General features: G+C 32.4%; 1 protein-coding gene, 1 long non-coding RNA gene and 1 pseudogene across 3 annotated transcripts; all 3 read left to right on the plus strand.

The window, feature by feature from the left end:
• Positions 1-2,037: 2,037 nt before the first annotated feature.
• On the plus strand, positions 2,038-92,834 carry LOC127706853 (heat shock 70 kDa protein 12A-like). 2 transcript variants are annotated; one of them, XM_052211573.1, is made up of 12 exons: positions 2,038-2,130; positions 6,287-6,335; positions 11,668-11,975; positions 17,803-18,024; positions 20,317-20,470; positions 36,637-37,253; positions 49,852-49,956; positions 67,123-67,213; positions 71,184-71,371; positions 77,817-77,901; positions 84,179-84,322; positions 88,773-92,834. In XM_052211573.1, exons 3-12 carry the CDS (start codon positions 11,676-11,678, stop codon positions 88,991-88,993), a joined length of 2,127 nt encoding a protein of 708 aa, XP_052067533.1. In that variant the 5' UTR covers positions 2,038-2,130; positions 6,287-6,335; positions 11,668-11,675; the 3' UTR covers positions 88,994-92,834. The 2 variants fall into 2 exon arrangements, with proteins under 2 accessions (XP_052067533.1, XP_052067532.1); XM_052211572.1 differs by lacking the exon at positions 6,287-6,335 and having other exon boundaries at positions 2,055-2,130.
• Positions 92,835-117,120: 24,286 nt separating this feature from the next.
• Positions 117,121-129,376, plus strand: LOC127706580 (uncharacterized; annotated as a pseudogene).
• Positions 129,377-130,083: 707 nt separating this feature from the next.
• Positions 130,084-135,311, plus strand: LOC127706858 (uncharacterized). Its single transcript, XR_007984591.1, has 3 exons — positions 130,084-130,152; positions 133,237-133,368; positions 135,037-135,311. It is a non-coding gene; the product is annotated as an uncharacterized LOC127706858 (long non-coding RNA).
• Positions 135,312-144,179: the final 8,868 nt, after the last annotated feature.

The following is a 144,179-nucleotide window of genomic DNA, read 5'->3' on the forward strand; positions in this document are numbered from 1 at the left end:
TGTGATCAAACTTGTCAAATTATAACCGGTAATACAATAATAACACAATAAAATACAATCTACTACTCAATACTATAAAAAGTTTAACTAACCCCGTGCTCGTCACAGTACCCTAAACTCTTTTTCCCAGGTTGTTTTTATTATTTGATAATGACTTTACCATTCAATCTTAATATTGTTTTTTATACTAAATTTTAAACAAGTCCTATAAGATATAAATAAATATTAGGTAGTACAACATTCAGGACACAGTTAACGTTGGTCAGGTCAAGTTTTTTACCCAAAAACATATATTTTTCCTGTTTTGTTTTAATAATATAAAATAACACAGAAAGTTTCATCGGTTAGGTCATTGATGTTTTTTTTATAAATTTTTCCTATATTTATATATTAAATGATGAAATTTTATTATTATTTCAAATTTAACATAAATCTTTTAAGAAATCAAAGAGGTTATTAGCATATTCGTTTGGTCCTGTCATTGTCAGCGTTGGTCAGGTCAAGTTTTCTGAAGATTTAAAGAAGTTTTCAATATGTTTTCTTATATTTATGTATTAAATGGTCTAAATTTATTACAATTCAAATATGACATGAATCCTTTGAGAAATAAAAAAGTTTTTAGCATTTTCGCGTTGGTCCAGTCATTAGTGTAACCCATCAAAGGGAGATAATTCGTATTGTGAGGAATATTGCACATGATCATTTTTTAGAAATTAATTTCACATGTTTCTAGGTAGATTCCCCATAACTTTTTTTGAATTTTGATAAAAACAAGAATGAAATTAATTGTTTTTTGTGTTTCTTTTTTGAATAGATGTAGCCGCATAATTTCACAGCACTACACCAAATATTGTATTTTTCTCAAAAATTCCAACTTCCTCCGCTGTTACCATGGTAACCAACCAATATATATATCGGTTGACATTATTTTTCTGACTAGGCTTATAGGATCTACATATCAGCCAATTTTCAGAAAGATCGGTGATTATGCGTGCCGAAAAAGTTTAAGTGGTTACAGAGAATGAGTATTAAGGTCCCATGTGTACCTGTAAACGCAGGTGGTGGCAGCATAGTTAAAGAGACACCCGTCAGGCCAGTTATTACACAAGTTCACATTAAATCTGCCAGACGGATATGTACACCTTACAATCATTACATACATGCAATTGTGACCATACAAATTTCTTACGACAGGGTGAAAATTAAAGTAGACATATGCATGTTTAATATAAGATAAATTCTAGTCGTGTGTTATTTGGGGAGATTAAACTCAATATTAAGACGACTTTTTGCCTGTGTGTCACCGCACTAAAACAGTATGTATCATGAAACTTTTTTAAGGGATATTTAAACTTTGAAAAGACGACGATTTGTATAATACTTAAAGGAAAAAAATAATAATATCACATACAATGATGATGGCGGCTATAAATTTTAAACGCTCTCACGGAAAATTATCTTTTCATTAGGAATTGAAGCACAATGATAATATCTAAAGAAATACACCAACTATATATCTATAGTTTGATTAATTAACATAGCTTTAGTTTAACGGTGAAATTAAAAAAAAATTTCCAAACATGTAATCTTATAGTTGACCTGATGATAGTTGATATTTGAATGTTAATTCTATGAACTCTCTATGGATAAAAATTTTGATATTTTGATAAAAAAAAGATAGCTTTAGTTTTACCGTGGAACTAAAACTGTCTTCAAAACTTTAACTTATAGAACTTGAAATTCACACCTTCATTATATAGTTTGTTTTTGATTCTTCAAAATAGATTATATGTAAGTATAATTAAAGGTTGCTAGACGAATATCGTTTTGTAAACAAGTCTTTTAAGAGTTGAAGGAGTAAACATTTAGTAGGCCATTGTTTTAGCTCATTCATGCGATTGAACAAATCTTAATGTGTAGAATGTTTATATATGGAGGCAGATAATAAGAATGCAAGTGTATTCCGGCGACATAAATAGGTGGTCTTAAAATAGATATTTTTCCGAAAATCGATTACAATTTCATTGAAAACAGTCCTTTTAAATATGCTGACTAATAATTTGTAATCTTGAACATTACAGGTAATATTGAACGGTTTACATTTGAGTTGATGATCAGGGAACAGTAAAGGTAATTTATATTTTTGTTTTATAACGTTTGATATTAATCTTATGAAATAAATATAGTAAATTAACCTGAATGAAAATTGTTGTCATGCACCTATAACATTTACGATGTTTTCTAGCTTTTAAATATTCAGCTTTGAGTGTTCCGGATGAAGGTAAATAAAAAAAAGCGATTCGGACTCAAAATTTAACTCTTAATAAATGTTGATAACAATGAACACTAAATTATTAATCTTAATATCAATACATATTTTTCGATGATTTAATCTAAATTATTAGATTTTTTTTTATCTTTTGTACAACATCAACGATAAAATATACGGACAAGGAAGTTCATTACTTAGAAACTATTCAAAAAACGTTACATGAACTACCTTTGTCATACAAAAGTCAGCGGAACGAATTTGCATTGTAAGTATTTAAACCTATTCCTTTTCAACGAATATAGCATCGATATAGATAAAAAATGATGTAATTTGAGATTTCAGATTGTCAACCCTCAGAATTCACTTGTTATGTAGAGATAGGAAACACATAGTAGTCCATAATGTTTTGGTAGCTTATTCATGCGATTTGATGATACTTGAATAACGATTTTATCTATTTTTGACAGATAAAACGTATGCATATGTATATCGTCGTCATAAATTGGTGGTCTATTGACATTCTTAAAATAGACATTTTCCGAAAAGCTGTTGAAAAATTCATTGTAATTCCGCCCTTTAAAATCTGTTGACTTCTTATTTGTTATCTTAAAATAGTATAGATAACACTTGAGTTGAAATACTGTGACCAAAAAACGTAGCTTGAAGAGTTCTTATACATTACATTGTATAAATTCAGCATTGTCACGTATTATTAATTATATCAATATTTAAGGATGTTCGCTCCTCTTGTTTCTGAATTTTTGCCACATATTCGGAATCCTCTGTTTTTATCCATGTACTGCCATTAAAAAAATTTCCCCGCTAACCCCCTACTTTTCTTTTCATAATTTTATTACATATAGTTTAAAAAGCCATATTTGAAAAGGCGGGGGTAGGTCCTTCGGGCCCCCAGGATCCGACTAAGGTAGCACTATCTTAACATTAGTAATAGGCATTGGATTATTCAAATTTGAAAAAATAACGATTATCTTTATGGATTTTTAGCAGCAAATTAAAAAATATTGACAATATGAAAACTTAACACAGGGTAAAGTTAAAAGAATTATATACATGTAGCTGAAGGACGCCCCCGGGTGCGGGAGATTCTCGCTGCATTCAAGACCCATTGGTGGCCTTCGGCTGCTGTCTGCTCTATGGTCGGGTTGTTGTCTTTTTGACACATTCCCCAGTCCATTTTCAATTTTATGTACATATAATTTGATTTTCACTGAAAGCCCATTACAGAAAGATGTTTCTCAAAATTAGTATATTGGCTTTCTTTTAACAAAAAAAATAGATTTTACCATGAAACAGAACTCAATGTTTATAACATATTATACAGGTGACTTTTTGTCCGTGACTTTTTGTCTGTGACTTTCTGTCCTACATTCTGACAGTTATCTTGACCAGGAAAAATGACTATATACCTATTTATATGTAAAAGGCTTTGCATCAAATTTATAGAAACACTTAGATTGAACCATTAATTTTATCAAAGAAGAAAATATAAAATGATTTTCAAACATATTAGCAAACGATAAATGTATTGACTTTCGGATACATTTAAACTAAGACAAGGCTCTTGCATACCTCAAGTTAAGTCCGCGAATATGTTTACTTATATTTTATGAAAATATTTTAAACTACCAAGATATCGTGCATACAGGGGCTCAGGCATACCTTAAGTAGTCCTCAAAATGTTTTTTTGTTTGTTATGAAAATATTTAAAACTACCAAGATATCCTGCACAAGGCTCGGGCATGCCTTAAGTAGGACGTGGAAATAATTATTTACTGTTAAGAAAATATTAAAAAACAAACTATATTGGAATTATCAACTTACATGTATTTGTGGCCTACTTCACACCTTTTTTGTGTTACTTTATATTTGTGATCAAACTTGTCAAATTATAACCGGTAATACAATAATAACACAATAAAATACAATCTACTACTCAATACTATAAAAAGTTTAACTAACCCCGTGCTCGTCACAGTACCCTAAACTGTTTTTCCCAGTTTTTTTTTATTATTTGATAAAGACTTTACCATTCAATCTTAATATTGTTTTTTATACTAAATTTTAAACAAGTCCTATAAGATATAAATAAATATTAGGTAGTACAACATTCAGGACACAGTTAACGTTGGTCAGGTCAAGTTTTTTACCCAAACACATATATTTTTCCTGTTTTGTTTTAATAATATAAAATAACACAGAAAGTTTCATCGGTTAGGTCATTGATGTTGTTGGTCAGTTTATTGTCAACGTTAGAAAGGTCACTTTTTCGGATTTTTTTATAAATTTTTCCTATATTTATATATTAAATGATGAAATTTTATTATTATTTCAAATTTAACATAAATCTTTTAAGAAATCAAAGAGGTTATTAGCATATTCGTTTGGTCCTGTCATTGTCAGCGTTGGTCAGGTCAAGTTTTCTGAAGATTTAAAGAAGTTTTCAATATGTTTTCTTATATTTATGTATTAAATGGTCTAAATTTATTACAATTCAAATATGACATGAATCCTTTGAGAAATAAAAAAGTTTTTAGCATTTTCGCGTTGGTCCAGTCATTAGTGTAACCCATCAAAGGGAGATAATTCGTATTGTGAGGAATATTGCACATGATCATTTTTTAGAAATTAATTTCACATGTTTCTAGGTAGATTCCCCATAACTTTTTTTGAATTTTGATAAAAACAAGAATGAAATTAATTGTTTTTTGTGTTTCTTTTTTGAATAGATGTAGCCGCATAATTTCACAGCACTACACCAAATATTGTATTTTTCTCAAAAATCCCAACTTTCTCCGCTGTTACCATGGTAACCAACCAATATATATATCGGTTGACATTATTTTTCTGACTAGGCTTATAGGATCTACATATCAGCCAATTTTCAGAAAGATCGGTGATTATGCGTGCCGAAAAAGTTTAAGTGGTTACAGAGAATGAGTATTAAGGTCCCATGTGTACCTGTAAACGCAGGTGGTGGCAGCATAGTTAAAGAGACACCCGTCAGGCCAGTTATTACACAAGTTCACATTAAATCTGCCAGACGGATATGTACACCTTACAATCATTACATACATGCAATTGTGACCATACAAATTTCTTACGACCGGGTGAAAATTAAAGTAGACATATGCATGTTTAATATAAGATAAATTCTAGTCGTGTGTTATTTGGGGAGATTAAACTCAATATTAAGACGACTTTTTGCCTGTGTGTCACCGCACTAAAACAGTATGTATCATGAAACTTTTTTAAGGGATATTTAAACTTTGATAGGACGACGATTTGTATAATACTTAAAGGAAAAAAATAATAATATCACATACAATGATGATGGCGGCTATAAATTTTAAACGCTCTCACGGAAAATTATCTTTTCATTAGGAATTGAAGCACAATGATAATATCTAAAGAAATACACCAACTATATATCTATAGTTTGATTAATTAACATAGCTTTAGTTTTACTGTGAAATTAAAAAAAAATTTCCAAACATGTAATCTTATAGTTGACCTGATGATAGTTGATATTTGAATGTTAATTCTATGAACTCTCTATGGATAAAAATTTTGATATTTTGATAAAAAAAAGATAGCTTTAGTTTTACCGTGGAACTAAAACTGTCTTCAAAACTTTAACTTATAGAACTTGAAATTCACACCTTCATTATATAGTTTGTTTTTGATTCTTCAAAATAGATTATATGTAAGTATAATTAAAGGTTGCTAGACGAATATCGTTTTGTAAACAAGTCTTTTAAGAGTTGAAGGAGTAAACATTTAGTAGGCCATTGTTTTAGCTCATTCATGCGATTGAACAAATCTTAATGTGTAGAATGTTTATATATGGAGTCAGATAATAAGAATGCAAATGTATTCCGGCGACATAAATTGGTGGTCTTAAAATAGATATTTTTCCGAAAATCGATTACAATTTCATTGAAAACAGTCCTTTTAAATATGCTGACTAATAATTTGTAATCTTGAACATTACAGGTAATATTGAACGGTTTACATTTGAGTTGATGATCAGGGAACAGTGAAGGTAATTTATATTTTTGTTTTATAACGTTTGATATTAATCTTATGAAATAAATATAGTAAATTAACCTGAATGAAAATTGTTGTCATGCACCTATAACATTTACGATGTTTTCTAGCTTTTAAATATTCAGCTTTGAGTGTTCCGGATGAAGGTAAATAAAAAAAAGCGATTCGGACTCAAAATTTAACTCTTAATAAATGTTGATAACAATGAACACTAAATTATTAATCTTAATATCAATACATATTTTTCGATGATTTAATCTAAATTATTAGATTTTTTTTTATCTTTTGTACAACATCAACGATAAAATATACGGACAAGGAAGTTCATTACTTAGAAACTATTCAAAAAACGTTACATGAACTACCTTTGTCATACAAAAGTCAGCGGAACGAATTTGCATTGTAAGTATTTAAACCTATTCCTTTTCAACGAATATAGCATCGATATAGATAAAAAATGATGTAATTTGAGATTTCAGATTGTCAACCCTCAGAATTCACTTGTTATGTAGAGATAGGAAACACATAGTAGTCCATAATGTTTTGGTAGCTTATTCATGCGATTTGATGATACTTGAATAACGATTTTATCTATTTTTAACAGATAAAACGTATGCATATGTATATCGTCGTCATAAATTGGTGGTCTATTGACATTCGTTAAATAGACATTTTCCGAAAAGCTGTTGAAAAATTCATTGTAATTCCGCCCTTTAAAATCTGTTGACTTCTTATTTGTTATCTTAAAATAGTATAGGTAACACTTGAGTTGAAATACTGTGACCAAAAAACGTAGCTTTAAGAGTTCTTATACATTACATTGTATAAATTCAGCATTGTCACGTATTATTAATTATATCAATATTTAAGGATGTTCGCTCCTCTTGTTTCTGAATTTTTGCCACATATTCGGAATCCTCTGTTTTTATCCATGTACTGCCATTAAAAAAATTTCCCCGCTAACCCCCTACTTTTCTTTTCATAATTTTATTACATATAGTTTAAAAAGCCATATTTGAAAATGCTATAAAATCCTTTTTATTTTTTCATATTTTTTTAAAGAAAAAGGGTGCCAATGTTAAATATATGAAAAGTCTAGAGAGAATTATTTCCCGCCAAATTTTCAATGGCTTATATCTCTAAAACAAGCACACGGACCCTTCATTTTTTCTGCTTTTTTAGTTCCTTTATTTATATACTATCAATTTATAACAGTCTTTTAAAAAGCTTGTTATTTTAAAAGGGAGTAGCGAACATCCTTAAATCATTAATTTAGTATTAATAAGGAACGTCAGAAAATTAGTCTGAACGTTGACGCGATCGGTTTGACCAGGCATTTGTTTCTATATTTACCCCAAATGTAATTGGAAACATTAAACAAGGAGTAAAACAGTACCTTAAATAGTTTGCATAAATGTTCTGTATATGTTTATATGAGAGGTCGAAATTTGGGGAAATTTGTTTGTTTCATTCTGTGGCCATGACAAGTTTATAGGTCAAAATGCTCAACTAACGTTTTACCTTTTCTGTCGGTACGATTCCAATAAGAAAGCGAAATGAATCACTAAAAAAATCTTTATCATAACCTTTTTTAACATAAACTTGTTTGAAATAAAAGACGATCTGGATTGTGTGCACAAATTTGATGAAAATGTTTCTCTTTCCTCCGTAACAATTCAAAAGTAAAATTTGCTCATAATTAATGAAATTTGAAGATTTTGTTAAACTTTTTGATTGAACCACGCACATTTTATAATTATTAGACAGGGGAGATGTTACATAATTTATGTATGTTAAAGGGGCATTAGCTACGATTTTGACAAAAAATTCAATTACGATTCTTTTTGTTTCAAGTACAAAAAAAAACGGAATTTTGAAGTAATATTTCGTTATAAGCAGTCAGTTTGACCCAAATTTGTCAAAATAAGCTCAAAAACATTGCTGATGTAATATTGACTTGCAAGTCAATAACTATACCTTATTCAATCCGTATTCATGTGACCTTCAATTTAACCCCTTAGCTGAAAATGAGTTACGCATATACTAGGGAAATAATGTCAACAAAGAAAGTGAAACAAGGGTGAAGCATTTCGTTGACTGATTCGATCTCCAAAAATCATTCTTATACAGGTTAAAACGAGGATCAACATACTTTTCAAACCTATATCATGAAATCAAACAACATATAAAATTCTAACTGCACATGCTCGCTATCTATTCATCTCTTTATTTATGTTTATATCGGGTTATATGACCATCGGCAGTCTTCGGAGCATATCCAGAAATCAACGCCACTTTGCTTATTTGAATATTATACTAATGAAATCGGATACGGGTCACGGAAATTATATTGAAATGATAGGGAATTTTGAAAAAAAAATGTCTTTTTTAACTATAATTTAAGTGATAGACAGTTTGCGGGGACAGAAAATAAATATATACAACAATATACACCATTTAAACGAAACATGACTGTCGTTGCAAAAATCAAGGTTCCTGAGCTATTTTAAAAATCGAAGCGAGAGGCTTTTAACATTGCAGTATAAAATACAGGCTAAAATGGCTGAAACGTCAAATTTGCAAACTTCGTGTTGAAAATTGGCTAACAAGGTCATTACAAAAACAGGTTGCCGGGATGAAACTTGAAACTTGAATGTCCAAAGAATAAGCAAGTCTAAACCTTGTATGTGTAGTCGTTGAACTCTAGGTTCCCACGTAAAGTTAAAATGCCCCTATTTCAAGAAGAATAAACTCACGAAAACACGAAAATTCACTAAATTCGCGTTCATTGTTTTGATTTTGACCGCCTGACAACTTTACGGAAATATCAGAATGATTATAAACAAGGACTCTGTGACGGGCAACTTATAATATCCGTGTTTTAAAGATTTTAATGATATCAAGCCAGTCCAGTTCAAACTATTATCACGTGGCACAATTCTCATTTACATATTATGAATATAAATTAGCAAAAGTACTACTAATTTCTGGCTATGAGGTCATCTCGATGGTAAATAAGATGGCGTCTAGACTAATGTACGCACTAAATGTTGATACATATTTTCGAGACCATATATTGTAAATTGTTTATGAAAGACTTTTTTGCAATTTGGATAAACGTTTTAGTATGTTATAAATCAAATTTGAGAATTTGAGTCAAATCGGTGAACATGAATTTGACAGCTAATGCCTCTTTAAACTTTCCGTATTTTGTAATTTAATCCGATAAAATCTATGTGAAACACATACTTTAATATTATAATTGATTGTTTTATACTAGTCATTTTTTTATTTCATTATAAGTTGTTTAGGTCTCAGACAGGGTATATAATGTAACCTGAATTACATATATATTACGGATTACTTAATGTATCTTTCAGTAAATGATTTGTTTATGCATTTTGACCACCAGATTTATTAATAAACCAAACCTGATATTTTTGTTTACATACGTGAAACATTTTGTAATTGCAGTGAATATAATTTTCTCTGTTATGCAATACTTTACAATAATAGTTTCAGTCTTTAACTAAGTAATTTGATTTGTAAATAGCATGATTCAATTTAAAAAAGTCTATTGAAGGATACTCATAAATGTTTTACCTTTTGTAAGACTCTGACATTCTTTTTCTCTTACATACATTGAGACTACGTCACATAGTAACTTTTGTTATGATTGACGTTATTGAGTTTCTGATCGGGGTAAAAAAAAGTCATGTATTTCACAGCTGTTTCCGGAAAATATACTGACATCTCTGTGTAGTTTTACGATCACAAAACTCGACACATTTGTAATCCGTAACATTATATGTTATTCAAGTCTTAGAACGGGTATATAATGTCACATCTGTACATTCCACATAGCCAAACGGACGTCCCACTTGGGCAAGAATGTTACCACTAGAACGGGATAAGTGCAGGGATGACCATCTTTTGATACCCAAGTCACCCTTAAGGATTCAACTTAAAAGACAGTCAGTAACCTGATATTCAGTGGTTGTCGTTTGTTGATGTGGTTCCTAAGTGTTTCTAGTTTCTCGTTTTTTATATAGATTAGACCGTTGGTTTTCCTGTTTGAATGGTTTTACACTAATCATTTTTGGGGCCCTTTATAGCTTGCTGTTCGGTGTGAGCCTAGGCTCCGTGTTGAAGGCCGTACTTTGACCTATAATGGTTTACTTATACAGATTGTGACTTGGATGGAGAGTTGTCTCATTGGAACTCATACCACATCTTCTTGTATCTATTAGACACAATGTACAGATCTTAGATGACTCACAATTACTGAAAGCTTGTTCAAGGACCAACTTAAAAAATGTTTCCAGTCTAAAATATCAATAATTACACCTCAAACGGATTTAATGTAACTATGGCATAAGCAGTCTTGGGAACGGCAATACCCAGTGTAATGCCGAACTATATGTATCGACGGGTTACATGACCAAAAGTTCCATATAGGAATACATGTTTTGTTCAATTGTAGTTTAAATAACTACATCAGTGTCAGTTCTTTGTACATTTTTAAAACTAAACACACTCAAATACAGTTTAGGTCCATATGAAAATCATTGAGATAACATCACCCGGGATTATTACTGTACATAGATAAAAGAAGATGTGGTATGAGTGCCAATGAGACAACTTGCTTGTTTACCTGATACAACTTTAATTCATCTGACAACGTACGTGATCCGATCAAAAATCAATTAAGGATAAAAGGACACAATGTAACAAAATCGACCTAAGCAAAACAAATGCGACACCTTAATTGCATAATTTTAAACGTGATCTTGAATACATTTATCAAACAGAGAACTGGACTAATAATAATTTTCATGTTTACAGTAACAATGAACTGTTTCATGGCTATTAGTCAATTTTAAAACACTTTATAAAAATTCAAATTGGAAGTCGTATTCTCTTTGTACAAAAGATTCAAAAGACTTTTCTTTAAAAATATTCAATGTTGTAAATTTGAAATACAGCGAAATTTATTTCAAACGAAATCATTAGCAATATCTCATTTCGTGAAAATAAGGGAACGCGAAAATAGTACAAATACATTATTCAGACTATGTTAAATTCTTTAAATATATATTTCGTACAAATACCTTAAAAAAATTGTATTCGTAAAAAAATTTACAAGAGACTAAAAGTAGAATAATGTCCTTACTGTACTGCATGTCTACGAGGCAACATAAGTCACCAATAAGAAAAAACTCGCATATCTTTTTTGAATACACAAACCTGAAAAAGCCTTTTATTGAATTAGTATTGGTTGTTTTTAATTTGAAGTACCTCAATCTGTTTTATATATGTAACAAAAGCAAGAGGTATGGCTGAATCTGATCAGGAAAAGTATGTGGTTGGGATAGATTTTGGAACTGCATACTCTGGATATGCTTACGCATCAAGTACCGATTTTGGGAATGACCCACCAACGTATTATATAGCAGAATGGAAAGATGATAAGCATGCTTCAAAAAAGGCTCCTTCTACAGTTCTGTTAGATGGAATGAAAAACTTTGTTGCCTTTGGATACGAAGCCGAACGTCAATATTCTGAACACCTAGAATCTGATGATCATAGACAATACTATTATTTTACTCAGTTCAAAATGGTGTTATACAATCAGGTATGTACAAAGTATACTTGCAAGGCTTCATGTAAATGCAAGTAAACAAAGTAAATGAGTTATGTTAATCATATTTGTTAAGTTGATCGGCATTCATTTTTTTCTTGTCGAAGTTTTCTATGATTATTTTTGCAATACCATTCGTAATGATATCTACTTGCATTCAATAAAAAACATTATCGATAGAAACACATTTCATCATTTTATTAAATTGAAGTCCTGTTATGTCTTTAATATTCCCATTCAAAATTTATTGTATCATTTCTTTAAAAGGGTCAAAGGGTTTTTCAATATGCAATTCTATTCTTTCTTAATCTTGCTGAAAGAAAGTTATTAGCAGTTCTCTCCTTTCAGCAGCTATTATGATGAAGAAAAATAAGAGAAAAAGTTATTTCATGGTATATTGAATTCCCCTGTAACATTATTTACATAGTAAAATTTCAAATTACCGACTTTGTTTTCAATTATAAACTCTTTCATAATAGCAACATTTCCTAAGTAGGACACATTGTATCCCTGCCTATACGATGAAATAGAATGTATGGTAAAAATGACTACTCAATGGGAACACAATAGAGTACTCACATCGAAACCTACTCTTTCCATAATGTTTATGTAGCTATACAGTGTGGTATACCTAGGAGTTGTTTCACTTTTCAAACAAATCCAGAAGTCGGTTATTTAAATATGGACTTTTACTACTACATTCATTACTATGTTTTTATCTTAATGTGCCGTGTGTTTTCCAAACGGTCAATACTTTATATACGTGTAATTCTTTTATATAAATATATTTTCTTGTACACGGCATACACATTTAGACTCACGTGCCAATTGATATAGTGGTAAAACGCTGTTTAAATCTTATTTGCAAAAGTACACAGTTAAGAAGAAATATCAAATGTTTCTAGTGTATACGTAGTGGGCGAGTTTACCGCAGTATTTAACATGTAAAATTATGAAATCACAAAAGGCAGTTATTTGTAGAGCGATCACATTTATTGCAAAATAGACACAAGGCTGTAGCGACTGAGCTTATTCTTGTTTTTGTGAATGGTATGAATTACAAATCAATGGCGTTATGTGAAAGATGATTGATTGTTGGTTTCGTAACGTCCAGTGGCAAATATTGCATGCATGTTCAGGACAAGAACAGATAAAGAATAAATACAATAGATAGGTCGTGTAATAGAGGCCGTCCGGGATGAAGGTCTGGAAAATTTTGACTGCCACTTGATAATGAGGGTATAATGGATAGGGGCAGACATTTAGCCTTGCAACAGGTCACCTACGGACCCTTCTAAAAGTTGTTGCAGTGGTTCTTAACGTGCAGAGAGCGTGGTACTCTATCTACACGAGGCATCGGATTTAACGTCCCCATTCTGACCGGATGTGGCTGCGTACTTGTACATCCCGCACTGCTAAACGAACGTCCCACTTTGGCAAAGGGTAAACTGCCAATCGGAGGGAGACCAAGAATGACCATATTTCTTTTCCCCAGTCACCCTTGGGAGTTTATTACCATTATGTGATAAACTACTTCTACTTGTTATAAATTATATCAATCACATGCTTTATAGTAGTTATGACACTTATGTTGATGAATATAATCCCTAGAAGAATATTAATTTGCATGAGCAAAATTGTACGAGGAAGTATGTTCTACCTTTTTAGATTACCTTAGCTGTATTTGGCAAAACCTTTCAGAATTTTGGATCCTCAATGCTCTTCAACTTCATACTTTATTTGGCCTATCTAACTTTTGTGATTCGAGCGTCACCGAATTTCTTTTGTATACGAAATGCGAGTCTGGCGTACAAAGTTTTAATCCTGGTATCTATGATGAGTTTATCTACAGTGTTTGTGCACTTGCAGTTTTATCTAAAGAATAACTATTTCGACTATAAAAGGAAAATATGAACTTTTTCGTTCGAAGCGGACGTAAAAGATACTTTTGAAACTTTTGTATTTGATAACACAAATACGTATATATTTACTCTTTGAAAGATTTAATTGAATTTAATAGCCAGCAACTCTAACAGAAATGTCCGTTTTGATCTCTTATTTCGTTAAAAATACAAACGACGTTGTAAACTCAGTGGACACAAAGAACCCATATTTGCAAACTAACTTGGCATATTGATCGCATATAAAGAGAAGATGATCACTGTTTAGTTTGAGTTCTTCTAGTCAAAGATCATGGTTGCTATACAAAGACTGAATTTTGTGCAGAAACGTTTTCCAGGATGCTAAATCAAGTACTACAAATAGGATTTCAATCTTACTTAGATATGTGGTCACATGTCTTTGGAGGAAGTTTCTATTGATTTAAAGTTTAATACCTCAAAGTTCAAGCTCAAAATTAATGAAAATTTACCGAAATATGTGAAGAAAAGTTATTTTAGGATTCTAAATTAAAATCTAGATATAGGATTGCAGTCTTACGGGGATTTATTTTCAAATTTAATGAGAGGAAGATCCCAGTCAATTTTGAGGTCACAATGTATAAGGTCAATGTCAAAGCTACTTACAATATAGAAAATTAATTCTAGGATGTTAAATCATATACAAGAAAAGATATGACAGGAAGTCCAATTACATATAATAAAAACAATATTTCTAAAGGGACATTAGTTACGAATTTGACAAAAAAATTTAAATTATGACTTTTTTGTTTCAAACATCTACGAAAGCGGAATATATAAATAATATTTTGCATTTATAAGTTAATTTAGCTCTATTTCATCAAAATAAGGTAAAATAAAACCCATTGCTGATGTATTATTGGCGTGCTACTCAATATTTAATCTCATTTGAATCCTTCATTTTGATCTTCAGAGGAGATGGGTTGCGCATGTGATCCATAAATATTTAGCATGTTATTCGTTAAAAACCCCCCAAAATTACCATTGTTGCAAATACAGATATTAACTGCAAAATGGAAAACCTAATTTACTGTATTGTATATAAACTCATCATAGATACCATGTTTAAAATTTTGTACGTTAGACGCGCTTGTCGTCTACAAAAAGACTCATTACCATTTCGTAGACTGATACGGCCCGTACAAAAATTCTTATACAGGTAAAACGAGTATTTATATATATATTTAATCCATAACATAAAATCAAACAGACGTAGAAAAATAGTCAGTTTACGATGTCACGTCCTTACAAATGTTTCTCTCTATTTATATGAATATTTATGTTTATGTCAGGTAATATGAATGTCGACAGTTTTTGGAGGTCATCTCGATAGATAATTAAAAGGCGTCTAAACTAAAATATGCACGAATTCTTGATACGTTATAATGAGTCCATGCATTGTTAATTGTCTATATTTGACCTTTTTGTAATTTGAGTATACTTTTTAGTATGTAATACATTAAAAAAATAGGAGTTTGAATCAAATCGATGAACACGAATTTGAAAGCTACTACCCATTAAAATATCGCCTACACATTTGACAATCGAAAACCATTTTTATTTCACGTACTTTTGATAGTTTATGGTCAGTTGTCATCATTATGGTTATGACTGTATATTTCAAGTTTTGCATGACAGGTGATGTATGCATAAAAGGTTACGCTTACCCTTTTCGACGCAATGTGTCGTCTATTTTGGAGTTTTGTACCCTTAGTTTTTGTTTGTTATCTTTATTTGTCTTTTCTTAATCGATTTACCGAGGTTTAAACTGTATACAATATTTTATGTATTTAATGAATGAAATATTAAACTGTAACAATATATATAATTAATTTTTTACATATAGCAATATTTTCATTTATATTTCAAACATGTTTAAACAGAAGAAATGTTAATACTTTCTCAAATTTCTTAGATTTAAATCATAAAGCCAAAATAAACAGACAGGCTGATAAAAAGACGTTCAATCAAACAAAAAAAAATTGCTATCTTTCATGACGCTTACAATTTTGAAGCAAACGGTCTCACTTCTCTTAGAGTTTCTAAGAATCATACAGTTTTTGCTTGTTACCTTGTTACCTTGTTTTTCTCCTTAATCTATTTCTGAGATTTAAAGATTGGTAAAGTACTGCTTCCTAAATTCCTTCGGTATTTCGTTAGGTGTGGAATGGAGTACAAAAGTTTTTAATCATGTTTGAGAATCCGACCGCGCAAATTCAAATTCATCATGCCAATGCGAACATGTAAAATAAAATGCAATACAAAACTCAATTGTGGGCACTGTCTTACATTGCCTAGAAACTTGCCCACTAAAACATTTTTGTTTGTGTACAGTCGAAATATTTGTCATGTTTCATTAATATACATGTATTACACTTTCATTCAATATGATACTAGTAATAATGATGATTTTAAGAGTAAAAACAGATAGTAAATAGTCGCTCAAATCTATCATTCTTATGGTCGGATCTTTAATATGTTGTATATGGATACGGACTCTTTCTCAAAAGGAATTACCGGTCTATCCGATATACCATTCCATGCAAGTGCTACATACAGCCCAGTAGTCAGCACATCTGTGTTGACTGACATGAATTATCATTGATATGGTCATAATTATTAAATTATTCAAATATTGATTCATCAATTGAATAATTCAATGCTTTGAATTTTTAGAAATACTACGGTTTCTCTAACCAAGGAATAGATTACCTAAGCTGTATTTGGCAAAATCTCTCGGAATTTGGGTCGTCAATGCTCTTCAACTTCGTACTTTATTTAGGCTTTTAACTTTTTGATTAGTCTTTTTTAGCATGAAGCGCGTCTAACGTACAAAATTTTAAGCCTGGTATCTATAATGAGTTTATATCACTACACACTGCTCAGAGTTTGAAAAGACCATATTTTGTGCTCGATCAGTAATGTCGGTCACAGATTTGACTTGATAAGACTCGACATAATCTCGACAGTACTTAACTGTACTTAAGTGTACTCGACTTTGGTCTAGACTTTACTAAATAAGTCTGATTGAGTACTTGATAATCTTGTTATAGTCTGAATATAGTCTCGACAAATGCTTGACCAGTCTTGACTAATGCTCGACCAGTCTCGACTCAGTCTTGACCTTTAATTTTAGTCTCGACTGGTCTTGACTCTGTCGGAATCAGCCCATCTATCTCATTATATTGATCCTACCAAATGCTAGGTTATTTAATTTAAGGATTTAATTAATAGGTAAAATAAAGCTAGAATTTTCAGTTTAGACTAAATTCAGATAGATAGCTATTAATTAAATCCTTAAATTCGACAGCAATAAACCAAACTACTAAATAACCTGGCATTTTGTAAGATCAATATATAATTGAGATAGTTGTAGAGTTTTTATGAAAATCCAAATTGATTTGAAAAGGTAATAGAAATTTTTAAAGGTGACTATCTGAATTTAGTCTGAACTGAAAATTCTAGCTTTTTTAACCTATTCATTAAATCCTTAAATTTGACAGCAATTAACCAAACTACCAAATAACCTGGCATTCTGTAAGATCAAAACATAATTGGGATAGCTGTAGAGGTATATGAACATCCAAGTTGATTTGAAAAAAAATATAGAATTTTTTAAAGAAGACCATCTGAATTTAGTCCAAACTGAAAATTGTAGCTTTTTTTTTTTACCGCAAATAACATTACTTAACTGCAAAACCATTGTTTCACCTGTTTCACCGAATCCTGACTACATCTTCACTATAGGATTGATTGATCTAACTTTTCATTTAAGCTAGAGATCGAATAGAGAAGACATTGGAGATTTTACTCCTTGACCTCGTGTACGTAACATTTAAGGTATATGTCATACTAAAGTTGAAATTTATATAGATTCATATAGAGTTGAACAAACATTTCAGTTAGTACGAAGTAATACACCGATCATCGATTTTACGGAAAAACAAATGGAAGCGATGGAGGTATATACCAAGATAATACAGTATTTCAAGAGTCACGTGAAAGGTAGTATAAAGAAAAAGACCGGTATTGCCGTAAAAGATGATCAACTGTTCTTTGTTTTTACAATACCTGCAGCTGGTACTGACGCCGCAGAGAAGTTCATACAAGAAGCAGCTAAACATGTAGGTGTCATTATAATAACTCTCTTACATTAAGTAAAAAAATAGCAATAATAAAATTGATATCACGCTTTAAATGTTTACAACTAAAACATGTTAACAATTAATTGCATGCGCTGTTGTGTTGAACTTAATTTTATCCCAATTCTTAAGTAAAATTATCGGAAAAATTTTACAAACATATTTATTGGGAGAACGGACGGAGAAGATGAATGTAATAGGATCCAAAATCTTATTGTTGGCGGGATAAAATACAAAAAAAAGTATTTCAGTTAAAATAGTGATGAAATTTCTATCCCCATAGGGATGACATATTCAGCAAAAAGAACTATAAAAGACAGATGTACTTCAAATCTTGTTTTCTCTCTTCCTGAAAAGTTTGATTGTAATACAAAATACTTTCGACTGAATTTTCATAGTTTACCAGATGACTGATAGGCGAATTGTTTTCTAATTTATATATTCAAACATATATTTGTATAAAAAATATTTGTACATAAATAAAAAAAAAACAAACAAAAAAAAACTGCCATGTAAAATGCTTGTTTCGAATTTGAAATTAGCAGCAATGTTTTTCTTATAGAAATTTCCGCAAAGGCCTCTTGCTGAAAATCTACACAGTTATTATCCTTGACCATCATGCCATACGATTAGCATCCGAAACGATTCTGAAAGGCTACTACTATCTTAAAACTAGTTTACTTACTCATGTTCACAGTATAAGTAATTTGTGACCTGCAGTATCGTTCACTTTGTAATTACACCAGATACGTTTCACTGGTTATTATCAGTGTTTTTGTTTTAGACGAACAACTATTTAAACGGTTTTCTTAAGGATTTATCAATTAAATCATTCTGGTAATAAGCTTATGTTTGGCTTTGTCATCGGATGAGAATCTGAAATCAAAGGATGCAATGAAATTAATACTACTGACTGCATCACTATCTGTAAATTTATCCTAAAATGGTGCAATCATATGTTATATAAAAATCTGATATTAATCAAAAGGAAATCAACACCACGCCTTAAGCAAATGATGAACATATTGTGATAAAATATCTAAAGTTCACGGTATAGCTGCCAGGTTAACGGCACATCCTGATGGACTATCCATCCCAAAAAAATGCGTTGATCTTATTGAATAAGATTACGCTAGTAATGAGTCCTTATAAAGTAATTGTCAGGGTAGTTTATGAAGCCAGTATTACGTATCACAAGTGTAAAACAACCATTTGGGTAATTCAATAGAAATAAGAAGATGTGGTATAAGTGCCAATGACAACTCTTCATCCAAGTCACAATGTGTACAAAGGAAACAATTATAGGTCAAAGTACGGCCTTCAACACGGAGCCTTGGCTCACACCGAACAGCAAGCTATAAAGGGCCCCAAAATGACTAGTGTAAAACAATTCAAACAGGAAAAACCAACGGTCGAATCTATATAAAAAACGAGAAACGAGAAACACTTATGAACCACATCAACAAACGACAATCACTGAACAACAGGCTCCTGTATGTCTGTATGTTTGTATGTCTTCTGTATATTCGACAGTTTTATTTATTAATTAAAATATGTTTTACATCGAACATGTAAGGTCAGAATAGAATTATAGAGAGGAGATTGTCCTTTACGTTTTATTTACAATTCGAATTTCTTAGATGCTTTAGATTCAACATTTATATAACATTTTTCGATATAAACTTTAGACATTTTTGAAAATGAATAATAATAACATGTTAAATATGTGCCTTTTAATCTTATATACCAAAATACCATTTACTTCACCAAAGACATATCATTGTATATACTATTCTCACTTTAAATAATCAGATTATGCTAATTTGTGAATTCCTTGTAACAGAGATGTGTATACAATTACAAAAATTTAGTAAAATGCAAAACAGAAAACAGTTCTAATTACGGAACAGTTCAAAACACTGTATTTGCTGTATACGACAAACATACGCATATTTCATATTTTACAAATTTTTTTTTGTCAAATAATGTTAAAGTATTTAGGTTTAATCTTAAGAAATCCGACATTTAAAAATAGCCAAGTTAAAATAAGGGAATGTTTTTCAGTAACAAATTGACAATGACAATTGATTTTTTTTCACTGAATATCACCATTTACTTTAATGTCAATGTGTTGTATAGAGACGAAACGAGCATTTGGCGTACCAATTTATAAGTCTGGTATCTTTGATGTTTTTTAAACAAAGAGTTAATTGATGGATGGACTAAGTATGATGTACAGTTATTTAGAATTTTCATTTTTTCATAATTTTTAAGGCTGAAATAATGTCGACACATATAACAATAGCTGTTGAACCCATAGTTGCGTCGATGTTTTGCAAGGCACTGAGAACTACCAAAAGGGACGGTGCATCAAACAGTAGTTCAACTATTGAAGCCGGAATGAAATACATGGTCATTGATCTTGGTGGTAAGAGAAAATACTTTTTTGTCATTCAAAACATTGAAGTTTAACAAGGGTGACGATAGTTTTTAACACTTTGTATCGTTCATCCTGCAATTTTGCAGTTTTTGTTTTGAAATGTCATAAATACGAAAAAGTTGCCTTTATCTTATGAAGAGAAAAAGAAGAGGAAAAGCTGGAAGGAAACTCGAGAATTCGGTCCTTTCTTTTCATTAATTGCATAGGTCAGCAATTGTCCCCAAATGTAGTCTGACGATAGATCGTTTTTCAGTTGAATTGTTATTGTCAAACCACTAATTAGATAATGAATGTAATACACACTTTACAAATTTCGTAAAGGGTGCGAACACTATAATAAAGCAATGATGAATAGATGACACAAAATGGACATGAACAATGTATATACAATATGTCAAACATTAATTACTCTAGAATTGTTTTGGATCGCTACGCTGTTCCCCTCTTTCAAACCCGATCAGAAGAACTACAAAAGTTATATTGGAAAACGTGACTAATTAAGATAAAACATTGAACTCTATGATACCGATTTGAAAGACCACAATGAACGTCAAATAAAGACAAAACATAGGTAATTAATACCGTATCAATAGAATTTCAAAGTTTATTAAAGCAAAACCAAGTACTTAAATTTATGATTTGACAAAGAGAAGCTGAAGATACCAAAAAGATAGTCAAGCTCATAATACGAAAACAATGTCAGTGTCATCGCAAAATACGAGAAACGATCGAAAACAATAATAGTCTTCAAAACACAACATAGAAAACAAAAGACTGAAGAACACGAACCCCACCAAAAAACTGAGGGTTAAATGGTGTTCTGGAAGGGTAGGCATCCGTCGTGTTGTTCATGTTAGTACAAACCCGGTGATAAGTCTAATTCAGAAGGTCACATTCGAGGAAAAGAGGACGGGATTGAGATTACGGCTATTGAAAAAAAGTAAAATAGCAGAAATACCGAACGCCAATGAAAATTCAATACGGAAAGTCCTTTATCAAATGGCAAAAAAGCTCAAACACATCAAACGAATGGAAAACAACTGTCATATCCCTGACTTGGTACAGTAATTTCCTTATGTAGGAAAAGGTGGATTAAACCTGGTTTCATAGCTAGCTAAACCTCTCACTTGTATGACAGTCGCATAGAATTCCATTATACTGACAACCATGTGTGAGCAAAACAAAGAGACATAATAGGTAAAATTGTCAAAATTTGGGTTACAACAGTCAACATTGTGGAACATATACTTCGTCATCCGTGAAACAGATATTCAATAACAGTCATCTCCTGATGTCGTCCGTAAAATTTTATAAGGGATGACTTCAACACTTTGAACTCTTAGTTTGATAGCTTCTTTGTAACCAGCAACCCTCTATCATGGAAATTATGATAGGAAATGAAAGCTTTAAAGTTAAACTATCCGACACTATATTATTGGTGAATTTATTTATGATAAAATTTCATACAGCAACGCTGATAGAAATTCCAAAAGACATGTCTAGCACATTTGAGTTTCATATTGATAATCATGAACGTACGAAAAACAATTTCATTTTAATCTTGCTTTAAACGATACACAGTGAACTGGTATAACCCCCCCCCCCCCCCCAAATAAAAAAAAAGAAGAAAAAAAACCTAAATTAAAAGAAAAAAAAACTTTATGAAAGCGATGCAATGATCATGATGATTAACAAAAGAAAAACAGCAGCCTAAATTTTATAGTTATCTGTAAGTGTGTTAGAGTACATAGAAAATTTAAAGAACAAATAATTTTTTCTAAGACTTAGGATTGCGTTTTTAACTTAACACCGTTGGAAGTGTACTTGTAGGTATTGAAACCAGGAGTACAGCTTAATTATAAATTGAAATTGGGTTTTCAACCATCTTTCAGTAGATGCAATTACTAACAGATCTGATCTATTTATGTGCTTTATACCAGTCTGGTGGATTAAGCCATTTCAATTGATTTTTTATAGTATTTTCCTTTGTTATGTTGTTACGCAATAGTCCCATTTCGGAGGGTTGAGCGCTCCCAAATATGTTTAGTACCGTCGCATTCATTATGTGTCTGTACCAAGACAAGAGCCAGTAATCCAGTGGCTGTCGTTTGTTGTTTTCTGCTCCGACTATTTTAAGTTCATTTATGTATTATATGTATGTGAGATTGCAGGTGTTTATGTATGAATTGTTTCACGTTTTATTATCCCGGATCCTTTTATAGCTTACTATACAGTTTTGTTCTTTCAAGGTCGAACAATGATTAAAAAATTATCAAATATTTGGCATGTGATTTTTATGAATAATTGTATCAATAATTGCCATGACCACAAATCTTTAATCTAATATGGGTGTAAAAATCACGTGTTTTAAGTTCCGGTAGATAAAATCATGCATTTGCAATAGACCTTATATTTGTGACGAAATTTTGTAAAGTGTTGAGGAATTTATGGTATCTGTAATGATAAATATATTGCGCTCATGAAATATGAGACTGCATTGCAAACACGCATATCAAACAAACAAAGACGAAACCAAAGATATATAACAATTAAGAGAGATTCACAGGGGGAAAATTCGCCCCGTTTTTTATGATTTATGATATGAAGAAACCAATGATACAATTTGATATACATGTATGGTCTAAAATAGACAACAGTCACTTTTAACATGAACTGAATTAGCTTTGATAAGGCAAATAATGCCATTTCGTTTGAATATTTATTCATTGGTATATTTTATCCAATATAAGATGCAATAAAGGATTCCTTAGGTACAGATTAGTCTATCACATACTTAGGTCTTGAAATTGATGATGAGGTTGAGAACTAAACGTTACGACCATAGAGATCATTTCAGCTTTTCTTACTTACTTAATCCTCTTCGTGTTCTTGAACACATAAGGCATCAACAAGGGACCTCAGACTCGTTCTATCTTTCGCGATTTTCTCTATCTGATTCCAGGTGTAACTATGTCTTTTTATCTCTGTTGCTATATCCCTTCTCCATGTGCCTTTAGTAGGTCTTCCAGGCTTTCTTGTCCCTTGTGGTGTCCATGTCAGCACATTTTTCACATGCCGGTTGTTATCCATTCGCAATATATGTCCAATATATTTCCACCGCCTTTTCATGATCTCATTTACTATATTCCTCACACCTGTTCTTTCTGATAGTTCACTGTTTGAAATTACATTTGGCCATCTGATGTTAATAATTCGTCTCAAACAGCGTCCTTCGAATCCTCTAATTCGACTTTCTACTTTTTTAGTTGTTTTCCATGTTTCTGAACCGTACAGCAAAACTGATCTAACATTGCTCACATACAATCTTATCTTTGTCTTTCTAGAAATTTTATTGTTTTTCCATATGTTGTTCAGGTTCTTGAATACAGCAGCTGCATTGCCAATACGGATGTTGACTTCTTTCTCAATATTTCCTTCTGCATTGACTCTACTACCAAGATAGTTGAATGAATTTACTTGTTCCAGTTCTTTTCCGTTCACTGTTATTGCGTTTTTGTTCTTTGCAACTATCTTCATCACCTTGGTTTTCTTTGCATTTATCTTCAGTCCTACTTTCGCTGCCTCTGATGTAACTTTATCTGTCTTTTTCTGCATGTGTTCATGTGTATGAGAAACGAGGCTGATATCATCAGCAAAGTCCATGTCCTCCAAAAATGTTGTTAGTCCCCACTGTATACCATTATTTTCAGTTGTTGCCTTCTTCATTACCCAGTCAACCACCAATATAACGAGAAAAGGAGATATTATGCATCCGGGTCTTACTCCAGATGTTATTAAAAACCAGTCTGATAGTTTTCCATCATGTCTGACTGCACATCTAAAGCCATCATACATTTCCATAATGATGTTAATTATTTTCTGTGTAATTCCATACATACTCATGATGTACCAAAGTGACTCTCTATTGACACTATCAAATGCTTTTTCGAAGTCCACATAATTTATATATATAGGTGATCTCCATTCTAGTGCCTGTTCAATGATATTTCTCAGTATGAGGATGTTATCTAAACATGCACGGTTTTTTCTAAATCCACTTTGTTCTTTCCGTAGAATAGAATCGAATTTGCCTTTGATTCGTTTTAGAATTATTCTACAAAGTATCTTTCCAGGCACTGATAGTAAAGTAATTCCACGCCAGTTGTTACAATCTGTAAGGTTGCCTTTCTTTGGTAGTTTTATGATGATACCATCTTTCCACTGAGGAGGTACTATTTCTTTTTCCCATATTTCATTCAGTAAATCACGTAGGATGTTCACATTGAGATTTATGTCTGCTTTTAGAACTTCTGCTGGTATGCCATATGCCACAGGAGCCTTGTTGTTTTTAAGTTTCTTAATGACTGCTTTGATCTCATCATCTGTTATGGGTCCAATTTCTATTTCTGTTGGTGGTGGAGCTTCCTCTGACCTGTCAACTGAGATTTCTGGTTCAGGTCTATTTAACATCTGTTCAAAATGCTCTTTCCATTATTTCAAATTGTTTCTCAACTTGCATATTGTCTGACCATCTTTATCTTAGATGTTAGTACTGGTGGTATTTACCCTGCCACTAAGTTGTTTTGTGGTGTTGTATAACTTTCTCATATCTCCAACTTTAGATGCTTTTTCAGCCTCTTCTGCAATATTATCTATGTATGCCTTTTTGTCTGACTTTGCATTCTTATTCACTTTTTTTTCTTTACTATTATACAGCTCTTTCATTCCCTCTTGTTGTTCTCCTGTTGCTTGGTAGGTTTTTGATTTCAATGCTTTTCTTTCCATAATTAAAGCCCAGGTTGTTTCAGATATCATTCCTTTCTTTCTTTATTTTTATAACCTAAGATGTCTTCACTTGTTTTTAAATAAATTTCACTCATATGTTGCCATTTACAGTTTATGTCAATCTCATTTTCTTCAAGTTGTAAGACCTCAAATCTGTTCCTCAGTTCTATATTGAATTTTTGGTGTATTTCAGGTTGTTGAAGTTTGCCGAAGTCTATGATCTTGCTTGGTGTTTTGCATTTGTTTTTCCTTAATTTAAGTCTGAGCTTTCTAATGACTAGGTGATGATCGCTGTATACATCTGCACCTCTTTTTACTTTCACATCTAATAATGATGACCTCCATTTCTTATTAATCAGTATGTGATCTATCTGGTTTTTCACTTTCCCATTCGGAGACACCCATGAGGCTTTGTGTATGTTTTTATGTTCAAAGATTGTTCCCCCAATTATCAGATTGTTCATAATACACATTTCTACTAATCTTTCACCATTGTTGTTAATTTCTCCAAGCCCTTGTTTTCCCATCACTTCTTCTGAACCTGTGTTAGTTGAACCTACTTTTGCATTAAAAGAGGAACGAAAGATACCAGAGGGACAGTCAAACTCATAGATCGAAAACAAACTGACAACGCCATGGCCAAAAATAAAAAGACAAACAGACAATTGATAGTACAGATGACACAACATAAAAAACTAAAGACTAAGCAACACGAACCCCACCAAAAACTGGGGGTGATCTCAGGTGCTCCGGAAGGGTAAGCAGATCCTGCTCCACATGTGGCATATTAAGATCTCTAATGATGGTAAGTACATAATGCTTTGGTGTATCCATTATCATCTGATTTAATTTATCATAAAAATTCTCTTTTTCATTATCTATGTAATCATTCGTTGGGGCATAGCATTGGATAACAGTCATGTGCCCATAATTGGTCTTCATGCGTATTTTTTTTATTCTTTCATTTACTGCTATCCATTCTACAACAGACTTGCTTGCTCTCTTACTCAATAGAATAGCTACTCCTTCCTGATGTCTACCATCTGTACGTCCTGAATAGTAAATGTCTCTATTGTGTTTAAATTTTCCTGAATCAGTCCATCTGCATTCACTAACACCCAATATATCAAGCTTGAATCTCTTCATTTTCTTAATAGTTTGAGCAGTTCTGCTTGTTTCATTCATAGTTCTAACATTCCAACAACCAAAACTTAAAGTTTGTTTAGGAGACAGAACAGAGTTTCTCAGAGTTTTGTCGCTCGTCATAGGCTGCATTCCTGCAGAGGTTTCCATCTGTCTACACTGAACTAATTGATTTTCCCTTGTTTCTGTTTCTGTAGCATAAGTTTCTTTCCGTGGCTGAGTAGCTATACCAGCGCACAACCCCCTTACCAGGAGGGCCAGGAATTTAATCATCAAAGTCTCCTTCCTCTAGATTAGCTGCTAGCCAAAGATTATGACTCCCATCTTGCCATTGGTTTTGTATCGAGTTGTCCTTCTCTTAGATGAACTGCTTTAACAGAGCTATGATCTTCATCGGACCAACTATTTGCCCATAGCTGGGACAAGGTTGATGAGTGCTAGGGCATGTCCACACGTCGGTGGGCCTACACACTGCATCTCTGGGGCCCTTGCTGCTCCGAGATCCTCTACAATTTTGCCTAGGATGCTAGACCCTAGTTACCATGTGCCGTCGCGAGGAGGCATTGTAGAAGTCTTGAATAGTGCAGAGGCTATGTACTGGCAAAAAGACTTACACACTCGGCTTTCTCTTCACCTGCCAAAACAGGCTAGCCAGCGGTGATAGAGAGCCTATGGCTCCTACCACACTAGACGCATGCACAATCCTGTGGAACAAACCATCAGCTTTTCTATTGTAAACCTACTATTTCAATGAACCAACAATCCAGCAAGCATGCATATGTAGTATATACCTCCCAGGTGATAAAATCTATAAGAGTTTGCGTTTTCTATTATGATATCCTTGATAACGGGTTGCTGCTTACAATGAAGTTTTTGAACCAAGGGTTCCTAGTGGTAAAGTCATCCAATCCAAAGTTTAATGGATTTCACGATGATTTGATTGACCGTTATGGAATACTTGTTTAACATATTGCCACGGATTTGTGACTTATCTTAGCCACAGCACAATTCTGTTTTCTTCGATTGCGACATCACCGAATGAAGTCTATAAGGACATTTTGATTTGTCATGATAAGTGTTATCCGTTGAGCAAGATCTTATTATCCGCCTGAAGCACCTAGGATTACCCCCGGTTTTTTGTGGGGTTTGTGAGTCTCAATCTTAAGTTTTCTAAGTAGTGTTTTGTAAACAATTGTCTGTCTTTTTGTCGTTTTTCCTGTTTGTCATGGTAGTGTCGGTTTTCTTCTACTTTTGATTGTTGATTGTCGCTTTCTGTATATTCTGCTTCTTTGCATAAACACTCTGTATGATTTACTTAGAAACTCTGCCTGTTTTATTTAAGATATCTATCGTTTGGTCTGTATGAATGTGAGCCATAAACTGAGGACTGATGAAACGCTTGCTATGAGAGGATTGCAATACTTAATAATACTATATTTAAGGTAGTAGACTTTTTAGAATTGGAGATAAATATAGCAAATGTATTTGCAGTCATTTGGGATTTTTTACTTAGCAGTGATTGAAACAGCAACCAAGCATTTATGTAGTTAACATTTAGTGATGCGAATGATGCAGCAGCATCCATGAAAATTAGACAAGATTGTTTACATTAAGCATTGAATTAAGGAATCATATTTTCTGTCGATCGTATTTATGGATGTCCCCAAAAACTGGTAATATTCAATATACTCAAACATAAAATCCAACAAGACTTTAAAAGATGATGCAATAACCCATATCCATTCTTTTCATTTGTGTAAATATATGGAAATTTAAACGAGAGGAAAACGTTGGGGTAAAAAAGACCTACTCCTTTAAATTATATAAAATGAGCTGCACATATTGCCCACAAAAGGAATAAGCGAATTGTGTAGTATATTGTGAATGAATGTCATGCAGGAGCCTTGTTAGCCAAGGGACCAAAATATAGAATTCCCCAGCCCATCAACTGGAAAAAGATTTTCAAGTTACTGATGGATGCAGTTGAGAAATGCAAGAAAATGGGTAAAGCGCGAACCAGACGAACCAGAACTGGACACTTTGTCTGAATGGATCAAAGCTATTCGATCATGCATTCAGAAGCGCATTCAAAAACTACGATGCAATATGAGCACAAGAGTTACTAATCCTTTCAAAAATCAGGATGTTGTGGATGCTTTATCTTCTTTGCATGACAAATATGTCGTTGTTCCAGCAGATAAAGCCTCCAATAATATTGTCTTCATATGTAAAAACCATTATTTGCAATGTCTCACAACAGAGCTTGGAATAAATAGAACTACTGGTAACCCCACATATTCTTTAACATCATTTACCAAGGACGAAATTTTACAAAATCACAAACCTGTCCTTCTTTCGTTTGGTATCAACATCAAAGAAAACGAAGAAAATTTACCATCATTATACTGGATACCAAAACTACACAAAACTCCATATAAAGAACGATATATAGCTGGGTCATCAAAATGTTCGACTAAACATCTTTCTAAAGTACTGACTACTATTCTTTCTATAGTTAAAGATGGGCTTCAAAAATATTGTGATGAGATATATTCTACCAGTGGTGTTAACCAGATGTGGATGTGGGAACTAATTGTGTACCCCTACTGGCCGATTTGTTTTTGTACTCGTATGAAGCAGAATTCATTCAGAACCTTCTAAAAGACAAAAAGAAAAAGCACCTTGCGAAATTCTTTAATTTTACTTTCCGATATATTGATGATGTTCTATCATTAAATAACCCATATTTCAGCCAATACTTACATCTCATATATCCCAGTGAACTTGAAATTAAGGATACTACTGATACTAGAAGGACTGCTTCATACCTTGATCTTGTCCTCAATATTGACACAGATGGACGACTTCACACAAAAAACTATGATAAACGGGACGATTTCAACTTCTCAATTATCAATTTCCCATTTCTCAGCAGTAACATACCCTCTGCCCTTTCGTATGGTGTTTACATATCTCAATTGATACGTTATTCTCGTGCTTGTTCACACTATACGGACTTCATATACAGGAGTGTGATCCTGACACAGAAACTGCTCCAACAAAGTTATGAGGAGGACAGATTAAAAATGACACTACGTAAATTTTACAGACACCATCACGAATTGGTTAGTCCATACGATGTGTCTTTGTCCAAACTAACTAAGGACATTTTTACCACGTGTTAGATTGTGGTTTGTCATTACGTCGTCTGATCTTTTAATTACCGAACGTGACTTATTCCCGATTGTGACTGTTTTGCTGAGTGTGAAACCGCATTGCTACAAGACGTGTCATGGTACCTTTCTATCCCAAATTCATGTATTTAATTTTGATGTTATATTAGTTATTCTCGTCGGATTTTGTCAAATGTCCTAACGTCTTTTCTGTTATATTCGTGTGTTATGGTAAAGATAATTAATCACCCACTTCACTTATTAGATTTTAGTTTGGTTCAACGAAATTTATACGATATATTTGGTTTACAGTTTGATTCAGAAGAAACACCGACATAGCTATAGATAATACAATTAATTATCTACCACAATTTGATATTAATAAGTATTGTAATTTTCATTGTTATAAGTAAATGTAATGTCAGTATAACAAATCTAATCTTGAATCAATCCTAATCCTATCTTAATTTTATACAATTTACTGTTTGCAAAATTATAAATTATTCTAAATAATAAGGATGTTCTTGTCCCAGGCAGAAAACCCTGGCCGTGTTAGGCGCAACATTTTGGAATTTTGGTCCTCGGTGCTCTTCGGCTTTGTACTTGTTTTGGCTTTCAAGCTTTTTTCATCTGAGTGTCACTGGATGGTCTTGTGTGGACGAGACGCACATCTGGCGTATTGAATTTTAAGCCTAGTACCTTTTGTTAGCTATTATTCGTGTGTTCCTTTGTCCTATATGTTCTCCCATTTATTTGTATTGTGGTCCTGTCATGTGATGTTGTCGTTTTGGTGTTGTGTTTGACGTTACCATTAAAGCGGGAGGTTTAGCATGCCACAAAACCAGGTTCAACCCACAATTTTTTTCTTAAAATGTCCTGTACCAAGTCAGGAAAATGGCCATTGTTATATTATAGTTCGTTTCTGTGTGTGTTACATTTTAATGTTGTGTTTTTGTTGTGTCGTTGTTCTCCTCTTATATTTGATGCGTTTCCCTCAGTTTTAGTTTGTAACCCGGATTTGTTTTTATCTCTATCGATTTATGAGTTTCGAACAGCGGTATACTACTGTTGCCTTTATTTGTTACCCCAACAGAGGCTGAGGCTATGTGATACCGTATTTATGGTTATATTTCTATTTTTACTTTGAAAATATTATCCAATATCGTTGCAACTAATAAAATAAACGTCATATTTTCCCTACCATGTGTTTATTGATACTGTTAACTTATAACTGTTGTCCTTTTTCATATATGTTATGTTTATCTTTTTTTGTACTGTTCCTTGTATAGTTTTGAGTGTCATGTCAACACGTGTCAGGTTTTTAGTCAGTACTTGAATGGACTGTACCAAGTGTAGTACGCCATGTTCGCGTATATGTTCATTTTTAGTTTTGATAGTTTTGACTGATCAATGTGTTTACCAATACTACGCAAATCTGTAAAAAAAGTCACAAATCCCCCTTTCATAAAATTTTTTTTTATTCTTGGTGGTTATATAGAGTATTTGTTACTGATTGCATGCAACGAGCAGAATCCAGGTCCAGTTCACTATAAGAATTTGAAAATAGTACACAATAAAGTTTGTATTTTACTTTTAAAGTTAGTTTTCATTAACAATAATCTACACGATTACGATATTGTTTATATCTTGACCAGCAATTAATAAAACTCGAATTGAATGAAATGGGTTTCATAAACCTATAAGGTTAGATAGATATACATGGTGAAGCTGTGACAATTTATGTGAAAAAAGTTTGCATTTTATTATTCGGAATTACTTATTCGTAATCAATTATTGGTTGAACTAAGCTCTGTTTCTCCTGTTTCAGTTGTAAGTTCATTTACAACTTTTAAACAACACTCGTTTAAAGGCAAATTTGGATTTTGATTAGAGTACGAAGGACTTTGAAACCAATTGAATGCACATGACTAGGATGATGTAGCTTTGATTCATATTATATAAACGATAAAAAAATAAGGAGTTGGGCTATGATTGCCAATCAGACAACTATCCAACATGATTTTAATGGCGTGGATTTAAGCAACAAAAGGCCAACATGCGGCCAAGAAAAAGAAAACCCCAGCTATAAAATGCAACTGAAAATACCAATGAATAAAAATAGACAAAAAACAAATATAACAAACAGAAACCACTGAAATTCTTGCTCCACACATAGGACAGGCACATATGTAATATGGCGGGTTTAAACATGTTTGTGAACGCCCTATCCTATATCTAAATTCGAACAGCGCAACATTTTGACAAATCATAAATTTAGTTGAAAAAATGGCCTGACACGTTAGATTGTGCCGTAGCACAAAGAAAAAATCAATAAACAGAAAGACAAAAAAGCCCCACTAAGTACAGATCTAAGAATGCTCAGCAGTTAGTGAAAGCTAGCTCAAAGCCAATAACAACAATTTGACAAATCATGTTCTCCCAGACTAAAGTATCAATCAGTGCACATCCGAAAACATTCGTGTAAAGATGTCCTTGTGCAATGCCAAAATAAAAGTACATTATATCTACAGTATGTAGGACCACAAAGTTTTCACAAATGTAAAGCAAGGTATATTTAGTTATGTTTTAATCTATGAAAAAAAAAATCAATGTAAGAACCGATAAATACAATATTGAAAGATCTTACTACGGGGATAAAATGATATCCTTTAAGAAAAGATTTATTCAAAGGATTGATCAGTTTTCATTTTCAGGGGCGGGTCCAGGTGAGGGGGTAATGGGCGTACGCCCCCCCCCCCCTTTAAAAAAAAAAACAAAAAAACTATCGTAATCTGCTAACATTGTATTGAATATGGCAATTTATCATATTCATTAATTAAACACATACTCTGAAAATGGTTCTAAAGAATCCACTCTAGTCTAACCATTCATTGAAAATGAGAGTCCGTCATTGTTTCTATGTTCATTTCAGGTTTTGCATTAAGGTACATTTATACTAGTAACATGTAATATTTGGTATAGCATTTTCACTTCTCATCTGGATAGCCTTTGGTAGTATCATATTGATTCAATATCCATTAGTGAGTAACTAAGTGACATTGACCTACATTTTGCCATGAAGTTCAAGCACTATATTTATTTATGTACCATATACCACCTATCGGAACTAGACAGTGACATGATTGCTTTAATTTAGTACTGTAGTACAATGAGGTCAATTTTTTCATATTCAATCATGTATTCCACATTAAATAAAACACATTAAAGCCTACAATATTTACAACAAAAGAACTTTATACTTCAGTGTTTGTTTGTCTTGTATCATATGTGTGTCGTTCAACGAAACCAGAACTTAATCTAAGATAGAGAGATATTTATCAGTCTGGCTACTTCATAATTTGATGCTAAATTGTTGAAATCCAGGAGCTTCTGAGCTTCTCCATGGACCATCTACCAGGGCAACCGTAATTTCGTCTCCCGTTCATAAAATCCTGGCCTAGGACTATTGAAATGTTAAGTAACGCCTTATACCCTAGAATTTGGAATTTCTCGTTATTGGTCTACTGCTGTTAAGATCCATCCAATCATTTTAATATACCATAGACAATTAATGGAGAGAAATCGGCATAAAAAATGTCAAACCCTGACACTCTATATATAACTATAAAATATACATGCTTCAAGTCAGGAACCGTTACATTAGTGCATTTCACAATTATTTTATTTTTTTTTAGCAAAAAAAAGGTCCAAAATTTTTTTCGCATCCCTCCGCTCGGCGAAAGATTTGATTCTACGCCCCCTCTTTCAAATATCATAGAAACGCCCCTAATTTTGTTACTTTGTTTACATCATTATTTTGTTTATTCCACCAAGTTTGCTTAGCGACTCTTCAAAACCGTATTGTTTTGATATTTTCTAATTACGTATAAATGGTGTTGATATTAACGTGTCCCAATATACTTCAGTAACTGATGTATAATTGCCTTCACACATGTATACATACTGTAAATACGTACTCTTTTTATGTGCTCATAAGTAGCATGCGTTAATTCACTTTAAAATAGTTCTATTACTCGCATTACAGGTGTTCAAATATGATTTATGCTTGTGCATATAATGTGAAGAGAGCTTTTATAGGCTATGTCTGTTTTGCAATCCTTTTCATACCCTAATGAATAAAAAATGTTAAAATTTAACACTGAATTTTAGACCTGACGATTATGCAGTCATCACGGTAACATGAGGAAGGTGTTTCCTATGAAAGAGAATGAAGTCCGTTTTTGTTTCGTGATACTTTTGAGACAATCAAATATACAAATTTGCAAAAATTCGTAAGCTCTACAAAATAGCAGTCTCCGATAACAAGTGTAATGTGCAATGCAAATTTCATATTCACTACGGTGTGTGATTTTTTGAAGGAACTCGATGTTTGCTTTACCATGGTTCATTTAAATGCACTTTATGACAAGACCACTGAATTAATCAAAATGAATTTTTATGCAACATTTTAAGAAGTGATTTTGCTATGTATATTTGTATTATGTATTTTACATTAATGCTTTAAAAAGGCAAGTTTTCCTTATATAGCCAATACATTTGTTGACTTTTGAAGCCCAACATGTCTAATTCATTAAAAACGCTAATAAGAGATCGAAAAACTATGCCACATACAGACAAACAGGTATTTGAAATTCTAAAAAAGTTTTGGTGATGAGTGTTTTGTAGTATTTTGTAATATTGACTGGTCATTCTTATTGAATCTTGCGAAATTCGATTGGGTGAAGTTATTACTTCACCTGTTCAAATTTGTCATGCGTGCTTTATGTCTGAACATGAAATTTTATTTCGTATTGGTAATTCTTATGAAGACAGGGATGGCATCTCTAGTTCAAAAGGTACAAATTATTTAAGAAACTATAAAATTACTCTTGTTTGGATTAACAATTATAGTTAGGATTGTCTTCAGTTTTCTGTCCTCAATCTATACCAAACTGGACACTGGACGAGTTCATGCTTTTTAATCATTGAAACAAAAAGTACGAAAGGTTCGATTTGCCATTTCTTACTTTTTTCACAAAATTTCGTAATTACATACAGAGGATTTTTACAGTATTAAGATAGCGCATTCTTCAGAAGCTTGTGTGTCTTATCAAATAGTATTTTTTAGTCTTATAAATTTGTTTTCATTCCAATTTAATCCAAATGAAAGCCGTGAGTTTATGAAGCCAAAATATGACCGACCTGCCTATGTTTGCACATTAAAAGTAAATTATATCATTTCAAGGCCAGATTCGTCTACCTCACAAAATCTTGTTAGACAATTTAGTGTATTGTTTTTATAACGTGTTTTTGTTCATTGAATTTCTTACTGGTATTGAGGAGTTCGTCTTCATATTATAACAAAAGTAAAACATTCAAATTATATCCAATGTCTTAAAAATATTCAGGTCATGCACACATACAAACATATATACTGAAGCCGATTAAGCAGATAAAAAGCATTGTGTAGCAATTTGTGAAATAGAAACATTATCTACCAAGTGAGTTAGACATGATGATGGAAAGCGTAAACATATACAAACAAAGGAATTTAAATGTTAAGCAGTAAGGTTAAAACTAATAGACATTAAGGTCGTTTCAAAATACATGTTTAAACAAAAAAGTATACTCAGCACGCACATGGTACTACACTGACTAAGTAATAACGAATGGTTACATGCCAGAATGGATTAGGATTAAAGCTGCAAAACTATGCTTGATAATTGTTTTTTTTCATGTCTATTTATCATTTTTTTCTCATGTCTGTTTATCAATAAGATATTACGTCTTCCTGCTCAATTTCTGTGTGTACTAAAGCTTGATTTTATCTAATTGTAGGATTCCTTTGTGTTATGTTCTTCTTTCACTAGTACGAATTGATCGTTAAGGATCATTTAACCCCGTTTGACAAAAATATGTGTTAGTACCACTTAGTTTGTACCAATTCATGTTGTTAGTACATTCCAATTTCCAAAATCATGATAGGATGGTTAAAGTAAGGTTTCAACTCCCTCCGACAAAGCTGACCTCAAACATTTTTCGTTATTCTATTTCGGTCCTTTCTGAAAGAGAAGATATTTACAAGTCGTGTATTGATCCTCCTGCAATGAGCACGAAACTTTCGCTTTAATATATAAGATGTGGGAATGAAGAACATTCAGTGACATTGCATTATCCAGAGTCACGGATACAATTGTTTTGAGGTCCACGTATTTCAGTGTTGCCATTAAAAAAATCCCCTACATGTATTCTGAAATAGAAAACCAGCCCTGCAAAAGAACTAGCTGCTTCAATTCATGTTTTTTTTAAAATTAATCGATAAACGTTTTGTTAAAAAACTATAACGACAGCGTGTTTTTGTGTGTGCATGCAATGAATGAAGACTCAGACTCATGATCAGTGATTAGACATCAGTTTTCATGTAAAATTAATCAAGAAAATAAATACACGTGCTGTCCGTTTGACAACCTGACCTGGATAGAGAAAAAACAATGACATAGAAATCGCTCCGAAGTTCGTAAATATTAATGAAATCCTACACTCAAATTTCTAAACATGCACTAAAAACAAATCTGTGCACCCGTAAAACCTGTTGAAATATGTACATTTTCTGCAAATAATCGATGAAAATGCTGTTAAATTCTACAAGAAACATATGTACAAAAAAGCATGCATGATCAATCATCAATTACTTGTAAAAAATAAAATCAATAGTTATCGTGTTACTCTTATCAATATCTGTTCAACGGTCTCCCCTAAAAAGGCTTAAAAATAACTATTTCCTAACATGAGCCTGGTGACGTCACAAACACCACCGCGCGCTGACCTAAAAACATTCCACATCCAAATATTGAAGTGAAACTTCCAAGACAAAATGTTAATCAGTTTTCCTACAAATTCAAACAAAAAACACACGCTTTTAAGTATGTGTTAGTCAATCTTATCCTTAAGAATATTCATTATATAAGTCTATGAAAAATGAAAATACATGTACTTTGAATACAATGTTATCTTGTTTAATTTTTCCAAATTACCATAACGTAATATTTTTAGGAGGATATACTGACATAACAGTACACCAAAAACAAATTAATGGTTCCATTCAGGAAATTATACCTCATTGTGGAAATCCGTACGGAGGTACGTCAGTCGATGAAGAATTCCTCAAACTGTTGGCCGAAATATTTGGCAAAAATGTTATGGAAGAGTTTAAACGAAGCCAAAATGAAGATTTTAAAGATTTATGTGATCAATTTGAATTTAAGAAAAGAATAGTTAAGACAGAAATGAGCATTACCATTTCCTTATCCTCTTCATTTATGGAACTTGTTTTGAAGGTTCGAAATATCAGTGCTGACGACGCAGTTAAAAAGTATCGGTACAAAAATGAAATTTATTGTTCAAATCAAAGGCTCAACATATTAAAAAGTGGTGTGAAGCGTCTTTTCGGAGAAACTATTGAATCATTGATGAAGTCCATTGAACATGTACTTTCCGATGCAAAAGTGTCTGATTTAGTAAATGTGATAATGGTAGGAGGATTTTCCCAAAATGAATTAGTAGAAGAAGCTGTGCGAAAGCATGTAGGAACCTCCATGAATGTTATTATACCTGAGGAGGCAGAAATAGCTGTCTTAAAAGGAGCCTTAATATATGGATTCTCTCAACAAGTAAGTTATAACGTACTTTATCTTTCTTTTAATCTAAATTTTGTAGCAAAGGCGCATTTAGTTCTATGAAAATGTATTCTTATAAAAAATAAACATCTTTAAGGAATTAAAAATGTATTGCACGAGTTTCAAATATAATTTTACAGTTTATGAAAATGCAACAACGAACTGCATTTAAAATGGGTAAAGGTAAATTGAAAACAGATTCATAAATCAAATTATCACGAATAAGTTCCACTATTCGTAGTTACGATCCTTTCTCCGTTTATGAAAACCCCGAATGCAAATTGACAGTGAATTTTAAGCAGAGTCTTCTTACACGTAGGATTCATTCGAGTTAACCACTGGTTTATGTTTGGGTTCTCTTTCTCAGTTTTTAAAGTTCCTGTGAAGTGTTTACAGACTGTTTTGTTTTTTGTTTGTTTGACACTGGTATCGTCTGTTTCTTTTATGGTTTTCAAACCCCCCTTTCGTATCTGCTTGTTATGTTTTGAAACAATCATAGTTACTGTGTTAGATGTTTATGAATTAATTGAGGTGTGTCATGACTTGAGATTCTTTCTAGTAAAGGAAAAGGTTCGCAATAGGAGATTATCCAGTTAGCGCGCTTTCAAAATCCATTGGTGGTATATATTGTAACGTGACCGAGGGGAGGAACGACAACGACACAGACGGACGGATATAACCATACTATGGCACGACAATGTATCCTGTGGTAAATTTCATTAACTAAATAATACGATATATATTTACAAGTTTGTTCACAAATGTACATTACTTCAGACTTATTGACAAAGTTAGCTGCAAAGTTTAAACATATAAACTTTTAAAACAAGTCCTCTAGAATCTTTACTGATTCAAGTATCACAGCTGATACACAATCTGCCAGTATCTTGACCAACTGACCTTTATCAGAAAGTTTAATTACTTTCACTCTAGACAATAACTAAATTTTATTACCTTACACCGCAAGACATCGTTACTTGTCTTAATTACATCAAACAGTTCAACTTAAACTGCAGATAATAAAACTAGCCATTTGTCAAATTAGCCTTCCGTCATTAATTTTCTCTGTACACAAAATAACAGTTATAAAGCCAATTTAACCAGAGGTCAATATTTACAAAACATTAAAATATTACAATATGATTCCGCACAACAACGATATCGAGCAACGAAATATTTAGTTGAATCAGTCGTATGCACTCCAATTAATGTACTTGTCAGTAAATTGTATTTAAAAAATCGAATTGTATCGATTATAACAGATAAGTTTATCGAAAATCTTTCATTGAATAAATAGGTAATAATCAGAATCTACAAATAAGACACAGAATAATCGGTCTACAACAAATTTGAGTCAAATACTAAATTGACCCAAGTCTTAAACATTGTGATTGATTTAAAGAGACTATCAAAGATCTGTCACCGATATTATATTCACCAAATAGAAAAAAGAAAAAAAACCACAAGATATGTGATTATATATTGACGAAATTCCGCACTTTGTACACGCACATCAACCCTCCTCCTTTTGAATCGCGACCAGTGGATTATCAAATGGAAGAACATATAATGAACCGGAAAAATGAAAATACATAACGTGATAACGTTATAAAAGATGTCAAAACACAAGCACAAATTAAACAATAATAAACAGTACAGAATCAACGAATTATCACAGTTATATTTACACCAAGCTAAAAGTGCTCAGTCAGCAGCACATTTCATAACGTACCTGAATAAAAAGAACACGAAGACGTATAATGTAGCTGAACTTAAACATAGAAATACATTTAATTTGATAAGGTGCTTACATTATGCTTCTCATTTGCGAACATGAAACGAAAAACACATACATTTTTAACCGGATTTTCGAAGGAAATATCGGTTATTAAAATGGTGATATACGGCGGTCGGCTGGGCGGTTCGGGCGGCTGCCAAACAGTGTCAGCACAATAACATGAAAACGCTTTAACAATTTTTTTTCAAATTTAAATATGTTGTTTCCTGGGACCTAATGAAGGTCTCTATTAATTTTCAAGATTTTAGTATATCTCCTTTGTGAGTTATCGCCATTTTTAATATCCAAAAGTAGAATGTTTAAATATTTTACTGTTGTTATTATGTTATGATTTGTCTTATCTCAGAATAAAAATTGGAGTGACAGATTTATTTGAAAATTATCTATTTCCTAAGTGGTAATGATTATAAGCTATATCATTAGACATTTTGAAGATAATTACATTATTAATTATGTTAGAGTACTATGTTAAACAAACATAGTTCTGTTCAATTAGATATTATAAATATTTCAGCATATGATAATGATTTATTTTCATTATTAATTAGATCTTGGAAATATTTTAGCATATGATAATCATTGGAGTGACAAAATTTTCTGTTTTCTGATAAGATCTGTAGGACTGTATATATACAGTTTGAAACTTACTAATATTACTGTATAAATGAAGTTTGGAATTTACTGTTCATTATTAGACATTTTGTAGATAATTAAGTGTCCGTTAATCATATATATTCTTACCCCTACCCCCCTTCAATTTGATAATGTGCTTTTATCTTGTAAACGGTTGAGATCCCTACTCCTAAACCATATATATTCTTGTATGGGACAATAAAACAAATCAAATGAAATATTGGGATAGTCCTCGGGTTCACTTGTGAATGTGCAAGCTCCCCACCCTGAATCCATATATATTCTTGTATGTTACAAATCAAATGAATTAAAAGGTGAGTCCCCTGGGGTCACCCCCAGCGTGTCTGTTTGAGAACTTGTAAACGGTCGAGATCCCCACCCCTAAACCATATATATTTTTTGTATGGGACAATATAAGAAATCAAATGAAATATAGGGGAAGTCCATTGTGGTAACCCCCACCTCCTTCTGTTTTAAAACTTGTAAACGGTTGAGATCCCCACCCCTAAACCATATATATTCTTGTATGGGACAATAAAACAAATCAAATGAAATTTAACGGAAGTCCACGGTGGTAAACCCCACCCACTTCTTTTTTGAAAACTTGTAAACGGTTGAGATCCCCACCCCTAAACCATGTATGGGACAATAAAACAAATCAATTGAAATTTAGGGGAATTCCCCTAGGCTAACCCCCACCCCTTTTTTTTTTGAAAACTTGTAAACAGTCAAGATCCCCACCCTGAAACCATATATATTCTTGTATGTTACAATAAAACAAATCAAATGAAATAAAAGCTAAGACCCCTGGGTCATCCCCACCTTCTTTCTGTTTAAGAACTTGTAAACGGTCGAGATCCCCACCCCTAAACCATATATATTCTTGTATGGGACAATAAAACTAATCAAATGAAATATAGGGGAAGTCCATTGGGGTAACCCCTACCCCCTCTTTTTTGATAACTTGTAAACGGTCAAGATTCCCACCCAGAAACCATATATATTCTTGTATGGAACAATATATCAAATCAAATGAAATATAGGGGAAGTCCACGGGGGTAAACACTACCCCCCTTCTTTTTGAAAACTTGTAAACGGTTGAGATCCCCACCCCTAAACTATATATATTCTTGTATGGGACAATAAAATAAAGCAAATTAAATTTAGGGGAAGTCCCCTGGGGTAACCCCTACTCTCTTTTTTTTGTTGAAAACTTGTAAACTGTCAAGATCCCCATCGCGAAACCATATATATTCTTGTATGTTACAATAAAGCAAATGAAATGAAATAAAAGGTGAGTTCCTTGGAGTAGTGGGGAAACTACCGGTTCTGGCGACTTTTTGCTGATGTTAACCCTATGGGGAAAAGGTAGCCTCCTGAGAGGTAGCCTCCCGATGTGAGGCTATTTCTATGACGACATTTTTAGGTATTATGACACTAATTAATTAAATTAATTATTTTCTTTGGAGGATAAACTCATTATAAAATGTTACTAATTACGTTTGTGTTAATTATGCATAAGTATATGATTTTTATTTTTATTTTAATTTGATATATGAAAATCCCCAGTCTATTAATAGATATACAGGTAAACCCATCTAAGTGTGTATCAAATATATATATTTGTTTGTTTATATATCTATTCACCTACGGCTGTGAAGAATAAGACGTACACGTTATTATATAAATAATATAATCGTTAAATCAATATTGAAAGCGTGTTTTAACTTGTCGTTATTGTACGTATATATAGTGACCTTTAACATGTTTAGACGTGTTAACAGTTAAATAATCCGATTTAGATTAGTCGCCATGTTCAAAATATAATTGTAAACATGATCGCGTCGGTTTTTTTATACGACCGCAAAAATTGAAAATTTTTTGGTCGTATATTGGTATGACGTTGGCGTCGTCGTCGTCGTCGTCGTCGTCTGGCGTCGTCCGGCGTCGTCCGAAGACACATTGGTTTTCGCACTCTAACTTTAGTTTAAGTAAATGGATCTCCATGAAATTTTACCATAAGGTTCAATACCACGAAAGGAAGGTTGGGATTGATTTTGGGGGTTATGGTACCAACAGTTAAGGAATTAGGGGCCAAAAAGGGGCCAAAAATAAGCATTTTTGTAACTTCCAGACAATAACTTGTGTGTAAGTGTATGGATCTCTCTGACATTGTACCACAAGGTTCCATATCACAAAGGGAAGGCTGTAATTGATTTTGGGGGTAATTGCCTCAAAATTTTAGGAATTAGGGGCCAAAAAAGGGGCAAAAAACAAGCATTTTTCTAGTTTCATGACAATAACTTGTGTGTAAGTGTTTGGATATTTCTGAAATTGTACTACAAGGTTCCATATCACAAAGGGAATGCTGGAATTGAGTTTGGGGGTAATTGCCTGAAACGTTTAGGAATTGGGGGCCAAAAAGGGGCCAAAAATAAGCATTTTTCTAGTTTCCAGACAATAACTTGTGTTCAAGTGTATGGATCTCTCTGAAATTGTACTGCAAGGTACCATACCACAAAGGGAAGGCTGGGATTGAGTTTGGGGGTGATGAATCATAAGGGGGTTCAAAAAATTGGGGGGGGGGGATTTTTTTTTTTCTTTTTTTTTCTTTTTTTACTTTTTTTTTTCTTTTAAAATTTTCCATTTTAAGTTGGTTATTTCTGATTAATATTTAAAAGCAAATAATAATGATATGGTAGGAGATACACACCAAACAGGATGTGTAAATTATTATATAATAAGTATTGTGCAATAGCAAGAAATTTTCAATTGCACAGTATTGCACAATTGCAAGAAATCTTCAATTGCACAGTATTGCGCAATAGCAAGAAATCTTCAATTGCACAGTATTGCGCAATAGCAAGAAATATCCAATAGCACCATATTGCGCAATAGCAAGAAATTGTCAATTGTACAGTATTGCACAATAGCAAGAAATATTCAATTGCACAGTATTGTGCAAAAGAAGATACTTCGTATAAATTGCTTATTTCTTGATCAATTTCAATGGGGTTTTATTCTTGAATTCTTGGGGTTCTTTAATATGCTGAATCTAACTGTGTATTAAGTTTTTGGATTTTGGGCCCCGTTTTTAAATTGGTCCACATTGAGGTCCAAAGGGTCCAAAATTTAACTTTATTTGATTTCATCAAAAATTGAATTATTGGGGTTCTTTGATATGCCGAATCTAACCGTGTATTTAGATTCTTAATTTTTGGTTCCGTTTTCAAATTGGTCTACATTAAGGTCAAAAGGGTCCAAAATTAAACTTAGTTTGATTTTAACAAAAATTGAATTTTTAGGGTTCTTTGATATGCTGAATCTAAACATGTATTTAGATTTTTGATTATGGGCCCAGTTTTCAAGTTGGTCCAAATCAGGGTCCAAAATTAAACTTTGTTTGATTTCAACAAAAATTGAATATATGGGGTTCTTTGATATGCTGAATCTGACCATGTATTTAGATTTTTGATTTTTGGGCCCCGTTATCAACTTTGTCCACATTGAGGTCAAAAGGGTCCAAAATTAAACTTTGTTTGATTTCATCAAAAATTGAATTATTGGGGTTCTTTGATATGCTGAATCTAACCATGTATTTAGATTTTTTATTTGTGGACCCGCTATCAAATTGGTTCATATTGAGGTCAAAAGGGTCCAAAATTAAACTTTGTTTGATTTCATCAAAAATTGAATTATTGGGGTTCTTTGATATGCCAAATCTAACCGTGTATTTAGATTTTTAATTTTGGGTCCCGTTTTTAAATTGGTCTACATTAAGGTCCAAAGGGTCCAAAATTAAACTTAGTTTGATTTTAACAAAAATTGAATTCTTGGGGTTCTTTGATATGCTGAATCTAAACATGTGTTTAGAATTTTGATTATGGGCCCAGTTTTCAAGTTGGTCCAAGTTGGGGTCCAAAATTAAACTTTGTTTGATTTCAACAAAAATTGAATATATGGGGTTCATTGATATGCTGAATCTAAACATGTATTTAGATTTTAGATTTTTGGCCCAGTTTTCAAGTTGGTCCAAATTGGGGTCCAAAATTAAACTTTGTTTGATTTCAACAAAAATTGAATATATGGGGTTCTTTGATATGCTGAATCTTACCATGTATTTAGATTTTTTATTTGTGGGCCCGCTATCAAATTGGTTCATATTGAGGTCAAAAGGGTCCAAAATTAAACTTTGTTTGATTTCATCAAAAATTTAATTATTGGGGTTCTTTGATATGCCAAATCTAACCGTGTATTTAGATTTTTAATTTTGGGTCCCGTTTTTTAAATTGGTCTACATTAAGGTCCAAAGGGTCCAAAATTAAACTTAGTTTGATTTTAACAAAAATTGAATTTTTTGGGTTCTTTGATATGCTGAATCTAAAGATGTGTTTAGATTTTTGATTATGGGACCAGTTTTCAAGTTGGTCCAAGTTGGGGTCCAAAATTAAACTTTGTTTGATTTCAACAAAAATTGAATATATGGGGTTCTTTGATATGCTGAATCTAAACATGTATTTAGATTTTAGATTTTTGGCCCAGTTTTCAAGTTGGTCCAAATTGGGGTCCAAAATTAAACTTTGTTTGATTTCAACAAAAATTGAATATATGGGGTTCTTTGATATGCTGAATCTTACCATGTATTTAGATTTTTTATTTTGTAGGCCCGCTATCAAATTGGTTCATATTGTGGTCAAAAGGGTCTAAAATTAAACTTTGTTTGATTTCATCAAAAATTGAATTATTGGGGTTCTTTGATATGCCAAATCTAACCGTGTTTTTAGATTTTTAATTTTGGGTCCCGTTTTTTAAATTGGTCTACATTAAGGTACAAAGGGTCCAAAATTAAACTTAGTTTGATTTTAACAAAAATTGAATTCTTGGGGTACTTTGATATGCTGAATCTAAACATGTGTTTAGATTTTTTATTATGGGACCAGTTTTCAAGTTTGTCCAAGTTGGGGTCCAAAATTAAACTTTGTTTGATTTCAACAAAAATTGAATATATGGGGTTCTTTGATATGCTGAATCTAACCATGTATTTTGATTTTGGACATTGGACCATAATAGGTAAATTAAAAAAATTGAAGTTCTTAGACCACATTCTTTCTGTGTCAGAAACCTATGCTGTGTCAAATATTTAATCACAATCCAAATTCAGAGCTGTATCAAGCTTGAATGTTGTGTCCATACTTGCCCCAACTGTTCAGGGTTCGACCTCTGCGGTCGTATCAAGCTGCGCCCAGCGAAGCATTTTATTTTAATATAAGTAAATCGTTACATTAATGGAACAAAATAGTATTTTACATCTAACTATTTCTGAGGTGAAATTTTGAAAGGTATTTAATCTCGAATTTTATAATATAATTGTTCAATCAATATCGATAGCGTGTTTTAACTTTCAATAGGTTTTATTGATAAACGATGCACCGGTGTTTATCATTGTTAGTGTTTGTGTATGTTTGTGTGTGTGTGTGTTTGTGTGTGTGTGTGTTTGTGTGTATCGATTCAAGGTTTAATCCATACAAATATGAGCAAGGAATTATCCAATATGATTCTCCTTTTGTGTGATTGTATTCCTATTTTTTTTTTAAGTTTCTACTTCTCGATACCACACTAGTAATGATAACAACAATAATTTGTACAATATTTAATATCCCCGTCAATTCAGACAGACATGGGTCGGGGAGCCATCCACATGTTGTCTTTACAATATATATAAAGAATAAAATTATCTATGATTATTTTATACATCGAGATAAAAAGAAATAGAGAGTTGCATATCACTCAACAGTATCTGTAACCTCACGAAAGGGCCAACAGTATGCTATATTTCATGCAGGGGTGTAAACTGTCGAGACTTGAAGTTAGTCTTTCCGGGATAGTTAACTCTCTCAAATATCAGATAAATCGCGAGCTTTAATCCAAGAGTTGAATTTCTTTGGCCAGTGTAACCATTTAACATAATATTGCTTGTTGGGTCCTTTGCCTTTTGTATTGAGGATGTTTTCAACTTTCCATATATCGTCTTCCCGAACATCCACTTTCTGCACTTCTGATTGGTAGAAGGTTCCTGAAATTTCTTCGTCTTGAAAATCAATAAGTCGATAAACTGGAAGCCCACAACGTAATATTCTTTGAGATATTCTAAATATCTCTCCGCTCCATTTCTCATCGTATTCCCTGGTAAAAGGATTTCTTATGTATGTAATCCGAATTTTATCACCGATTTTGAAAATTTTGAAACGGAAAGGTTTTCGTACATTCTTTTTCTTAGGTTGTAATCTTTTTGGCCAATACATTTTCCACCACAGGTTTGTCTCTTTAGATAGGGTGACTTTATCTGGTGCCATGCCAATCGTTCTATGGAAGGTCTTGTTGTAGCTGTTAGCAAAATTCTGTAAGTTATCCACATAGTCATATGACTGCTTACTGGTGATAAATCTAATAATTTTTGATTTAATAGTCTTGATCACTCTTTCAACGTAATTAGCTTTGATTTCCGAAATTAACAGTAACAATAATTGTTTGAGGCCTCTAACGAATCACGATAAGGATATTATGATGAATCACGGTAAAATTTTAACCAATTTGACGCTAACGGTAGCCGAAAATGACCGTTTGACGCCTGATGGTAAAAGGCATTCCAACCTTTAAATAAAACTAACTTATCATAAGTGGTTCTTTGTTAACTGATCTTAATATACATGTAATCACAAACTTTAAAATGTAAACATTGCTAAAATGACAAGATCAATAGACCATGACTTGGGGCTACAGTAAGAGGACAGGGCCAAATAATCTCCATGGATAGAAGATGCATCAAATTGAATGCTAATACATCTTTATATCAAATTATATTTATTTATTATTAGTAGTTTCACTCAAACTGACCTAATCAAAATTTTTTAAACACCAATATGTTTTGAGTAGGGAAAGGAAATGCATGATTTTTGTACATGCAAAAAACTCACGATGTTGTTGACAATACATGTGTAGGTGATATCGGCTAAACTCTTGTTAAGCATTGTCAAAATATTACTGAAGTAGATCCAGCAGAAAATGTAGGTCATGTTCACCTAGTTCTTGTTATAACATATATACATGTACATATCTTATATCATAAGATAAATTCACCACTTGCTCAACACTGAACCAATATGCAAAAATCATTTTGTAAATCAGCATTTGCATACCGACGGGGAAATCTATGAGCTGTCCCGTTGTGGATGGGGATCATCCCGATGCAAAAAAACATCTTGTAGCTAAAGTAATTCTTATCTATTTCTAAAATCACAAAATCATGTACAAAAAAATATTTCACCTAAAAATATGGACCCAGTGGGGATGGGTTGAAGTAAACAATCAATTACTGGAATTTACTGGTATATAAAATATTTAAATTCAATTAATTTTACCTCTTCAGTGCAACATGTGCAATAGTCTTTTCAAATATTAAAGGTATGTGTCTTTACAAATCACATCTGCAATTCAGCAAATCCCTGAAGAAAAAGTTTCAAATTTATTAAGTCTGATAAAAATATATACATGTATATGAATGAATGATATAATTTATTAAGACAATACAAATTTCTTTGAAGCTCTTACTTTAGACCAATTTAATGAGTTGCAAATAACATTAACTGAGAAAAATCATTTCCCTAAGTACAGGTTATGCAGAATACAATGCATGTTTTAACCCCTGAGAGCTAGAGTTTCAAGGACTTTGCGTTAATTTTTTTTTGGTACATTCAAAAATTATAAATATGGTAATTGGCATAAGGCAAACCAAAAATGTGTACATGTGTGTTTGAAGTACTAAAAATACTGATCTTTATTTTATGATTAAAAACGCCTTCAGTACAGTACATCGCAAAGTTTTTCTTGTCATTTTTTAATAGCACTGATCAAAACAATATATGCCTCCAATTAAGCCAATAAGGTACGGTTTAATAAATCATCAAATAAAAATTATTTCTGTAATTTGTTGAAGGCCTATTTAAAAAAAATTAGTTGTTCCTTCGATAACCTAACCAAGTATAAACATTTCTGTAAGCTTTGAACAAGCCCTATTTATATTGCGTCAAATAAATTCCCCTTTTTAAACCAGTCAAAAACTTTAAAAAAAAAAACCATTTTCCTACCTATCTAACCTAATTCTTTTCGGCTGTTGTAGAAACACTGGTGCTATCTTTTTATGCCTAAATGCACCATAATTTATGAAACCTTGAACATTTGCTAAAGAATTGCATGTGAACCTTCCTTTGGAAGGGCAATAATCCATTTTTCAGGGGTCTCCTTCAGTTTAGTACACACTCATATTTTTGGCTAGCTGCGGAACTGTAGCTCTTAGGTCCTTGTGTTATTTTTTGACTATTTGCGGACCATCCTAAAAACTACAGTTCCGCAGTTAATTTTTGGCATTATTATCATTTTTTCTAAACATCCTTTATAAAATATGAGAAAAAAAGCCAGCTGTTTACTTGTCAATCTACCAGAAAAACACAGCCAAAAAACAAAATATGAGTCCCCCCCTTTTTTATATTCATGTAGAACCTAGACCACTTTCAATAAAATATATAAAGGGGGAGGAGAATGATGTATAATCAAAACAATCTTTTGAATATATATGTAAATAGTGTACCTTGTGTTTCTGTAGTACAGAGAAAAAAGGCCCTGTTCATCTGGATGGAAACTGCTCTGTCTGGCTTTGATCCTTCCTTTGTGAGACGGTTGGGCACAACCAACATTCCTTTTAATAATCTCATGCATATTCCTAGGGTTTGTTGGTGTTTTAGAAAAACAAAGTTCTAGGGAAGTGGTTCAACAGTTCTATTACATTGTCCAATTGGCGTGTTGTCTTTTCATCCTTAGAATATTGTGAATCCCCACATTCATCGTCAGAAAAAGATTGAAAAACTACAGTTCAATATTGTCTGCCACATGCATGACATCAGTGTTGTTTACATCAAAAGAGTTCCGCTAGGGGAAGTAACTCTGTAAATTGTGTTCTTACATGAACAAAGCAACAGAATCTTTGGAATGGCATTTTGACGAGCAGACAAAAAAACCAGCGAGACGAAGGCTTAAACCTGAAATTTCTATTTGCTTAGTATTTATATTTGCAATCATTGTGATTGTGCGGTTTTGGTAATAAAAATTATTTTGAATTGAAATTGCCTGAATTTACATAGGATAAGAGTAAAACATATAGAACTTCGAGGTGCTAATACCTAATACTGCAATTGATTTTCTAAAATTTGATTATACAGTTCTAATTTGATTGACTAAAGGTAACATATTTTGTGGAAGAGATGAATATTTGAAATATGTCATGTTTTGAAATTTTTAGAATTTGCCTGATTCTTAGGCAGACTGGTACTTTAAATAATATCTAATTTTAGAGAACTTAGTCATCACTGGTTGTTGTTATTATGTTATTGATAATAATTTGAAAAATTGCATCATATCTTATTTTAGAGAACTATTTATCCAGTTTGAGTTATTTCCATTTGCACAGAAAATATTATGGATAAAATTAACCTGTGTTTCATTTCAACATAAATTAAATATATATATAGGGTTCTTTCAAATGCTGAATCTAAACTCTATTTAAATATTAGATTTTTAGGCCCAATTTTTAAGTTGGTCCAAATCAGGGTCCAAAATTAAACTTTGTTTGATTCAACAAAAATTGAATTTATGGGGTTCTTTGAAATGCTGAATCTAACCATGTATTGAGAGATTTTGGATTGTGGGTCCTTTATCAAATTGGTCCACATTGAGGTCCAAAGGGTCCTAGATTAAACTTTTGTCTGATTTTATCAAAAATTGAATTCTTGGGGTTCTTTGATATGCTGATACTAATATGTACTTAGATTTTGGATATTTAACCATAATAGGTATTCAAATGTCCAATTTCAAATATATCAGTTCTTTGACTACATTTATTTTGTGTCAAATATTCAATCACAATCTAAATTCAGAGCTGTTTTAAGTTTAAATGTAGTGTCCATACTTGCTCAACTGTTCAGGGTTCGACCTCTGCAGGAAAATCCGGTCTGCTGTCTCTCTGACAGCCTCTTGTTTAACTGTTTTCTGGGAATATGAACTTAGGCCAGATAATTACCTAGATACATTTGTTTTCTTTCTCATCAACAGAAAGACACTAGAATTCTGCCTGATTTGGAACGTATGCAATTGACCAAAAGGCCTCCGTGTGAGTTTTCTAAGCACAGTTTAACAGACAAGAAAAACAGATCGACTGTGAGTATAACCCTTCAATTATTTCAACACGAAAGCTTGTAAAAGCATGCACTATTCCCAGTTTTGCATACATTGCAGTATCGCTTGAAAATTACAAAGGTGTAGAAAACAAGCATTGTGTACTTTTCATTTTTAAAAACGAAATACCGTGCAGTTAAAAGGTACAATCAAACGACCTCATAAGACAGACGACCTTTGAATTGAGATTAAAAATCCATTTTTCGACAGCTTGATTGTAAATGATTTTCGGACGAATATTTATTGCAGATCAAGCTGAAGCTAACACAGCATAAAATGCATACAGGACAATATAATCAAATAGTAGATGAACATATCTAGCAACCAAATCAGTAAAATTATGACTCTATGGTATTTGACCATGGGTTTGAATGACAATATAAAAGATAGGAAGATGTGGTACGATAACCAATATGGTTACTGTTTACCAAACAGTAAAAGCATGAGAATATCTACACATCTTCCCAGCGCTTGAAATTTATCAATGGGCAGAGACCCAATACCATAAGATGAGCCTAATAGAAAACCTTGATAATCCAAACACACTGCTACTGTTAATTAATGTTTTAACAGGTAAATAGTACTTATATACTTATAAGATACCCAATCATTTTCGTCGTTTTTTTCTGGAATCCATAATAACAATGGCTTTTACGATATCAATGATGAAACATTTCAAGAAAACTGCAAAATAACCAAAGTCACTCATTAGTATAAAAAACGTTAAAAGCCATTTCAGATGAAAACAACGTACGTCAGCTTTGACTTAGATATTCCATCATGGATTGTATAATCAAATCTTTTTACCATATGACTACAGTATAAGTTAATGAGAGTCAACTATCCTCCAGCTTCCTAATGACAACCTTGAACAATGAGCTAAACCTATCCCATTTATAAAGGGCATCTACTTGACAAAATGTGAAATAATTCTAACGAAAAAATCAACTGCTTGATTTATAAAATTTTTTTTTTTGCAGTTTCTGTCTAATGTATGACATTTATATCTTAAGAGTGTTTATTGTTTCCAGAAATGAACCAGGTTTACTATAAACAAGACTACAGGTTTACTATAACTCTTAGTTTGGAAGTTTCATGCAATCCTGTATCGACGAAATCATGATAGAACACACAGGATTCGTCGGAATATTGTATCATCCGGGTGAAATAAATATGCTAATGCAGGTGATAACCCAACATAAAACAAGGAGTTTAAAATATAAGTATTTCTTTCTCGTCGTAAAGTTCTCAACAGAAGCTCGAAACTTACTGTAGAGTTCATCAAAATATCTAGTGGCAAGCGTACATCCAACAAACCTCACATGCGGTAGAGGAGAACTTATTATTAGAGCTTTTTACCGTAGTTTTAGCTATTGATTCTAACACAATTACGATGACATGTGTCAAAATAGCACCTTCTAGTAAAAGATCAAGGACAAACAATGTTCTACTTTTGAATGCAATTGTTCAAGTTTTTAACCATAAGGACCAATACCCTTTACAATCAAAGATACTACAAAGTCAGCAAGTGCACCATCCCAGTCTCAACAAGCATCAGGAGTATGATGTAGAATTTTAAAGTTATGAGACTCAGTATAATTTGGAAAATTCAGTCATTAGTTTTATTATGAGATCATTTAGAAATTTTGAAACGTATTTTAAAACCTTCTGATTTAGTTTTGTGTATGATACTGAACGATAGTATTTCTCTACTACAAAATCTCATTCAATATTTTTGATCCAAACTTTCTCACCAAATGTTTGTATCTGTGGAAGACTTTAGTAACAGTTTTAATTGATTTGTGATAACGAAATACCTGACTTAATAATTTACAAGTTACGCATAAATAACGTTTATTGGAATCTACAACGCGACTACAGAGACGGGCATATATAGTGAACAAGTTGTGATAAAGTATTGAAATTTATGTACACATGTGGTGAATTACTCCATACTTAGTTTTGAAGAGCCAGTCTGCCAGAAAACCATGCAAAATTACAAAATATTGTCCAAATAGCAGGTCGGAACTTTTGAATTTTTTTTTTATATTTTTGATCTTATATATAAAGGAAAAGCAAAAATATCTCTTAGACTTAGTTGCATCGTGTCCAATCTTTATAAACAGCATCATTTGCATACATGCCTTTAAATCACAATGTAAGTGAAAAATGTGTATAGTTTCAACTAAGTAAACTCTGAATCTTAACAGTGTCACTAGCCATTAAAGATTATATTTGCTAAAAATGACCTTCATAGAAAAAATCAATCATTTCTGGAAATAATTGTTTTCAATGATTCTTCTGTATGGGGCCTGGGTATTATAGAAGGTCTTGTAGGCCACAGTGAATTTTGGAGGAAGTTTGAATCCATCAATCTTATAAAGTGGCATGATTATTTTCGTGAAATAAGTGTCAGTGAATAGACTATTGAGTATTGTTAAAATATAAAGATATTAAATTTTGCATCTAACTATCCTAAATTTTGATAAATTTCCGAATCATTTAAATTCTAATTTAAACACTTTAACCCTAAGCTATAAATTAACCTAGGACCTGAATAACATGCAATTATTGCATGACACATTTTACATGCATGATGTACTTATTTTTATGTATAATTGCCAAAAAATCTCATGAAAAGGGGAAAAACAGTCACAGGCGTTCTATGATTTATCTCCCCCTATTTACACTCTCCATTTTGAAAACATAATGTTCCCATAAGTTTTCTGTCATGGAGAATATAACAAGAAATATGACTTCTCATATTTATTGGTATTTCTGGTTGGAAATACACAAATTATGAAATGACACAATACCTAGTTCATTGTGTAATAAGAACACGCGCATTTTGTCCAAGGTTTTGGTTGTCTTTCTGATATTGTTTTACATCTAACCCCCTTGTTTTATTAATTTTGTATTTACATTGTTTCATAGATTAAATTTATTTGTTCAGTGTATGTTCACTTGTTTTGGTAAATATGTCTTTTGATTGAGTTAAGACATTTCAATTGATATTTTATAGTGTGTCTTTCTATGTTGTGGTGTTACACTATTGTTTCAGGTAGGTTGAAGGTTGGCGCCTATTAAAACGTTTAAACCCGCTGCATTTGTTTGCACGTGTCCTAAGTCAGGAACCTGATGTTCAGTGGTTGTCGTTTGTTGATTGGTTCATAAGTGTTTCTCGTTTCTCGTTTTTTTATATAGATTAGACCGTAGGTTTTCCTGTTTGAATGGTTTTACACTAGTCATTTTTGGGGCCCTTTATAGCTTGCTGTTCGGTGTGAGCCTAGGCTCCGTGTTGAAGGCCATACTTTGACTTATAATGGTTTACTTATACAAATTGTGACTTGGATGGAGAGTTGTCTCATTGGCACTCATACAACATCTTCTTATATCTATACACATATACATTTGATTGGACTGTAGTGTCTGGAAAGAAGTCAAAGTGAACCGTTGGCCCGGATTTTTAGGATTACTTATTTTCATATCGCACTGGATTTTTTAACATTGATGCTAGATTGCTTCAGTTAACCATATGCCAGAAACACAGAGACTATTTATTGGCATTTATTTGAGAGGAAGCCTAAACTGAAATGTTGCTACCTACAACATTCAGTTTTTTCAGCAAGGCAACAGACGACAGAGGTGCCTCTCAGAGAGTCTGCAAGGCATACCGGTTGGAGACGACAGAGGTCATCAACATAGAAACAGGTAAATATATTCCCTTTCTCCTAACATATACACGTAGATAAACTTCAAGAGGACCATTTGATTTCTGGGGAAAAGGGGGGATTGAGCTAGGAACATTTTGAGATCGAATATTAATTTTCAATGTTTTCAGGCCATCAGGGTTAAATTATTTATTTTTGCTATAGGCTGATTTAAATTTATAGTTTTCATGTAAGGGGATTTGAGCTAAAATCTGACGTTAATATATAATTTATTTCCTTAACCTTCTGCAGCAAATTATTTATTTTCAACAAAATCATGGTGAAAATGTTTTTCCAATAACCCCCCCTTCCCAAGAAGAAATAATATAAGAGTCATTCCCCTGGTTATGTCTGAATTTTTTGCATTTTTAGAGGGTGAAATTCAGTTTCTTTATTGAGCCTTCATACTTGTACATAACATTTTGATGTAAATTCATTACAGAATGATTTAAAAAAGGAAATTAAGTACTGCATTATTGACAGTAAATGTTTTTCACTCTTTTCTAGGCAGGTAACTATGTCTGGACAATATTTTTCTATCTATTAAAGAAATCCAACCTCTCTAAATTTAATGAAAAGTAATCTCTGTCCTAATTATTTTTTTTCAAATTAGTACAAGAGGGGTACAAGGACCTTTTTTCGGGAACGGGATACATTATTTTCATGGGAATTTGGAATTTGGGATTCATATTCTTGAGACCCCCTCCTACCCCCACATATATTTTTATATGCATATGAATCGGTAATTTGATCCGTTCCTGTTAAAAAAAATCTGCCACACTTTGGTCACACATTCATTCATTGAGTGTTTTAAGTAGCAAATTACAACAAAAAAACCAAAAAACCTCTGAATATCATACAATTTAAAAATTGTAATATATAATTATGGGTTCAAACAACCATCTTTGCAATAAATTCCCCCTTCAGACAACAGTTTCATGATGAAATACTCTGTACTACTCTCATTGTTTCTTTTTGCAAGTCGTATACTACATATATCATGTGTATGAAGTATTCAGGAAAAGCCTAACATCGGAAAGATCTGTAAAAATCTGTTCATATTAAAAATGAATTGTATGATGATTTTGAGTCCATTTTCAAAAGACTGAAATATGATTTGTTCCCCTGTTTCTCCAACCTTGTGTTAATTTTTAGAAACATCAACTGATAAAGGGAGAAAACTTAATTTATCCGGATAGCATTTCATACCAGTTAATGAAAATATTCATGCATGGTCTTGGTGGATCACATTCTTGATAATTTTTATCTATGGTTATTTTCATGTCCAGGTCAGTACTGTGACATTGTATAGATAAACCAAAAAATTACACATTCATGAATTTGATATGAGTTGATGTGTTTCCCTCGGTTTCAGTTTGTAACCCGGATTTGTTTTTTTTTACTCAATCGATTTATGACTTTTGAACACCAGTACTTCTGTTGCCTTCATTAATCAAATATCTGTATATTTTTTATGAATGATCACATAAAATTGTAACAAATTGTCCAATATTCATGTTTCCTACCTCTTTCCCTCCCCCTTTTTTGAGTTTTTACCAATTGTTCCAATCCATAAAATGATCAAAGGTAAAAACCACGCTTTAAAAAAGTAAACAAAAGAATAAGATGCACAGGGCAAGAACTCACATTCTATAAGAGCTATGAGACAGTCGAAGGTAAACAGATACTGGTCACTTAATTTTTGACAAAAAAAGAGGTTTTAGACAAAAATGTGATTATTTTCTTTATTTTTAAGAAATGACAAGCAAAAAAAAAGAAGAATTTTGAAATTCTGGCTTTCTTTAGTTACAGACCAGAAGACTGTGGAATCTTACCCTCAGAATATATTTTGACAACCAATAAACATCGATAAAAGTGAATTGTAAAAGAATTAGAAAAATTTAAGCTATCAATACAGACTCCTTTAAAAACACAAAAATGAGAGCAGGTACTCATGGAGGGTAAGCTTGTCGTGCTCCATTAGTATAAACCCTTGTATTGTTTAAAAAAAACCATTGTCAGTAAAAGTTCTAGTCTGATTGAGACAATAACTATGTTTCAGGACATTTTTGAAAAAAACTTTGTATTAAGCAACAACACTATACTATTGACATTTTGTCAATTTTAAGATAATATGGTTTTATGTTTTTTTGTAGGTGCAAATACCATTTATTAAGAAGAACCCTTTCGTAGCAGGCTTTGTCAATTACACATATAACAAAGAAAAATTAGGAAGAAATAATGAAACAGATGGAACTGAATATTTTCATAGAGCAAATGTAATAGCGGAGACTGATGATAATTTAGATGATGAACCATTCTTTGTTTGTCCTGAGCGAAATTACATAAAGGTTTACAAACCTCACGTCTTAGAATATCATATATGCATAAGCAAGCATGTATGTGCCAACAAGGAAAATAGTTATTACAAAGTAAAAATTCTTTGGGCTGAGATATCTACATTTGTAGCTGTTGTTAATGCGCACAAAGGCTTTGCTACAATCAGTTTTGACAACTAATTTAAATATTGCAGAAGGTTGTGCTTTTTAGGTTTTTGTTAGCTATTGAAACGTTTCAGTGGGGTTAAGGAATTTTTACATGATATATATATTGAATGCAGTTCTACAGAAAAAAGAAAACATTTTGATCAAATTGTAATAATTTGAAACTATTCAGGAACGATGATGGAACAAAGAAATTTAACACTAGTGAGTGGTTACCAAATCTAAAGTTTAGAGTGCTTTTGCAAAATTTGTCAGACTTGAATGTAAAGATCCAACAAAGTCGTCTTTAGTTAACATTGAGAACTTGAATGTAGTTGATGATGTAGATTTGCAAAACACCTTGGCATAAAAAGAAAGTGCTGACATTCGTTCTGTTTCTGCTGACTTGGCAACATATTATTATGTCAGATAGTATTATACAGGTAGCATATACATTTCGACTTTACATTTATTTTGGTTGCAGAAACAGTCATTGTATTAGTGTTTTACTTTCCAGTTTTCTTTTTTACTTTGCCTCGATATCTGTATTTTAAATTGATATAACACGAAGAAAATTATATGTTCTATGTACATAAAAACAGACAGTTAAAATCTGGATAAAGTAGAACAGTGCTATGGGGTCATCTTGAACTTGCAGTGGGGTGAGAGCTTTTTGTAAATATTGAAAGCCTCACTGTGACATTTAGATGAATAACAGCAACAAAAACTCTGTTTATTGCTTGGATTTTAACATGTACATATAACATGTATAAAGGTTTTGTGTCATGAATTTAAATTTTAATTTTAATTTAGATATAGTTATTGGTTAGTTGATAAATGTTCTCCAATGTCTTATTCATTTGGAAAGATCCATACTATCTGTCTGTCCGTTTGTGTGTTTGTAATATATCTACCATCCTTAGGTCCTCTTAAAGAACTAAATGGGTTCAAACCAAACTTATAATATGGTTTGTGAGGATAGTGAAATTGAGCACCATAAATTTATTTTATCAATTGAGGATTCATGGGGGAAACTTTGGACCAAAAAGGAGAAAACCAGTAGTGGTATAGTGTTAACACCTGCGGTCCACAACTCCTCCTCAACCACTAAAGGGTTTAGTGTAAAGTTATATGCGATACTTATTGAATATTGTAGTTGTGCATCATGTATTTTCTACAAGGTGGGTCAAACGGGGGATTATTGACGGGTCTAAATAGGAGAAAAAATATTTATAAAGGATAACACCTGCTAAAACACAATTCCTTTCAAACTAATATAGTATTGTATGATTTAGGATTTTGGACGAGAATGAGTGAAAGAAGGAAAAGTTTTTAAACCTAGGTATAAACATATTTTGACAGTTGAAATACAGTATTACAACATCGTCTTACCAATAAAACAGTAACATGATGATAAACACTGAATTTGTATCAGCTAAAACTGCTAAAATTGCCTTATTATCAACTTTATTTTGACCATGAACGGTCATATATAGATGGCGCTCCCTAAAGAGACTATCATTGAATATTACAAAAAATATTTTGCACAGAGAGTAGTGGCTATAAAGGTATCATGTATGCAAAATTTCAGATTAATACGATAACATTTGGAGCCTCAACCAACATAAAGGTAAAACTAGATGCGCGAAAAGTTACATAAACAATACTATTTTTATCACTTAATATCACTAAATGGAGATGAACCTGCACATAGTTGAATTTTAGGTTGAAATTTAAAAGAACTTGCGTACCCATGTGTTGTTCTTTTTACCGAACGCCTTGCCTTTAAAGCTATGTGTCACTTGCCATCGATAACAAAGATTTCACGGAATAATTGTATATCAGAGGCCTCTCAACTGAAACTTTGCATGATATTTTATAGAATGTACAAATTTTGTTTTATAGAATTAAGTCAAAAGGTGTCATTTGAAAGAGAAGGAACATGTTTAGATGTATTATCATCAAATAATCGACAAACAATCTTTCTTCATGTACTCCTCGACTGGGTTGTCATAAACGTTTGCTCCCATTTTGGCCACTTTCATTTCTCTATTGAAAAAATATTTGATTTTTCCGAGAATCACTTTATCTGACACATCAATTATTGTTATTTTACATTCATTAGGGTTTCCTCCGTTATTTTGAAGGACCTTTTGATTTTGTTCTAATAATTGTGTTTTTCCACTTTCATATGGGAAGACCTTTTGATTTGCGCTGATTTGTTTTTCTTCAGACACTTTTTTCGTTTCGCCAAATATGAAAAGATTTTTGGTACATGATATCTAACAGCGATAACGCTTTCGTAATTGATCGAAATATTTTTCCTATGAGAGTTATCTCCCCATATTTTGTGTTTCTTGTTATCCCTTCTCCTCTGAAACAGTAAAACATTTTCCACAAATTCGTATTTTCGTCAAATTGCTCGTTGAAGCTCAGCATGTTTTGTTCAATTTTGACCAAAACGAGTCAAAAACTCCATCTGAAAGTTATTTCCCTTTCAATTTTTGACATAAGTAATATATAACTGTAAGTCATTAGCCGAAAGTGATAGAGACCTAGGGTTGTCAAATAGTAATGGTGAAATAAATCAGAAGTGATTTTCGTAAACCGGAAGGTACCAATTATCGGCCTTACTTCAAGAAAGAAAACCTAAATATATGTGTGTTTGGAATCAAATTGAAATAAACTATATACTAAAAATGATACCGACATTTTTCGAAAACTATTTTTTTTTCACCAAATCTTCTATCAATTATGAACTTCAATTGTTCTGTTTTTAACATTTATTCTTGTAATTGTTTCCCTGCGCACTCTTTTTCTTAGTAACGTTTGCAATATGATTTTATCGATGTTGACTGAATAAATATAAAGATAGAAGATGATTGTTTCTAATGGTAGTTTTGTTTCCTCATTTGCAAATGAGACTCTGTAATAATGCTGGGCCCCTAAGTTGCTTCCCTGGACAACTTAAGGTGTATGTAGCAGGTGATAATTAATAAAGTATGTTGAAAATTAAAAACAAAAATTGATTGAAGTTATCCAATGACATCTAATGGGAGTCATTTCCCTTTTTAAATTGGTCATAATTGATTGTCCATGCATCACAAGTCACAGAGATCTAGCGTCTTGTGATATGAAGTACTTGTTCCAATGACAGGAAATTAAGGTTTTGATCAAAGGTAACGGTCATGTTCTTAATTTTGAATTTTGCTTGTTATCGTTATAATTAGTTATAAAATAAAGAAAAAATAATTGGTTACCACATAGCGCAGATTCACTACATTTTATTCCTTTATATATTTGAAATCAACCATAAAAGTGACACACATGTGGTCTTTTGATTTTAAATCAATAATTTAGGACCTAGAAATTGAGGTCGCGGTCACGATTTAATATTCTAGAATTTTACCTTTGCTATTACTTTACTCAGGTACATAATAAAACTATTGTGTCGAAATTTGATACACTGTACCAAGGTAAATAATTGCCCAATTGGTTTGATATTTACAGAGTTTTATTTTCTTATCAAAACCATTGATTTATGGCAAATACGCGAATTTTTTTTGGGCAATTTTTGTTATTTCAAAAATCGCATTTTCACCCAAAAAATCAAAAACTGATACTAGAACTTAAAACTCTAAACTTAAACATGGTCTGCCTTAAATTTTGAATGCCTTTGCAGATATTTGAATACTAAATTCTCATCTTCGAAATTAAGTGCCGACTTTAGTCATCATTTTCCGCAAAATAAATTTGACCCCTGTGTTCATTAACACGGTATTTTTTCATTTTCCAATTTGATCAGATTCTTTTTATCATATGCATTGGCTTTGCAAATGAATGTTTTTCATTGGATAATTTAACAGTTTTTCCTATTTATTATAATTTTGGATAAATTGGAGTTCAAACTTGTGAATCGTTACTTTTGTTGACTAGTATATATCTCGAATAAGTGCTGTTTTTTCATACCGAATTATCTCACTTATATCAAAGGAAAATGCATTGAAACTAAATATATTTGGAATGAGTAAAATGAAAGCTATCAGTTGGCTTCAGATGTGATTTTTTTGTAAAGCCGAATGTGGATGATAATCTCCATTAATTCTATAATAAATAACTACAAAGTATTTATTTTTGGAATCTGTGCAAGATAAGGTATCTTCTGATGCACCATTTTATACGAAGCTTACATTGTTGTAACTAAAAAAAGCTTTTGCATATCTGTATCAATTTTCTTTAAACCTTAATACTATACAAACGAGAAGGAAAAACCTTCAATTGATCATTGAATAATTGGTTTTTAATTTTGATCTTAAAGAGTTTAACAATGCAGCCAGATGTTTTCCGCACAAATATGTATTTTTTTTCATTGTGAAGAACGATTGCTTATTTTATGAGATAATGTTCCAACAATGGTTGTTTATGTTTTTATGCATTTTGAGGGTCAGGATAAATTTTGTTTATCAAGCTGATGTTAGAATATCAGAATACACGTGTCAGCATGCAGACTTTGAATACCCCACGCAAACAAAGTTTGAAGGTACATAGGAATTATCATGTCCTTCTGTCTGTCTGTCCGTCCGTACGTCCCGATACGTATCGAGAGCATTACTTTTGTACAATTGAACTTAGGAACACCGAACTTGATATGCAGTTGTATCACTGTGTATCATGGGATATGTCTATGTTATAATTGAGCTTCGACCACTATAATGGTAAAATCGTGTATGCTTTGTGTCCAGCACATTTTTGGAACGTAGATCTTACGTTGACAAAACTTGCACAAGCATCATAATGACCTTGGCTTTGACCTCTAACTCTATGATAGTAAACCATTGTCTGATGTATCACTTTTTTACCTTAGCACTTAGATTGACATGGCATGTATATGCATCATGGGATCGGGATGTGACAAATACAAAAACCTTAACCTTAACTTTGACCCCTAAGATAGTTATTTGTGTTCAAGGCATACCCGTTCTCTAAAGAATTTAGCTTAACCAAACCAAATCAAACTAAGCATGTAGATGCACAATTGAAAGGTGATTTGGAGGTAAGATGAGGTCATTGTTGCTTTGACGTTTTACACAAAAACGTTGATTGACCTTTAACATTGATATCAAAACTCACATTTTGGACGGTCATCAGATAATCGCAATATTAAATCGATGCATTAAATTCTTAATTTACAGTATACAAACATCCGACTTTGTGCCTGAGTCAGTATTGATCTGTCATATTGACATATCAGTAACCATGTGTCCACCTAACACAAAGGCAATGATTATATAATATGAATGACTGAAAACCAAGAATCTCAAAATGTCATTGTCTCAATATTGAATGTCACAGCAGCAACTAACATGCATGTACGGGGATATTAGTCAAGCTAAGCGGACAGCTCTATTTATATTTGTGCTCCAATATATATCCGTGGTATAAATGATATGTTCATACATTTGTATTAGACTTTTGAAATAACTGTCTACACCTAAAGTTCACAACAACACCGACAAGTAAAATGTAAGAGTTCGTATAAAAAATAAAATATTACTAGTTATTTACCGACTGAAAAAAAAAATTGCAGGTATTTCTGTTTTACTTATCACAACGATATTTTCCATATATTAGTTAGTTTTAAAGTATTTGTTATTTTATTGATTTTTGAATTAAGTGTGAAGAAAAGGATGGGTCTCAATATTTTGAATGATCGTTTTAGACAATTGTATTTTAATTTCGTTGATAACATTGGGAAAATGAACAATCTACATTATTGTAGTAGATGTTTAATCAAACAACGTTTTACGTCTATAAACAAGGGCGGCACATGCCTGTACAATGTCTGTCAATCTTGTTCCATGATTCCTCTATAATTTACTTACTACTTTACATTTTTAACTTCACGTTTACGTTTTGTTAAAATATACTTTGTCACTTTTTTGGTCTTTTGGAAGATGTTGTTTGTGCTGTATTTAGACCCCTTTACCAAGAAATTTGTTTTGCATGCACACGTATAAAAATTGCGGTTTTGATCCAACGCAATCATAGGTTTGAATGTTGTTTTCAATTTAGACTTGTTTATATTGTTTCGTTTGAGCTTGTATTATATTTGCCTTCGGGTTTATATGATCCGTTCATCCTATTTCGACTCTTCAAAATTCAAGAGTCTATCCAAAATTGAGGTAAATTATATGGTCTTCCAAATACCGTTTCGATTCCTAACATCACTGAAGTGACATTATTTGTCGAAATCCGGATATGGTGTACTAATTTTTGCACCTTTTGTTTGCGGTATACCATCTTATCGCAAGTTAATTGTTTTCTGTTTGATATTAAATTAATATTTCAGATCTATTTTGTTTCATCTGGCGATCATTTTATTTGGCAATCGCCAATAGCAGTCAGCAGGGTTTAAGAACATCCGTTGTTCGACCTGCTAGTCAAATGCGTTTTGTTAAAATATACTTTGTCACTTCTTTTGGTCTTTTGGACACACGTATAAAAAACGCAATTTTTATACGTGTGCATGCAAAACAAATTTCTTGGTAGAGGGGTCTAAATACAGCACAAACAACATTTTCCAAAAGACCAAATGAGTGAAAAAGTATATTTTAACAAAACGCATTTGACTAGCAGGTCGAACAACTGAAATTCTTAAACCCTGCTGACTGCCATTGGCGATTGCCAAATAAACGGATCACAAGATGTAACAAAATAGATCTTATTATTAATTTATTACAAAACAGAAAACACTAAACTTGCGGAAAAGATGGTATACCGCAAACATGAGGTGCAAAAATTTGAACACCATATCCGGATTTCGACAATTAATGTATCTTCAGTGATGTTAGGAATCGAAACGGTATTTGGAAGGCCATATAATTTACCTGAATTTAGGATAGACTCTTGAATTTGAAAGAGTCAAAATAGGATGAACGGATCATATAAACCCAAAGGCAAATATAATACAAGCCCAAACGACAAAATATAAACAAGTCTAAATTGAAAACAACGTTCAAACCTATGATTGCGTTGGATAAAAACCGCAATTTTTATACGTGTGCATGCAAAACAAATTTCTTGGTAGAGGAGTCTAAATACAGCACAAACAACATTTTCCAAAAGACCAAATGAGATACAAAGTATATTTTAACAAAACGCATTTGACTAGCAGGTCGAACAATGGACGTTCTTAAACCCTGCTGACTGCTATTGGCGATTGCCAAATAAAATGATCACCAGATGTAACAAAATGGATCTTAAATATTAATTTAATATCAAACAGAAAACAATAAACATGCGGAAAAGATGATATACCGCAAACAAAAGGTGCAAATATTAGTACACCATATCCGGATTCCGACAATTAATGTCTCTTCAGTGATGTTAAGAATCGAAACGGTATTTGGAAGGCCATATAAATAACCTCAATTTTGGATAGACTCTTGAATTTTGAAGAGTCGAAATAGGATGAACGGATCATATAAACCCAAAGGCAAATATAATACAAGCTCAAACGAAAAAATAAAAACAAGTCTAAATTGAAAACAACGTTCAAACCTATGATTGCGTTGGATAAAAACCGCAATTTTTATACGTGTGCATGCAAAACAAATTTCTTGGTAGAGGGGTCTAAATACAGCACAAACAACATTTTCCAAAAGACCAAATGAGTGAAAAAGTATATTTTAACAAAACGCATTTGACTAGCAGTTCGAACAACTGATGTTCTTTAACCTACTGACTGCCATTGGCGATTGCCAAATAAACAGATCACAAGATGTAACAAAATAGATCTTATTATTAATTTATTACCAATCAGAAAACAATTAACTTGCGGAAAAGATGGTATACCGCAAACATGAGGTGCAAAAATTTGTACACCATATCCGGATTTCGACAATTAATGTCTCTTCAGTGATGTTAGGAATCGAAACGGTATTTGGAAGACCATATAATTTACCTGAATTTAGGATAGACTCTTGCATTTTGAAAGAGTCAAAATAGGATGAACGGATCATATAAACCCGAAGGCAAATATAATACCAGCCCAAACGAAAAAATATAAAAAAGTCTAAATTGAAAACAACGTTCAAACCTATGATTGCGTTGGATAAAAACCGCAATTTTTATACGTGTGCATGCAAAACAAATTTCTTGGTAGAGGGGTCTAAATACAGCACAAACAACATTTTCCAAAAGACCAAATGAGTGAAAAAGTATATTTTAACAAAACGCATTTGACTAGCAGGTCGAACAATGGATGTTCTTAAACCCTGCTGACTGTCATGGCGATTGCCAATTAAACGGATCACCAGATGTAACAAAATGGATATTAAATATTAATTTAAAAACAAACAGTAAACAATAAACTTGCGGAAAAGATGGTATACCGCAAACATGAGGTGCAAAAATTTGTACATCATATCCATGTTTATATATAGATGTTCAGGAGGGATATTTGCGAAAAACACCACTCTTGAAACGAAATTTCGGCTCAGGATGCTATAGCTACTTAATAACACCGAATATCAATAGAAATGATTCAGTTAAAAGTTCGGAATCTAATTCTATCAAAATTTCGTAAAAAGACGTTAGCATAACAGTCACATTTTAATCGTCCCCGTGAAGGATAAAAAATACATATACTCTTTGGCAAATACCACGACAGAGACAGTAAAAAGGCATATCATTGTACATATATACAGGCAATGGTGAAATATGAAGATCCTTCATCTGACTGAAAAAAATAAAGAAGAAAAATGCACTTGATTGCAACCATTCAAAATTGAGGATACTTATTTTTAATTATGATATGAACAGAAATAGCCGATTCTAAAAAAAGAAAATGCCAAAATTAATAATTGGGTTTGTCATGTGTGCATTTGCCTTAGTAAAATATCAACATATTTTTTAATCCGCTTTGTTGAAAAACAGTTATGTTTTAAAATTTCAATTTAAAGTTTTGCAGATTCAGTAACAAACATTAAACAACTTTAGAAAAAAATTGTTCAGAGAACAATTGGAGGTCTTTCCACATTAAATATCTAAACAATTAATAAGAAGCTACTTCGGTTTACTCAAAGTTACTATATCGTAAAGTCATAGGTTTCTTCTTATGGATTAAAAAAACATATGGTTTCTTCCTTTTGTCTGAACTGATGGAGATAATTTGCTACTTCCGGTTTAGAAAATGTGACTTCTGTCCTCATATGATAGCTTTATTTACGTTGATTCCAAAAAATATATGGTTTCTATATACTTTTGCCTAAAATAAAGGAGAAAGTTAGCTACTTTTGGTTTATAGAAGGTCACTTCCGGTCACTAATGATGGATTTATATGGTTTTAAGTACTTTATATGAAAAAAGTGCAACAATTGCTACTTCTGATTACTCAAGGTCACTCCTGGTTGACATTTTACATATGTCATCCAACATTTTGCTAAGAACCTTATGGCTTTATTACATACCAAGTTGAAGTAATAATCAATTAACCTTAAATTAAAGCATTTCAGGGGCAATAACTCCTATAATAACATAAACGGTATTATTTTTTCTGCACCAGCTTCGCATTTTCGACAATCAATGTCTCTTCAGTGATGATCGAGGCAAAAATATTTGAAAATCCAAAGCTCATTAAAAGGATGGAGTGCTATAAACCAAAAAGGACAAAACGTATAGCGAAAACCGGGCAAGGAATCAGAGCTTTGAATGAGGGAGATACATTCCTTAACTTTAAATAATGTCAAAAAATTTGTAACAGCAAATTTTAATAACACAAAATCCGTATTTTCATGCCAGTATCGAAGTACTGGCTACTGGGATGGTGATACCCTCACGGACTATCAGTCCACCAGCAGAGGCATCGACCCAGTGGTAGTAATAACATACACGGCACCAGAAGATTTCATTGGATAGTTTCAGACCATATGTGTCATATCTTCATCACAATAAAGCAAACATTTTGCACTAGTTCTTTTATATATTTTCTAAAAGTGTCAGAGGAGATCATAAAACAAGCAAAACTCAAAATCTAGAACATGACCTTAACGTTTGACCTCGACATCATTTTGTAAGATAGAACCCAAGGACCCCAAATAAAAAACTAGGTTAATATGGCTTACGGTTTATGAGTTGCAAAGACATAGCGACAAATTTATTTGGTAAAGGTAGATAACTCCTATAAGATGTCAATGGATCGCTTCGATCCAAATCAGCCAAACATTTCTTAAAATGTAACGAAATGTAAAAAGAATTTTGTCGTTATCTTTTTTTTTTGGTTACGGAGAAGATACAATAACAAGAAACAAAGTGTTTGGGGAAATAACTCGCACAATGAAAAGTTTCGGCTAAACAAAATGAGTTTCAAAAGCGCAATTATTGTTCGATATAATATCCAAAATATCTAAGCGACATCTTGAGAAACCAATTTATACCGCAAGAAAAGGGTTTAGAGGAAACAGAAAAAAATAATTTGGGTTGATAACTCCAATAAGACGTCACATCTGGATCGCATCGATCCAAATCAGCCTAAACTTCCTGATGATGTAATGCATGCAAAAACAAACAAAAGCCAAAATTGAAAACATGACCTTGACCCTGACCTCATTTCTAAGTTAGGACCCAAGAACCTCAAATAAAAAGGCACTTTTTCATTAAATTAGTGTGGAAATTGAATAAGGGACGGAAATAAAATTTCAGAATTCTATTTTGTGTATTTTTGAAAAAGTGATCATGCTTTGAGCATCGACTTCATCAACTTTATATTGACCTAATATCTGTGGTCAATAGTCAGACAAAAAGATGTTTTGCCGTACCACTTTTAAGGCCATTGCTACTAAAGCATTTTTTTTTCAAACAGGGACTCGTCTATTAAGATGGAAACTATGTATTAGCGTTTCTGAACTAGTCGTTAAGATGAGATTGCGGAGCAAATGATATTGTTTTTATTTTAGACCAAAGAAGTATATAAAAAAGGTAAAGACGAAAGAGGGTTTTTACTGGTAATAAACTTTGAGTTTGCAGGAAGGAAAGACGAGAGGACAGGTACGTTGAAAATTTGCTCTCTGAATTTTTATTTCAAAACTGACGTTAGAAGAACCAAATTTGGATAATTTTCTGAACAACCTTAAACCTAGTGCTGCATCTAAAATATTCATAGATGCTTGATATCATTGTTTGCATGACCACTTACACATTTCGATCATCTTTGTTTTGTCTATTTTGTTTTATTTATGTTTTCTGCTCTCAAAGAAAGCACAAATGGTTAAGCTCAGTTAAATACTAAAAAAAGCATCATGTCTGATATCATTGCATACAGTTGTTTTTATTTCCATTAATAGTTGTGTTCCTCAATTTGAGGCAAAATAGGGCATTGACCCAATTCTAGTCGCTTATAGATATATATATATATTTAGAATCAGTGTTAATAATTACGATATGAATTGAAAGTTTTTGTTAAGTAAAGAAGAAGTAAAGTCCCCATTTTCATAAAGGTATTATAATATATCTGTTTGATTTAATCAGTGTAAGATAAGTTATCTTCTTTAATTGATAATTTTAACCTAAAGATAATGTTGTTTTTCTTCTTTATTCTATAGCTAATACCAGCATTGTTATTCCCGCTGCGGCGGAGGGGGCATTAAGTGTTACCCTTGTCCGTCCTAAAATTGGTTTCCGTTCTCTAACTATTTTGCCTCAACAAAATGTTATGAAACTTATCTGAGACTACTATAACACAGAGATTGGTCACTCGCGATTTCGCAATAAGACCGTGACTACTGGTAAAGTTGACAACGTTATTTTAATGTAGTTTCGTATGAACAGCTAGGAACTTCAATTTCGTATCTAACCGTAGCAGACGACACATAACCACTGTTCCCGCTTTCACATAATCAGTATCGGGTATTATTCTCTTTAAAAACAAAGCAAAATATTTTTTATCTATCAATTGCAGTTATCACTATTCATTTGAAAATGGTTTTTTTAATTACTTTAGTTTTTTCCGTTATGCGACTCTTGAAAATGTGAATGAATCTGAATGTGTATAGTTTAATCTCATTAATCTTACATAATGTTTTACTGACAACTTGTGATGACAGGTAATTTCAAAACTATGGGAGATAAATTTTAAGTTCACAGCTGGGTACCCAAGATACACGAAGGCTCCGTTTATTGTAGTAAACATTTATCAGGGTGTGGATGGCGATTTACAAAATAGAGAATAATTGGCAAAAATTATAAAGAAAAGAGAAAATGGACCAACAAAATAAAGAATAGAGAATATTGAGGTGCTAAAATGTAAAGAATAGAGAATAATGGACTAAAAGTATAAAGAATAGAGAACAATAGCCTAAAAATTAAAGAATACAGAAATGAAGGACCCCATCAAGACTCTCCTTTATTTCATACCTTTATTTTCATACCTTATTTCATAGTTTCAAAAGCAAGATTGATTTTGATTTCACAGCTGGGTGATCAGGATACATGAAGGCTTCGTTTATTGTAGAAAAACTTGTCAAATATCGTCGGTGCACTAGTTTATTCGCTGTGAATATGATTAAGATACATGCAATCATCTGAATTTTTTCTTTGAAATTTTTTGGCTTTTAATCAATGATTGTTTCAATTTAAACAGATCTTTAACGAAAAAAAAAAAAAAAAAGATTTGATAATGCAGTAGTTGCCGAATTCGTTTTCTATTTTAATGTTTATTACTTATCCCAAAAAGAAAGATTTGTAGTGTATTAGATTTGGTAATTATGCAAGAATCTCAAAGTTATAGAAATGTGACAAAACTTAAATCCAAAGTTTTCCCAACGTGATTTTTATTTGTTAACCAATTCTTTCAGAGCTTCCGTCTGACCCCCCTTTTTTTCTGTTTTATTTCAATCTTTGCATATTTCGTTAATGAAAAAGGGGAGGTTTTTTCCCTAATCAAATTATTTTTTAACGAAATAATTTAATGAGGATGTTTTTTGGTATGATAATTAATATATATATATATATATATTGCTGAGAGTTTGTGACAATACCTATTCTTCAGTTTCCGTGGTCATTTAAGAAAAAAGCAAAGCCTAATCATTTCCTTCTTGCAATATATGTATGCCCATGATATATTCGTGGACAAAAGACACGTCACGTGTACATTAAACATATAATGCAAAGTTTGTTTCTCATATGAAATATAAAGATACTATACCATGTTTTCCTCAAATCCACATTTATAACGAAATGCTTAAAAACAAGAGTTATTGCCTCAAACCAAATCAACCGTTGTGACTTGAAATCTATTTTGAGGACAACTGTTTCAATTTATTCAATTAAAAAAGTCCGTTGATGGAGAATTATCAAATTTCAATTTCAAGCCAGAAATGAGTCACAAATGAAACGTGAATTAAACAAAATTCCCTTTTAAACGGCAAATTGGTATTTCACATGTTTATAAATTTTACATCACCGTAGAAGATTATAATTATAGACTGCATAAATATTATCCAGGAAACCAAATATTAGTCTGAATTTTTTCCATTAACAATACAAATTGACCTGTAAAACCTCATGTTCTGTATTATGCACCTTGACTGGTGTACGTCTACTTCAGGGGAACTCTAATGTAGACAAATTGGTATTTCATATAAATACAAATTTTACATCACTGCATAGTATTAACACTAAAGAATGCAGTAATACTATCCAGGAAACCAAATATTAGTCTGATTTTTTCCCATTAACCATACAAATTGACCTGTAAGACCTACAGTATTTTCTCTTCCGTAGTCAACAATGGCGGATCGATGCCTTCTTGTCAATCATTTCGCGTCACGTGCACGTGACGGAGTCACGTGATCGTAGGCATCGTTTTAATTACAATTTGACTAGGCAGTACGGAAAGTGACCAATCTCTGTTTTATAGTAGTCTCAGAAGGTATACACAATGCTTATTACTACAAAACACAGATCAAGTTAAAATTTGGATGGCGTCACTTTTACCGTTCTCGAGTAATGCCCCTTTTTAACGGGCATCATCTGTGTCCCATGGAAACATTCTCCATTTATTTTATTTGAAGACGAAAAAAAGACATTCATTAAGTTCTTAAAGGGCATTAGCTACGAGATATATAAAAAATCAAAATTTTTATTTTTTTTATTCAATCATTAATGAAAGTGATATAGTAAAATAATTCGCTTTTAGCATTCAATTTGGTTCAATTTTGTCAAAATAAGCTAGGAAACATCTCTGATGAATTATTTACTTGCAAGAGAGTGATTCTACCACATAGAATCCGTATTCATGTGACCTTCAATTTAATCTCTTAGCTGGAGAGTGGTAGGCATGTATTCGGCTATTAAAAGGAAGAGAATGTCAACATAATGGTTTACTTTTATGAATTAAGACTTGGATGGAGAGTTGTCTCATTGGCACTCATACCACATCTTCTTATATCTATTGAAAGTGAAACAAGGATGAACCATTTGGGTGACTGTTTGAACCACAAAAAAATCATTCTTATACAGGTAAAAACGATGATAAACATAGTTTTTAACCTACGATATGAAATCAGACAGACCTAGAAAAAGCCAATTGCACATGGTCGCTTTCTGTTTATATTCATTTTCTTGTTTATATCGGGTTATATGACCGTCGGCAGTCTTCGGATAGTCTCGATAGTTAATTACATGACGTCTAGACAAAAATACACACGAAATATTGATACATATTATCGAGTCCATGTATTGTTAATTGTTTGTTTTAGACTTTTTGTAATTTGGATATACGTTTTAGTATGTTATAAATCAAATATGAAAATTTGAATCAAAACGGTGAACATGAATTTGACAGGTGATGCCTTTTTAATCTGGCTACTTTATAGTACATCGGTTCAAAAGATCCTTCAAGCATCAATTGAAAATGAGGGTACTCTTTGCTTTTAACAGGCAAAAAAAAAAAAGAAGACACAAAACATGATTTAGTATCACACACCATATCTAAAGTTTAAAGGCTCCTGTTTTATAGGTTCTCAAAAAGATGTCGATGATTTGAAAACTTTCTTCGAAACACTGAAGTATCATGTGGAATGTCGGTCAGATATATCAAAAGAAGAGCTGGAAGAGTGCCTAAAGGATATAAGAGACACGTACCTTATTGCAGATGCTGACAAATATTACTCTTTTTTCTGTATTGTTATGAGTCATGGCAACGCTGTAAGTTTATTTCATGACATCGTTTATTTTTTCTCCCTTTGATGTATACTATACATATTTAATTGTTTTATTGTTTGATTCCATAACAACGGAAGCCAGTATGCATTTACAAAGAAGTGTGAATTATGTTCTCACTGATGTGACGGCATGGTAATTACATTATCATCCTTTACGATGCACAAAACATAGCTGATCTGAAAGATATACCATCCTACTTGCCATTATATATCATGTACTGTGCGGAACTAGCCAATTGTTTTCGGAAATCCAATTCTGAGAAAATGCATCTACAGCTTCAGAATCAGGATTCCTGAACAAAGAATTAAATCAAGCTATCTTCTTATTGTAATAGTTAGCAAAACAATAAATTGTCCCAACATTTCATCTATAAATCAAAACAATTCCAGAGAAACACAATCTTGGTGATTTATCATTTTGCTGATATAATCCACTTTTGTTTTTTTGACCTGGGTACCCATTGTATATCTATAGAAATACATTAAAGAATACATATAGATTAAATTTTGACTATTTTAACGCAATTTTGATAATCTGTACACCACTTAAGAGTTTCACCTTTCAATGTAATTTTGTATGATCTTCAAGCAAGTTCAATAGCTCTCAGTTTTTTCAATGTAGAACTTTGTATTATTTGCTATATTATTAGCCATTTTGTGGAAAAGCTTTGAACCTACCTCAACAATAAAGGTGCCCGCTAGCGTCTGAATAAATTACTACCGAAGAGCAACTATAAGCAGACAAATGTCTGCTGTTAAGAGTCGTAAAATTTTCTAACTTGTTCTTTTCCAACTATTCCTAATTACCAAGCAGATATCCAGTTGAAATTAACAAAAAGAAAAGGAACTCTTTATTACAGAAGGTAAAAAAGGCCAAGTTGGTATATTTGAATTGTTTACATCTGTTTCTACGGGCTTTAAAAGTTTAATGTAAGTGCACAATTTAGGACTTTTTGCATCTTACATTCTTGTTTTTACTTAAATTATAGTATAGTACTTCGAGATATTTGTAAACTTTTAAATTAAAGACAAATTTTCACGAAGCAGTCGACTGTGGTAGGAACAAAAACATGTGGACCTTTATTGTGCATAGGCATAAATTCCGCCAAAAAAAACAAAAAAAAAATCCACAGAAAGATAAAATAATTATCCTTTTAAAGCATTAATTTGCATCTCTACCCCTAGCGACAGTTTTTTTGTGAAAAAATCATCCTAAAAATGGACAATAATCTCTTCAAAAAGGGAAAGTCGAGTACACCTTTTAATATTCAGGCGTCTTTGAGTTGACTGTTTTGTCTTGAAAAAAGAAAAAGCTAAAATATTTGAGACATCATCTTGCTTCAGATTCTATTGTTTTTATATATTAAGGCTACATGTTGATATGATAACATTAAAATTCACAGTACTAAAAAATTAAATATATAGGTCATTAGACAAGTGAAATACCTTTCTAATGAGCCATAATAATAGAGTAGGTGTGTTTGTATAACAAATTTTGACTAAAAGTACTTGACGACAGACTTTACAAGTGGATCTTAAAAATGCATAACTTCAAAAAATTTTTAAGGTTTTGTGTTTGGTATCTAGGATAATAAGTCTTCAGCCTCTGAAAATATTTAGTCTGCCCTTCCACGAAATATTTAATTAGACTTTTTAGCTCACCTGGCCCGAAGGGCCAAGTGAGCTTTTCTCATCACTTGGCGTCCGTCGTCCGTCGTCGTCCGTCGTCGTCGTTAACTTTTTACATTTTGAACTTCTTCTAGAGAACCACTGAATGGAATTAAATCAAACATGGCATGAATGTTCCTTATGAGGTACTGACCAAGTGTTGTTACTTTGTAACGGATCCATCATCCAAGATGGCCGCCAGCGGGGGACTTAATTTAACATAGGACCCTATGGGAAATACATACAAATGTCTTCTTTTAGAGAACCACTGAATGGAATGAAACCAAACATGGCATGAATGTTCCTTATGAGGTACTGACCAAGTGTTGTTACTTTGAAGCTGATCGATTATCCAAGATGGCCGCCAGCGGGGGACTTAGTTTAACATAGGACCCTATGGGAAGTACATACAAATGTCTTCTTTTAGAGAACCACTGAATAGAATGAAACCAAACATGGTATGAATGTTCCTTATGAGGTGCTGACCGAGTGTTGTTACTTTGAAGCCGATCCATAATCCAAGATGGCCGCCAGCGGGGGACTTAGTTTAACATAGGACCCTATGGGAAATACATACAAATGTCTTCTTTTAGAGAACCACTGAATAGAATGAAACCAAACATGGCATGAATGTTCCTTATGAGGTGCTGACCGAGTGTTGTTACTTTGAAGTTGATCCATAATCCAAGATGGCCGCCAGCGGGGGACTTAGTTTAACATGGGACCCTATGGGAAATACATACAAATGTCTTCTTTTAGAGAACCACTGAATGGAATGAAACCAAACATGGCATGAATGTTCCTTATGAGGTGCTGACCAAGTGTTGTTACTATGAAGCCGATCCATAATCCAAGATGGCCGCCAGCAGGGGACTTAGTTTAACATGGGACCCTATTGGAAATACATACAAATGTCTTCTTTTAGAGAACCACTGAATGGAATGAAACCAAACATGGCATGAATGGTTCTTATGAGGTGCTGACTTAGTGTTGTTACTTTGAAGCCGATCCATAATCCAAGATGGCCGCCAGCAGGGGACTTAGTTTAACATGGGACCCTATGGGAAATACATACAAACGTCTTCTTTTAGAGAACCACTGAATGGAATGAAACCAAACATGGCATGCATGTTCCTTATGAGGTGTTGACCAAGTGTTGTTACTTTGAAGCTGATCCATCATCCAAGATGGCCGCCAGCGGGAGACTTAGTTTAACATAGGAGCCTATGGGAAATACATACGTCTTCTTTTAGAGAACCACTGAATGCAATGAAACCAAACATGGCATGAATGTTCCTTATGATGTGCTGACCAAGTGTTGTTACTATGAAGCCGATCCATAATCTAAGATGGCCGCCAGCGGAGGACTTAGTTTAACATAGGACCCTATGAGAAATACATACAAATGTTTTCTTTTAGAGAACCATAAAAATGGAATGAAACCAAACATGGCATGCATGTTCCTTTTGAGGTGCTGACCAAGTGTTGTTACTTTGAAGCTGATCCTTCATCCATGATGGCCGCCAGATGGGGACAATGTTTAACAAAGGACCCTATGGACAATACATACAAATGTCTTCTTTTAGAGAACCACATACTGAATGGATTGAAACCAAACATGGCAAGAATGTTCCTTATGAGGTGCTGACTAAGTTTTGTTACTTATAAGCTGATCCTTCATCCATGATGGCCGCCAATGGGAGAAATTCCTTTAACATAAGACCCTATGGACAATACATACAAATGTCTTCTTTTAGAGAACCACTTACTGAATGGATTGAAACCAAACATGGCAAGAATGTTCCTTATGAGGTGCTGACTAAGTTTTGTTACTTTGAAGCTGATCCTTCATCCATGATGGCCGCCAATGGGGGGACTTCCTTTAACATAAGACCCTATGGGAAATACATACAAATGCTTCTTCTAGAGGTGCACTGAATGGAATGAAACCAAAACATGGCATAAATGTTTCTTATGAGGTGCTGATGAAGTGTTGCTACTTTGTTGCCGATTAACTGTTCAAAATGGCCACCAGGATTTTTTTATTAACTTACAGGACCAATATTAAACCAAATTTGGCCTCACTCATTATTAGGGTATCTGTTATGATTTTAATCTATTTTTACATGATTTCCAAAACCAAAGTAGAATCATGTGAGCGACACAGGCTCTTGAGAGCCTCTAGTTTTAGTATTATTTACCCTTCTAAAATTCCCTCTGACAACCGATCAGAAAACTTTTTAAAGTTTACAAAACATTGCAAAAGGGCCTAGGCATAAACGCATATTTAATGATGCTTAATAGCTAGTAGATACATTTGTCTTTTAAAATACAACTGTCATGTAAGAATCGTAATGAAGCTATGTGGATAAATTTATCGGTTTTCAGGAGCTAAATTGACAGCGCGTCATCCCTACAATGGCTTCCATTTTCACGATTAAAAAAATTAGGTGGCGTAATGGGGATATAATTTTGACGAAGTAGAATCCTGACTGTAATAACGAATCCCAAGTAGCTATAAATTCAAGATCATACAACAATAACGGGTCATTAATTTAATTATATTACCAATTACAGGCGACATAGCTATGATCCGTCCCGTTACCTGAGCTAAATGCCTAGCTGTAGTCTGCGGAAAAGTCGACAAAACAGAATTCAGGGAATCTATGAGATCTCTTATTCTTCTATTAGAAATAAGCAAAACATACCTTTTTGAATCTCATAAAATGGCAAGCCATTCAAGTATCTGGACCGGCTCAAAAATGGATTTTCATCATTAATAAAAAAAAAAAACCAAAAAAAAAAAACCACCGGCAGATGTTAAAGATTTTCGAGTGAACTCGTAGTCTTTTTTAAAAGAGTCATAATCCACACTCAAACATAAGCCATAATCTTACAAAAAAACTATGTTGATTACCTTTACTCAACAATACTTCACCATTGCTTTCGAACACTAACGTAAATAAATGATAATAAATAAAAGTCCATTTGGTAATACAATAAAACAGTAGTAAATTCCTAGCTAAGAAATCATACATAAGTTTGTTGCTGAGTACTGATATCAAAATGACGGTACCTGGACCTTACAATATATATAAGCGGCAATGTTTGCAAAATAACCAAATTGCAACCTTCCAATCATCATATTTAAATCAGTTTCTTTTTTCCTGATTTATGTGTTGCAACACTAAGCGTATTGACAATACAATGGTTTGAAATGGACGTTAATATCACAACCATTGGCTACTTATTCAGATACATCTTTGTCGAGAAAAACTGGATTAATGAAGGCCGATTTATTATTATTGAAATTTGTTTTTCAAGAGCTTCTGTGAAGAAATTACATAACGTTGGGAAATAATATCTAAAAATAAAAACACTAGCGCCAATATCTTTCCAGTAACGAATGTTTTTTTTAAGATTGCCTTTTACACCTTAAGAACTGTTTTTTTTTAAATTACAATTTTCAAAAAAGATAGTTTGTTTTAAAAAGACCTCGAGATCCGTCAAACCAGTATTACTCCATATACTACAAATAGATTTAATAAGTACTTATCATTAAATGTATCTGAAGATATGTTGGGCGCCTTGCTGCTTCTAGTAGCCTGAATTGATTGTGTTCTGGTTGCTTCTAATGTTGAGAGGACAGTATGTTTTTCCATTGATCAATTTTCCGGCACAGGAAGCATATATTCCATCGGCACAGCTCACGCCGTTCGAAGCCCAAATAAAAGGCCTGTTGATGAGTAGAACGGCGACTATAAGTGCTATAAGAATTTGGTGCAGTTTCAGATCTGGCATTCGTATGTGCACTGGCACACGGAATAGAACGGTTACGTTTCTCCTTGATAGACAAGACGACTCTAGGTTCTGCTTGTCTAATTTTCTTTTCATCTTCGGTAGTTTTGGCAATTTAATTTTGCTCACACTCCCTCACTGTTGACCAACCCGATGTAGAGGTATCAGCAATGCGAATACGTTTATCGCGTGCTTTAAATCTGACAACAAGATCAGATACCAGCGAAATACCAGTTGCCCTAAAATGTTATGTTTCTGTAATATAGATAGCCCAGAGAGGATTTCCTCATTATACCGATACTGAATTTTGTTCTCTTTGCTTTTAAATTTCAAATTAATTTCCTTTTTAACACTCAGAAATAATTACCTACTTTAAATAGAACAGCTTATTGTCAGAATAAGTTTTGAATAAATCAAAGGTATCAACTATACCTTGCCTAGATTCACTAGAATCTTGATTGACCGCGGCTGTGGAAGGCTCACCTTGTCCACTACTAGATTCGTGGTCAGAAACATCTTCATTTGGTTCAGATATAACGTATTGTGATGTATATGAACTGAAAACTGAGCTTCAATTGATAACACACCGTAGGTTGATAAACAAATAAATCCATTCCGGCTTTTGAAATTCGTGAAACACAAGTTGCGACTTTAAACTAAAAATTTAACATAACTGTCAGAAAAGTCCAATTCGGACCAAAGGTCAATGTTTATTTAAATAAATATAATTTAACAAATACACGTGAATGTACACGTGGATACGGTAATAGAGACACGTGTATAAGATAACAGAAATAAATATATATAGTCTAGTAAAAAACTCAAACGTATATATATGTTAAACAAGAACATTATCTATGATGCTGTATTTGAATGAATGTACACATTTGAAATGCTTTCACAATTCTGTTTCTATACTGGTTACACCAAATTTACAAATTAACATCATTGATTTATTCCAGGAAGGTATCAAAACTTGTAAAGGAACCATTACTACGGATGAGATTGTCGAGTACTTTAAAACCAGTAAAACGAAGCCATTTAAAGGTAAGTGAAGTCAATCAGACCAATTAGGTTAAAACTGCGTTGCATGATTTTTAAATATTGTTTCCTAATAGTACAGAGGAATGTTTCTGTCAGGAATATGACAGTTGTTTTCCATTTGTTTGATGTGTTTGAGCTTTTGATTTTGCCATTTGGTAAGGGACTTTCCGTTTTGAATTTTCCTGGAGTTCGTTATTTTTGTTATTTTACTTTTTAACTCAACTGCTGCATTTGATAAAACGACAAAAGAACAGTTAACCGTAAAATTTTCTCGTTATAAAAATAGAATAGATAATTATAAAAATGTCCATAAGTTATTTGATAACTGTATAAATTTTGTCTCATGAAAATGCGTTTTGATTAAGAGTGTATGATAATGCCACTTGATTCCGTTAATAACAAGATATAGAATAATTTGTAAATAACGTTCTTTAATTTGGTCATATATCGGAAGTAAATAGGCAACATTTTCCTACTTTTTCTTTTTAGATTTTATTCCCCTCCTGACTACTATTTTGGGGATTTGATAAATACATATATACATTGATATGTTCTTTGCTTGAAATAAGGGATATAATTTCCCCATTCCTGTTTAAAAATATCACTTTCGTTTGAAATAATACGTCGCTTTACACAAGTCAAGACCACTAAATTTCTGACATCAGAATACATTTGCATAGTAATTTCATAAATACAAAATGTAAACATGCCCCTGAGAATTGGCCAAGAGACACAATGAAACACAATGCATTGTGGGCTATTAAGAGTTTATTATCACTTAAGAACACGTGGAATTGGCAAATAAGTGTCATTTTGTATTGTTTCTCGGTATCTCACGTTTGATTTTTTTGTTCATCTACTGTTAGTGCGGTGACGGAATAGGAACAAGTCGATTATTAAAAAAGTTTAATATCATTTCATATTACACAGCTAAAAATTTGCACAGTCCTAGAAAATTAATTTGCTTGAATTTAAGATTGGTCGTCATAAAGTCATATGGTGCAGTTTTTTAATTTTATCGTTTAGCTATCAAATTAGACTAAAAATGCAGATCATGAGTGGCATGCAGTTTTGCTTGTTTTTCAATTGCTGCACTCAATTATATTTCATTTTTTTATGTTATTCAAACATCACACACACTGCTTTATTCATTAATCGAAAAAGCTAATCGTAAAAGCCTTTTGATGACAAATTATGAAGATACAAAGTACTGTAAACGGGGACATTTTGTGTTTTACCGGATTCCAACATCATACAATAAAGCGCTAACGTATAAACTGTATCGTAACTACTGTAAATTAATAAAACTGCAATTTCTCTTTTCATATACACAAGTTTTTTTTATGAAATAAGATTCTTTTAAACAATTCTGTTTTTAAACTTTCAAATATCTACTATTAAATCATTAACTTAAATAATTTCTGAAAAGTTGTGTCCGGTCCCTATTAGGGCTGAATGATTAGTTTTCCTCATAAAGTTAGGACTTCATATGTATTGTATTTGTTGCTGTTTTATTGTTTCTTTGATTTTTTTTTTTGGGTGTTCGTAAGTCTTTCTGAGGTTTAGTTGGTATAGTTTTATTTATATATGAGGCAAAATAAGTTTTTGAGTTGTATAGTTGGGATCCGACAAAATCCCAAAAGATGACAAAACTGGGAAGTCCGTTGAAACTTGGCTTGTAGCATTTCAAAGTAGCATACATTAAGTTTAATCATTTGAATAGTGTTATTTTTTCAAAAGCAGAAGTGGGTCAGTTGTTTTATTTAACAGTTAATCGTGGTTCGTGGTATTTTGACACAGTTGACAGGTGTAAAGATGAAATAACTCGGAATTGATGATTGTGACTTTGTCTTATTCGATGGATAATATACCGAAGAGAAGTTTGGAAATTGTCTATTATAAAAGTTGAAAAAAAATGATGAAAAAGTCAAAATAACATAATGGTGTTTACAGTCATAATTTAAATTGGAAATACAGAACCTTCTCAAAGACTTAATTAAAATCATTTTGCCTAGTTCTTTAATTTGAAGTTCAGATATATCAAGATGTCCTGTCACTCTATAACCAACATTTCAGTCATTGCTTACGTTTCATATATCCCAGAGAGCTTGTGATAAAGGATACTACCGAATCCAGAATGGCTGCTTCATATCTTGACCTTTTCCTTGATATTGACACAGATTGACGACTTCAAACAAAAATCTATGACAAACGTTACATGATGATGTTAAAATTTCCAATGTCAATGTCCCAGTTCTCAATAAAAGCATACCCTCTACTCCATCGTATGGCTTTCGGTATCTCAACTGATACCTTACGCGCATGCATGTTGATACCAAAGGGATATTCAAACTTAATAGTCGAAGACAATTTCACAACGCCATGTCAAAAGTCGAAGAACGACGTAAAGACAAATAAAATTCTACAAAACACTTTATAGAAAATTAAAGACTGATCAACTCGAACCTAACTAAAACCCGGGGGTTATCTCATGTGCCCCCAAATGGCTAGCAGATTTTGTTCCACATGTGGCACCTGTGTGTTTGGCTCGTGTTAATACGAATTCGGTTATATGTACAAAGTTATGAGGAAGAACCGGCGACTGGAATGGCCACAAAGTAAATTTTAAGGTCACCATCACGAATTGCGTTACTTTTAAGCTTTACTGTGTCTCAACTCACTAGTAACATCTTTTCGCGGTTTAAGATATTAGAATACTAAGTAAAAACTTAATTAACCCTTTATGTTGATGCATGCATTGCAAAAGACGCGTATGCTGTTGAAGCATCTGATCTCAATTCTTTTAAAGTTCGTGGGATTCCCTTAGTTTTTTTTTAAAAAACACGGGTAACTAAGTTTAAATCAATCTATATTTTTGCAAATGCTTGCACATATTGTAATATAAACTACAATCAAGCAAGACAAGGTATGACGGTCTTTAAAAAATAAAATCAGGTAAAGAGTAACTTGCTTTACCACCACTCTAAACCTTTACTGGGATTCAAACGTTATTCTTTAACAAAAAATACAAATATACAGAACAAAAGTTTTACCATAAGCAGTGCGATATCAATGATAACCCTAGTTTAGATATCATATCAATTTATACAGACTAGACTGTAGGGCAGAACAATCACGACAATAGGAAATTTTCGAAAAACAATAATCATGTAATCATGGCAAGCATATACTGTCGATCAGAGATTGGGGTTGTCTAGCCGTTTGTTGAGGGATATATAGAGTTGCAAGCAACAGGACAAACTATTCCTTTCTGAACAGGGTTCATTTTTCATTGCCTAGAAGCAACCCCGATGGTACTGTCCATTATTTTATACTGATATGCCCAAAATGTATTCTTCAATGAAGAAATGTTTTGAAATGTCCTATAATGATGGACAAAAGCACGCTTCATGTTGTACACACACATTCGACCAGCACTCTATTCCATTGCAGAACAAGTCAAATGTCCGAAGCTTAACATTCATAATCGCAATATTATTAGGATTTGTGGTTTATGAATTGTGTCGCGTTCTTTAACCACTGTAGTGAAATCTTGGACCAATGTTGATAATCGTGATTTATTAAGTTTAACCTTGCATGTACGAATATATATATTCCAACAAAGGGCCAGAACCTTGTAACAACGTTCCCACAATACGGAAGTTATTTGAATTACTTATAAAAGTAGAGTTTTTAGCATGTTTAGTGCGATGTTAAATTATCCTGCTTCGAAGAGATTTTCTTGTCTTATGTCACTAAGTTTTGGATTGAACAACCGAAACTTTCACAATTTCTAAACGGATAAAAGGCGGTTCTAGTCATCAAAATGCCTTTTTAAAACTGAATTGAATTCGCATTTAGTTTGGCTATTCTGTCACAGTTACAAAATAATAAAATAAACAATCATATAATGATATGGTACTAGTCATAGGTAAAATAGACTTGCTTTTCACTGTCGTCGTATAAAATATGTTTGCTTTTGTTGATTGTTTTAAAACACTGTGACAAACATCACTTCCACATTAAACTGAAACTTTATCATATGGTCTAACTTGATATTCTAAACAAATTGTGTGATCTCGCGCCCTACGGGATTCTTGTATTGTTTTAGAAGAATCTAGCTCGGAAGCATTCTTCAATATATAAGCTGACATGTTTAAACATTTTTATTTAACCGAAAACGTGAAAAGAATATGATGAGACAGAATCAATTGTTAAGAATCCATCATGACAAATAATTAAGAATGTTAAAAATCGGTTTAGACAAATTTCGAATCTTAAGAACCTGTGAAGACAAATTCAGATTGTTAAGCATCTGTTCAGACCAATTTAGAATATTAAGAATTTGTTCAAAGGAATTCAGAATGTTAATAATACCTTAAGATAAAATTAGACCTTATTCCCAATTTTAGAATGGTAATTAAAATTCAGACAAATTCAGACAAGAATAGAAGCAAAATCTACATATTATAGAAGAGGGACGAAAGATACCAGAGGGACAGTCAAACTCATCGATCGAAAACAAACTGACAACGCCATGGCCAAAAATAAAAAGACAAACAGACAAATAATAGTACAGATGACACAACATAGAAAACTAAAGACTAGGCAACACAAACCCCACCAAAAACTGGGGGTGATCTCAGGTGCTCCGGAAGGGTAAGCAGATCCTGCTCCACATGTGGCACCCGTCGTGTTGCTTATGTTATTACAAATCCGGTAAATAGTCTAATTCGGTAGGTCACATTCGTGAAAAGGGAAGGGTATTGTAGTTACGACATAAGGAACATATCCGATATCATCTGTGAAACGGTTATTCTATAACGGTCAACCAACTCGTGATGGCGTCCGTAAAATTTACGAAGGAAGAAGATGAACATATGTTGGATTATTTCAATATTGAGGATTTAGAAATTAAGCAAATAAACAATATGAGGAGTCAGGCATTTGTCAATTGATTTTTACTGTTACCCTTCACGCAAGAGGTTTTTAGAGTGTTGTTTCCATATTGTTTATCCTTGTATTTATATTTTACTTAATTTGTACTTTATCGAGATGGTTTGTTCTATCAACTATAAAACCATTTGTATCTTCGTTTATCGTTTCAATATACTCTCAACTACAAAAACTTTTTTGTTGACGTCATTGTCAAGTTTACCATCAACCACAACTTTTTTGTAAACCACTTATAAACCGTAAGTTATAGAGACCTAGAGATACTCGATTTGAGGTCCTAGTTGCAATAAACAGGAAATTGAGTTCAAGCACTTAGTCAAGGTCATGTTCTAAATTTTCAATTTTTGCATGGTCTTAATTCTCTGGGTATTTTGGTTTGAGATCGTTGATTTGTAACCTAAAAATTGAGGTCAAGGTTAAAGGGAATTTTTCACATTCTGGATCTTTGCTGTCAGATGAGAAAACCTCTAGTATAACTTCATACTGGTACATGTCAAAGGCACAAAGTGTTTTGCGTTATAGATTTGAGAAAATACAACCTTAAAAAAATCAATTGGATGTAGCATTGGAAAAACAAAGAAACCATATATTTAAAGAATCAGTTTAATGTTACATATCATATGAACCGGAAGTGGCATTTTGAAGACCGGAAGGAGCACATTATCACTCTTATTTTAAGCAAAAGTATAAAAAACAATATTTTTTTCGAATCAGTTTTATGTGAGCTATGAAACTGGAAAGGGGATTTTGTAGACCGGAAGTTGTGAATTATATTCCTTATTTGAAAGAGAAATACATAGAGACCACATGTTTTTTAAATCAGTGAAATGTAAGTTATATATTCATTCACATAAACATTGATATAAAGGATGGACTATGAAATAGGAATATGGTCACACCGACTTACCTTTCCCATCTGACAGTAAAATCAATGCACAGTGATGGGTGTATTTAGCTTTGCTTTACATGTATGAGTGTTATGAAATGTTCATAATATAAAGTTCAAAAGTGTTTGCACAAAATAAAGAATGCCTTCTAAAGTCAACTTAAAGTCTATATTAAAACTGTAAAATTTCAAATATGGTGTGAAATCGCATTCACACAAAACAACATACTGACAGCATTTTTTAAATATAAATGTATGTCTGTGTAATGTGTAGCATTAGAATCACACTGGGCCATGTAATTACGCATAAGCTGTTAGAACAGGTATGCAGTAAATGGTTATTTCATAAAATAAATTTGCCCTGTGATTGGTTTGTCCGTATGTGTTAAATCCTACTAGTTGATTTGAGTTTTTATCATGCACTTTTGTTTTCATTAGGCAAGCCAAAGGTTTTCTTTTTTGATATGTGTCGAGAGAAACCGAAGCCGATAATTGGTGAACCAGAGGTTTTATCAAACGCACCTGAATCGGATAGTTTCCATGACGACAGTGATACCTTAATTGTGTACGCAGCAACGGAAGGTATCTATAATATTGTTTATAAGCAATAAACAAACAGTTTAAATAAAAAAGAGAAACAGTCTACTATATTCCTATTGAAAGCAAAAAAAAAAAAGAAAAGAAAATTAGAAGCAAAATCTACATATTTTAGAAGATGAACATACGTTGGATTATTTTAATATTGAGGATTTAGAAATTAAGCAAATAAACAAAACGATTTTTACTGTTACCCTCCACTTTCGGACGCAAGAGGTTTTACAGTGTTGTTTCCATTTTGTTTATCCTTGTATTTATATTTTACTTAATTTGAACTTTATCGAGATGATTTGTTCTATCAACTATAAAAACTTTTTTATCTGCGTCTTTTCAATATACTCTTAACTACAAAAACTTTTTTGTTGACGTCATTGTCAAGTTTACTATCAACTACAACTTTTTTGTAGGCGTATTTTGTTAGATTTATTTTTCTGTTTGTTTGAAATTTTAGTCAGTTGTGTTGTTTGCCTGCTTGATTCCAAATATTGTCATATTAATCTATTATGTCTGTTTGGGTTGCTCACTCAATTTTGTTTATATAACGGAAATATAAACAACTGTGATACAAGTGGGAGGTTTGGTTAGCAAAAAGCAGGGTTTACCCACCATTGTCTTCGGAAAATGCAAATACCAAGTCAGGAATATGACTCGTTCTGTTGGTTGCTAATGTTTAATTTTTGTCAGTTTTTCTAGACTTCCTCTTTTTGAATTTACCTTGGAGTTCGATATTTTTGTTTTACTTTTTCCTGTTTATTCCTGTCCCAAGTCAGGAGACTGTAATTCAGACTTTGACTTTGGTCGCTTCTTTCTATCGTTTTTGTTTTTCGTATTTTGTTTTGTACATAACATGTTGGTTTTTTTTGTTAAGTTTGATTTACATTTTGTGATGCCGGTGCTTTTGTTTTTTAGCTTACTTTATGATATTGGTTTTGCTCATTGTTTAAGGCCTCACATTTGCTTCCATCTACGTCATTATGTAATAGGTGGAAAGTTGTTTAATTGGCAATCATACCACATCTTCTATTTTTCATATATGTCGAAAACAATTATTTTTACTTTGAGCCATACTGAACATTCAATTTGTTATTATTTTTTTTTGTATATTTGCGTCCAATCATTTTGATTATGTTATTTAAAATCGGAAAACGGAAAAACTAATTCTTTCGTTTTTCATTTTTTAAACCTCATAAACCGTACAGCGAAAAAAGTCAAGTTTTTTTGTTTTGGATATATTTTAACAACATTTGAAAAATGTTGTTCAAAACCAATTTCAATTTCTGATTCTGAGTTTTTGAAAACAAAACTAGATGCTCTAAAGAGTCCGCATCGCTCATCTAAATTTATTGGAATCTTCAATAATGACCACTGTCTAGCATTATCAGCTATATATAATATTTATGACTTAATTCTCTTTTTTGTTGATCTTGTATTGGTGATTTTATTTTAGCTTTTTTATTTTTCTTTCTATCTACTGTCTACAATAGTTTGGGTAAAAGACAGCCAAACATACGTTACGTCGTCATTTAAGGGCACTCCTGCTTTGTTCATTTATTCTTTGATTTCGTTTTGCTTTGAAAAGTTTTTTTCTTTTCCCGACATAATAGTCTTCCGACAAAAAAGAATTGAAAACAAATGACCATTTAATAATAATATTGATAATATAAATAATTATAATAATGATAAAAATAATAACAATAATGATAATAATAAAAATAATAAAATAATAATAATAAAGATATTGATAATAATGATAATAATAATAATAATAATAAGAAGAAGACGAAGAAGAAGACCAAGAAGAACAAGAACAAGAACAAGAACAAGAAAAATTTCTTTATTCATTTGATGAGGGTAACCCAAATAGAACTTGTCTTTTTTTTTCATTTAAGCCCTCAAAACAAATGGATTTTGAACAGTGCATATTCGAAAGCAAAATGCAACATACATACATAAATCAATCATTCATGAAAATAGCAACATTAATGCAAGTTTTTATTTTCTAACCAAAAATATTAGTATCATACGATTTTGTTTGTCTTACATATTATTTCCAAGAAAAAATAAATGAAACACTGTTACTTGATTAGTTCTCTATTAAGACAATTTATTTTATTACGAAAGATAATACCATTAACGGTACCAATTTTATTGCACCAGATGAGTATTTAGGGTAAATGCAGTCGTTTAAATTGAGACACTTTTCTGTAACACATTTGTTTTATAATCTTGCAGTAAATCTACTATAGTCCACAAAACATGACAAAATGGGTAAAATTCGTCAAAACTCATAAACAGAATCGACAGTACTATAATAAAAGAGTTGTCGATCTTGTCTTGCTGGTCATAAAATTGAGAATGGAAATGGGGATTGTGTCAAAGAGACAACAACCCGACCAAAGAGCAGAAAACAGCCCAAAGCCACCAATGGGTCTTCAACACAGCGAGAAAATCCCACACCCGTAGGCGGGCTTCAGCTGGCTTCTTAACAAAAATGTGTACTAGTTCATTGAAAATGGACGTCACACTAAAATCTAAAACATATAAATGAACTAAAATAAAAAAAAAAACATACAAGACTAACAAAGGCCAGAGGCTCCTGACTTGGGACAGGTGCAAAAATGAGGAGGGTTAAACATGTTTTTTGAGATCTCAACCCTCCCCTATACCTCTAGCCATTTGTTAAAAATGTAAACATTTAGCTATTTATTGGAAAGTAGAATACTTTTGTAGCATAAATATGGGCTGTTTTTGACAATACAATGCACATGCATCAGGTATTAAGTAAAGTATGCGACATTACAAAAATCTTCACAATTTTAACATTTGTGCTAATTTTTAGACGGATTTTGTCTGAAATCTTAAATGGAAGTGGCCGCACTTGTGTTCAGTCTTAATATTTAAATATATGTTATTTTTTATAAATGTACTTAACATGTTATAAAGGTTGAGACTGAACACGAAGGCGGCCACCTTCATTTTAGACAAAAAAACATCTGAATAGTGTTATGGCATATTTGATAAATTTGTCATATTTAAGCTAGAATTGGAGCGTCTTTAATGACCAAATCGGTTCAAATCATTTACATAAATTAACTGAATCTACTGAAGTAGACATTTAAATTGGTGACTATGTTGAACGCATCTATCCCATCGAACTAGAGATAAAGGATACAACAGATACAGTTAAGTCTGCCTCATATCTTGACCTACATCTAGAAATTGACAATGAAGGTCGGTTGAAAACAAAACTTTACGACAAAAGAGATGATTTCAGCTTCGCAATTGTGAACTTTCCATTTCTATGTAGCAACATTTCAGCAGCGCCTGCATACGGAGTATATATTTCCCAACTGATACGATATTCCCGGGCTTGTATTTACTATCATGATTTCCTTGATAGAGGGTTGCTGCTCACAAGGAAGCTATTAAACCAAGAGTTCCAAATGGTGAAGTTGAAATCATCCCTTCGTAAATTTTATGGACGCCATCACGAGTTGGTTGACCGTTATGGAATAAACGTTTCACAGATGATATCGGATATGTTCCTTATGTCGTAATTACAATCCACTTTTTTTTCACCACAAATGTGACCTACCGAATTAGACTATTTACCAGATTTGTAATAACATGAGCAACACGACGGGTGCCACATGTGGAGCAGGATCTGCTTATCCTTCCGGAGCACCTGAGATCACCCCCAGTTTTTGGTGGGGTTCGTGTTGCTTAGTCTTTAGTTTTCTATGTTGTGTCTTGTGTACTATTATTCGTCTGTGTGTCTTTTTATTTTTTGTCGGTTTGTTTTCGATCTGTGAGTTTGACTGTCCCTCTGGTATCTTTCGCCCCTCTTTTTAAGTGTTTAAAAAATGTAAAAAAACCTTTCATCAGATGTACCTCAAATTTTAGGCCAAAATTAGCCCTTTCCAGACTTTGTTAAGAATACTAGTACTGATGTTTCTAGTAATTCTCTTTCATCATCAAATTGCGAACTTTTAAAATAAAGTGAAAGTCATCCCCAATATCTCCTGAATTACAAAGTGACACAATTACGTTATTTTGGGGACTGGAAAATTCCTGACAAAATGAATTACTTCAATAATGGCAAAAACGAAACTAAAAATTTTGTACTGCTGATATCTTTGGGAACTAAAATTAGTTACTTGGTGTAGTGATAGTAAAATAAAAGTATCGTATGAATTCGTCTAAACAAACATGTTCTGGAACAGCATTCATCAGGTACGCTCAAGACTGCAAAATCAGAAAAGCTAAGAAAATCATATAACTTTGGGGAGCTTCTGTAAAGTCAAAAGGAAACAGATCAATCAAAACTAACTTATCAAATTTGGCCTTTGAAATGACAATGACTTCAGAGGTACTTAACAATTTAAAAAAAAGGAAATTTATGTTTTTTCTTATACCACTTCTTTATTCATTTTAGGTAATCGGTCCTATCTAATGCCAAGCGGTAAATGGATAGGGTCATTCTTTATCCAGGCCTTTTTGTCTGTAGCAGAAGGTTCATTACACATAGATGTAGAGGACATACTGAGAGATGTTAGACGAGAATTAGCAAATAATTCTGAATATGCCAGGATCGGAAAAGACAAGTGTATGCTTTCAGAAAGTGAAACTAGATTGTCAAAAAAGATTTATTTGTAAATTTCATGAGTCATTTTACAAAAGATCAAACGACAGTTGCGGTTTATTTTGATTTATTCTGATACATTTAGTATCAATATGTACCACATTATTGTATAAATGCCATTGATTAATTCCAAGTCATACAAACCTATATTGTAAATTACAAAGCTGTGGTAAGTATCAAAGTTTTGTGAAATATTTTACCACTAAGTCCACTCAAGCATAGATAAAATAATAGTTAAATGTTAAACGATAGCTATAGTGTCATTTCTTTTTTCTCCCACTTGGTTGAAAAGTAATTAGAACAACAGGTGGGTTTTACGCAAGAACCACAAAAGTATGTAAGGTAAAAACCAAGACTCATGAATTAGATGTTAAAGCACTGTTACGGCTAGCAAATGATATCCATTCAAACTGTTCTATTGGGAGTACACACATTCCAAAAAGTAAAATAACAAAAATACAGAACTCCAAGGAAAATTCGAATCGGAAAGTCCCTTATCAAATGGCAAACTCAAAAGCTCAAACGAAAGGAAAACAACTGTCACATTCCTGACTTGGTACAGGCATTTCAAAATGTGTTGTTTACATAGTTTTCTTGTAAGTAACTGTTAAAGAATTATTTTTCATGTTATATTTATTTTCGTGATTTTAGTTCTACTCTGAAATTCCGAACGTCTTTGTGTGTTTATAACAATATTTTTGTCAAATAGATTGACACACCCAACCTATAACAATAACCATTCCTAAATCGAGAATATATATGTTTTGTACTAATGTAGGCAATACAATTTATTTCTAGGATAGTCACAATTAAATTTCATTTCCTTATTAATACCCATACAAATATATATAACACATATCGTAGATAAAATGTAGTAGGTACAAGAGCCACAACTAAAATAAAAGGTTTCCACGTAATTATTTTCCTAGCATTAAGCATATTTACATTTTCCTGGTTTTAACTTATTAATTTGATGTCGTCCATAGTGTTTCTGAGTTTTGGTAAGATAAATTGTCTTCCTTTTCATGTAGCCCTTATTATGTAATAACTTGTATAAATGTTTTAATAGTTTTTCTTTCTTTTTTTTTTCTTTGTTGAACTATTTCTTTATTTTTATTTGTTCTCTGTTGACTTATGTTGACTTGTTGATTTTGTGTTTTTTTTTTAAGGAATTATATAATGTAGATGTTTTGTCGTATATATCGAATGTTTTTAATAACAGACGTAATTAAAGTATTCATGTAAATGCAATTGTCATATTTTTATTATTTATTAAGAAAGTTGCATTCAGTAGAAGTTTTTAAGATAGCAACGTATATTGAAACAAATAACAGAAAATCGTGGACATACAATATCCAAAGCTCTCTCCGTACCACCAATTTTTACATTGTTCCTCGAAATCTTTATTATTATATACATAATTTTCCTAAATCTTCCCGTTTACAATAACAACGTTTCCGAGCACATCGGTCTAAAATTGCCACGGGAACTTTCAAAATTAAAGGAACTTGTTTTTACACAAATTATTTTCTTTTAAAAGATTGTTTAATGTTTGAACAATTGATGTATGAGATCGTTTGGACTTTTTGATTATGATTTTTAAGGCTGCATATCATTCTATTGGGTTGATATTTTTTTTATTAACATGAATATATTTAGGAAGGGTCCGTGTAACACTTAATAATCCAAAATTTGAAAACGTTTTCGAATTTTAGATTTTTAATTTTTTATCAAAGTTTTAAAATATCAACATTCCAAGTTTTTGAAATGTTTTGAAATTTTGAAAATTTCACCAAATAATTAAGATTTTATAATACTATAATTCGTTTTTGAAATTTAAAAGTTTAGATATTTAATCAAACTTTAAAAATACTAATCTTAAATTGCAGTTTTGATCATTTGGCTTTTTGAAAGTTTAATTTTTTTGATTTTTGATTAAAAATTTAAGAAAGGTCTAAAAGGTAAAATCATTATCACGATGGCGCTTGCTGGATTTTTCAGGCTCACAACAGGTCCTCTGGACATCAACAGATATGAACTGGAACTACAATTTAAGGAAATGAACGCACGATAACGTACATCCAGCCATTATCAATTGGATTTACAATTTCTTTTGATCCAGTGGAGATCGTACCAAGTTTTAAACATGTACGTTATTGAGGATCAACAGCTCGACTTATGAAAAATATCGAATACATATAAATGTCCTGTAGATTTTTTTTAATGAAGCTGTATGGTTATTTTCAATAAGCAGAAACTATTGATTGGTTGCTTTCGGTGCTTAACGCCTAGTCGCCAATATTTCATGCATTATCAGGTCGTGAACGTTTGTCATACACTTTTCCATGAATCACCCTTAACCCGGAAATTTACCTTTATCCATTACCCTTAACCAGGAAACAAAACTTTTCCAAAATATTTTCCAACAGAGCAAAATGTTTTATAGTAGGTCTTTTGAAAGGATATATAGTAAAGTCATAAATATATTTAGATGAGTAGTATTATGATAATTGGAATAAAATGCACAAATATTGAATTAATCCTTATTTGTAAAGGGAGAAATCATTAAAAATTTGTATTTAATGTAAAGGGAGACAACTGCAACGTATTACTCTAAAACGGAAACAATTTACTCTATTTAGAAAATACAATATGTAAATATTGAATGCACAGCTTTTAAGGAGTATAGCTATTATAAAAAACAAAACGCATATTTCAACACAAAAATGCACATCAAAGATTAAATCAACTATATAATAAATAATATATAAATAAATGAAACCCAAATGTAATCTTATTTCCTTCAACAATCTTGCAGTTTAAAAAAAAAGTCCGAAATTAATTATATTTTTGTATGATTAAACGGGAAGAAATAGTTGTACCTCCCCAAACAAAGTTTTGATGTGTAGATACACGAATAAATCTGTCTGTCCGTCGGCTTATCTGCCGGTGTGCATTGTAAGCGCAACTTCCCCATAAACGGCTGGGCAGATATTTGATGAAAATTTCCAAAGTTGTATATAACAACCTGATGATGTGCAGAAAAGATTATTATCCCTGTCTAACATGTCAAAATTGAGAAAATCAAATTTTCTTTTTTTATATATGTTCCGGACCATATGAGTAGTTGGACCATACGCGTATGGTCATGACGTTATGCGTATATACTCATATGGTCCGACCATACGTGTATGGTCCGGTTAATTAACACGATTAAAAGGAGTCCAATTAATTAAGAGTTTCTAAAAATGAAAGTTTTACTTATTCAATCATATTGTAATCATTGTTACATGATTAATGAAATATAGTGAATTTTGCTTACAAGTAAGAATTATAGTAAAATCATTTTTACATGATTAATGAAATAAAGTGAATTTTGCTTACAAGTAAGACTTATAGTAAAACCATTTTTACATGGTCATTATTGATTTGTCCTTACATTTGTACGAAACGCAATATGTCACAGAAGAAACAAAAAATACATTCACGGACAGAATTAATCGAACAATAGACGGTTTCCTGGAAGAAAAAAAGGAACCAATAACAACCATAATAAAAGAGGCGAAGGAAAAAATTGGAGTGACAAGTAAAAGTGCAGGTACAGCAAGATCAATAATGTACAAAAAATTAGTGGAACTGAAAGACCTTAATGACAGTAAGCTTTCCGAATTCAAAGCAGCAATCCGTTACAAACAATCCGAAAAACACAATGGACCATATGATCAACGGAAAAGACACAGAGACAATTAATATAATTACTAATTAGTGTTATAATACTATGGAAATTTGTTATCATGTTGTCATTGGATTTTCTATTTCTTGTTCAATAAAACAAGTGTTAATCTGTCATCTTAATTGGATTTTAATTTTCATAGTACCACTTTTACCACTCCTCAATACAGATAAGTCGAGTTATGCATGTTAATTAAGGTATCAATATATTGGATAACATATGTTTACTTTCCAACCACTGACATAAAAGGTCAGCTGAGGTCAATATCATGATTTATTATTAAGTAGATGTACAATAAAATTTGTGCATTCAGTTTCCATTTGTCTGTGATTGCAGACAGCTGGTTTTTCCATTGTGGTTTGTATTAGGCGTAAAGGTTATAACTATGATCGCAATTACAACTTTCAGCATTCGTCAATATAAAAAATGGCTCGCAGATTGAAAAAGAAAGTTAAAACTGTTAAACAAAAAATAAGAAAACTCGATCGGGTTTCTAGAAAGAATAGACAAAAAATAAGCACAGGTATATAAAGCTAAACAATATGTATATAACTTAGCTAACTGTCAATTGACAGACGAACAATACATAGTTCTAGGTAAGGGTTTAAAATTTATACCTATGCCTAAGAAGTGCAATATAGGCAAAACTGTAATGACAGACTTCAATGAATTTGCCAGAAAACTTGGATGTCGTTTTCATTTTGGTAATACAGAAAGTCGGGGAATGCATCCGTTCTGACAGAAATCTTTTTATGAACCAACGACTGCTTGCTTTGATCTTGATAATTATCTAGATCTAACAAAGTTTGAATTATCTAATCTTGATTTACGAAATAACTACTTTAATCTCACTAAAGAACAACAACTAGGATTACGATCTTTGAGAAACATGCATGATATAATTTTCTCTAAGAGCGACAAAGGAGGCGCAATTGTAATATCTAAAAAGACCCACTACATTAAGGCAGTTAAACTCCATCCATTACACGGAGATACAAGAACCTAATCTATTACTGATTAAAAATAATATACAAACACAAATCAGCAGGATGTTTGACAATGGTGAGATTGATGGGATAACTCTTGATTTTCTCCGTGGCTCGTCGAAAGAGGGACCCAGATTGGGTGGTCTTTTTCTTCTTCCTAAACTTCACAAATTAAGTGAACATGTTATTCAAGGGATAAAAAAACAAACGATGGCAGTAAATGAATTGCCCCCATGCAGACCAATTATTTCTCAATGCAACTCTGTCACCGAAAGGGTTAGCAACTTTATTGATTACTTTTTGATACCTATAGTTAAAAGACAAACCAGTTACATTAGAGATAGTGGGGATTTCATAAATAAAATAGAAAATTTAAGGCCTGATCGGGATTGCCTTTTAATCTCTTTTGACTGCACCAGCATGTATACCAACATGGAGTTCAATGAACTCATTCAATCTGTTGGACGGGCTTATAGCAGTGCAGTAAAAGAAGATTATCCGATAAAATTACCTAGCTGTGAAACAATTTAATCGTTAGTAGCCACAGTGTTGAAAAACAATTATTTTGAATTTAATGACTGATGCTTTGTACAGAAAATAGGCGCTAGTATGGGAAGTAAATGCAGCCCAGAAATTTTTGATATTAGAGCTTTCGAAGTTATCAATGAAGTCATTGAAAAATATAAGTATAAAAATAAGATTTTATTTTACGGAAGGATTAGAGATGATGCGTTTATAATAGCTCATTCATCACGAGAAAGGTTGAGGAGTTCTTTAAAATATCAAATGATCATCACCCTTTATTAAAGTTTACTTATTAAATTTCAAACGAAGAAATTATTTTACAGTCATACATAAAGGGAAGAGGTTCAGGAACATCGGTATCCTTGATATAAAGAGCTACATCAAACCTACTAATACATTTCAATATTTAGATAGGACGTCTATGCATAACCCAACAGTCTTCTCAGGATTTTTAAAGAGGAAGCTATTCGCCACCACCGAAACAACAGCAACACACAGAATTTAAAAGAAACAATTTGAAAATTCAAGGGGCAAAGGGGATATAAGAAACATGACATATATCGTAACTGTGAATCGGCTCTCAATATCGAACGATCAGAGTTACTCCGCTTTAAACAAGAATCTGACAAGCAGATACCACTAGTATTTGTAACTAAATATCACTTTTCATTAGGAAATATAAATAAAGTTTTGCATAAACTTTATAAAAAACTACTTCGCAATGCGAAATGTAGGGAGCTATTTCCAAAACCACCAATGGTGGCGTACAGTAGACATCGGAACTTAAAGAAATACTGACTAGCTCGGTAGTTAAAGCTTAGTACAAAATGAAGGATTAGGTCAGAACCCCTGAAGAAGCACCCACCCTTCATATGAGCCACGGAATATTGTAGAGTTTGTCCTATTCTGTACTGCAGAAACACGATGTGTTGTGTCCTGGAGATTAGGCAAACGTGGCTGTTAGGTACTTTCAGACATTCAACATTTAAATGTATGCACAACATTTCCTCTTAACCACAAGTGATGTCTAGTGTCAATTCCTTATTTCTTTTGATTTAATTTATTCGATATATATATTTGAACAAAAGTACTTATTCACAAAATCATCAATGCCACCCCCTATTTTCAAATTGAAAACGGACTTCGAAAAATACTGCGAATGTGAGCTGGTTCCTATTTTCATTTTTTCTTCGGGTTAACAGATAAACGGGAGACATAATTTTAGATCTCGACAGCTACTTTTCTTATTACAGTATAAGTTCAATGAAAAGATAACTAAATTTTGACAAATACATAAAAAATGACAAATCATCAACATAATTTACCTTCTCAAATAAAAGAACTGCTTATTGATACTTGTAGACATATTTACTTCATAATATTGAAATTTCCAGGATGAGAGTATTTCGTAAGAGTAAATTATCGGCATAAAGGTTATTCCTGGATAAGTGTATGACAAACGTAAGATAAAAAATAAATCAATTGCAAAAATTGCAAAGTTGAAATATTTTTGAAAAACAGGAACAACAACAAAAAAATTTCTTCGATAACTGTACATGACTTGTCAACGAATATTGCTATGTGCTGCAAGGAGTAAATGTCAATCTTGCATTGTCATATATTTCCAAAGTGTGTTCGTTTTTCGTTTTTTATATCTTGAAACAAAAAAGGGATAGACGCATATATACACGTACCCTTGTATCTTTTTAGTTTTATTTATTTCAAGTTAATTATTGTTCAAAGCAAGTTTGTGTTATTCTTTTGGAATCAAACAACAATAGTAATGCATAAACAAGAGGTGATAAATACTAAGGAGACATCCAAAACTCCTAAGTCGGAGAGAAATTGACAACGCCATGATCGAAAACGAAAGGCGACAGAAAGACAACCAAGACCATAACGCACTACATAAAGAGGTGACTGATCAACACAAACCCTACCAAAAACTTTTACAGTCACTCCTTCGAAGGTTTTACGGTCGCCACCACGAGTGGTACACACTATTACGGAAACGTTTGTAAATACCACGTTGGCTGCTCCGTTAGTAAACGAAAACTTTGTGAACAAGCATCCTCATGGTATATATACTATAAATTCATGGATATTTATGAGACAGCAATCTCTTGTATTAAAAACTTTTCAAGGTTTTACCGGGGCGGATCCAGGTTCTGATCAAAGTGGACCGGTGTAATCGTCAAAAATGGTCAAAATACCATAGAGCGCAGTCTCTACCCCACTTTCCCCTGATTCAGTCGCTGGTTAAGTTTAAATCCATTGATAAATCTGTGTCAGCATACAAAGTTTACAAAAGCATCTTCACTTTGTGTAGACAGACATTAGATGAATGTACATGTACATGGATTAATATAAAAATAAGGAGATGGGTTATGATTGCCAATAAGACAACTTTCCACTAAAGTTCAAATTAAGTGGACGTAAGCAATTATAAACAACCGTACGGCCTTCAACAATGAGTAAATCCCATACCGTATAGTCGTCTATAAAAGGCCCTAACATTAAAATTATGAAACAATTCAATTGAGAAAACTAACGGCTTATAAGCATATTTAAAGGAACAATGATATGATTGTTGCTCACCATCTAAATTATTAATCACTGAACAGTCTAGTATGACCCGAAAAACCAAAGAAAATATTCTAAGCTCTAAATAAAGCAAATTTAATATGTAAAAACGGTCCAAATCATTTCTTGTAAGGATTTGGATTTTTCATCAACTCTTAGATTCATTTTGTTTTAAATACACCTAAATAAGATTGTGTTTCAATAGTTTTGTAAAACAGAATATTCTTTTTTTAGACAATGCTGCGTCAGATTCCCCCATTGAAATGTAATATAATTTTCTTTTAAATCGTGCCCCCCCCCCCTTTCCCCTAAACCCAATTAAGTTAAATGGTTGTTCCTTAACTGGATTGTTGGGGCAAGATTTTCATTGAAGTTTACACAACCGAGCGCGGTTCATATGTTATAGAATTGTGTTCCCTGCTAGAATTCTCGAGGGGATAGATGAAAAATTCTGTTCAAAGGATATCATATTGCCTGCTTTCAGTTTGATTGATTCATTGATGTTTGCTTACCATCCGGTGACAAATATTTCATGCATGTTCTGGATGGGAATAAATTACCAAAATTTTATACCGATATTCCAATTTCCAATAATCAAACTTTATAACTTACTAATATAACTACAACAGCACATGTCATATACAAAATTTGCTGAAAGATTGCCACAACTAATTTTTTCTGATAACTTATGCTTCTTGTTTCGCAGAGGAAAACATAGAACGTACAGTAGATGTTTAAAATTGGTACGGACTAAACTGGATAAAAAAAAATGTAAATCCAATTGATAATGGCTGGATGTAAGTTTAAGTGGTACCCTGGGAAATTATTTTCGATAAATATCGTAGGAAGGTTGCTCAAGATATCGACCAGGATTCCAGATGAGATGTACGGAAACTATGCAATCACGTGCGGTTTGTTCGAAACATTTAACAATTCAAAATTTTAAAAAGATTTCATTTTTTTTTTTTTTTTAAATCAAAGTTTTGAAATATCAACATTCCAAATTTTTTAAATGTTTTGAAATTTTAAAAATATCACCAAATAATTAAAATTTTTAAATTTTAAAATTCGTTTAAAAATTAGATAAATAAGATATTTAATCAAAATTTAAAAATACTAAACTGAACGTGCAGATTTGATCATTTCGGTTTTTGAAAAGTAGATTTTTTTCATTTTTCGATTAAAAAAATAAAAATAGAAAACTAGCTATAGAGAACATCTATATCATTATCGCATTTGGGGTATCAGTAAAGTGCGAAACTAAATAAACGGAACAAAACGAAACACAACGAAATAAACCAAACCAAACAAAACAAAACGAAATTTGCCAAAAAACGAAACAAAACGGAACATGACGAACAAAATTAAATTAACATTTTATTAAAAGTTAATGTAAAAAATAAAACAAAGGCAAATGGATCAAAGCGGATAAATAACGAATAAAAAAATTAATTGTTTTCAAAAGCGGAGAATTATTTTTAAAATAAGAAACACTTTGATTATGATCATGCATTCATAAGTAGATATAAAAAGAACGAAACGAATTTAATCATTTCTAATTAAAACAAATTAATTTAAAGAAGAGGCCGGTTGTATTCCTTTAATCAAATCGGACATCACATTAGCATGAGGGGATATCAGCGTCTTGAAATTTTAAAGGTTTTGCACCTATTGGAAAAAAACCTAATCAAAGCTGTATTAAACAGATTAATTTCACTTATAATAAAAAATCTTTAACAAAAGCTAAGTGTTTCAGATAATTCATTTAGAAACTATTTGTTTTTCACAATTAATCAAAAGATAACAGCTTATTTCGAATTAATTGGTCGTAATAGACAAAAGGAAATTCGAATTTAGATAGTTTACTCCCTTTTCGTTATTGTGTTTGTACTACATCTTTGTCCAAACGTCACTTGCTTGATAAAGCGCCCAGCATTGAGGAGTGAAAACTGACCGAATCGCAGTTAGCCGAATGGGCGCAGGACACTTAAGCGAATTATTTTAAACTACTAGGGGACATTTTAGCGCAGACGCTATAACCCATTATAGCGCCAGAATAATCTGTTCATCTGTATTTTCGAAAGCCCAGTTTAGTAGTGATTAAGTCTCCCAAACAAAGTTTGAAGACTTATTGGTTTGCTCAGTTCTTCTTCTTCTTCTTCTTCTTCTTCTTATTATTATTAATATTTATTTATTATTATTGTTTTGTTCCGCTTCTTTCTCGCAGCTGAACTTCTCCGGAGTTGACCTCGGAAAAGTTAGCTGCAAGTCGACTGTACTTCATGGTATTGTAGGCCTATGTTCTTAGATGATCCTAAGCGTTTAAGTTTTGCAAAAAGTTGGAGGTAAAGTATTTTTTGGGATCAAAAGGAGGTGGGGTTTACTATAGGGGTCTATGGGAAAAGTGAAAAAAAAAACAATTTCAAATGGTCATAACTTGAAAAACTAATGAATATAATGATAAGGGGCTTCAGTAACTATTGTAAGACTACAATGGGTTTATTTAGGTTTTTTTGGGAGACGGTGGTGCTATGGGGGTATTTAATGATTGATATGTTCCATTTTCAGCACTATTCAGTGTTACTTATTCTGTTAACCTTCATTGTATCTTCTTTTTCAGCATACTTATATCCTGGTGGTACAATTTGTAGGGGGAATTCAATTGCTGTTGGTTTTTGAGATTTTCATAACACCATCCTGTTACAAGGATATCTTGTTTATGTTGCATTTACACTTTGGTTAATCATCGAAATAAATGTTGTTGAAACAAACAAAGGAAATAACAGTGCAATATGTGATGGTTATCGTTATAGGATAGAGACCTACATGTTCCAGTCGAAAACAGATCATGTGAATTTTGAGGCAAAAGTGATGAAAGTTATAAAAGACTTTTTCACAAATAACACTGTTGAGTGTTGCGGATTTCATCTAGCTCCAGTTTGGTGGAGAAAAAAAAAAAAAAAAACAAGTTGGGTTAAGTACTGGAAACAAAGAGGTGAATCAGATGAAGGCAAATGACTGAAAGGTTTATACGGCATATCATTTCCAGATGATTGATAAAGATGTATATGATGGTTTTGTAGAAGTGTTCATGTCTGTTGATCCAGAAGATACATGTACACGATTTGTAGAGTTCGCAGATTATCTAACCGAATAATGTGTAACTGAAGATTCTATGTTTCCACATAAGCTTTGCTGAGAAGTTCCAAGTAATACAAAGCGATCAAATAATGGTCACGAGTCGTTCCATGTCCATTATATATAATGAGCAACTTTAAAGTTGTCCCCCATCCATTTTCTTGATACTATCATTAAGTTTCAAACAACAACATGTATTATTGATAAGAAATATAGATGAATCTACACCTCAATCTAGACAGGATAAAGAGACGGAACAGTTCCTATTGCAATTTTACGAAAAGTTTTGAACAGGGGGTTTACCAAGAGCCGTGCATTACGTACGTTCTCTGGGGTATAAATTCTTGGCTAGCACGGACTTGTAGACGTTTAGTGTTGTATCTTTATGGACATGGATATTTTTTATATTGTTCTGTCTTGATTCTATTAAAATTTATTATACTATTATGAATTAATTTCTGTAGCTAAAAGGGCATTGATAATTTCACTTTTCGCAAAAATGGGTTATACTTAGGCGCTTTAACGTCCGATTTTTCTCTCTCGCTAAAATGTCGTCCGCCGAGCCAACTAATGTGGTAGGATTGAGAGACATGTATTTCTGAACACTCTAACCTTGTGAGCTTCCATGAGAAAAATATGACTCAATGTGTCGTACAACGCAGTGTATATTCATATCACTCTATTGTGTTTTCTTTATCAGTATGTAAATATTTGCTACTGAACATTAAGCAATACTCAACCAACAAAAATGGTTCAATACACGTGTATTCCTTCAAATTTGATTTCGGATTTTTGTTTTGCTTTAGGGCGTTTAAACGTTTTTACTATCTGCATCCATGTCGGCAGATAAAAGCATTGGACGTACATTTTGAAAGATCATCTTAAGTCTTTTATTGATTACATGCCTTTTATTATTGATTTCAAAAACTTAGTATTGGTACGGTAAGTGAAATACCGAATCAATGGTGTCAGCGTGTCGGTCTTTTAAAAGCTGAACACATTGATACCACATAAACTTTTTTCAACCTGTATATCCATGTATTAGTTGCCGCTGGATGTTTCGTATCCATCTATCCATATGTAGCTGTGGGCATTTTGATTAATGCGTGCCATCAGTTTAAATTATATGAGCAACACCATGTTAATCATTTTAAAGATTCAGTTGTGAGTTAGGTTTGATAATAAAATATTGTTTTGTTTTTTCATTATGTTTGTGTATGCACAATCTGACTCAAATTCAGACCTATCACAACTCGCGTGTTCTATTACAACTCATATGAGGAAAATGAAATCAGAAATCTATATGTTCATTAAATTGGTGTATGCGTTGCTTTTTTTCTCTTGAAGAGGGATTGCAGATGCTTAGCCTGTTGCCTAGTCCAATTCAATATAATTTGAAGAAGAAATACACATTGTTTAAAAACATCTAAATCCTGGTCAAAACCATAATTTGATATACTTTTTAAAAAGTTTACATCATTTACTTTTCGTTTATTGTTTTAGGTCTTTTAGGTGTCTCATTTTATTATGTCGTGTAAGCTCATTTATAATATGTGACCGGCTATGAGATTAACAGGCTTATGGAGGTACCAGGGTCAAAATGATTTTTTTGCATTTTTATGAAGTATACATAGATTCAAAACACCCTGAATTATTTTGCTAGAATCTTCAAAATAACAAAATTATGGTCATTTTCGATTTTCTTTTTTTTCAATATTTCACATGTATGTTCATGTATTATAGTTGCTATATCATATTAGCTTTTTTTTTAAATTTTTTGGTGTTTTTTTGTTTTTGTTTATTTTTTTGGGGGGTGGGGGTTTCAAGTATTTTTAATTGCAGCTTTAATAACTAATATAACTGAAAAAAATTAATTCGGTTGCCATAGCAACAATGTTTCGGAATCTGCAATCAAAATCATACTGACTTAAACAATTTTTCTTTCTTCCGTAAGGAAAACTACATCAATGCTACGAAAGTGAATACCAATATATATAATAAACCACCAAGGAACTGTGTATTATTTAATATGCTTTCTAATGTTCATCTATCATCTTATTGTGAATACATATTGTACATGTATCCTGACAAAGTGATTAAATCAAAGATCTGTTAATGCAGATAAGATGAAAAATCAAACAGCATGATCAATAATATTAGGGTATGTAGGTGAAATGAATGCAAAAAAACTTTCAACAGCACATACATCTTGTTTATGTAGTTCAAAGACTGTCATAGATAAAAAAAAAAAGCCAAGGAATAAACATGGGATAATACACTATTGGGTTCCTAATGGGCAGGTATATCTTAATTGATTTACGTGTACCGGTGTATGTCCATACATATGTTCATATTTTCCCATACAATGTGAAACAATGAGAATTACTCCCAAAACTTTTGGGGAGATATATAATATTCATAGATATTTTATTTTGTTTACGTATTGGTTCCCAGATATATTCTCTATGTTTCATTTCATAGAGCCATAACTTGGGAATGTTACCAGTATAAATACACATGGTGGCGGCGAAATTGAATTCTGAGGAAGACCAAAGAGAAGGGAGGGGTAGTTAAGAATTTTAGTATAAGTTTAAACTCTTAAAAGTTCGGGACATATAAATGTTGAAATTATGCTGCACAGCCCTATGTTTTGACCTTTGAATAAAATAGTAGTGCATATCAACTTTCCATTCTAGGATATAATTTTTCTACGACACTTCATAGTAAAAGTGGCACAGTTTTAGTCGTAAAGGGAGTTCCTATGGGAAATTGCATTGTCTATATTTACAGAAGTGCAACCTATATTGGGTGAAAAAAAGAGAACCTGTAGAATTTCACCAAATCTGATTTATTTTAGAGATTTTAATGAAATTAACTCAAATATAAAATTTTATAAATATTTCATGAAGATTGAGAAAATCTTGGGCCTTAACTATGATAACTTAGCATAAATTCACAGTTTAAAGTATGCATAGTTTACTTAAAGCCCTGAATACAAATTAAATTCATAATATATGCATATTTGTAATTTGAATTATTTAAAAAGTGCTTATATTTACTCTTCGTAGTCATTGAAACTCATAGAATCTTGATGAATATTGTTGTTGGTGTATTTTTTGTCCTGTCGATAACCCAAAAGTAAGCCGTAACACCTTAAATGTGCTTGTTTGTGACCGCGGCATAAATCAATACAAGCTAGAAATACAAAAATACCTCAATAAAACTAACAATAGTGTGCTCTATCCAAAATCTGTACTAAATATTCCATATTCACAGAAACAGCAGAATTATTTAGCAAATTTCAGGCCCTAGTGGCAAAAAGACAGATAAATTCTTATCTCCTGGTTCATAAAACAGATAATTTAACCTGTAAATGCTATCATCTTATTATTATAAAGGTCTTTTTTTATATAAAACAATAATTGTGCTTGAAAGTTATGCAAGAAACAGATGTTAGCAGTCAGTTCTATAAAAACTTTTAGTGAATTCATACATCAGACTGGTAACTTCATACAAACAACGTTTGCAAATAGGGCTTTGTTTAAACACTTCTAGTTCATATATTATAAGCTAAATTATGTTAGATATATGGTTAAAGATGATATTGTTATGACATGATTTCTAAACTGACCATTTGAGGCAGAAATTGTGAAGTTTTATTGATAAATAGGCATACAGTAAGATGTGGACTGGAGATAGAGGCAGGATTGGATACTTTATATAATCTAGAATGTTGGAATGATTAACTACTATAGTTTACATTTATAGTATTCTGAAATGCTTTCAATTTGTTATCAGAATAGTTTCAAACAGATTCTAGACATTTCATGTCAGAAAACATGCACATAGGGTAAGCTGACAATAATCAAATCTTGTTTTCAAATTCTTTAAAAATTGAAACATGGATGGTGGTATGAAATGTACTGTAAAAGAAAAGTTAGAATATATGCATTGATTTTCTCTATGAATCTGATAAATAAGTATTGTTGTGAGAAAAAGTGTTTTCAAGAGTTTTCTATTTAAATAAATGTTAGTATAGGTTGCACTTTGTTTATCAGCTGTTTCACAAACAACGCCTATTTTGGGGAGATATATAATATTCATAGATATTTTTACTTGTTTACGTACTGGTTCCCAGATATGATTTTTATGTTTCATCTCATACAGACATAGCTTGGGAATGTTACTAGTATAAATACACATGGTAGCGGCGAAATTGAATTCTGAGGAAGACCCAAAATGAAGGAAGAGGCAGTACAGATTTTAGTATAAGTTTAAACTCTTAGACGTTCGGGACATATAAATGTTGAAAATATGTCACACAGCCCTATGTTTTGACCTTTGAAAAAAATAGTAGTGCATATCAACTTTCCATTCTAGGATATAATTTTTTTACGACACTTCATAGTAAAAGTGGCACAGTTTAAGCTATAAAGGGAGTTCCTATAGGAAATGGCATTGTCTATATTTACAGAAGTGCAACCTATTGTAGAGTACAGAGCCTACTCTCACAATGTGACACATGTGATATGAGACTAATCTATGTGTTAAGACATGGATAAGATATATTTTTATTGTATGTTTTAATTGGTATCAATGACGCATATTGTTTAATATTATGTAATTTTTATGAAAGAACTATTATGTGAGAAACAGTAACTGTATGAAATAACTTGTACTATACTAGTCTGAAACATATTCATAATTGAGGCAAATAAGTTTTATCGTTTAATAAGGTAAAGATAGAATGATTACAATGATATTATTTTTCTAGAAATATTGTATTACTGTCATTTGAATATTTGACAACCTATGTGAAATTCATGTTTATAATTTAGCAATTCATAGTAAAAATCCACTGAATAATCCACATCTAAATGTCGTCTGCCATTTAAGCAATGCGGTCATCAGGCTTGGTTGAAATCAATTTTCATTTTCAGTTGAACTTGATTGTAATCGATAACGATAACTTCTGTGTAGTATAAAGTTTGCACGTCCATAATTACTTAATTCTGTCATCATATGTTGATTTTTGAATCGAAATGTCTTATATTTTCGTGAAGATCCAACTTTAGCATCTGTAGTAACTTCACACACCTTGGTTGAATTTTGTGAATGAAATGTACTGACATGCGCAGTAGAACACATGTGTCACTTTGAACGGTTTCTCAATAAATACACTATTTTTACGTTTCGGCAACTGTTTTCACATAATCTATGTAATTCCTTATGGTATATGTGAACATCGTCTTCAATATTTTGCAGAAGTTAATAATCACTATCTTTGATATTTATCATTTTGGTCCGCCGGTGACACACATAGCTTTTTGCAATATTGTTTCTGTATCGTGACTTCCGGTAGAATTGTATTTTAGTTACCATAGAAATTTGTTTAGTACCATGTAAAATGTGTTTATTATATAACTGTTACTAAAATTGTATATAATTATGACTTTTGTAATTTATTTAAGAACTCTAATATTTAGTTGGACAGCAAGCGCGCGATCCAACAATTTTCCAACTTTGCCAACAATCCAACATTGACGTAATTTAGACACTCGTTTGGCAGTTATGTTAAAATCTTTGGTCGTTACAGTTAGTATTTTATTTTGCTCGTCATTAATTTTAGTCAAAATGGTTATTTTTTCTCACAAACTTCATTTTTTTGGGGGAGTTAAATTGTAAAGGAAAATAGTTAATTTAGCGTTTACGAAGTAAGAAAGGAATATTATATTTTTAGCGGACTTTTAGAAGCCGGAATCCTATATTTTCGATCTTTTGCTTAAAGTATTTCATTCTTTTGGTAACTTTAGGAAAGTTCTTAAAATTGTTTAAAAATATCTTTTTGGTTAATTATCGTATTATTGCTGGCAAAGCTTTATTTCAAGTTATCTTTTAAGGATTATTGTATTTGTACAAAGTCATTTTGAATTTAATATTGTAGTCTTTTTACTTTTACTGTTAACGTTTGTCTTTTTCTAATATATATAATTAAATAGGAAAACATTTGGCAATTAAGGGATAATTTCCTAAAGGTCTGGAAATTATAATAAACAAAACAGTTTATTAAAGGTATACACTGTATTTCATTGTTAGTTATTATTCGGGAAAGGGTCTTAATATAACATTTTTTTATGTAACTGGTGAGGTAACACCTATAAAATATCTGTCAGAAAGAGGTCTTCTGACAAAATTCTCTTGAAATTATTATCTATTTTTATGTAAGTTATTTTTCTTGGTAATATAGCAGTACTCAGCCTTTTATGTATTTTTCAAACATACCAACATACAATTATTGGTAATAACAAGTGTTATTTTTCTAATTGAATTGCACGGACAAAGTTATCCTGCAATCATATTATAAAAATTTATTATCTCTTGAGTGTAGAGATAAATTATTACATGTAAACTGAATAGATTCTTGTCACATCAGCTAAAAGTCTATAATTGAATTATCTTACTACTTAAAATTATTTGTTGTTGATTCTGAATATTAATTCAAATATCTCTAAATGAATAAAATATAGAAACTCATATATATATATATATATATTACTTTTAACAAATGACTATACTAACCGGATCATATCTTTTCATACTTATTTAGTAGTCTACAAAATTACTCATAAAATTTGAGTGAAGCTTTGTTCCAGCATTTCAAGCCCTTGCCCGCTACATAATTTTGGCATCCACGGTAGGATCTATAATTCTTTATCAGATCCTGTGATACGAACCTTTTGAAGTGTAATAATAGTTTATCAGTGTAATGGGTAAACCAAGGTCTGTTCGGTCAAGTAAGACTGACACACATAATAGGGGACATATTAGCCAATATGAAACTGAAACTGAAGACAGTGAAGCCAATACTATCCACACAACTGATGACGCAACATGTCATTCTGAAAGTGAACATCAAGTTTATGAAGCTACTCATGACTTGTCCAACAAAGAGACTGAAGAAAAAACAATACTTTTGAGACCTTGATCCAAATTCCCATTAAGTAAGACGCCAAGTCCTAGAAAACCTGGCTCCCCTAGAAGGTCCTCAAGATATAGAAGGCAAAATGATCTAGAATTTAAGTCCGAACATCAAAATCAAGGTGATACTGGGGTATATGAAATTATCAAAATAGCTATACAAGATATGACATGTCAGGTGGTATCAGCCATTCAAAATGCTTTTACAGGCATTACAAAAACAATATAGACATACTAATACTTCAAATGAGCAACAAAACATACTTAAAGCATACCAAATGCTACTAATAGTAATTCATTTTCTAAAGTTAGAAAAATTAAGCAAACTTTAACATCAAAATTCGATGTAACATCAGCATCTGAATGTGATGAAACTGATGATGAAGTATTTATCGATGCATGCTCTGATATTGATACTGATAGCATTGACACAGATGTTATTACCCAAAGTAAACGATCAAATCAAAAATTGGGTTTTCTAATGCTATACTCCCCTTTTGCACAGGTAAAGAAAAATGGGAAGTTTGGTTAAATAGATTTGAAGCAGTTCCAAATTTAAAAAAATGGGATGATAGAACTAAATTGAGTGAATTGTTAACTTTGCTTCAAGGGGAAGCTGGTGATTTTGTATTTGACCAATTAAACAGTAAAACATTAAAAAATTACTCAAAATTAGCAACTGAACTTAAAAATAGATTTGGGGTCTTTGAAAATAAAAGAACATATAAAGTACAATTTAACAGACGTACACAAAAACCAAATGAAGACACTGCAGACTATAATGCCGCATTAAAACGTATATATGACAAGGCCTATTCAGACATGCTAAAATTAGGCAGGAAGACCTGCTTCAAAGATTCTTAATGGGTTTGTCAGATAATGAAGCAAGAATTCATATAGAATTGACAAAAGACCCAAAAACTATTGAGGAAGCAGTACAGGAGGTTATAACATATAGGGAGACAACTTCAGAAAAACAGGAGGGTATTTTAGGAAAAAAAAAGAAAGTTAGACAACTAAAAAAACAAAATAATCAAAGCTCTCGAAAATCAGATCAGACAGCAGAAAAGAAACAGAATACAAATTTCAACAAACAAGGTTCCACAAATACAGAAAAAGATGTAATTACGGTAACTAAAGATGAATTACAGAAAATGTTTGACAAAATGTATGAGGACAAGAAAAGAAATGATGAGCCACAGGCACCAGTAACAGGACATAACCATCATGATAAAAGACAGTTTGACCGACAGCCATTCAATGCCAATACACCATCCTATGTTCCGGATGGGAATTATAGGAAGAACAACCCAGATAGAAAAAATTAACCAAGAAAATATCCCAAAATGTTATTATTGTGGTCAACCAGGGCATTATGCCCGAAAATGCTATAGTAATCCCAATAGACAAACAGACTATAGAAATAATAAGGTTACTCCAGCAATACAGATGAATAAGCCTTACACTGTCACGGAATAGCAGTTCCTTCGTAATATAAGTTCTAAATGGATACAATATTCTGGAATATTATTTCCACTGGAATAAATATTACAGTAAATGTTCCTAACGGAATAAATGGTATAGAATATTTGTTCCAACAGGAACAGATATTATGACATTGTTTATAACAAAGTTTCCAGTGGAACGTCTGTAAGGCGGAACAAATATACGTTGACAACACTCCCACTAACAGTAGTAATAATAGTATGTCACAAGGTGAATTTAAATCAGATGGGTATACATTAAACTAGAACGGGTTAACCCATCTGACCAGGAGTTAGCCCTAAAGTTTAATGAAAATGGTCATTAATTGGACAACATTGGTGTACATGAACCAACAACCAGTATAACTTTATTTAGTAATAGTAAAAGTAAGGAAAATATTAGTAATAGTTATAGTGAAAATATAGGTATAAGTAATATATCTTCTGTCACTATAGAAGATAAAAATTTAATTTGTTCTAAACCAATTTTAGGAATTGAACAATCAATTGAAAGTACTGTAATTGCAAGACAAGTACTCCGAAGTGAGCGAGTTTATGTTGAAGGACATATCCAAAGGTCTGAGGTTAATTTTACTGTAGATACAGGGGCAGTCCGGACAGTGTTATCCGTTCATGCTTTTAACAAAATTCCTCATGTTAATAGACCAAACTTGGAAAAGTCCGCTACTTTAGCTTGTGCTGATGGCAAACCCTTAAAGGAGTTAGGGAAAGCTATTTTTGAAATAAAATTAGGAATTTATGTTTTAGTACAGAGTTGATAGTAGCAAATATAGAAGACGAAGCTTTATTGGGACTAGACGTTTAATGAAATCTCAGTGGGTTCCTGCTGAAACAAAGTTAACAAATGGAATTATTCTGCTTGATTGTCATGTTATCCATTGTACCTAAATTGGCCAAACAAATAAACTAATTAGAAAAATTATGTGGCTGACAACTATGAAATTCCCCCAAGATCTGAAATTTTGATTGATGTTTTTGTTGACCGATTTCATGATGATTCTCCATAAACAGTTCAAGATTGTATTTTAGAACCCTCTGAAAATTTTTCAGAAGGATTTTCATTAGTAATGGCACCATGTTTAGTAAACATAAGCCAAAATGTTACTTGTAAAACTCGTATAATGAACCCCTAAGATTACAAAAAATACATTGTATCAAGATACAGTAATTGGTTCAGCAGAAGTTGTTGAACATGAACCAAAGATATTATTAGAATGTGAAGACACACTTGAAGTAAATAACCAAAATGCAATGAGAAGACTGTAATTTCATGACTCAAATATAGTGGCTGGGAATGGGGTATCCAAAAAAGAAATTTGACTCATAAAGAAAAAGAAATAGCTGAAACTAGAAATGTGCCAGTACATTTAAAAGACATGTTCCAAAATATTGCACCTGGACATTCAGAGAAAGAGAAGGATGCTATAGCTGACATTTTGAATAAATACTCTGATACCTTCTCCAAAGTTGAAACCGACGTTGGAAAAACCAGTCTTATTGAGTTTTGTATTGAGACTAGAGATGCAAAACCAATTAGGCAACCCCTAGACGAGTCCCTATGACTTATGCAGGTAAAGAAAAGAAGTTGATTGAACAAATGACAAACCAAGGGATAATTCAGAAGTCAACATCTCCTTGGTCGAGTCCCCTTATACTAGTATTAAAGAAAAACGGGAAGGTTAGAGCGTGCTGTGATTACAGAATTTTAAATCGTGCTACAAAACCCGAAGCATGGCCTCTTCCACGCATTCAGGGTTGCTTGGATACAGTTGCTGGTGGCACTACATTTAATACCTTTGATTTGACCAGTGGTTTTAATCAGATTCCGGTTAGAAAAAAAGACATTCTTAAAACTGCATTTGTAACTAAATACGGGTTATATGAATACAAAACCTTACCATTTGGATCAGCTTGTTGCCAAAGACTTATGGAGTTGGTCCTTAGTGGTCTGCAGTGGCAATTTTTATTGATATATTTAGATGATATCATTTTATTTTCATCCAATTTCTCCCAACATTTAGAAATATTAGATATTGTCCTTAAAAAACTTCAGGAAGCTTGTTTAAAATTAAAACCTGAAAAATGTAATATTTTTCAAACTGAGGTTACATTTTTGGGCCATGTAGTGTCTAAAAAGGGCATACAACCCAACCATGATAATGTTACGAAAATATTAGAATGTACAGTTCCCAAAACAGTAAAAGGCGTAAGACATATACTAGGTCTTGGGAGTTATTATAGACGCTTTATCAGAAATTTTTCTGATTTAGTAAAACCATTGACAGAATTAACCAAAAAGTCTTCAAAATTTGTATGGTCTGAAAGCTTATGGCAGCCGAACTTTGAATAAAGAAGAAAGAAACTACTGCATAACTGACAAAGAGTTGTTAGCAGTTAGGTACTTCAAAGAGTATTACAAGCCATATCTTTTAAAGAGAACATTTACAGTGCGTACAGACCATCAAGCACTTATATGACTTTTCAGTCTAAAAGAACCAACTGGTCGTATAGCTAGATGGATCAAAATTCTTTCTATTTTCACATTCACTATACAATACAGGCCAGGTCATTAACATGCATATGGCAATGCTGATTTTATGTCTAGATGTTTAAATCCAAAAGATTGTGACTGTCCATTAAAACGATAACATGGAATATTTAACATGTGGGCCTAGTAAGCAAGAGGCTGTCCAGAGCATGTGTCGCTCACCTTATCTACTGTGGTTTTATAAATCATGTAAAATAAGGTTAAAATCATATAGATACCCTAATAATGGTTGAGGCCAAGTTTGGTTTAATTTGGCCCAGTAGTTAAATTAAAAGCAGAAGATTTTTGAAAAGATTTTAAAAAATTACCAATAAATTGCAGAAAATAACTTTAAAGGACAATAACTCCAATAAGATGTCAATTGCCAATTGGTCATGTTAACTTATTTGTGGATCTTTCTTTGTTTGATATTTTTGCTGTTTACAGTATATCTCAATCTATAATGATATTCAAGATAATTAACAAAAAATCAAAAATTTCTGTATAATGCTGAAAATACCTTTAAATGTTTTATGGAACACCCTTCAAAACAAATATGAGCAGGGGTTCCCCTGACCCCGACTCACCCGCCGGGCCTTCGGGGCATTCACCCAATATAAGTATGCTGAAAGAAAAGATATAAGAATGGTTTATAGAAAAAGTAACACTGAATAATTCTAAAAAGGGAACATATCAAGGAGAAATTATTAGCACCCCCCCCCCCCTGAAAAAATTGCACCCCCTGGAAAAAAATCAAGTCATCCCAATAGTTACTGAAGACCCCTCATCATTATTTAAATTAGTTTTGAAGTTGTGATCATTTGAAATTGTTTTTTTTACATTTTCCCATAGACTTCTATAGTAAACCCCTATGTTCTATTTCTACCAATGTGGACCATGTTGGTTGTAGGGCAGGGTCATCAGATACTTGTTTCAATCAGGATACTCTAATAATAATTGTGGCTAAGTTTAATTCCATTTGGCCATGTAGATTAAGAGGAGAAGATTTTTGTAACAGATTGACTTTAAGGGGCAATAACTCCTTAAGGGGTCAATTGATAATTTTAGTCATGTTGACCTGATGAACATTTAATCCCGTTAGATTTGCTCTAAATGTTTTAGTTTCAGAGATATAAACCAAAAACTGCCTTTCACTCATATGTTCTATTTTTAGCCATGGCGGCCATCTTGATTGGTAGGCGGGGTCATCGGATACATCTTTTAAACTAGATACCCTAAGGGGATGATTTAGGCCAAGTTTGGGTTAATTAGGCTCAGTGGTTTCAGAGGAGAAGATTTTTGTAAAAGTTAACGACGACGACGACGGACGACGACGGACGATGGACGCCAAGTGATGAGAAAAGCTGACTTGACCCTTTGCGGGGCAAATAAACCCCCATCAAAAACTGCAAATGCTCCTTTAGGTAGTATGCCTACTGGTGCGCCTTGGGATAGACTTGCAACGGATAAAATGGGTCCATTCCCTGTTACCCCAAGAGGTAACAAATACATACTTACAATAACTTGTCATTTTACCAAGTGGGTTGACATATTTGTTAAACAGGACCAGACTGCTGCAACTTGTGCAAACCATATTTATATGTCGTTATGGATGTCCTTTGTCCCTTCATGTCGATCAGGATAGAAATTTTGAAAGCGACCTGTTCAAAGAGCTCTGTGAGCTCCTTGAAATTCGTAAAACTAGAACCAGTCCTCGAAACCCAAAGGGAAACGGACAAGGTGAACAATTTAATCGTACTGTTCTAGGAATGATTAAATCATATATAAAAGGTGAACAAACCAAATGGGACCAACATTTGGGTTGTTTGGCTGGGGCATACAGAGCCAAGCCCAATAAATCCACTACCTTAACCACTAATCTTATGCTATTGGGCAGAGAGATAAGATTACCACATGAAATATTAAAAGGGGGTATTCCCTTAACACTCATTAAAGAAAATTTTAACTATTATGGAGGATATGTACAAAATCTTAGAAACAGTCTTCAAAAAGCACATAAAGTTGCTAGAAACCATTTGCAAGTAAATGCAAAAAGAAGAACAAATTATTATGACAAAGAGTCAAACTTAACAATTTTTGAAGTAAATGACAAAGTATGGTGTATGTTAGGAAACAAAAAGGGAATAAGTCCCAAGTTACAGGCATTGTACTTGTCCATGTCTGATAACAAGAAAATTTAATGATTTAAACTATGAAATTCAAGTAGACGAAAGTGGTCTAAGAAAAGTCGTCAATCACGACAAGTTGAAACAATACAATGGAGAAAATATACCAAAGTGGATCAATTTTTAGTCAAGAAAAAATGATTTCCTGTTACATATTACTCTTACTGGGGATTAAGACTAACATTTTATTTAGTCTATTACGATTATTGTATAAATCATATGAATATTATTTTTCTAGTTGAAATAAAATTTTAAATGTTTGCAAATATGTAAACATGGACCATTATAAAATGTATATATTTATAAATCTGAAATTTATGTTTGGACAAAAGACTGATGTAAATATTTGTTAAATAAAATTAACCTTGTCACAAAGTTTGACAATGCATATTAATGATAATATTAAGAATACTGGGCTTACTCCCATAGCTAAACCCTTTCTTGTAAAGCCATAGAATAAAGTAACATGAATTGAAAACAAAGGTCATGTGTACTTTAATGGAGAATTTCAGTGTGAAATCTATTGTTGAGTTAATAATACATGTAATAAATAAGTATTCAAAATTTAATGATGTTGACAAGAATCTATCAGGGAAAAAAATTTGTAAAAAAAAATATGAATATATATATATTTATATATATACATAAAGTAAATTTGAAAATAAGAAAAATAAAATAGTAGTGTGTTGGTATGTACAAAAAGGCAACATAGGCGAGTCCTTGTCAAATTTATGTACAAGTGACTCAAAATCTGCCTCTATTTGTGTTTTCAGATGTTTTACCAACTGAAATGCAAAAGAGGTCTTGCATACAGATGTATGCGTTGCCAACAGCCGTAGTCCTTTAAAGCGGAGAAAAACAGGGTAAAGACCTATATTTTGAAGAGGCATCTGGCTTTAGATAAAGCCAGATTTTACTGCACTCTGTGCATGTTTAGATGTAACGACACAAAAAACCTAGATAGACATCTTTGGTCATTTGTACCTGATCTCAGACAGAAAGAAACCCAGATGAACAGCAACAGATACCTAGGGGATATGGAATATTTAAAAGAAAGTCCAGTGCCTTATTTGTTCAACACCACAATGATGGACTATGTGTCATTACCTCATGCTGAAAGCTACCAAGTCTGGTAGTGAGACAGCAACACCATTAGTTTCTTTGCCATATCCTCATGCCTCTACTCCTGCCAGCATACCTCATTCTTCCTACCATCATCTTCTTACCATGTCGTCTAACCCAACTACCAGACCTATTAGTCATCTATCATCATTAACCATGCCATTGTATCCAACTGCCACATCTACTAGTCATCTAACATTACCAACCATGCCATCATATCCAACTGCCACTGCTATAAGTCACCTCCCATTACCAACCATGCCATTTCCAACTGAAGAACCTACTTTTCAGTTACCAACCATGTCTACATCTACAACTGCAATTAACTACTATACCGCTGAACCTATGTATAATCATCGTCAAACCATGCCATCTTCTTCTTCCATTACCAATCAAACAACTGCAACAACAGCTGAGTTAAGTTCATATCTTCAGATAGAAATGAGTGGTAGTCCAGAAATGCATACTGTTTTGAGGTTTTCTCGCCAGAGATTGGCTCCCCTTCAAGGACGGTCCTTGAAAGGGAGGCTGTGGCATCTTCCAAGGATGAGCAAATATATCTTGCCGCAGTTGCTTGGGCATGAGCAACCGTCAATCAACATTGACACATGTCAGAGTCCCGCCTTACCCACTGACATCAATAAATCAGACAATGATGTGAACAGACAAGTCCTGCAATATGGGGGTATGAAATGTGATGTAAAAGAAAGTTAGAATATATGCAGTGATTTCTTTAAGGTTATGATTCTGATAAATAATTATTGTTGTGAGAAAAAGTGTTTTTCAAGATCGAGTTTTCTATTTGAATAAATGTTGTATAGGTTGCACTTTGTAAATATAGCTGTTTCACAAACAACGCCTATTTTGGGGAGATATATAATATTCATAGATATTTTAAATTGTTTACGTACTGCTTCCCAGATATGATCTCTATGTTCATCTCATACAAACATAACTTGGAAATGTTACCAGTATAAATACACATGGTAGCGGCGAAATTGAATTCTGAGGAAGACCCAAAGTGAAGGGAGGGGCAGTACAGAATTTAAGTACAAGTTTAAATTCTTAGAAGTGCGGGGCATATAAGTGGCCATGGCGTTGTCTGTTTGTTTTCGATCTATGAGTTTGACTGTCCCTCTGGTATCTTTCGTCCCTCATTCATAAAAAAGTGGCACAGTTTTAGTCGTAAAGGGAGTTCCTATGGGAAATTGCATTGTGTATATTTACAGAATGCAACCTATATTGGGTGAAAAAAGAGAACATGTAAAATTTCACCAAATCTGATTTATCTTAGAGATCTTATTTAAAATTTAACTCAAATATATAGTTTTATAAATATTTCATGAAGATTGAGAAAATCCTGGGCCTTAACTATGATAACTTAGCATAAATTCACAGTTTACAATATGCATAGTTTACTTAAAGCACTGAATGCAAGGTAAATTCATAATATATGAATATTTGTAATTTAAATTGTTTAAAAGTGCTTATATTTACTCTTCGTAGTCATTGAAACTCATAGATCCTTGATGAATATTGTTGTTGTGGTGTTTTCGTCCTGCCGATAACCCAAAAGTAAGCTGTAACACCTGAATGTGCTTTTTTGTGACCGCGGCATAAAAAAATACCAGCTAGACATACAAAAATACCTCAATAAAACTAACAGTAGTGTGTTCTATCCAAAATCTATACTAAATATTCCGTATTCACAGAAACAGCAGAATTATTTAGCAAATGTCAGGCCCCATTAGAAAAAACAGAAAAATGCCTATCCCCTGGGTCATGAAACAGATAATTTAACCTGTAAGTGCTAAGATTTTATAAATTATCAAGGTCTTTTGTATATAAACTGTGCTTGAAAGCTATGCAAAAAACAGATGTAAGCAGTCAGTTTCCCTTTATTCGCTAATATACTCACTATAAAAAATGTTTCATTAATGAAGCCCCTCGTTGATGTACCAAAGTCAAGTATACAGACATATACTATTAATAACCACATTTAAGGCATTTATCACAAAGTCGACAAGTAATTGCTGTATATATGGTTCATTTATATAAACAATCAAAATGTGCCAAAATTAGGTCTTACTAAATATTTTTTTCGATTAAGGTAGAGACGGACGGGTATCACATGACCTATTATAGCACGTGCATTATGCGTAATTAAATTCGGTTCCGATTCTTTTTTTACGCAATCGGTAGACAAGGTAAACAAAGAAAATGGGGGTCTCACTAATTAGCGACAAGAAGCGTCAAGAAGCGACAAGAAGCGACAAGAAACGTCAAGAAGCGTCAAGAAGCGACAAGAAGAATAAATTTAGCGACAAGAAGACTATTCAATATCCAAATAAAATATTCACGTTTTAGTAACATTATCTTTTCTGGACACTGATTCACGTATAATGCATTTTGCATGCAGTCAGTTTGTTATATTTTAGACAAAGAGAGTGTTAAAAAATTTATAAAATGAATATATTATTGTTCTAAAACACAAGAACATGTAAAAATTAATATCATACTATGACAGGGAAATTTCTATGTTTATCAATATCTATCAATATATTTAAAAAAAAAAATGAAAATCACTTTACTTTCCGTATATTAAAATAAAAAATGTCAATGCATATTTTTTTAATATATTTATTTTAATAATATTTTTATTAAGTTTTCTTGTCGCTAAATAGTCTTCTTGTCGCTTCTTGTCGCTAAATTTATTCTTCTTGTCGCTTCTTGACGCTTCTTGTCGCTAAAATTCTTCTTGTCGCTAATTAGTGAGACCGGAAAATGGCAGACGACTGCGACCGCCTTAGTGTTCGCGGTCGGTTTATTAGAACGACAGATTCAAAAAATCTAAAAGGATGGACACTTTGAACGAGAGAGATAAATTTACTCAATGGGGAGACCATGATTATGGTACGAGGGGAGAATTGCCATTAGAACCGACAATGATTCAAGAGACACCGGTATCAGTTGAGAACATAGCCTCCAATGTTACTGTTTCAACTGATATCGGACACAGTAAAAACATCTTATGGAATGAAGGCAGGAGGGTTGTTGAGTTGGAAGTGCTAGCGGAACAACTCTTCTGCAACAGATGCAACACCCCACTCCATCTGAAGGATATAGTAGGTGAAATGAGGTAAACAATAATTTTTAGCACCCCTTCATTTTTTTACAAACTATCAAAACCATGTGAAGTTTGTAGGAATATGATTGCAATTCACTTTCAAATATGTCCTGCTGGCAGAAATCTTTACAATTTTTCTCTCAATCCAAACCCTTGTAGGAAATCAATACTAACATGACAGTGATTGTTTCTTTGCCTATTATACATTTTAGCTCACTATGCGATATGGGTTTTACTCATTTTTGTAGGCCCTGACTGACCGATAGTTGTTAAATTCTGTGTCATTTGGTCTCTTGTTGAGATTTGTTTAGAGAGTTGTCTCATTGGAAATCATACCACATCTTATATAAATAGAATATTGGGTCTCACTAATTAGCGACAAGAAGCGACAAGAAGCGTCAAGAAGAAACAAATTAGCGACAAGAAGAATAATTTAGCGACAAGAAGTATAATTTAATGACAAGAAAACAAATTTAGCGTAAAAAATCTAAATACAATGTATTGATTATTCTAAATAAATAAATAATTTTTGAAACATACATTAAATTGTTTTGTTTTAATCAAAGATTTGTATACAAATCCTTGTTTTAATATATGAGAAACAAGAGTTCTTATAAACTTTGTTTTTTATTGTCAAGAAAAGGTTTAAGATAATATACCTTCAATTTACAACATAGCAACATAGTGTATAGATGAATTAATCCACATCACTTTGAAAACGGCCCCACCCATTTCCCTCCCCCCTGTGTATGTGTATAGTGTGTATGTGTATATATGCTGTTGGAATCTAGACCAGTCTCAGATCAGATGCATGTTAATGTCTAACTCTGATCGGAATCCAGTCAGGAAACCTGTGAATCCAGATGGTTACTAGTGTAAAACAAAGACATGTTTGGGAAAAGAACCACAGTTTAATGCTTAAATTTCATATTAATAAAACACAAACAACAGTACAGTTTGAAAACAATACACAAATTAATTAATTAATAATCTGTGGTATTCCACTCAAGGGAATATTACATTTATAATATGAAACCAAAACTATGTGTTCTTGTAATATAATCTACTCTACACATTTATAAAATATACAGTTAAATTAAATCAATTATATATCTATAATTAGTTGATGAAGCAACCTAAACATCTCAATAAAAATTAAAATAAAATAGGGTGGGTGAGGATGGGATTTTAAATTCGCTAATGCCAAATTGCAATGCGTCTGCTTCATGCAGTCGTATTATCTAGAATGCCTAAATGAGGCGCGCAGTAATTAAAACAAAAGGATGATAATTAATTAATTATCTCTGCCGATTGGATAATTTGAAATAAGGGCCTTGTTCTGATTGGTTCCCTTCCCACATCTCACAAAGCAATTAGAGAGCGAGATGTCAAGAGTGGCCAGTAGGGAATTCCTTATATCATTGGTTGTTATTAATAGATATAAGCTGAAATAAAATACCCAATCGGCAATAAAGGACAGGTAATGCATGTGCGATGATACATGTCAACATGCTGTGTATTAATAATCCATTTTTCTTGTTAATAAAAATATCACATTAATCCACATCACTTTGAAAACGGCCCCACCCATTTCCCTCCCCCCTGTGTATGTGTATAGTGTGTATGTGTATATATGCTGTTGGAATCTAGACCAGTCTCAGATCAGATGCATGTTAATGTCTAACTCTGATCGGAATCCAGTCAGGAAACCTGTGAATCCAGATGGTTACTAGTGTAAAACAAAGACATGTTTGGGAAAAGAACCACAGTTTAATGCTTAAATTTCATATTAATAAAACACAAACAACAGTACAGTTTGAAAACAATACACAAATTAATTAATTAATAATCTGTGGTATTCCAAACTTCCCAAACATGTGTGGTGTAACCAGTAGAAGGTAGGTTAAATGGTTTATTATTTCCCCAGGGCAACTGCAAATTTGTTCATGACTTCCTGTCTGTGTGCAAAAGAAGGATCCAAGTATGATTTGTATGCATTAGATTTCCAATCACCCTGTGATTGTATGAGATCAGCTGGAACCCCACATTCTAAGGCAAAGAAGGCCCTTCCTCTGCGAAAACTACATGTATGTCCCGAATAATTGCTGCTGTCATAACCCAACCTAGATAAGTTCTGTTTTAGCATCTTTACAAAGGCTGTATATATAAGAGGGGTAACCTTGCCTCGTACTAAATACAGGAAGACAGGTGAGGGGGCTGACACTGCTGGCACCTGTTTAAAATTTAAAAGAAGCGCCTTAGAGGGACATACATGAGAATTCTTCACTCTAGGAAGGGGAATTTCTAATATACGCTCTGAAAATTGAATTGTTTTGGTTTTGCGTACTTTTAAACAGACACCATCTGAGTGAAAATGGATTTCCTCACGAGTAAAATGTCGCAAAGGATCAGAAGCTGAAATTGAAGGGGCAAACAAATTTGACTTCCTTAAAAAGGAGAAAAAAGCCACTAAGCAGGCTGCCCAAAAACACAAGTCCTTACTACTGCTGACTGACAGTAAAGTAAATATCTCATTCAAAATTTTTGGTGTAATAGGCAATTTTCTATGTATGGCAGCACCTAACACACGTTTAGCACCCTTGAGTACTGACTCCATAAAAAAGGAATCTAGCGGAGATGCAACTCCTGATTCTAAATGTAGCAACCGCACAATTGACAAATAATTTGTTATGGAATTAAATTGTAACCTTGAAGATAAATAGGCTACATATCTGGCTAAATTCATAGGACTTAATGGAACAAGGGTAATATTTAATCTTCTACAAAATTCTGCGTATGACTTGAAATAGTTTAAATATGTCTTTTTGGTAGATTCAGCATAAGTATGACATCTAAAGTTAGCAACAATACTATCCAGTGATCTCACCTCCCTCGATACCAGTGAGCCTAAATAAAAGAAAACGAAGGGCATTACTAGACATGTGCCTAACAAGATCCTGTAAATACAGTGGCGGTCGAACATAATCACGCAAAAATTGTTCACAGAAAGGTAGATCATGCATCCGTGAAATACAGTCTGCTAGTATATTCGTTTTGCCTGGAACATGCTTAGCTATCAAGTGAAAATTATACGTTGCTGATAACCAAAAGAGCTCACGCAGAAAGGACATCAAAATAGCATTTTTTTATGTACCTTTATTAATGCAACTTACAGTTACCGCATTATCGCAATGAACTATAATACGCTGACCACGCCAATATGGGGCCCATCGCTTTACTGCTAACGCCACTGAGAAAGCCTCTAATTCATTTATGTGAAGTTTCAAAGCAAAGGGGTGATCTTCTGCCCAATTTACATAAAACCAATCATTTTGATAGACACCCCCTCCACCTGATTTACAAGCATCAGTAGCTACAGAGGTGATAGGAACCTTTGCAAGTAAAATTGACTTCCAATTAAAAGTTGAAATAAAGTTATGCCACCACTTTATATCTTGCAATATTTCGCCTGTCAGACGCAATTTATGCCAATCTAGCTTTAATCGCATGATGCCGTTTATAATTCTACGGACCTCGAACCACAGCAGACGCCCAATTAAGCTTTCCAGCTAAAGATTGCAATTGCTTTTTTGAAGCACGCTTACGCAATAAAAATTCAGCTAATTCTGATTTCAAATCATGCAATTTTGCAATAGGAAGTCTAGTTTCTAAAGTAGTAGAATCTATCTCAACCCCTAAAAATACAATCTGTTGGCAGGGGTCTGTTACTTTAGACCAGCTGATACAAAAACCTAACTTCCAGAGAAGCGCAATTAAAATTGCTAACGCCTTCTTTGTCTTCTCGCAAATAAAAAAATCATCTAAATATGCCACAATGGTGAAGCCTCTACGTGACATCATTCTGCGAATTGCCTGAGATAATCTATGAAAAATACCAGGTGCTAATTTTGATCCAAACGGAAGTTTTTTATCTATGAAAGTGTAATCATGACCATCAGGAAAAGTCCATGTAAGCCCAGTGACCTCTCTACTTTGTTCACTTATTTTGACAGATCTGTAAGCGGCCTTTAGGTCCACTTTTGACATATAAAAATTTTTTGAAACTAACTTGCATGCATCATCTACTGTTTGAAATTTTTGTTTATCAAATTCTCCTGCAAAATCATTTACTGCAAAACCTATTGGTCTGCTACAATCATGAATAATTCGAACTCCGCCATCAGATTTAGGGATAACCCCAAGCGGACTGATAATTTGGGGGGGGGGGGGGGGAGGAATTGACAAAAATATAGTTTCCGTTATCAATTTCTGTTAAAATTTGTTTATGTGCCTGTTTGTAAAAAGGGCTACTAGGCTTTGCAGAAGGATGATTTTTGGAGCGTACATTCTCTGGTAGGGGGACATTAGTGACAATGTCAAATCCATGTTCTATGCCAAATAACAAAAAATTCTTTGTCAAAATCATCACTTAACTCATTAGTCCATGAAATTAGATCAAGAGCACGCGTAGGCTTCACCATTGTATCTAGTTTTTTGTATGCTGAAATGCTGGGTGCTTTTCAGCACATGCAGGTATAGCACATGAATGCTCAAACTTACAGTGTGGCATAAAACAGCCTCTACGACTATTGAATTTCTTGCAAATCATCCTTCCCCCCGGAGAATGAGAAGCATATGTAACTGCATGTTTATTAGCCATTACTTGCGAGCTCTGAGTTTGAGGTGCAATGCGGGAATTCTGACTCTGCAAAAACTTTGGCCTCAAAAATACAGAATGGAGATGGGGAATGTCTGTACCCCATCTAAATTGGTGTTGCTTTTGCAGGCGTCGGTATTCCCGATCAAGGAAAAAAACAGACACCAACTCACAGCTCGAAAGAAAAAGATAAATAATCCATAACTTGGGATGATTGTAACTCTCCTATAGCTATCAACTTATGCATTATGGACAAATTAGCCATAGACCATTGTGTTACCGACAATGTTTCTAATTTTGGCTTGACAGGCCCCGATTTGAAAACTAATTTGCCCCCTGACGATTCCGAAACTAATTCCTCTGATTCTGAGTGCCCCCCTAAAGTATTAGGTACAAAATCAGTTATATCAAAGAAATTCACATTAGGATCAAAATTTGTAGACTTTAAAAATATTTGAGGGTCTTTCCATGAGTAAATGTCATTGACCAGCAAATTATCTCTACCTGTGGAAGAATTATGAGAGTCATTCACAAATTGTCCTGTAATGTTCTTCTCCCTCGACATCATCTTTAGGATCTCTTGCACATAGGCATCCTCCGATCGGGGGTTTGACATATGGGCGCCGCCATCTTTTCGTTTACATCGTCGCCATCTTTGTTGTTTTCACCGTCGCCATCTTGGTTGCTGGTGCCGCCATTTTGTATCCTAGCGGAAGTTCTCTGTGTAGCCTCGTTTTCATTTCCGTAAGGGTGCGTGTCCGCCATATTCCCAGCTTCAGCGCGACCGTCCTTGAAAGTTTTTCCAACTGCTCGTATCAACACTTTTTGCTGCCCAAGCGGAATATTAAAAGCTGGCATATCCTCTTTTTCAATCAATGAAATCGCTTCCATAGAATCGAAGCCAAGTCTAATTAATTCGGAAGCTGTGTTTGGATTCAGCTTCATTGTGGATGCCCACATCTGTACCTGCTCGACATTACGTGGAAAATCTACTTCGCCTTTACTGTCACTCGCCATATCGCCTATAGTCGCAAATATACTATTTGGTACAAATGTTAAAAAAGTTTAAAGCAGAGCATTTCTGACTCGGATAATTCCGTCGCCGGAGCGTGCAGGATAAAAACTACAAAAGTCTACAGGGAAACACAATTAATTCCATCACCAGAACACGGTATGCAAGGATTACACACGTCAACAGCAGATCTCAATAAATTCCATCGCCGGAATGTGCACAAAAGTCTACAGTGTATCACTGTTAAATATCATTCTCGGGAATTCAGCTATTCAGACAAAAGTTCTCTATACTTTCACTGGTTTTAACAACGTTGCCGAAATATCCATTTCCAAGGATTTAAACCAATTTTTCCCGTAAAATTTTTCGATGTTTAAAGACAATATATATATATATTTTAAATTCGCTAATGCCAAATTGCAATGCGTCTGCTTCATGCAGTCGTATTATCTAGAATGCCTAAATGAGGCGCGCAGTAATTAAAACAAAAGGATGATAATTAATTAATTATCTCTGCCGATTGGATAATTTGAAATAAGGGCCTTGTTCTGATTGGTTCCCTTCCCACATCTCACAAAGCAATTAGAGAGCGAGATGTCAAGAGTGGCCAGTAGGGAATTCCTTATATCATTGGTTGTTATTAATAGATATAAGCTGAAATAAAATACCCAATCGGCAATAAAGGACAGGTAATGCATGTGCGATGAAACATGTCAACATGCTGTGTATTAATAATCCATTTTTCTTGTTAATAAAAATATCACATGAATCAATATTGATGTAGAGTCGGCATGGTTGATATATCAAAGATTAAAACCAAATTATAAGATAATATAATCTTGATTTATTTCAGACTTTTAAATAAAAAAGGGCAATAAATAGATAAGATATTTTTAATTCCAATTATGGCCCCCAAAGGGCATAAACATTACAACATCAATAATTTTTCATAATACAATACAAACAATGAGATAAAAAAAAAAATTTAACGAGAACTATTTAAGTTTTTAAAGAATACGTAGATAAAGAATCTATAGTATGTTTTTTTTTAATACTAATGTATTTTATTGCAAGTGTGGTTGATATAGATAACAAACAAGCAGCCCAAAAAGGAAAAAGAAAAATAGATATCCATATATTCATGACACAAATTTTTCTGTCATAACAGGATAAAAGGTACAAATATTAACATTATTTATCAAAAACATAAGGTATACACGAAAGTTTGGATAAAAAAGGGGGGTAATTTTTAATTTTTTTTTTTTTAATTTTAAATACCATTTTTCTCAATTTTTATGGATCCCTAGTATAATTAGATGATTTATTTTCTATAAATCTATTGTTTTAATAGTAAATAAACTTTCTTGTCGCTATTTCTTTCTTCTTGTCGCTAATATTTTTCTTCTTGACGCTTCTTGACGCTTCTTGTCGCTTCTTGTCGCTAAAATGCTTCTTGTCGCTAAAATTCTTCTTGCCGCTAATTAGTGAGACCGGAATTTTGTTTCTTTTCCCTTCCCCTTATATAATGCAACCTACACAAGAAAAATGTCCCTACTCAAAAAGTTTTGTTTTGACATTCTAAATAGAAATACAAAATGTAGTTGTTTTCTTTCAAGTCTCTTGATAAATAATAAAAAATGTAAATTTCATGACATTTTTGTAAATTTCCTTTCATAAATATTAAATAAGATATTTTTCCTACATGAACCTTCAGGTACATTTTTGTACATGTACCTACCCAGTACTTACCCACTATATAAAATTTGGGTCTAAAAAGGGGAAACAACATATATTTTAAGTTTGGCCTCCTGATAAAACAAAATGATATCAGCTGCCTTTCAGTATATTCAATTTTTATCTTACAGGTACGGCTTAGGTAGTCTTTTGGAGGTGGTATGTCAGATATGCTCTGGTATGAAACTGGTATCTACAGGCAAGCGGAATGAAAAAGGAGCATTTGATATCAACTCAAAAGTTGCTCTTGGTATGTGCAAAAAGCTTTATTGTAAGAAAAAAAGTAGGAAAGTTAGATTATTAATTCTATTTTATTTATCATTCTGACACGTTTAATGTTTTTTAAAGTAGTTTCTTTCAAACTCATGACATGGGTATGGGGTGTTCAAATTCGTGTACTATGTAGTGTAATGTATTATTTACAGTGTTGCTTACACCAAGGATTGCTAATATGTCTATGGCTTACAGCGTAGCTATTACAAATCACTGCAGGGGCTGTATATATTGTTCTTTCTAATTAAAAACTTGCCTAAGTAAACTAAGAAAAAGATTTTCTCATTTCCGGGATGAAAATTTTTATTCTATTTTTATAACACTATTTTGAATTAAGAGGGTTTTAAGCATCATTCAGAAAAGAAAAAAAATCTTATCTTTATACCCACACTAGTTGGTAAACAGCAAACCAATAATTTATTAAAGATGGCTTTTAAGTAAGGAAGTTATAATTTCTATGTATTTCTGCTTGAATATTAAAAAAGTCATAATGAATTTTGACATTGAATTTTGTGAGCTCACTAGGTTGTAGCGCTATCAATTGTCACCTGAGCTCTATTTTTGAATTGTAATTAATTTAATTGATAAAGATATATATATGCAGTATGTAAGTGGTAAAAATTGATAATCATAGTAAATCATAATGATTTCAGCAATGATGCACTCTGGAATGGGTCCTGATCATGTTGTGAATTTTCTCAGCACATGTAACATACCCCCACCTGATCCCAAGACACTGAAAAAGAAGGAGAAATGTATAGCATTGTCACTTATGGATGAGGCATCTGATTCCTGTAAAACTGCTAGTGCAGAAGAAAAAGCTATTTCCCCAAGTGATGAATTAGAATGCAGTTTTGATGCTGGTTGGCAAACAAGAGGCTCTGGTTGGCAATATAACAGTAACACAGGTATCATGTCAACATCAGTAATATTATAGAAATAAAAGTGGAGGAGTTTATTGATGTGTGCTCACTAGGTTACCGAATTGCATATAAACTGAATCAAGTCAGAAGGACTTTATGTAAAAATTAAAATATGCATGTTAGTCTTAATTCTGTCAGGTTTACACATCAATAAACTCGTCCAAGATAACTATTTAGGTTCCAACTATGAAAATCATAGGTACATTTAGGTTTACCCTTGTCCCTTTGTATATCTGTCCTTTCCTCCCAATTTTAGTGAAGTTTTTATGTTGAAGTCCATATTACACCTACTGTACATGGTAGACCAATGATATTTGATCAATAGATTTACCATATGAATAACTAGTAGTACTGCACATTGGGGTTCACTAAAAAGTAGGCCATTCTACCCTACAGTAATGTGTTGAGTATAAAAAAGAAGATGTGGTATGATTCATAATGATTGCCAATGAGACAACTCTCCACAAGAGACCAAATGACACAGAAATTAACAATTATAGTTCACTGTACAGCCTTCAACAATGAGTAAAGTCCATACCGCATTGTCAGCTATTTAGGGCCCAGAAATGACAATGTAAAACAATTCAAACAAGAAAACTAATGGCCTAATTAAAGGTCCATTTCTCAGCTACTATTTTATTTCAATGAAATTTGGTAATAAGGTAGATTGTGATATTGGAACAGATACCTGACATTGGAATTTTTAGGTTTATTTGTAACTTGTGGCTAAACAGCAAAAAAAGCTAAGCAAAACTCACATTTACATCTGTGTCATATAGATAAACCTTATAAGTTATATTTGCAAACATTATCCTTTTTTTTTCTATTTTGAATATAATTATCAGAAACTGTTTTTGACCTTTTCTTATGTGACTAAAAAGGTCACGGACTTCGTATATTTCAGGACATTCCAGTCTAGTTGGTGTAAAGACAGGGAAAATTCTAGACTATGATATAAGAACTAAACTTTGCAGTATATGCCAGCATCATTTGGGAAGAAAGGAAACAATTCCAAATCATCAATGCAACAGTAATTGGCAAGGTACACAAACAACAATTTTTTTAAAACGTTTTTTTCCAGCAAAATCCAAAGATTTAAGGTTAATCCAGCCTTCTGTGAAAACGTCACCATATCCACAATTTATTTTATTTTATGCAAATTAGTCATCCAGACAACAATAAGAATATCACAAGGAGTAACTATAGCTAGCACATACATTTGTAACAAATAATTTTTTATAGCAATCTTTCCGAATGGAGGTTGCCCTATAGTGACCAGTCTGTCCGTCTGTAACAAGTTGTGTCCCCTCTATATCTAGAAAATCATTATGATTTCATACTTGGGTTTCAGTTGACAACCCATGTCCTATGGTGAAGATTGTGTCTGCTCTATATCTTCAGAACCATTATGATTTCAAAGTTTATACTTAACATGTATATTAACTAACACCAGAGGGTGTGTCTTTATGTATGTACAACTTCTTAGGTCAAAGGTCAAGGTAAAAAAACTTTGGTTCTGTTGACAATCACATGACCATAATGGTAAAGATACAAACAAATTTCCACACATTATTCACAGCGAGGCCCACAGAGATGGCTTCCATCTCAATGAGTCTAGTTTTAATTATTACAGTTACAAAAACATAATCTTTGTTTTGGTCCTTGAAAAAAGGACAATGATATTTGGTTTATGATTGCATAGTCATAACACCGCCTTATGGCTATGCGCTTACAAATCAAGTATGTGTTTTGTGTACCACCATGACCTTTAAATGACCTTATTCTTAGACTACAATGTCAAATAATTTAGTTTTGTAAGTTATAAGAAGGGAGATGAAATATGTTTCAGTCATCCAAAACAGTTCTCACGTAAATAATTGTATTAATTACAATGTCCTTTTTTGTTACAGGGTCAAGTAAAGGCATGGAGCCTGACATGGCTTTATCCATGGTTACAAGGATGGACAACAGAGGGTGCACATTATTCACACAGATAATGACTCTACAACAACATCAAGGCTGAAGCAAAAATTTGAAAAAATTAAAAAAAGAGACGACAAGAACCATGTCAAGAAAAATCTGTCGAAACAACTGTATGCAGCAGCAAATAAGTACAGAGAGCTGAAGGGGAAAGGAGTTATTCCTTACATACTTAGATGCTATATGTATGCTATAAGTTCAAAACAGTCAAAGGAGGATGAACTTTGTGAAAGATTAGACAGTATAGTTCCACACCTCTTTGGAGACCATTCAGGCTGTTCTGGGGATTGGTGCACATATTCCAAGCAACCATCAACATACAGGTTTGAATTTTTAAAAATTTGAAGGATGTTATACATATATATGAACGCTTTTTTATATATTTTTATTATGAGTGATATATGCCAGAACAAACTTAGTTAAGTTTGGGAGCTGTTATTGCTATTTTAAATGCTGATAACCAATTTTGTCATATAAATGCAGAAAAAAAACAATATACAATAAAACAAGTACATCCTCTCATTCTATAAAACAAACAAAAACAAAAGGTTTTTCTCCAGGTAAATACAATTATAGGACCATTAGGACCAAAATAATTTACAGACAATAAAAAGACTTGTAATGGTTAATTGAAGAACATTTTTTCCTGGAATTGAACAATAATTGTGTTGTATTTGAATACTTGCCAATGGACTATTCCATCTGTGATGTTACTATCACCAAATGAGTTTTTGAGTGACTAAAAAATGTAAGATAAAACCATCAGCAAATATTCAAATACAACACAGTTATTGTTATGCACAAGTCTTATTTTCTCAATAAATTTTTATGCCCCATTAATGGGCATTATGTTTTCTGGTCTGTCTGTGCGTCCGTTCGTCCATATGTCGGTTCGTTCGTCCGTCCGTTTGGCTGTCCCGCTTCAGGTTAAGGTAGTTTTTGATGAAGTTGAAGTCCAATCAACTTAAAACTTAGTGCACATGTTCCCTATGATATGATCCTTCTAATTTTAATGCCAAATTAGAGATTTTGTCCCATTTTCACGGTCCACTGAATATAGAAAATGATAGTGCGGATGGGGCATCCATGTACTTGGGACACATTCTTGTTGTTTTTATATTTTGGAAATGTCATCTGTGGCACAGCGCAAAAAAAATTCAGGTACAATCCTTGTTATAAAAAAAAATGCATTACAATACATAATGAATAACACAGTTCAGCCTCTTTAGGAATATTCAAGCAGTCTATTTAACTAAATGGACTGGTAAATAAAATTGTACAGTATAGATCAATTTGAAACATTGCCATAAATCAACATTCATATAATGTATGACATTTCAACTATTTTCTTTGATATCATTTCAGATATAAAAATCTCCCAAAAGGTGAACCATTGACAAGCAGTTAGAGACAGTGACAGAAAATTACAAGAAAAGATCAAGCCAACTTGTAGATTTAGGCTCAACACAGAGCAATGAAAACTTCAACAATATAGTTGCAAGCAAGGCTCAAAAAAATAGGTCAGTAACTAAAAACATTGATTATAACCTTTCAGTAACATCCCAAAATGATTCCAACATCAAACACAAAGAAAATGAATATAAACATAGCAATACAAAATAGAATTCTTTCAATTTCAAAGGGAGATGATTGTTGTTTATCTGTCATTAGAAAATTGACTATTTCAGAATTTTTTTCTCTGAAAACTGACTTAGCAGAATTCTTTTTTTAAACTATGATCATTAGCATATTCTTAAAAAACAATCCTTCATTTTGATATCACTGTATAAACAAAAAATAACCAACAGTGCAAACGGTTTAACATGAATTTAAGTTTCACTTTATAAAATTAAATTTTTGATATGAGGGGGGCAGGCCTAGAGACGACAGGTGGCAAAGGTGTTGTGATTCAACTCCAAAACTTTTAAAGATGTAATTTCAAAATTTTAAAAACTAATATGAGATCTTATGAAACAAAAGTGAACAATTCAAAAATGTTTGAACAGTTATTCCCCCTGAAACAGTTTTATAATAATTTTAGCTAGTTTAATCTTCTGACAGCTGCTTTACAATATTAACTGTGAAATTTCTTTTTGTAGATCATATGGCGGAACCAGCTCATTAAAAGCAAGAGTTTCAGCTGCAGTTCTTCAGAAGAATGAAGGTTATACCTGGGTTAACAAGGTATTGTGTTACAGCTTATATATTATAAATACTGTGTATTTCCTGTTTTATTTTACTCCATGTAACATAAACATAGTATAATGTTTGTGACCTGTCATTTGAGGTTTCTAAACAATAATTTGAAAACTGATACAGTGATTTTTAACCTAATTTTGGAAGAAAATATTGGTTATTAAAATGGTGATGTACGGCGGGCGGCTGGGCGTGCACTCGGGCGGCTGCCAAACAGTGTCAGCACAATAACTTGAAAACGCTTTAACAAATTTTTTTCAAATTTCAATATGTTGTTTCCTGGGACTTAATGAAGGTCTAGTTCAATTTTCAAGATATAAGTATATCTCCTTTGTGAGTTATTGCCATTTTTAATATCCAAAAGTGCAATTTTTAAATATTTTACTCTTGTTATCTTTTTTATGACTAAGCATAATGTCTTATCTCACAATAAAAATTGGAGTGACAGATTTATTTGAAAATTATCCATTTCCTAAGTGGTAATGATGATAAGCTATATTATTAGACATTTTGAAGTTAATTACATTATTAATTATCAACTAGATCTGGGTTATATCTTAACATATAATATCATTGGAGTGACAGATTTATTTGAAAATTTTCTGTTTCCTGATAAGATCTGTAGGACTGTATATATAAAGTTTGAAATTTACTAGTAGGACTGTATAAATGAAATTTGAAATTTACTGTTCATTATTAGACATTTTGTAGATAATTAAGTATCCCTGAACCATATATATTCTTACCCCCACCCCCTTTCAATTTGAGAATGTGCTTTTATCTTGTAAACGGTTGATATCCCCACCCCTAAACCATATATATTCTTGTATGGGACAATAAAACAAATCAAATGAAATAAAAGGCGAGTCCCCTGGGGTCACCCCACCCCATCCTGTTTAAGAACTTGTCAACCGTCGAGATCCCCACCCCTAAACCATATATATTCTTGAATGGGACAATAAAACAAATCAAATGATATATAGGGGAAGTCCATGGGGGTCACCCCCACCCCCCTTCTTTTTGATAACTTGTAAATAGTCGAGATCCACACCCCTAAACCATATATATTCTTGAATGGGACAATAAAACAAATCAAATGAAATTGAGATGAAATCCCCTGGGGTAACCCTCACCCCCTTTCTTTTTGAAAACTTGTAAACGGTCAAGATCCCCATGCGGAAACCCCCACCCCTTCTTTTTGAAAACTTGTAAACGGTCAAGATCCCCACCCCGAAACCATATATATTCTTGAATGGGACAATAAAACAAATCAAATGAAATATAAGGCGAGTCCCCTGGGGTCACCCCCACCCACTCCTGTTTAAGAACTTGTAAATGGTCAAGATCCCTACCCCTAAACCATATATATTCTTGTACAGGACAAAAAAACAAATCATATGAAATAAAGGGAGAGTCCCCTGGGGATCACACCCCCCACCCCCCCTTTTGAGAACTTGTAAACGGTAGATATCTCCACCCCTAAACCATAAAAAATAAATTCCTGTTCTTAATTTCAAGAAGATTTGAATGACATACAGGGTCAATCCATAGGCGTCACTAATGCATATCATAAACCAATTTGTACTGGACATTGCAGCATTCTGTTACAATTATTTCTTATAATTACTGATAAGTTTTATAGATTTTGAAATGAAATTGTAATAATGATAAATAAAATTTTGGATTTTTTTCTTCTTTTCTTTGGTAAATTGTTTATAGAATTGTGTGGCAAGTTTGTTTGTTATTCTGTAAAAACTAATTTTCTGAATGCTATATATATTTTTTTTTCTATTTAGTAAACTCCTTTAAAAACTAAGCTTATATTGTCTATTAATAAACATATATTTAGATTTCTGATTTTGGGCCCAGTTTTCAAGTTGGTCCAAATTGGGGTCCAAAATTAAACTGTGTTTGATTTCAACATAAATTGAATATATATAGGGTTCTTTGAAATGCTTAATCTAAACCTGTATTTCTTTTCATTATTAATAAGATAATACCACATTGAGGTCCAAAGGGTCCTAAATAACACTTTTGATTAATTTCATCAAAAATTGAATTCTTTGGTTCTTTGATATGCTGATTCTAGCAATGTTTGAGTGATAAATGATATTTAATTTTAGAGAACTTAGTCATCACTGGTTGTTGTTATTATTGATTATAATTTGAAAAATTGCATTATATCTTATTTTAGAGAACTATTTATCCAGTTTGAGTTATTTCCCTTTGCACAGAAAATATTATGGATAAAATTAACCTGTGTTTCATTTCAACATAAATTAAATATATAAAGGGTTCTTTCAAATGCTGAATCTAAACCTGTATTTAAATATTAGATTTTTGGGCCCAGTTTTCAAGTTGGTCCAAATCAGGGTCCAAAATTAAACTTTCTTTGATTCAACAAAAAAATTATTTATGGGGTTCTTTGAAATGCTGAATCTAACTTGTATATAGAGATTTTGGATTGTGGGCTCCTTTATCAAGTTGGTCCACATTGAGGTCCAAAGGGTCTTAAATTAAACTTTTGTCTGATTTCATCAAAAATTGAATTCTTGGGGTTCTTTGATATGCTGATTCTAATATATACTTAGATTTTTGCTATTGGACCATAGTAGGTATTTAAATGTCCAATTTCAAGTATTTCAGTTCTTAAACCACATTCATTTTGTGTCACAAACCTATGCTGTTTCAAATATTCAATCACAATCCAAATTCAGAGCTGTTTTAAGCTTAAATGTAGTGTCCATACTTGCCCAACTGTTCAGGGTTAGACCTCTGCAGGAAAATCCGGTTTGCTGTCACTCTGACAGCCTCTTGTTGTCAAATTATATACAAAGGTGAAAGACCTTACAAAGGTGATCAAGTTCAAATTGGACTTAATTGTATTTTTTCAATCAACTTTTTCTTAGCAATACTTGTCCACACCATAAATGATGTTAATTTGGTTTTTAATTGTTTGAATATAAAGCAGTGTGTGGTTGACCTTCATGTGACCTTATCCAAAGGTCGAATATAGAATTTAAAGGGAAGGGTTATGTTTTTTGTCATCTAAAACATTTCTCACTAGTTTAGGTTAACAAGAAAGCATTGCTGTCACCAGGCACAATTTCTGTTAGAGTTGGACAGAGGATTGACAGAAAGAGACTCTGGCAAAAGAAGAATAGCTCCTCAGTTCATTTTAAACGTGACAGATTTAAAAGAAAGGTAAAACTTCATGGCATATAATTAGTCAATTTAGTGACAGCCATATAATAGAAAAAACAAAGGATATGCGTTATCCAGTACATGTACAACAAAAAACACACAAAAAGAAAAAGGAACAGCTCTTTTGTTGAGGTTCTTCATCTCAAACTCACATTAAAGCCTCAACAGGAAGAAATATATAAGTCTCACCTCACTGCAATTTAGTGGTAATTTTTAATAATACAGTAATATATGATTGAATTCTAAAATTGGAGGCATATTTAGCCTGTTTCTCAGATATGAAGTGCCTTGTTAGGTGTATCCAATATTCTATTAACCAGTGCAGTACCCTCTGCTGTATAAATACAGGTCTATTGATCTCGCTTCCATGAAATGTTTTGAAGTGAAAATTTCAATGTGGATAGGAACGAGGGCCAAGAATAGGTGGTGTGTGTCTTATTTAGATTTTAGTATATCAACTGTCTTACAATTGAAAGCATGATGTGGCATATATAAGAGAAGTTATCTCAAGAATAATTACACCACAACTTTAAAAATACAGAATAGTCCAGTCAATCTAGCATAAATTTGACCCTAACCTTAAAGTAATTGCAAATGAAGATTTTTAAGTTTTAATCTTCAGCATTATACCCAAAATATACACATAAAAAGTCCCATAAAATCTAACTAAAGGAAGACTAAAAAAATATCGATGAAAATTGATACAAAATTATAACTTTACCGCTTCTATTCAACAAAATGTATTGATTCTTGATATTTTAGCCGTCTTTAGAGTATAACAAACAACTCTAAAGGTGTTTTCATATCTTTTATCAAGCTACAATCTAGATTTCATAATTCATTAGTTGACCATTTATTGAATTTTTCAACATGTCAAGGTAAAGAATATCAAATTTGATAAAAATAATTAAGCATACATTCTTCTTTTTGTTGATTAAATTTTCTTTAAACAAGGTAGATGCTGAACAAATATAATATACAGATATAAACAATACCAAATTTTCACATTTTTTTTTCAAAATGGTCACAAAGCAACAAATTTGCAATTTCTTTAATGAAAAATGCACCAAAAAAAATAAAAATACCCATAACACTTCGGTTTTGTACATTTCATGAGCAGAAGATTATATAATATAGTCAAATATAAACTTATAACCCCATCTAAGTATCATCCTTTACATAAATTTTAATAAAAATCAACCAAAAACTGACAAAAGAAGACTCATTTTTGCGGAGTTATCTGCCCTTCCAATGCTAATTTCCATAGGAAATTTTAAAAAATGCTGATTTTGAGTTTTCAAGTTAGATTTTATGGGACTTTTTTCTGTGTATATTTAGGGCTTAATGCTATAGATTAGAACTTAAACATTTTCTGTTGCAATTAGTTTGACTGGACTAGAAGAACAACATATTGATAAGCAAAGGGACATGGTGAAACTTACATGAATTATGTTAAATTGTTAAATCGATAAACTATAATATAAATTGCCAAAGACAATATGAATTGCAATTTGGCCAAAAATAGAGAGAAAACAAGATGATGACATTTCAAAAGAAAGATATGGTTATAAAGAGTTATATTCCCTTTATTTTACAATATACATGTAACAACACAATAAGGTATAAACAAAAGATTTTTCTGAATATTTTCTTTTTGTCTTTTTGTAGCATAAGAAAACTTTTCAACAAATTAAAGCAGCAGTTATAGAAGGAGAAACATATCAACCACAAATTGAAGAAAATGTGTCGGTAAGAGACATTGAAAAGATTCCAACTAAATATTCTTTGGAAGGCATAGACGAATATGTCGTGTTTGATTTAGAAACAACTGGGTTATCAAGAACCTCTGATATAACACAAATATCAGCATATGATGGGACCAACATGCTAAATCTTTATGTGTCTCCACGACAACCTATTTCATCAAAGGCCAGTGATGTGACCGGCGTTACTTTCTCTTTTGAGAGAAACCAAATGTATTGCCATGGTGTTCCAGTTGAAAGCGTATGTATAAGAAAAGCCTTACTTCAACTAATTGAAATGATACAGAAAAAATCTCATCCTGTGCTTGTTGGTCATAACATCCATTCATATGATGTACCTGTACTAAGAAATTTGTTGCAAGAGTTTAATCTGCTGAGTTCTTTTGATAACCTTATTTATGGATGCATTGACACTTTGAAAATTGCAAAACGTGAAATACCAAATGCTGATATTCAAAATTATAAGCAACAAACATTAGTTCAAAAGTTTCTGGAGATTGTTTATGATGCTCATAATTCTGAGGAGGATGTAAGAAGTTTATACAAACTGTTCCATCTTAAACTGAAACAGACATGTTCTGCAAAGGATTTATTTCCGTTTAATTATTTGTCAATTGTAGAGGGTTTTTATAGTGTCATTGTTAAAAAAGTTATTTCAAAAGACACTGCAAGGAAACTTTCATGCACAGGTCTCAGCCTTCATCACTTGGAGATTGCTTACAAAAGAAACAATGAAGATGGTGTAAAATCCATCATGCAGGAACATGGTTTGAAAGGGAAAACGGCAAATGTGTTCAAGAAGTTTTTTTCTGAAAAAGAGGAATAGACTGTATATGTGGTTAAAGACTGAAAATTTGATATTTATATGCTATAATTCTGTAGAAAAATTGGTTCTGCCTATCTAAAAATCTAACCCTTTGAAACAACCCTTGATAAAAGTAGATTATGAATAAATTGAAGTTTTTACTAAAATTTGAGTAACCAAAGAGTACTTACACTTCAAGTATATAAGAATTAGGGATCTGTTATAAAATTGCAGCATCCTTTAGTAATTACTCTGTCTGTACATCTGTCACAGTTTCCTATTTTGTACAATAACCCAAGTTTGCCTCGACAGATAGCAACAATAAGTATCACATGACATATAAATATTTTCCATTTAGTCAATATTGGTGGATAACTTTCTGAAGCCTGAAGGATTATTTCTCTTACAGATTTTTATTTTGATTGACATTTCAACAGATTTTCAACAGATTTTTATGAACTTTTATACAAAAGTAGGTGCTTATGTAACAATACAAGTCAAATGAATATTAATAAAGGGGAGATAACTTTACTTCATCTACATGAACCAACATAATAAGCATTAGGCTAGGCCATAAATCAGAAATGAGGGGACTCATAAGGTTGAATAAAAGTAACAATATTGTAATGTATCAGTTCCAAAGTTTTACCATCTTGTCCATCCCTACCCCACCCCTTTTTCCACATTTTTCTAAGATTTGTTGTAGCAATCTGATCTAAGGGCAAGACTATTGTTTTATATAAAGTTTTAATGGAATATTTTTCAGAGATTGCAGTTTTCATGAAATTGGACAAATGTGTCAGTGAGTCCCTTGGAAACTGAATCTGCCCCATATTTATTTTTTATTTTTGAGAATATACACTTTTGCAAGTTTAATCCACATTCTCATCCTGGATATGTGTTGTAAATTGATGTTATATTATCATACTTCTTATATGATTTGCATATTATGGAATACTTTGATATAATTGGTCGAGAGGACCTCGGGTAGTTGTTCTTGAAATTGTTTATTTTTCGATAGACGATGTTGACCGAACTTCTTTTTGTAATCAATGAGGCGATAGTAACACAATCCGATTCAATGTTAAAACTATTTATTTTCACTTTGCATTAATCTTTAAATTGAATACAAACACAAAAAATTCATTTGAATGAAAATAAGACTTTTTGTAGTTTATTTTTTTATCAGATAACAAATTACACGGAGTACATATTTTTGCGTTAACCAACAAATAAATTCATGCGCCTGGCCAATTCAATGACACACATATACTACATGTATTGACGTATGATGGTGATTACGAGTGTGGAAAAATATTTTTTTTGGTAAAAAATTAAAGAATAATATGATTAAACGCTTTTTTAAAGGAATTTATTGGTGTATAAACTGGACCAAGTCACTCGCAAATATATTTTCAGAGATTGCAGTTTTCATGAAATTGGACAAATTAAACGTTTCAGTGAGTCCCTTGGAAACTGAATCTGCCCCATATTTATTTTTTTGTTTTTGAGAATATACACTTTTGCAAGTGTCATCCACATTCTCATTCTGGATATTTTTTGTAAATTGATGTTATATTATCATAATGTTTTGATAATTACAGTGGTTTGTTTTATATCATTGAGACATGGTCCATCTAGATAAAAATCAATTGGTGTCTGTAAAATGTCTGCTCTTGAGTTTTGTTTACATTTATGAATGTGGATGGTAATTACATAAAAAAAAATGATGTAAAAATAAAATTTATTTTACATATATTCTTTTTTGCTGCATCATTATAATCATGAACAGTGATTAATGAGTATGTTGATTTTTACACTTCCAAGACCTTCACAACAATCATTCAGATCAAACATCACACTATTCAGTCTATATAGATATAGGAAGATGTGGTATGAGTGCCAATGAGACAACTCTCCTTCCAAGTTACAATTTATAAAAGTAAACCATTATAGGTCAAGGTACGGCCTTCAACACGGAGCATTGGCTCACACCGAACAGCAAGCTATAAAGGGCCCCAAAAATTACTAGTGTAAAACCATTCAAACGGGAAAACCAACGGTCTAATCTATATAAAAACACGTATGAACTACATAAACAGACGACAACTACTGTATATCAGATTCCTGACTTAGGACAGGTGCAAACATTTGCAGCGGGACTGTTTTGAGGAACGTCTGTATTGAAAAATGTACAGGAAAAATGTCGTTTTATTTTAAGGTTAATTGAAAGGATAAAATAATATTACAAAGACATGGATGCTGCAAAACCAATGCTCATTTAAGAAATAATCCCACCTTTAGTTAAGAGAGTTAAAAAAATAAGTGAAAAATTTTGACATTTTTCATGAAATCTGCATAAAAGGGAGTGCGACAGGGTGTCATTCTACCCCCGTAACTTTTTATTTTCCCTGGAAACATACAATGTATCTTTATTTTTTTATGACTTGTAACATGGATATTAAGTATTTTATATACCAATTTAAAAAAAAATTCATTGACACAATTTTTTTTTTCTACTTTTAAAATATTTTTTTGGCAAAATTTTACACAAGCCGGCAACAGGCATATTACAAAAAAGGGAAGCCATTTTGAAAAAAAAAATTATTTTTTTCTAAATATTATGTCTAAAATATTTTAAAATATTCATTTATCATATTGTTCTGAGAAAAGGTAAAAAAAAATATATATGCCATTTTTGGCAGGTACCTTTATAGCTTAAAAATGGCCAAAAAATGACATTTTTAGGACTGCAAAGGGAGGTAACTTTTTCAAAGAATATTTCTAAAAATAGCCTGGAAACCTATTCTCAAATTTTGATATTTTGTTAGGTACACCCCAATGAACAATATATAGGAAATTTAAGAAAGTTCATTGGCTAGATTTTTTTGGCCTACAGTGTCCTTCTCTACCTTAAAAGAAACATATTATATCTAGTTTTTCAAAAAAATATTTATTTCGTTTTGTTACATCATATTTCGTTTCTTTCCGTTCCGTTTTGTTCAATTATTATTCCTTTTCGCACTTTACATGTACCCACTTCTTAATCCTTTTTAAAAAATTTAATAAAAAATAAAAAATTCAAACTTTCAAAAAGCGAAATGATCAAAATTGTTAGTTTAGTTTAGTATTTTTAAAGTTTGATTGAATATCTAACCTTTAAAATTTCAAAACGAATCTTAGAATCTTAAAATTTTGATTATTTGGTGCCGTTTTTAAAATTTCTAAAATTTGGAATGTTGATATTTTAAAACTTTAAACAGAAATAAAAAAATCTAAAATTTGAAATTTTTTTTAAATTTTGAATTGTTAAGTGTTTCACGGACCACACGTATCATTATATATTTCAAATGTGTCAAGAACCTGTATATAAAGAAGTACATATATGTTAAATTTACTCTGTATTTGTTGCACTCACAGTGTCAAATTCGAAAATTTTTAAAAATCCTGCAATAAATATTATAAAGAATTTTATATAGTCTATATCTTTATGCAAATAAACTCATCATAGATACCAGGATTAAAATTTTGTACGCCAGACGCGCGTTTCGTCTACAAAATACTGATCAGTGACGCTCGAATCAAGAAGTTGAAAAGCACTGAAGACCCACAATTCCGAAAGATTTTCAAAAATAGAGACAAGGTAGTCTATTCTTGGGGTAGAAAATCCTTATTATTTCGAAAACTCAAAGTTTTGTAAACTGTTAATTTATAATTATGACCATATCAATGATGATGCATGTCAACACAGAAATACAGACAACTAGGCTGGTGATATAGTTTTTATAATTTATTTATTTCCATAAATCAGAACGATATTCAGCGCTATACATGTTTGTTTAAGGCATGTTGATATAATTAATACCTTTTCTAAAAAGCTAGCCGTCTCATAGCTGATTAAATTTGAAAATGTAATTCCATGCAGAATAGCATTGCAGCGTGAATTACAAAACATAAATGGAAAAACTAATTTTAAGATTTTCCTATTTCTTTTTTGTGGGGAATTATAGGAACTTTGTCTCTGATTCTTTCCATATATACCTTAATATAATATAAAGTATTATGTGACATTTGTTTTAGAGACAAATGCCTGCGGGGGAATGTATAAACACAGAAAAAAGGGGATACTTACTCAATCATCTGCGTTTGTATCTGTTTATCTTTTTTTCTAAAAGATATGTTATTCATTAACTTATTCCTAGATCAGTTGTTTAATTCTTTGTGTTAGAAAAGTATGGCCACTTCCGTCTGTATCTGTTTCATTCATAGTAGGTCTCGAAAAGTGTATAGAGTGTGAAACGTAGTACAATTTAAACATTAAAGAACACAAAAATATTTTTCAAAAGAATAGTGAGAAGTGTTGAGATCTAGAAAAATTGAGCATTGACCTAATACAGTTAATGTACTGGTACCTGGTCCCGATAGTCCCGATAAATCAACTCATCAACGTTTTACGGTTATAGGAAAAGGAGTAAGTTGGACAAGGCCAAAATATTACTAGAACATGTAGAATATTGAGCTTAAAATTCAAATTCTGATTGATGACTGTTATAACAATGAAACATTTTTTTTTTAAAACAATAACTAGTTTAGATATCATTCTTTGACGACACAGTTAATATCGATTTCAATTTCCCAGCAAACAAAAAGAAAGCAGGCATCGAGTTCCATTCGTTTTCAGAACCGGAAACAGCGTTAACGCACACGCCGACAAAAAGATCTTGCAACATTATACATGCTTATAATACATGTTAAAAGTAAATAAAATATGTGACTAAAATAGTTAGTTTGTCGATACAGCGCTTTATATCATTCAAGCCTAAACTTCGATGAAATCCACAAAAATTGGAAAATTTCATCAAGGTCTGTTTTTGAAGCCCTTTTTCGGGTATACATTCCAATGTAACTTTCGAGCGTTCGACAAAATTCGTTCTATTTCACTTTGTTCCATGATGGACATGATCGACATTGAGAGAAAAGCAAGGACTTTATCGAACGACCCTTCAAAGCTACACATGCTGAATTGACATATTCTTTTGTTGAGCGATTATATGTTGACATGTAGATGTCTTTCTTTATTCAATATTAGTCTATATCTAGCTAGACTTTGGAGGGTTGAAAGCTAACAGATATTGTAATGACATAATATGTCGATTGTAGAAGACTTTATACATGTAACTTGTAAGAGGCATGTGCTGTTTGAACTTTAGAAGTAAGGAGTTTTGTGTGTCGATTAATAGGTTGCTTGTCTTGATTATCTATGTATACTTCACATCTCCTTTAAATCATATTAAAAATTAAAATAATTTTAATATGCACAAAAAATTGCTTTTATAGTCTGAGAGTCGTTTTTTCTTCTTTTTATTATCCCCTCGTCTTATGTTCTCCAAATTCTGCTATCTTGCCATGGTAAGATAGCTAGGCATCATCTAGCCCAGCGCAAACCCTCTTCTAAATTATCCCCGTATTAATCGAAATTAATTGATTTGGTTACGTCCGTTTTTTAATTAAATTGTTACCTCGGATTATCTCACTAAGTATCAATATTGTCACGATTTCGCCCCTTAAACCGAGTGGTAGGTTAAATTGAATAATGAGGCTCGATCGAACATAATTTGCATGGATCCTTTGAGTTGGTATAAGGTTGAAATAATAACTAAGTCAGGTATAACTTTCAGATGTACTTTATGTAGCATCTATATAATCAAATATTTACAATTCATCACAAGCTATATATTTATATTTATATACAACATGCCGTAATCATTTATAATTTATAGGTCAGGAAGGTTGACTTGAAATTCCAATAAGGTTGATTGTTTCCGTAGGTTGATTTGGAAGAAGGTTGAACTTTTCAACCTTCTTTTGCCGATAGTATAAAACACTTATGAGGGTTGATTAAATAAAATATTCATATATATACAAGTGTGGACACAGATCAGTGTGGATAGTATGATTGGATGTTTGACAGTGTTTTATATGACAAAAGGAGTTCTATGTTTTATGTGTATTAACTGTGTTGCACAATGACAACCAACATGAGCATTAGGGGTGTTGTTTATGTAATATTTAGTTTTTTATGTTCAACACGGGCATGGAAGAGATACTAATTGCATTAATTACCAAATGATTATGATAGAATATATATGTTCCACATCTTTGATTTTGGATACATTTTGTAGCTAGGAGAGGAACACATAAAAGGTTCATTTTTTTCTTAATGTGATTTTTTTATATGGGAGATGGTATCTGAGAACATGTATTTGCTTACTATTTGTATGGTTCTATTTATATTACTTTGTGGGGGATTGTCAGTATCATACTAGTAAGTAAAAGACTTCGGTTAAATGTGGAAATTGTTTCTCAGTTTAGAAGACATTTAATGTTTTTTAGTAATGACAATGCCTGACATGATGATTGGGGCTAGATGAGCTAGAAAGTGAATTTCTGTGTTATTTTTCATTAATTCTTTGAAAATATTTCCTCCAAAGCTGGTCAAAGCAAAAAAAAGTTTTGACCAGTATGAAAATGATATCAACAAAAGAACCTTTGTGAGCATGCTTCAAAGACTCATAACTAAATACAGTAGTCATATGATAAAACGTCAAGTGGATATTATGAACATCTACTTAATATGTCTAAATACATGTATCTAATAAACTGCTTCGCTGAGCGCAGCTGGATACACCTGCAGAGGTCCAACCCTGAACAGTTTGGGCAAAAATGGACATAATATTCAAGATTGATACAGGTCTGAATTTGGATTGTATTAAATATTTGACATATTATAGGTTTCTGAATAAATGTAGTCAAAGAACTTGAAATTGGTTATATGAATTGAATTTATATTCAATTAAAGATTTCTTGCTGTTGTGTAATACACTGTGCTGTTGCACAATACTTAGTAAATCTGTTGTCAGACTATAAACAAATAAAGTTCCATTAATTCTCAATGTCATATTAGAAATTTATGAAAATGTAAAGGGAGCTTACATCAATAGATATGAACAATTCACCAAAGTTTCATGAGAATTGCTGACAGCATTTTTGAGTTATTGTCCGAAAACTGGAAAATCCCCCCCCCCCCCTTTTTAATGAATAAAACCCCATAACTCAGAAATGTAAAATGTAAAATTTATAAAATTCTAAAGGGAGCTTACATCAATAGATATAAACAATTCACCAAAGTTTCATACAAACTGCTGAAAGCATTTTTGATTTTTTGTCCGAAAACTGGAAAATCCCCCTTTTTTTATGAATAAAACCCTGTAACTCGGAAACGTAAAATCTAAAATATATAAAAATCGAAAGGGAGCTCTTGTTAATAGATATAAACAATTCACCAAAGTTTTATGCAAATTGGTTAAAGTGTTTTTGAGTTAATGTCCGACATGTTGACGACGGACGGACAGAGGGACAATGGTATACCATAATGTACGTCCCGTAAACGGGCGTATAAAAAGTTTTAGTATTCAATATGAAAAAGCTATTGCAAAAGTATTCTCTTTTCAGTTTTTTTTTGTTATATGGATACAAATATAAGTGATACCAATACAGTAAGGCAGTTTTGTTATGGTATGAAAGTATAGTAATTAGCATTTACTGTTAATTCACACAAATTAAGAAATAAACAAATGAATGATAAATGTTGAACATGTACAATGAAATATATTTTAGAAATCAATTAAGCCAGATAAGCCTTATAAATTTTGGTCTTTTTCTTAACATACTGAATGACCATTTACACTCAGGACTGAGTCGCCAGTAGGCAGTACAGATGTAAACAAATGTGGATAGTGTCCACATGTGGACACAGATGATGCCCCCTCTTGCATATCATATAGTTATAAAAGAACATAATTAAAGAACGGTAAAAGTGACGCTACCCAAATTTGAACTTGATCTGAGTTTTGTGGTAATAAGCATCGTGTGTAAGTCTCATAACATTTGGTTGAGGCTAACTTAAGTAGAGAACAGAAACTCAAAACTCAGCAATTTTTCTATTTGTAAACACGCATAACTCTAGTTGTGTATAAGTTTTATAACATTTGGTTGAAACAAACTAAAGTTAGAGAACGGAAACGAAAAATTCAGCAATTTTTATGTTTATAAAGGGACATAACTCAAGAATGGTAAAAGAGTCGCCACCAAATTTCGTACTTAATCTGTATTATGTAGTAATAAGCATTGTGTAAAAGTTTCATAACATTTGGTTGTGGCAAACTAAAGTTAGAAAACGGAAA

The sequence above is a fragment of the Mytilus californianus genome, unplaced genomic scaffold, assembly GCF_021869535.1.
Source record: "Mytilus californianus isolate M0D057914Y unplaced genomic scaffold, xbMytCali1.0.p SCAF_6, whole genome shotgun sequence".
Lineage (NCBI taxonomy): Eukaryota > Metazoa > Mollusca > Bivalvia > Mytilida > Mytilidae > Mytilus > Mytilus californianus.

Excerpts from the sequence above, each read along its gene's own strand:
- LOC127706853 (XM_052211573.1), top strand. The coding sequence starts at position 11,676 with ATGGCTGAATCTGATCAGGAAAAGTATGTGGTTGGGATAGATTTTGGA. Across the intron at positions 11,976-17,802 it reads AAATGGTGTTATACAATCAG|TTAGTACGAAGTAATACACC; the intron begins GTATGTACAAAG and ends CAAACATTTCAG. Across the intron at positions 77,902-84,178 it reads TAAAACGAAGCCATTTAAAG|GCAAGCCAAAGGTTTTCTTT; the intron begins GTAAGTGAAGTC and ends TGTTTTCATTAG.